Raw genomic sequence first — 140000 nt, 5'->3', positions numbered from 1 at the left:
TAAATATCGTTCGGTTTTGTTCCGTTAAGAGATTTTAATATCGTTCGGTTTTGTTCCGTTAAGAGATTTTAATATCGTTCGGTCTTGTTCTGTTAAGAGATTTAAATATCGTTCGGTTTTGTTCCGTTAAGAGATTTTAATATCGTTCGGTTTTGTTCCGTTAAGAGATTTAAATATCGTTCGGTTTTGTTCCGTTAAGAGATTTAAATATCGTTCGGTTTTGTTCCGTTAAGAGATTTTAATATCGTTCGGTTTTGTTCCGTTAAGAGATTTTAATATCGTTCGGTCTTGTTCTGTTAAGAGATTTTAATATCGTTCGGTCTTGTTCTGTTAAGAGATTTAAATATCGTTCGGTTTTGTTCCGTTAAGGATTTTAATATCGTTCGGTCTTGTTCCGTTAAGAGATTTTAATATCGTTCGGTTTTGTTCCGTTAAGAGATTTTAATATCGTTCGGTCTTGTTCTGTTAAGAGATTTAAATATCGTTCGGTTTTGTTCCGTTAAGAGATTTTAATATCGTTCGGTTTTGTTCCGTTAAGAGATTTTAATATCGTTCGGTCTTGTTCTGTTAAGAGATTTTAATATCGTTCGGTTTTGTTCCGTTAAGAGATTTTAATATCGTTCGGTCTTGTTCTGTTAAGAGATTTAAATATCGTTCGGTTTTGTTCCGTTAAGAGATTTAAATATCGTTCGGTTTTGTTCCGTTAAGAGATTTTAATATCGTTCGGTTTTGTTCCGTTAAGAGATTTTAATATCGTTCGGTCTTGTTCTGTTAAGAGATTTAAATATCGTTCGGTTTTGTTCCGTTAAGGATTTTAATATCGTTCGGTCTTGTTCCGTTAAGAGATTTTAATATCGTTCGGTTTTGTTCCGTTAAGAGATTTTAATATCGTTCGGTCTTGTTCTGTTAAGAGATTTAAATATCGTTCGGTTTTGTTCCGTTAAGAGATTTTAATATCGTTCGGTCTTGTTCTGTTAAGAGATTTAAATATCGTTCGGTTTTGTTCCGTTAAGAGATTTTAATATCGTTCGGTCTTGTTCTGTTAAGAGATTTAAATATCGTTCGGTTTTGTTCCGTTAAGAGATTTTAATATCGTTCGGTTTTGTTCTGTTAAGAGATTTAAATATCGTTCGGTTTTGTTCTGTTAAGAGATTTTAATATCGTTCGGTCTTGTTCTGTTAAGAGATTTAAATATCGTTCGGTTTTGTTCCGTTAAGAGATTTTAATATCGTTCGGTCTTGTTCTGTTAAGAGATTTAAATATCGTTCGGTTTTGTTCCGTTAAGAGATTTTAATATCGTTCGGTCTTGTTCTGTTAAGAGATTTAAATATCGTTCGGTTTTGTTCCGTTAAGAGATTTAAATATCGTTCGGTTTTGTTCCGTTAAGAGATTTAAATATCGTTCGGTTTTGTTTTGTTAAGAGATTTAAATATCGTTCGGTTTTGTTCCGTTAAGAGATTTAAATATCGTTCGGTTTTGTTCTGTTAAGAGATTTTAATATCGTTCGGTCTTGTTCTGTTAAGAGATTTAAATATCGTTCGGTTTTGTTCCGTTAAGAGATTTTAATATCGTTCGGTTTTGTTCCGTTAAGAGATTTTAATATCGTTCGGTCTTGTTCTGTTAAGAGATTTAAATATTTCGGTTTTGTTCTGTTAAGAGATTTTAATATCGTTCGGTCTTGTTCTGTTAAGAGATTTAAATATCGTTCGGTTTTGTTCCGTTAAGAGATTTTAATATCGTTCGGTCTTGTTCTGTTAAGAGATTTAAATATCGTTCGGTTTTGTTCCGTTAAGAGATTTTAATATCGTTCGGTCTTGTTCCGTTAAGAGATTTAAATATCGTTCGGTTTTGTTCCGTTAAGAGATTTAAATATCGTTCGGTTTTGTTCCGTTAAGAGATTTTAATATTGTTCGGTTTTGTTCCGTTAAGAGATTTAAATATCGTTCGGTTTTGTTCCGTTAAGAGATTTTAATATCGTTCGGTTTTGTTCCGTTAAGAGATTTTAATATCGTTCGGTTTTGTTCCGTTAAGAGATTTTAATATCGTTCGGTCTTGTTCCGTTAAGAGATTTAAATATCGTTCGGTTTTGTTCCGTTAAGAGATTTTAATATCGTTCGGTCTTGTTCCGTTAAGAGATTTAAATATCGTTCGGTTTTGTTCCGTTAAGAGATTTAAATATCGTTCGGTTTTGTTCCGTTAAGAGATTTTAATATCGTTCGGTTTTGTTCCGTTAAGGATTTTAATATCTTTCGGTCTTGTTCCGTTAAGAGATTTAAATATCGTTCGGTTTTGTTCCGTTAAGAGATTTAAATATCGTTCGGTTTTGTTCCGTTAAGAGATTTTAATATCGTTCGGTTTTGTTCCGTTAAGAGATTTTAATATCGTTCGGTCTTGTTCTGTTAAGAGATTTAAATATCGTTCGGTTTTGTTCCGTTAAGAGATTTTAATATCGTTCGGTCTTGTTCTGTTAAGAGATTTAAATATCGTTCGGTTTTGTTCCGTTAAGAGATTTTAATATCGTTCGGTCTTGTTCCGTTAAGAGATTTAAATATCGTTCGGTTTTGTTCCGTTAAGAGATTTAAATATCGTTCGGTTTTGTTCCGTTAAGAGATTTTAATATCGTTCGGTTTTGTTCCGTTAAGAGATTTTAATATCGTTCGGTTTTGTTCCGTTAAGAGATTTAAATATCGTTCGGTTTTGTTCCGTTAAGAGATTTTAATATCGTTCGTTCTTGTTCCGTTAAGAGATTTAAATATCGTTCGGTTTTGTTCCGTTAAGAGATTAAGTGAGAGTAAACATATCTCATGTAAATATGATCGTTTGTTATAAGTTTTAAAAAAAGTTGGTTGTCAAAGAGTCTGAGTTTATCAAATTGAATTAATAGTCATTTAAGCTAAATAAATAATTTGTCCTTACTGTGATTGACAGTGACATATAATGGTAAAGATGTAAGTCATGTAATGATTTGATTGATACTTAGTGAATAGATTAATTTCTTCAGAGTTGATTGTGTTTGTAGGTTGAATTATAAAGATTATTCGATGGAGTCTCGACTTCATTTCCGCATCCACGCGGCTCTCAGCAGTCTGAAGAGTTCTCCCACAAACTCTCCGTGATGAAGGACAACATTCAACACCAGCGTGACATGAAGAGACAAGCACATCCCGAGCAGCTGTAGCCACATGTAGAGAAGCGCTTTCACAGAACATCTCACACCAAAGCCACTGTTCTGTCATCTATCAAACTATTATACGTGTTCCTCAAACCTGAGCATATAGTCTGTCTCGTTCTTTAAACAGTCGCACGTTTGATCAGCCAATCGAACGGTTGAACAATCAGACAACAGCTGCTGTAATGAATGTAACGTTTTACTTTAAAGACCAAATATGTTTGTGTCCGCTTGTGTGTGTTACAGTGTGTGTGTGTGTGTTTCACCATGTGTCTTTAGCAGTGTGTTTCTGCATGGCCTGTCGTTCGTTCACAGAGCGCTGCAATACGACTCTTAGTGAGTTGATTACAAGTTTAGATTTGATGCTCCAAGCAATTTAAAAAAATCATTTGAAAGCAATAATAAACAGCCAACAATCATGCTGAGAAATATAATATATTGTGCAATAAATATTGTAATTTTTTTTAAAGGGTTGTTTTGTGGTTCACTTTTAATTGATGTAATTCTAATGTTTTTGGTGTTGGTCATATGTAGCGGGCCGGGACGGTTTTGTTGTGTGTGTGCATGTTCTTGTTTTGATGTTTAATAAGTTGTATAAAAATCAAATACAGTTTATCCCATTTTACAAGTATAATTGTTTTTTGTTTCCTTTATAATTGATAGGTCTGTGCGATTAATGGGAATCGTAGAAAGATTTCTCTGCATAATTTACTGTTATTACTATAAGTACATGTAACGTGTAACAAGGACACTGTAAAATAAACTCTTAGCAATTTTATTTTAATTATTCTTTTTCAAAAACAAGCAGTTACGACACCAAAATTGTAGATCCAGTAAAAATGCACAATTCTCCATTCCAATTTTGATACCACAGCTGAAAATACTAGCCTAACTAATATACATTTTAATCATTTACAGTAGTTTTCAGGTAGAGAGACTGAATAAAGTAATCAAATGTAAAATAACACTGCATGTAATCTATAATGTATAAATTAGACATATCACAACAGTAGTGAGTGATTATTTCAGAGATTGCACATTAAAGACACAGATGGCACAGGAATATTAGCCTGATGTCACTTTAAGATTGAAAGCGCAGATCCAATATACTGATACATGTGTGTTTTATTTCTCTACTGTTTATGTTCTTAAGACATAACGACTGTTTACAATGATACTTGTCAAGACTTTTTTGTTTTTTTACATGATTTTGAGTGCATTTGTCTGTTCAAGCGCCAGATGATGTAAAAGAGCTCAGGACAGCGCGCAGAAGACGTAACACTTTTGCTCTTTTAGATGATGTGATGTTAAACAGCCGTTGTTTAGTCGTATTGCTGTCTGGTTTTTGTGACTATCACTCAACTGTATGGTGTCCTTGAGTGTTTTGAAAGGCACCTTTAAATAAAATGTATTATTATTATAATTATTCATTATTCTTGTGCTTGAATAATTAAATTGGCCAGGCTTAAACTTTTGTGAGGAGCGTCCCAAGCGTCATTTACGTTCAAGATCTCACAACATTGGATTGTAAGAATTCATAAAAATGTTCAATGGCGATTTCATCGAGGCCTAGGCTACTGGCCAACACGAATTTTACTTGCATTTGGTGTGTGTTCATTTTAGGCCCTTATTCGCAAAGAACCCTTTTTTGTGGTTAAAATCATGAGACGTATGCCAAAGGAACCGGAAAAAAACACAAGGTGAGACTCATTTTGTAACAGTAGAACTTTTTGACTTTTTTAGAATGCATGAGATGCGAGAGCAAGGTTCAAACACATCTGTCTAGCGCGTTTACATAGAGAAACAATGGCACTAATAGCCATAATACAGGTAGGCCTAGAGTTATGTGAATAAGTTAGGACACCCATGCTAAAGTTGCCTAAAAAGAGGAATAAAAAATCATTTTAGAAAATTGAGGAAAAATCCAACCTTTAAGGACACCAATTTTACATTATTCATTCACAAAGAAAATTGGTGTCCTTAAAGGTTGGATTTTTTCTAATTAAGGCTTTAAGATCAATTTCCAAAAGATGATTTTTTATTCCTCTTTTTAGGCAACTTTAGCATGGATGTCCTAACTTATTCACATCACTGTACAGTATATGCGAAATGCACACCATTCAGCCAACGCCATTGTGCCCGCAAGTATCGTCAATAAAGCCGGCTTCAAAAATTATACAGACAACAGGTGTGTTTGTGTAAGAAAATTAAATATAGTTTCAAAATCGTGATTGAAATTAAATTGAAATTAAAACCGCAATACTGATTTAAAAATCCGTGGTAGTATATTTTTCCATGTCACACAAATTAAATAGGCTATATTCATATAATATATAATAATAATTAAAACAGCTGTTCCCTTTCGAGAGGTCTCTCCTATTGCGTAAGTAGCTTACGCTATGGGAAAACTCCTTTTCTCGAGAATATTGAAGTCTTTATGTAAAACGCATTGCAGCTGCACAGCTGACAGCAATGAACGAAGGAAGCTCGGTCATTGGCTGTGCTGCGGCAACTTGCTCGAACCAATGACGGGGCGACTCTGAATGCGCGACCAATGAGCGCGCTTCGCGCCCGCGCGCGTCAGAGCCGGCCAAGATGGGCGTGGCCAAGAGCTATTTATTGGGCGCCCCGTCATGAGAGTTCTTTAGATTTAATCTCCTTCAGCGAACACCTTCTTCGCTGGATCCTCCGGGTTATTGAAGCCTTCGCCGCCGTCGAAAAGCATACCAGCGGGATTGCTACGAGGACGTCGGCACCTTCAGCCGCCTTCGAACGCCATCCTACTGAGCCATCCGGCGTGCCACACACGCAAGTATCTTTACATCTGTTCGCCCCGCGACACTTGTAAAAGAGCAATTTTCTGAGGCGTTGTTTCAAATGCCTTCCTGCACGTCGTGCAGAGACCTTCTCCCGGACGGGGATCGTCACATCATCTGCGCTCGCTGCCTGGGCCGGGACCACGCAGAAGCTGCTTTGACCAAGGGCGGATGCCCGGAATGTGATGACCTGGGTCTCTCCGCACTGCGGGCTCGCCTCGCCGTTTTCGCCGTGAGCGAGCCCATCGCCCCCACTCCTCTGTTTGAGCCGCGCACTAAGAAAAAGCTCAGTGACGTCACGCCGAGCCAGTCTCCGCGTGCTTCACCGCCGCTCTTACCTTCCCAACCGCCGGTTCAGTTCACCCAGCCGGACCCACACCCCTCTAGCAGAGCGGTGGGCCTTGTGACTTTCGGCGCGTCCGAGGACGATGGGGGAATGGATGACAGCTTGTCCATCAACGCTGCATCGGACGACTGGCCGGGCTCCACTCTCGACCCCGCCCCGTCGACGCTAGCTAGCACGAGCGGGGGCTCCACCATGGATACGGAGATTATCCGCGTCCTCTCGAAGGCCGAGAGTGGTCCGGCAAAAGCCGGACCACTCTCTCTGCAAAAGCTCAAACATTACCCAGTCCCCTTACAGGCGGCTGGAAATGTCCATACAGCAGTCAATGGGCCAGTCACAGAGCTCGCTCACCTGCAAACAAACGCCGTTTTTACGGCGACGCACAGAAAACACAAAAAGAGTCTTTTTCTGCCTGTGTTACTAAGGGTTAACATGTCCACAAAGTGTGCATTCCCATATACTGTCAAAACAGTGCCAAATTCATTCCCAGCTCAGGCTGCGCGCCCCATGAATGTAGATCACTACATTCACTACATTGTGCACCACTACACACAAGCACTGTTCACACAGTTATGAATTCATCCCCAGTAAAAGCGGGAAACATTATAAAAGTGACGCGTGTGCCTACCACTGTTTATGCACCCCCACTTATAAACACTGTCCTTACAGTGTCAAACACAACCCCAGCTCAGGCTGCGAGTTTTACAGACATAGCGCGCGCTGTTGTAAGCACACACGCGCCCATTCACTCAGCTGCTCAGCGCGCGCCCGCGCCTCTGAGAGCTACGAGCTCAGGCGATTCGCTGGCCGGGTCCCTACGTCACAGCGGCCCGCCCCTAGCCTGTATTCAGCCCATATCTGTACACGCAGCGGCATGGGAAAACATTCCAGATATGCCGAAATGGGTATTGAATATAGTAAAGCACGGATACTCGCTCCAGTTCGCTCGCAGACCACCACGTTTTACGATTGTGGTCGAGACGAAAGTGAGAAAGGAGTGTTCACAGGTTCAAGGAGAACGCGCACTGCTCTCTTTTCTTCACGAAGAGCTCGCCCAGAACTGGCCGAGCCGCCCCTTATATGCCTTTCCCCCGATCGCGATGCTGCCACAGGTCATCAGTCGGGTCAGGGAGGAGAAAAACGCAGTGCTTCTGATAGCCCCACTCTGGAAGAACCAAACATGGTTTCCAGATCTGATGCAAATGCAATCTGCACCACGGCCGATTCCACTGAGGCCAGACCTCCTCAGTCAGGCCAGCGGGATGATATTTCATCCCCGCCCCGAATTGCAAAGTAGATATCTAAGGTGCTTTGTCGCCTTCTCAAATGTGGGACCATCGCTGAGGCGCGGGCGCCCTCCACGAGACGCTTATATGCCCAGAAATGGAAAGTGTTCAGTGACTGGTGTAATGCCAAGGGCCTGAACCCTGAGACATGCAAGATTACGAACGTACTCGCTTTTCTACAAGGGCTTCTGGAGGCGGGCCGCACCCCCTCCACGCTCAAAGTATATGTGGGGGCCATCACAGCGTCACACAACCCTGTAATGGAACGTCCATTGGGAAGAAACAACCTAATTATTCGTTTCCTAAGGGGCGCTAGGAGGATGAACCCTTCACGCCCCCCCTCAGTGCCGATCTGGGACCTAGCTACTGTCCTAGACGCTCTTAAAGGGCCCCCGTTCGAACCACTCCGAACCGTGCACCTTAAACAGCTCTCGCTCAAGACTGCGCTCTTGCTTGCACTCGCCTCGGTCAAGAGAGTGGGCGACCTGCGCGCGCTTTCGACAAGCGCTGCCTGCCTAGAATTCGGACCTAACGACTGCAGGGTCGTCCTTAGACCGAAACATGGGTACATTCCTAAAGTGCTCACCACTCCCTTCAGAGCACAGGTTATCTCCCTAACTGCGCTATCGTCTCCAGCAGACGTACACGACGCTAATATACTCTGCCCCGCTAGGGCTCTCAGAGTGTATTTGGAGCGTTCTGCCCTATTCAGACAGACAGAACAACTGTTTGTATGCTTTGGCGGCCGTATGAAAGGTTCCGCCGTTTCAAAGCAGAGAATCTCTCACTGGATAGTTGAGGCTATAGCGCTGGGTTATGAAGCTAAGGGACTTCAATGCCCCTGGGGAGTCAAAGCACACTCCACCAGGAGTGTGGCCTCTTCCTGGGCATGGTCGAGCGGGATACCGATCGAGGATATTTGTGCGGCGGCAGGCTGGGCCTCACCGTCCACATTTATCAGGTTCTACAACCTACAGGTCCCGACATTGCATTCCAATGTACTATCAGCATGATACAAGTTGAACTACGAGTTCGTATCTAGATTATGTATGTGCTTGTGTCACACTGAGCGCCTTCTAGCCGCTCTGTATTTTTCCCACATATAAAGCTCGCCTCTGCCAGCTAGTTGGATGATAACTTTGCTTTTCAGCTCAGGCACCTGCCTCTGGCTATCATAAGGCGAAGTTCAGCACGCACGGCGTTTTGCATGGTGTTCCCATAGCGTAAGCTACTTACGCAATAGGAGAGACCTCTCGAAAGGGAACGACTCGGTTACTAACGTAACCTCGGTTCCCTGAGAGGAGGGAACGAGTATTGCGTAAGCTGCCGTGCTTGTGCTTGGTTAGTTCGCTTCAGTCGTTTTAACCTAAAGAACTCTCATGACGGGGCGCCCAATAAATAGCTCTTGGCCACGCCCATCTTGGCGGGCTCTGACGCCCGCGGGCGCGAAGCGCGCTCATTGGTCGCGCATTCAGAGTCGCCCCGTCATTGGTTCGAGCAAGTTGCCGCAGCACAGCCAATGACCGAGCTTCCTTCGTTCATTGCTGTCAGCTGTGCAGCTGCAATGCGTTTTACATAAAGACTTCATTATTCTCGAGAAAAGGAGTTTTCCCATAGCGTAAGCTACTTACGCAATACTCGTTCCCTCCTCTCAGGGAACCGAGGTTACGTAAGTAACCGAGTCGTTTTCTATGTGAATATACACTGTAAAAACTAAAGGTGCCTCAAATATCCGGTCGGATACCCAATTAACTTGAGTACAAATGTAATTTAAGAGCCTCAAAGCTCTATAGTAGAGTTATGACCATCTTTGCGGTTCTTGCTGGAACTTATGGGATCCTTTAATGCAATTGTCACGGCATTGACCCCTATAACTTATAATCTCTGACTGAGATTTGCACATCATTGAAGTGTAAATACGCCTTTCCGAGCAGAGAGTCCGTCCTCCTCACGGTCACTGATTCTGACGGGACAAAGAGCAGAACAGAGCAAGAGCTGCAGGAGTCATGAAGGTCCTCGCTGCTTCAGTCTTCATGTGTCTTCTCTTCCAGACCCCCGTGAGTTTCTGTTTCTTTCATCTCATCATATAGCCTACAATACAATAATGACCGTTCAATCACGTCTGCTTCGCTAATGTCTTGGAAACGTGCGAAAACAGTCATTATTTTTCCAAAAATGTATTTGGTGTTGCTGACAAAGAAATTACACTCATATTATAATAATGATCAAATATTTTTATATAATATAAATATTATATTAATAACAAAAGATTTAGGATTTAAATAATTTAATGTTGTTTTTTATATGCTTTAAACCGTATGCAAATTCATAAGTCGACAGCATTGCTGAGTATTTTCTACTTAAAACTGCAGTGAACCAAATACAGTCTCAAAAACACGCTGAAATCGCTGGTGTCCTGGCTGCGTTTACACTTGGCATTACCATTAATGCGACCTGTATCGGATGTTGTCCACATACACATTGATGAGACAAGAGTAAACGCGCTTCTGATGGGAATGTTCTCCGATAAGCGTGTCCAGGTCCGGAGGGAGTCAAGGACGCATTGTGATCGGATCTCAGTGTAATGTAAACGCAATCAGCCGTCGTGTGTGTGTGTGTGTGTGTGTGTGTGTGTGTGTGTGTGTGTGTGTGTGTGTGTGTGTGTGTGTGTGTGTGTGTATGTGTGTGTGTGTGTGTGTGTGCATTCACAGGTGGACGTCACACAACGTGGTCTCCCCGCGTGGCTGTCAGAAAATAATGGCCAGACGCAGTTTAGACAAGAAATTAAACTTATTTGAACCTTACAAATCATGTAGGCTAAGTCTAAATAAACTGTTTTAAAGATTTACGTTTATTGTAAGTTAAAATAAACGTCAATCTTTAAAACTGTTTATTTAGACTTACATGATAGTGTGTCATTTTTCATTTTAATTGTGCAACATTAGGCCTATCTGAACGAGGCGATCGCCTGAACAATCGCGCGTTTCCATTACAGATTTTTGCAAAACTTTTGCCCTTTTTTTCTAAATGTCAACAAAAAACTATTGCGAAATGTCGGCGTTTCCATTAACCAATGTTATGCGAATAGGCCTACCTAATTTTTTCCTCTCGCGATAAGTCATTCCAAAAATGTGTGTGTGTGTGTTAACTTATCCAGCATTAATGACAAGGAGAGACTCTTATACTGAGAGCGGCACATATGAGGAGTTTCTAGGTGTTTCTCCCTCATTTCTGCTAGTTCGAGGTCTTGATTGTGGCATTTCTTTGAGGTTTAGAATCAAGTATTCCTGTAATTCGTTTGTCTTTTATGAATTTAATAAAGAACTCTGTCTCATCTTCCGTCCAAACACTGCATCATCTATGTCAGGTGACTGTAAATGCGCAAAAACTGTTTCTATTGCAGTTTTGCGAAATATTTATTTTTTGAATTGCCTGAAAAAAACACCTCATGCGAGCGTAAAAACTTTTTTTTTGCGATAAATGGGAGTTCCCTTTCGAACGGTCACTTCGTATTGCGTAGCTATACGCAGTGGGGAAACTCCTTTTCCTCGATTTACTGAAGCCTTTATGAAAAGCGCATTTGCAGCTGCACAGCTAGAACATGAGCGTCTGGCTCGCTCATAGGCTGCGCTGCGGCAACTTCACATCCAATGGCGCGGCGCCTCTGACGTGCGACCAATGAGATCACTCTGCGTCATACACATCCGAGCCCGCCCAGGGGGCGTGACCTCAGTCTATAATAGTCCCCGAATTCGCCATTATAGCAGATTTTACTCCTTCAGCGACAAACTTCACGTCTCTGACCATTTATTGAGCCTTCGCCGTCGAACAAGCCTTCAGCCTGAGCGAGCTACAGTTCAGCAGACTACACATCTCAACCGTGTTTCTCCTGACGCCGTCTCTCCTGTGGCTATCCGGCGATATCCTTTTCAATATCTGTTTATTATGTGTTTATATCTGTATCAGCGTTGTTCCATATGCCTTGTGTTAAGCGAGGCCTACGAACACGCGAGCTGCATTTCATGCCTGGGACTCTACCACGCAGAAAATGCACTCTCTGTCGGCGGATATGCGGCCTGCGCGTGCATGCCTATCTCCGTGCTGCGAACTCGGCTAACGTTAGCTCTCTCTCACCCGCGCTTCCTTCTCCGGCCCTACTTCAGCCGAGGAAGAAGAAGTGCCGCAGCCAACGTCATCCAGAGAGCACGGACGTTTGTGAATGCAGGCCGGCCACGTCCCCGCGTGCTTCACTCACTCCAGCTCAGTCATCTCCGGTCCCGTTCGAGGGAGATCAGCGCCCCTCAACGTGGCGGGCCTCGTCTCCTTTGGCGGACCCAGCGAGGCAGAACTAACTCCGACGCTGAAATGCTTCGGATCCTAACACAGGCCGTCGTGGACCTCGAGCTCGAGTGGAACTAACCGTGCTAGCTGTCGCCGACCAGCAAGGCCGGCGAAACAGGCCTCTCAGCCCCGCCCTGCGGCTGATGCCGAACGCTTCCCGCCAAAGCCGTCCTAGCACGCAAAGGAAAGAGAGGGCGTGTGTCCCGCACTTGCCGGACCACCCTCAAAGAAGCCAGCAAAACTTCCCACAGCCCCCTGTTCAGTTCAGGCGGCTGGAGATTTTATTATTGTAAACAGGCCCGCAGCAGTCAGCGCGTCTTTGCAAACAAACGCCGTTTTCACGGCGACCCAAATAAAGCACACGAGCACAACACATGGGTTCACGGTCCCCCTTCACTAGGCGGCCCCTCCCCTGTTGTAACACTGACTTCCCCACACGCAAATGCTTGTACAGTCAGTCCAACACTCAATGTGTGCAAAAATCACAATATAAGGTAAGTAAGTAAAATTTATTTATACAGCGCCTTTCACAGACTAAGTCACAAAGCGCTTTACAATAGACAAAAATGGATATAAAAATAAAAATAAAACAGATAAAATTATCAATATATAAAGTACAGAGATTACCCAAAAGCTAACCTGAACAAATGAGTCTTCACTTGTCCCCTAAAACTGTCCACATTCTCAGCAAACCTAATACTGGTTGACAAAGCATTCCATAATCTGGGTGCCATAGCGGCAGAGGCTCTATCCCCACATGTCTTTAAACGAGTGCGTGGCGTAGATAGCAGATTTTGATTATTAGACCTCAGAGACCGGAGAGGGGTATGAAAATGAATTATGTCAGCAAGATAAGCAGGGGCCTGACCATGTAAAGCCCTATAGGTTATGGTTAGTATTTTGAATTGGATCCTGTAAATTACTGGAAGCCAGTGAAGGGAGCAGAGTATCGGGGTGATATGGGTGCGCCTACTTGTTCGAGTAAGTAACCTAGCAGCTGAATTTTGAATGGATTGCAATCTATGAAGAACAGATATGTTAAGTGAAGAGAAAAGTGAGTTACAACAATCAATACGGGAGGAAATGAAGGCATGAATGAGAATCTCCAGTTCTGAGTGAGAGACCACAGACCTCAATTTACTTAAATTACGTAAGTGGAAAAAACAGGATTTGGTCAGCGATTTGATGTGGGTTTCAAAGGATAGGGATTTATCAAATGTTACCCCAAGGTTCCTTAAACTAGTCCGGACCGCAGATGACAAAGGTCCAATGTTCTGCATTATCAGAGGAATAGCGCTGTCTGGCGCTACAATTAAAACCTCCGTCTTTTTACGGACATCAGGTCCCCCTATGTTAGGCGGCCCATCCCAATCAGTGTGGCAAGCCCTAGCCACACGGGTTATAGCCTGGCAAGCTATCCCCGATGTTTCGAGTTGGGTTATGAACACTATAAAGCGAGGCTACTCGCTCCAATTCGCTCGCAGACCCCCAAAGTTTCAGGCGGTTCTCGAGACTTCGGTGAGAAGCAACGTGGGTCACGTGCTTCGCACCGATGTACAGAATTCATTAGCAAAAGGGGCAATAGAATTAGTCCCCCCTGTGCTAAAACATACGGGTTTTTACAGCCGCTATTTTCTAATTCCGAAAAAAGACGGCGGCCTCAGACCCACTCTATCAAAGACATTTGAACAAAGCTCTCATGAGACGGCCATTCAAAATGTTATCTATCAGTTTAATGCCAAGTGTAAACACAGCTGCTGTGAGTGAGTGGAGACGGGGCTCATTTGCATATTCATAGAACGCCGTATACTAATGAGGCAAAGGGGGTCGAGTTACATTCAAACTATTTTAAGGTATGAAGAATTTTTTGTCAAGGAAAAAACTTTAAATATGTAATTTTGGTGATCAAAGAAGAGTTTTAAGGGATAAAATTAGGGCTGGGTACCGAGTTCGGGTACTTTTTAGGTACCGACCGAATTGCCTCGATACTACCGAGTATCGAAACATGTCTTGTTTTTCGGTACCTAAGTGGTTAATCTCGTCAACGTCAGTGAAACAATAAACATGCAGCGTGATTGGCTGTGGCGGAAAAACACTAGTTTACGCGGCTGCCCAGAGACGTGCCTCTGCCTCGTCGCACGTGAGGCTGTAGTGTGTATGTGTGTGTGTGTGTAACCGTCCAACCCAGATAGATAGAAAATATGTAGAAATGATCAAAAGTGTACCTATGTACCCGACTCGATGCCATAAGCACACAATGCAATATTTTCGACAAGATATTTGCTGCCAAGACCGGCAACACGGTAAATCTGATAAGGAACTTAAAAGCGCACAGAATACACTCGAGAGTAGAAAGTTTATCCGCCTTCGACTACAAGAACTGGAGCGCGTCACATATAAACCAAGACTCAGCGTATAGGATACTTGCCTCACAGACATGAGAAATAGTTCTATATATGTTCAAAATATGTCTACTTTTAAACGAAACAATTAGAAATAAATAGTTTGATAACCTAATCCATATAGGCGCGCGCACGTTCACTACTGCAGGGATGACGAGTCAGCATCGCAAATTCGCAATAATCATCTTTGCAGCCAACACGTTTAGTAAACACTTGTTCATTAATAAACAGTTAAAATATCTCCTTGCTATCGTTTCCCGACACATCCATAATCATTAGGCTACTTTCGCCAGTGCTTTGCGCAAGCTTCATGTGTGCCGAGCGCGAGGCATATATCCTGCACCCCAGTAGCCTATATTTAATTCAATTCACATGTATTTGTATAGCATTTTTCACAATACATATCGTTTCAAAGGAGCTTTACAGAAAATGCATGTGTCTAAATTACAATTTAGAGTGATCTGTTATCAGGGGTGACTGTGTATAATGCATTTCAATTAATTTTCATTCAGTTTCATTGTTAAACAATGCATTAAGGCAGAAACAATGAGCTCATTGAAGTAAAAAATACATGTTGTTAAATGATTAGGAAACATAGAAAACTTTAGCACTGGTGCTTTTTTACAGACTCAAAATATGAGTGTAAAAAATAAAAGTTTTTTTTTTAGGTAATGTTATATGGATAAAATTGGTATCGAAAAAAGTATCGTTCAGGAACCGGTATCGGTATCGAAAATTTTGTTACGATACCCAGCACTAGATAAAATTATTGACTACAGGGGGACTTTAAGTGAACGTAATCAGATCCACGTGCCGGCGGGCTTTAGCATATCATTATCGGGGACCTAGCAGGGGAGTCTCGAGAGAAGACATTTTATCCCGGTATATTTTTCTGTAGATATGAAAAATCTGGTAGATTTAGCAATATATGTATAGGTGTATGAATGATGCAGACTGTGGTGTCGTCAAATATATATATATATATATATATATATATATATATATATATATATAGCCTACTATGAATTAATGAAAAAACAATCTAAAAAAAAAGATATTAAACTCGACGGAGGAAATGTGGGAATTAGGTTAAACTGAAACAAGGAATGTGGTGTATTGGTGAATTGTGTAAAATGTATGATGAAACTTGCTTAGCAATTTCGCCAAGCAAATACCAAGAAATAGTTTGCAGCAGTTTGTCTTTTGACTACACTTGCAAAATCCGCAATGACAGAGCTCGAATAGCTTCAGCGTCAGCGACTTTTTATAGTACAAAATCGCTGTCAATCAAAAGGAGATGCGTACTTTGAACAGACCCTCCAATCATCACGCAGAAACCCGAATGACAGCCCCGCCCACTCCTCCATTCACAACAGACTGTCCAATCATCACGCGGAAGCCCGGAGGACAGCCCCGCCCACGCCTCCATGCACAACAGACTGTCCAATCATCACGCGGAAGCCCGAAGTTTAGCCCCGCCCACTCCTCCATTCACTCCAGAGAAGCTGAGTGTCCGTGGGCGGAACATAATCGCAGATTTATCCAATGACCGTCTAGTTTTGAAGAACTGAAAAAAACTGTTTAAAGCTTTAAAGGGATAGTTCACCCAAAAATGAAAAAACTGTCAGTATTTACTCTCCCTCATGTTGTTCAACCCCGTAAGACCTTCGTTCATCTTCGGAACACAAATTAAGATATTTGTGATTAAATCTGAGAGCTGGATCACTCCTCCATAGGCTTCTAAGGGATTGAACTTGCCGGCCTCGAAAAGTTATTAAAGACATCGTTAAAATAGTCCAAGTGACTACAGTGGCTCAATCTTAAGTTTATCAAGCGACGAGAATAGTTTTTGTGCACAAAAACAAACAAAAATAACGACTTTATTTCAACTATTGATTTCCTTCTCTGTGGGCGTCGAGTGAGTTCACTATTGTAACAGCGTAGTGTTACGTCACACGCATCACACACGACCAGCGTCGGCCAATAGTGAGCCTACGTGTGACATAACACTACGCTGTTACACTAGTGAACTAGTTGATTGAAGATTGAGCCACTGTAGTCACTTGGACTATTTTAACGATGTCTTTAGTAACTTTTCGGGGAACAAGTTTCAGTCCCTTAGAAGTCTATGGAGGAGTGATCCAGCTCTCAGATTTAATCACAAATATCTTAATTCGTGTTCCGAAGATGAACGAAGGTCTTACGGGGTTGAACAACATGAGGGAGAGTAATTACTGACAGAATTTACATTTTGGGGTGAACTATCCCTTTAATGCAGCGCCACTGAAGTCAGCGGATGCTCCTCGGCTTCAACAGGGAAATGCACTGTGACTCCGGGAATTAATGAGAAGGAAATCGAGTCTGCTATATGAAGCTGATTCTGAACGAACTCGTTTTAAAGATAAACGTGTTCTAACGCATTTATAGTCAATAAAATGTTAACACAATAGTACATATTTGACCATTAATTTTTTGACATTATAGAGGAAGCCGAGCTTCCCTTGCAGTCTTAAAGAAATCCCCACTAGAATGATGTATAACGATGTTATGAAGAATGCCTTTCTCCACTGACGTTCTGAGTTGTTCAAAGCGTTTCTGATGATTGTTAGAAGGCAGACTGAGATGGCGATCGTGAACATGTTTTGTGTTCATGCAACACATTATTAGCTGTTTGATAAAGTCAAGCAAAAGGATAATAATATTAATTACCTTTATGTGTCCGACGTTTTAAAGAGCAATACTATTGTGCAGCGTTTACTACAGTAAGTTGGCCGAGTGGATCTCCGAGCTGCTGTGAGTGAGTGGAGGCGGGGCTCATTTGCATATTCATATAACCGCGTATACTAAATGAGGCAATAGTGTCGACATTTCAAGACTTTTTAAGGCATGAATATTTTTTTCCACCATTTGAAAAACCATTTGGTGATCCAAGATGAGTTTTAAGGGATACAATTATTGACTACAGTATGTGATGGTGCAATTCACATTTGTGATAAAACATTCAGCATCATAATATTGTGATCAGAGAGGACACTTTCCATGTTCATATTTCATCTGCTTTTTACTCCTGCTTTTTAATTCACATGTGATTTACCAGTTTATTTAAACTAATAGCAGACAAATTAATCTCACGCTGTTTTTACTCACATAATGTTCATTTTCCTACAGTTTGAATAGTTTTAACATCATTCACATTGATGGCACATTACTATTGTTATTTATTCAACTACATTAACATGTTAATTATGGAAGCTTGTAATTGCCACTTTTTATCTCACAATTCTGACGTTATAACTGCGATTTTTGGTATTATGAGCTCATAAATTACATTTGCCAGGTAAAAAGTTACAATTACCTTTTTATATTCGGTGGTGGATGCAAGCTTCCAAAGTTAATGGATTGATGTACATTTGACATTTAATTAAGTTTGTTTTATCTTATTAGACTCTGGAGGAACAACCAGATTCACAATTAAACGACAAACAGGATCCAAAGTTGGAGGAAAAAACAGATTCACAATTAAAAGACAAACCGGATCCAAAGTCGGAGGAAAAAACAGATTCACAGTTAAACGACAAACCGGATCCAAAGTTGGATTTCTTGGGCCCGGCTCAGTGTCCAGAAATGCGTTTGGCCAGGAGCATCTTGAACGGCAGCCTGTGAAGGGAGCGGTTCAGATGCGTAGGTCCAGGATTGTAACCCACCAGACTTCTCCGGGACAATGAGGTAGGGGCTGTAAACCCGGACCTCATTTCGGCTGGAGGAACAGTCTCAATCGCACACTTCGCCAGTAGGGTAGCAACCTCCGCTCTCATGATAGGGGCATGGCCATCGACCAAAGTGGAGCGGACTCCCCTGAAGCGGGGAGGAGACCGTGCGAACTGAATCGCATAGCCGAGCCGATGGTTCGTGCGACCCAGCGGAACAGATAGGGAAGCTCTAGGCAGGCTCCCAACTGTGCCAGCGGCGTCAAGAACCACAGACGTCCCCCCGGTGGTGCAGCGAAGCGGAATGACCGGCCCAGACGTGGACGGCATAGCGGCCTGGTGTGGGGACAAGGTCATAACTGCACCCTGATAGAGGAGGCCAGGAAGGACCAGGGTTCCACAGGGGCCTGCTCTGTCAGGGGTTTGGCGACAGAGGGGGACAGGGGCGAAGCGGTCTGTGGACGGCACGCCGTGTCAACCGCCTCTGGGACAGAGGGGGACGAGGAGAGCACGGCTTGTGGGCGGCGCTCTGTGTCGTCCGAGAACTCTGTATGCTCAGAGACGAGAGAGTCAGCTCTTTCTGAATAAGGATTCTTCCCCAGCCCTCCACCGGGGATAGGAGTGGCCCTGCTACCAACTCCTGGAAAGAACTGAGTCTCATCTCTGAGCAGCCCATCTCAAAAGTGCCGCTTAACCCAGCGTTTAGCGGGGGGCGGGGCTGGAGAGGGCTGTGGCATCCCCCCTACAGTCTTCCAGAGCCAGGCCCCGGTGAACGGCCGGGGTTGGAACCGTGGGAGGGCGCCTTCGGCGGTGGGCAGACTGAGGGATCTGAGCGGACGGCGGGGCCGTCGGGCAGAATAACCTCAATCTGCTCACGGGCGGTTGAAAACTGTTGGGCAGAAGTACTCAACCCTACCGCCGAAGTTGCCGACCTGAGAGATGGGGGTGTCGAGCAGACGGGTCCGCCCGACATCGTGCACATCAGTCCGATCAGCCCCAGAATGGTGAACATCACCTGACTCCGAGAGCGTACGGCCACTTTCGTCGCTCGGAGAGCAAGGTCAGTGGCGGCGCGCAGCTCACTGAAGAGCCTCGGGTCAGTCCCGCCCTCCCGCCCTTTATTTCGCCACAGATTAGTGTAGACGAAAAGAAGTACAGGCTTTGGACGGGTGCTTAGGATTGCGCTGGGAAGCACTCTGAGGGCACAGTAGCATGGCAACAGAGCGTTCAACCAGGGGAACCCCAGTGTACCCATGGGCAGCGGCCCCCGAGGGGAGGAAAGGCGGATGAGACCAACGAGCGGACCCGTGATCTCATCATGCACGTCCGGGAGGAAAGATATTGTTTGTCATTAGTTATAGTTTGTTGTTGTCAATCTGGTCAATCTTTCAGAAAGAACCCCTTGTGCGTTTTAGTTAACACAGCCTTAGGAAAAAGGTTGATTGTTACAAGCTAGCGTAGATGTCACACACATTTGAAAAAGCGAGGCGCTGGAGAGCACAATTCGTTTGAATGCAAAATACAATTTCACCGCTAGATGGGAGAAAGTCCTACACAATGTCCCCGTGATGATGGGAGCTAAGATTCGTCATCACTGCCGTAGCCATTACAAATTGTTTGTGGACTTATGTTTCTTTACATTTGTTATTTAGGGTTTTGTGTTTCTGTTGACTATGGTGCAGTCCCTTAGGTTCATTATTCTATAATACTCATTTATAATAAGTTTAAGATATGCTGTTGGAGTTGATTGCAGATAGGTGCACATATCTGTGGTCTTCACAACATGTTATGTCTACTATAGTTTCTTTTGATTTTCTCATTAACCACACAGGCAAGATTTTAGTTATGCATTTATGTTATTTATTATTTCAAATTTGTATTTATTCCCACATTACAACCAGTTACCCCACATGCTGTCTACTCACCATTTCCTGTGACTCCTCAAAGGAGGGGGCGAGTCCACAGCTTTCCTTTTTCTTGGGTCGGGTTAAACCATTTCTACTAATAGGGAACTTAACCCTTGGTAATGTAGGCATGGAGAAATGTCTTATGGTGTTTGTATTTAGTTTACGTTGCTGAATGAGTTTATTTTATTTATTTTTGATTTTTGAAAGTTAATTGGATAATGGTCATATATTTAAGCTACAAAGGTTTTGTATTGATACCCCTGTAGTTGGTATGGTCTTGAGTGTAATGAGCCTGTTCTAGGCTTCTATAAGACAGTCTAAACTGAACCTTGGAAGGAAAGGAGGGGGTTTTATTGCTGAACGTATCATGAAGGTTTTTGCTGCCTGTAAGCAATTTGTTTTTCTTTGGTTATTGTCATATCAAAGTTTGCACTGAGTCCAGTGTATGTTTATTTTTGTAAATATTGTTTTTTTTGGTTTAATTTTGGAATTGTTTCTGTGACACTTCACTGAGAGTTTGTACACCCCTACTACTCCACTGGCCTTTAATAAAAATCCTCTTTGGGATGATCTCTGAGTCCTGAGCCTATCTACCACCTCCCCTTGATCTCTACGGGACACGTTATGACAGTCCCTTTAAAGGAAAAAAATTTTTAAATAATAAACCAACTCATAGCTGGTTCCAAGTGATCAAGGGCTAGGACGTTCCAGTACAGCCCATTGCAGTTTCCGCCAGTAGTGGGCACTCGTGCATTAGCAATGAGGCACATACGAGTGAACGAGACGGAGGGAAGTTAGCGAGTGAAGGGCATGTCAATTTGGGACTGGAATGCAGCCTTAATTCTGAAGTAAATTCTCATCAAATGTGACCCGTCTGCATCGTGAAAATTCCCCATGGTTTCAATAGCCTAGTAAAAGTGTAGTTATGTTTTTTGGCGGATTGATTAGGCTCAGGGCCGGCGCCACGGGGGGGCGTGAGGGGGCGACGCCCCCTCAACGGGACTCTCCCGCCCCCTCAGATCACCATGAATGTAAACGGGATTGTACTGATAAAATATGCTATTTAAAAATCACATTTGCCAATTACATTTTCACATTTTCTTGTTTTTGTGAATATTAAGCTGAATTAATAATATTTTAATTAAGGACAGTCTGTTAGACAAAGTCGAATTTTGATTGGTCGTTTGATTTTGCGTGCTCGCTCACCCTAGCATTACGTTAAATTGATCATACGGGAAAGATCACACGACGGCTACGGACTGTAGAACGGATATTCCATAATTTCAAGGTTGAATAATGCATATCGGGGGCAATCGGGAGAGTCGGCATAGGCGGAGGGTGAACCAACTCCAGCGTAAGGCTAAAATGTGCGCTTCCCCTGCATTTAAATAGATTTCCTAACCATGTAGTTTTAACCAACGTCGCCTACCAACAACTTAAGGTCCCAGTATAAACGCTCCCGTTAACTCACTTGTTATTAGCGCAACTATACGTTTACAAACTGTTAATTTGAGCAAAAAAAACAAGCACTGTATGCCTGGCAGCCAATATAAATAAACATTGCCTTACCTAATGCAGCAAAATCCTGCGTTTAGACATGGCATCATGCGTTAATGATGGCCTCGTTGTTTAGTTTTGTGGTTATGTCACTCTCAATTAGAGCTTAGCTGCTAGATTCTCTGCCCGAGCCCGAACTTGACCCGAACCGACGATATTTCCCGTCACTATCCTCGGGCCGGGCCGGGCCTTTGATCTAGAGACGTGCACTCCCAACGCAATAGAGTGCGGCGCGGGACTAGATTTGATGGCCGAGCGCGGGCGCGGGCGGTAATGCACATCACTCTGTGTGTGCGGGTTGCGGGAGAATAAAACGATTCGCGAATCACGGGACTCCCTCAAACTAGAAATATTTATGAAATAAAACATATAAAAAGTAATACATTTTTATTCTTCTGTTGCAGAAAAGCAACAAGAACAACTATATGTGTGCTTTAACAAGCTTTAAAGTTAATGCTTTAGTAACAAATTTATCAGGAGCATTTATGCTGATGTCTGATGTGTATGATGACGACACAAAGTATTTGTATTTTGGAGGTACAGAAAAAAAGTCTATTTGTGGGCAGGAGCGGGATAAAACATTAATGTTGCGGGCGGGGGGAAGTAACTTAGAAAGTAGTTGAGAACGTCAGTAAATTTAGAGGAAATGTTCCTGATTTTTAAACAAAATAGCTGACGTCTTTGTCTTGCCAAGGCTAATTTCATAGCTAGCAATTTTTATCCCTAAACAGGCTCGGGCTCATAATTACAGTTAATTTGTCGGGCCGGGCCGGGCTCGGACACAACGTGCAAATCAATGAGTATTTAAAGTGATAACAATTTAATAAAAACATTGCAATTTATAAATTATATTTCTTTCATTTATTTAAAAATTGTTTATCGAAAAAAATGCATAAATCCTGCAATTTATAAATTATATTGCTTTCATTTATTTAAAAATTGTTTATCGAAAAAAAATGCATAAATCCTGCATAAAATGAATTATCACGCGCATGAATTATCTCTGCGCGTGCGCACGCATGCAGTTTACGTCGTTTTCCACAGACCACAGCTGAGCCAGCCCAGTCGCGCTTATCATTTGGTTATGGAGTGGAGGAAACTGATCCTAGACCAGCAACGTGGCGCCGGCCCTGGGCATTTCTTTATAAAAGCAACTAGTAGAAGCAGTCAGGCTGCTTTTGAGGGAGAAAATTTCACTCGAATTGTATATTGCTAGTCTCAAGTCCGTGGCCAGGGGAAGGCTAAGCCTTTTTAGCAAAAAGTTTTTTTCTCTCTCTCATTAAAACGTCTTATCAATCGTCTATAACAGTCTATATCAAGCAGGGACACGTTTGTGTGCATTTTCTTTTGTGATTTCATTGTAACGAATAGAGTCTCCCGCAACAGCGATAGATTGAAACGCGCGTCAGTGTGAAAACTGCGCGAGCCACAAGACAACACTGTATCCGCTTCACTGATCGCAGCGGCAACGAGCACTTTGATCACTTGATTTAAAAAGCAACACATTTCAGCGCTAGAACAACTCTAATTTGACAAACGAACAAAATGCATCCTCTGCTAGTTAACTGGAGATGTTTTATTAATTTGTATTGGTACATCCGTGCCGCGAAGATGTTTTAAAAAGTGGTGGGGAGAAGATCGACCCTGGCAAAAAGTGGTGACGTGCGTTAATGTGAACGCCCCCTCTCGGTATTTCAGACGCCCCCTCATCAGTGCTCGGCTGGCGCCGGCTCTGATTAGGCTACTATTTGTATAACCACAGTTTTAACACAAATACCAAGGTTAAACTATGGTGTAGCAGAGGCATGTTTAATTTGTGGTTACTATTAATAGCAATGTTTTTTATTTGTAGTAAATCGTTAATTTTCGTAATCCGACATTATGAATCTTAAAAGTCGTGCCGATTTTTGATTAGTAGCTACGAAGTAAAACACTTTCCTTATTGTGTAAAATCATTGTGCTTGTGAATGCTCACTAAACAAGCACTTGCCAAGTAAAAAACGGCTTTACTGCAAAAAAGTCTTGTTTTTATAGATATCTAAAAAATCTATTAAACGTCAATATTTAAAGGTATTGTAGGTAGAAATCCCCCAAAATACTTTTTTCCAATTTTTTTCAAACTGTCTTTATATATCAATGCATATTTAAAATGTAAGTACTCTGGAAAATAAATTATAAAAATCGAGTGTCTGTAGTTCTCTCAAACACAGCTCATTATTCCATTCGGGACGAAAGAAATGATTGGCTGGGGCGACTGTCACTCTCCCTCGCTACCATGGATACCACCTCTGCTGATACAGGAGCAGCCCAAATGCGCGCACCCGTTTGAAAAGGAACGGAAGCTAGTAATAACAAACAATTATGGCAGAGAAAGAACAGTCACAATTCTCAGTAACGTTACCTGCATATAGAGGCAGCGAAGTCAAACGAGTTAAAAAAAGGAAGACAGTATTTGAAAAGGCTATGAACAAAAAGTCTTTGGATAAATAAAGAAATCATAAGAGAGTCGGCGTGGCTTTCCAGCGTCGGCTACTACTGAGTGATCTCAAGGGGCTGAAAAGTGACTCCATGATGGCTTTATTTCTGCTGGACAGGTAATCTTGCTGTTTTCATTTTGATGGCATTTATTTTTTCATGAAGCATGTATCACTAGCACACCTAACTACCTAATATTAGCTACCTAACGTTACGTAGCATAACTAACGGTACTGGCTTAGCTATGACAGTGTAACTTTGGTGTCGACTAGTATAACGTTACTGTTAGTGAGCCAGGGTTGAGACGATAAATAAGCAATAGGCCTATCTGCAGTCGAAAGCTGTTTTATTTAATTTCGCCGAATCTAACTTTAGGTTAAAAAGTTTAGGGGATCTATTTTTATACCTAGCTTTACCCTCGGCCTAAACTGTGTTCCTATTTTCACCGTGAACTGTACCTACTCCGTTTTTTCACGTTTGGTTTGTTGTTATATGCCCTACATATGTTTACCTATGTCTTTATGTTGTATCTGTATGTGCTATACAATATATGTTGTGTGTGTGTGTGTTATATTATCTTGGGTCTGCAATGCAGTTGTGAGAAGGTGTTTGAGTGTATGTTACTCAGTTTATCTCTAAACAATCTTATGTTATGAATCTTACAAATTCACCTTCATCACAGTGTAACTGATAGTAACGGCAAACGTGTATCAATGAAGCTATTTATAGCTTTGCCTTATATTGAGTTTGATTCCGTTACGAGCTAGTAAAATATTTTAAACTTTACAAGTATCGTTATGCGAGCTGGATAGTGAGTACTAACAGCCATGTTAATTGTTTATATTCATACTGATAAAGTTAGTTATTTTATTACTTGTGATTCTGACATGATGTCACTACATCTGGTAAAGCTGGTAAATGCGTCCGACTCTTCCAGCTGAGCGAACGGCCGGGATCGCGCGTTCATGTGTTTTGGGGGCGTGGCTTTGGAAGGAGCCGAGTAGGGAGGGGGTGGGAGTTAATGGAATAATGAGCTGTGTTTATTGTAGTCCTAAGAGGACTACAGACACTCGATTTTTATAATTTCTTTTCCAGAGTACTTACATTTTAATTATGCATTGATATATAAAGACAGTTTAAACAAATTTTGACAAAAAGTATTTTTGTGGATTTCTACCTACAATACCTTTAAACAGTTACTTGAGTAGCAATGTGAATATCTTAAATAAACACTTTAATAGCGGCGCCTATTCATAGATGCCACCTACGTCACTAGAAATAGAACGCCGCCATATTGACGACCGGTCTCGCCCGGTATGGTCGCCCAAACTGCCCATTTGAATGAGAGAGAAAGACAGAGATACATGGATACAATTTTAATTTTAGGCTCCGATCCTTATTTGTTACCCCCATTGTCCTTTATTATCTGCCCCAGACTTCCCCCAATATGCCTTCCATGATATATATATATATATATATATATATATTTATCTTGTGCATAACCCCTCCCCATACAGTGGGGATCGCTTGAAGGCTTTCAAGAGTACAGACGCGTATCAATACTGTTGCTGGATGGGTAAAATACGTAGAAGTGCGGCACCTGGCCACCAAGGATTTATATTTAATCATGGGAAATGTTGGTATTATAAAAAAAATTCAAATGTATGATTTTGGTGGTAGTTTGCTCTGACTAAGTAGCGAGTTGTTAGATGGCTAAGTGGCTCAGCTGGTAGCTTGCCAGCTGTTAGCCACGGCTCACGGCTAGCTGTCATTAATCTGGATTAGGCTTGTCGCGATAGTCTTTAAATCAATCGCTCGATAATTTCCATTTGCATGCTTGTTTGTTTTCCTCGTCTCTCTCTCTCTCTCTCTCTCTCTCTCTCTCTCTCTCTCTCTCTCTTTCTCCCTCTCTCTCTCTCTCTCTCTCTCTCTCTCTCTCTCTATCTCTCTCTCTCTCTTTCTCCCTCTCTCTCTCTCTCTCTCTCTCTCTCTCTCCCTCTCTCTCTCTCTCTCTCTTTCTCTCTCTTTCTCCCTCTCTCTCTCTCTCTCTCTCTACCAAAGAGACTGGATGACAACCCTGTTTAAGACATAACCGACATATTTCACATGAATACTCTCCAAAATGGACATTTTAAAACATAATGTTGTGTGAATTTGTCCATTCAGACACGAAACAGAGCTCAGTTCATTACTCGCGCGCTGTATAGGGTCTATGGCTGCACGCTTCGGGTCGAGTGTGTGCGCACAGAAAGATGAGACATGATACAATATGAGACATTTCTTCTATCCTTTTCTTTTGGTATATAATAAAATACCAGTCCGGGGTTCCTCTTTCGGCTGTTGTTGCAGCTCCTGCACAACATATTGCTGGCATTACTGAGACCGTCGGTCGTCAAGATGGCGGCGCAAAGCTACAGTGGCGTCATGTGAACCCAACGAATACATGTAGCCTATGTAATATTATTAAATACATCTATTACTACAAATATAGCCAATAAAGTTAATTGCAAAGTTCCATCTTAATTTTGGACTCCACACTTGTTTAAATCTTTAGATGCTTGATTTAATTTATTCAGTCCATCTAATCCTAACAGGGAACGTTATCTCAAAGTTATGAATGAACCTTCTTCTAAGAAATGGTAATAGAACACGTGTTCAACGTTCAAGGAACATTCAGAAATGTTTTCATATCTTAAAGGGAACGTTAGCAAACAGTTTTTGTGTTGTTAGCTGGGAACATGCATGTTTATTACCATAGCGCTTACATAACTATCATTCTAAATAATCAAACGGTATAGATTTATCAATATTCAGCTCACATGACTGGCGATTACGGTTGTGTTTGGACAGATGGGATCATTCTGGAAGGATTGGAATGCCTTTATTTGTTTTTCTTAGAGTTTTATTTCTGATCTGTGTTTTTGAGGATTCCTCTTCAGTGTTATCATCTGTTCATAAGTCTTTTTATTCCTGCCGTTTAGTTTTTAATATTTAAGTTCAAAAGAAACGTGTTTTTTTCTGCAACTGTTCAGCTTTCTTTTTTTATGATCATTTACACCAATAAAAAACAAGAATTTGACATTGTCATTGCTTACAAATGACAGATGTTTGTCATTTTTACATGTGGAATAAACCTTTAGTTAATAGCTTTATGAAGCAGATCCTCACAATATAAGTTAAAAAAAGAAATGTTATTAGCTACATTTAATTGTTATAAAAATGCACTACATAATATTTAGTGGTTCTGGGAAAGTCTATTTTTTTTTGTGGAAAATCTGTAAAATAATCAACATTGGTGGTTGGTTTTATATTAAGCTTTCCAGTTGTTGTGGTTGGAAACTTAATGTATTATAATTGTATAAAGTAATTTAGCATTTGTAAGATGCATTAAAAGTGTATTCTGAAGATCTGATGTATCTAACTCTGTTAAAGAAATTCTCTGGATTGAGGTTGAGAGTCATTTTAGGAAACACAATCAGAAATTCATGTAATTAACAAACATCTGAATATGAATAAGTTATTTCTGACTCTTTGAATACACAATTGAGCTATTTTAGGGTTTAAATTCTTTCAGCACTTTGAGATATGCGCAGTTCAGAGGTAGCCTATAAGTTTTGTTTGAGACTGATTGAAATGCAAGTTAATAATTAAACAAACTCAATGAATGTTTATTTACTGTCCTACTGAGCCTCGGGTTTCCGATAAATTCAGCGCTTATTGTTTTTATGAAACTGTAAAATACATGCATGCCTCTGTTACTTCCGGTGGTTTATATTGAGAAATACTGTTCATGTGCAAATAACATCATTGTGTAATCGATGGATGTTCCTCATTCGACACAAGATATTCACAGTGACTAGATACTGTAAATACCAAAATGTTACCAAAACCAGAAAATGTTTCTTGAGCATCAAATCATCATATTATAGTGATTTCTGAAGGATCATGTGACACTGAAGACTGGAGTAATGATGCTGAAAATTCAGCTTTGATCACAGGCATAAATTACAGTTTACTATATATTCACATAGAAAACAGCTGATTCAATTATTATCATATAATATTAATATATTTAATTTATTTAAAAAGGTAGCCAGATAATGCAATTGTACACAAAACAACAACAAACAAAACCCCGGCACCTTCACAGCATTGACCCCTATAACTTATAATCTCTGAGATTTGCACATCATTGAAGTGTAAATACGCCTTTCCGAGCAGAGAGTCCGTCCTCCTCACGGTCACTGATTCTGACGGGACAAAGAGCAGAACAGAGCAAGAGCTGCATGAGTCATGAAGGTCCTCGCTGCTTCAGTCTTCATGTGTCTTCTCTTCCAGACCGCCGTGAGTTTCTTTTTCTTTCATCTCATCATATAGCCTAGAATACAATAATGACCGTTCAATCACGTCTGCTTCGCTAATGCCTTGGAAACATGTGCGAAAACAGTCATTATTTTTCCAAAAATGTATTTGGTGTTGCTGACAGAGAAATTACACTCATATTATAATAATGATAAAAATGTTTTCATATAATATAAATATTATATTAATAACAAAAGATTTAGGATTTAAATAATTTATTGTTGTTTTTTAAGTCCCAGTTTTTAATGTTGTTTATGTGTCTATGTGGTGTTTTTAATATGCTTTAAGACAAACCATGTGTAAATTCATAAGTCGACAGCATTGCTGAGTATTTTCTACTCAGACATTCTCTTTTTATTCTCTTTTAAGACAGTCTCAAAAACACGGTTTGAAATCGCTGGTGTTTCTGGCTGCGTTTACACTTGGTGTTAAAGGGATAGTTCACCCAAAAATGTAAATTCTGTCAGTAATTACTCTCCCTCATGTTGTTCAACCCCGTAAGACCTTCGTTCATCTTCAGAACACGAATTAAGATATTTTTGATTAAATCTGAGAGCTGGATCACTCCTCCATAGGCTTCTAAGGGATTGACACTTGTTCCCCGAAAAGTTATTAAAGACATCGTTAAAATAGTCCAAGTGACTACAGTGGCTCAATCTTGAGTTTATCAAGCGACGAGAATACTTTTTGTGCGCAAAAACAAACAAAAATTAAAGCTGCAAGCAGCATTTAGCGGTGTTCAAGCAGTTAAGGCATTGAAGATTTTTAACCACACAAGCATCAAAAGACATTAAGTTTTATGTAGCAAGCATTTAACCACTGACATCATAGATAGAATAGCCCATGTTTTAGCATGATTTACCATGTTCCAGTATGATTTACTATGAATCTAGCATAATTTACCATAGTTTACCATGGTATACCAAGTTCCAGTATGATTCACCATGCTTTACCCTGTTCTAGCATGGTTTACCACAATTGAACACATTCCAGTATGATTTAATATGATTGTAGCATGATTTGCCAGTTTACCACGATTTACCATGTTATAGGATGATTTATCATGATTCATCACATTGCTAGCATTATTTGCCATGATACACCATGTAATAGTATTATTTACTATGATTTACCATGTTTCTATCGTGATTTACCATGAATTACCACATTGCTAGCATTGATGTGAAGTGTCAGTAGCAATGAAGTGATACACTTTGATAAAAAAAAATGATTGTCTTATAATAGTTAACTTGGAAAAACAGGTTTGCTTTAGTGCAGAATACTGGTGAAAATCAGGTCTGTCAAAATGAAAGTGAGCCAATAAGTGGTCTTCTACTGCCCTCTGCTGGCCATTATACTTATTAATAAAAAGTTTTCACAGGTGCTTTTGCACTCATATGTACAGTAGACATATGCTTACACACACACACACACAAACAAATGTTGTTGTTTTTTCAATGCTATTGGGATGTGTCATTATGAAAATATACTTTAATGGTCTATAAGCATTTCACATATTTCTTTGTGAAGCTAGACGAGGACGGGACCTTTCAAACAAGCTATCCCACAAGAATCTAGGTGGTCTAGTTAGGGAGTTGCAGCTGTTCCAAGCCGGAGGTCTCACGGATTATATATATATATATATATATATATATATATATATATATATATATATATATATATGCAATATAGTTTTAATTAATATATATATATATATATAATATATATATTAATTTAAATGAATGAAATGATACCACAGAGACATTCTTCAATACTCAAACGATTGAATAAATGAATTGATTGTTAATGTTACTTATTTTCATATGCATCGTTTTTAAAAAAACATTGTATTATTCTGGCAATAAAATACAGTCTTGTTTTGTATGACTTGGTTTGATTCCATGTATTTTTTAATGGCACGTTTTTCATATTAACTCTAATAAAAATGCTTAAACACATTTTGTTATAGCTATTGATATTTGAAATAAATGGTAGGTAAAAAAAAAGCTTATTACAGGTTTCCCATTTAAAACGCAATGTTTAGTTTTCATTTGAACCTTATAATTTTATTGAAAACAATTTCTCAAATTTTTATGTTTACTCAATAACGCATGCTTACACACACACACACACACACACACACACACACACACACACACACACACACACACACACACACACACACACACACACACACACACACACACACACACACACACACTTTTGGGATGTTATTTTGAAAATCTAATTTAGTTTAATATAGTTGATAAAATCTAATTTAGTTTAGTTGAATATTTAGGTAATATAGTTTAATAATATTAAAGGATATTACCAGTTCATCATAATAATAATAAAAATAGCTTTAAGAAGTAAAATGGCCAGCAGAGGGCAGTAGAAGACCACTAATTGGCTCACTTTCATTTTAAACAACTTGGTTTCACCAGTATTCTGCACTAAAGCAAACCAGTTTTGTCATGTTAACTCCATAATGCATGCTTACACACACACACACACACACACACACACACACACACACACACACACACACACACACACACACACACACACACACACACACACGTGTGCGATATGTTATTTTTGAAATCTCTTTTAATGGTCTATAAGCATTTCACATATTTCTTTGTGATGTAATAATATAAAACTAATTTTAAAACTAGCTTTAAGCATTTGTTTGTTAGCCAATACTGAAAGCTGATAAAAGATTAAACATGTATAATCATGCTGCTCCCTCTAGTGGACAGCAGTGGTATTACAGCATATATAGAGTTGAAATGAATGAATGGAAATTTGGTTTTTCACTTATATGTTAGGGACGAGAAAGTGAAAAAATCTGAAACTCAGAACTTAGATAGTGTCCGAGGAGCCCTGTTGAACGAGACCATCCCGGTGTTGGTGGCCGATCGGGGCCGGGAGTTATGCCCGTTCAAAGGCATATCTTTTTGGGCTTATATCTTGGGAATGCCCAGGCCAAATCGCACCAAACTCGAATCGAAGCTAGGTGAAGACGAGCCCTTTCCAACGAGCTATCCCACAAGAATTTTGTGCGCGATATTCGCCGACGTTTAACGCCTCGTGATTAAACAAAATGGCACCAATGTGAGTGTCCACACCGACGCAAATAACGTCACGCTTAAAAGCGTAATTTTTTTAAAAACGCCTCGGGTTCGTTTTTGTTATTTGACGCGCCGCGTCAAAAACTATCCGACCAATGAGATTGGCGCTTTTGCTCACATGTCTAGAGCTTCTGAAGTTACAGTAAAACACAACTTGGGGGCGCTCAAACACAAAACGGTCTTGCCGAGCACACATACTACCAGAAAGTCTACACACTGCCAGGAAGAAGACGAGGAAGATGCAAGCCAAGATAAATGTAGAGCTGCTGGTCTCGTTGTGTCGGAACATAAGGAACTGTATGACAAACACAATGGCGACTACAAAAATATTGATAAAAGAGAACTGTTATGGAGTGGTATTGCAGAGCAAATTGGCCTTGATGGTGAGTTTCATTTCACTTAAATGTCTTTCATGTATATAGACTTGTGTACAGGGGTATTTCTGTTTTACATTAAGCACCATCTAAAGTCAGGGAATGAATGTCCATGTTCACTCGGCTCATCGTCAGTGAAAATCGCTTGGGTGTGAACACTAAAAACGCGTTGAAAAACGCTGGCGAATAACGCGCACCGATATTCGTCCCGGTGTGTATGCTTCTTTAGAAGCCTATGGAGGAGTGATTCAGCTCTCAGATTTAATAAAAAATATCTTAATTCGTGTTCCGAAGATGAACGAAGGTCTTACGGGTTGAACAACATGAGGGAGAGTAATTACTGACATTTTTGGGTGAACTAACCCTTTAAATTATACAGCATTGGTCATTTTTAACCAGTGGGCTTTAGCATATCATTAACGGGGACCTAGCAGAGGAGTCTCGAGAGAAGCCATGTTATCCCGGTATATTTTTCTGTAGATATGAAAAATCTGGTAGATTTTGCAATATTTGTATAGGTGTGTGATGTATAACGATGTTATGAAGAATGCCTTTCTCCACTGACGTTCTGAGTTGTTCAAAGCGTTTCTGATGATTGTTAGAAGGCAGACTGAGATGGCGATCGTGAACATGTTTATTGTAACCTTAGCAACACATTATTAGCTGTTTGATAAAGTCAAGCAAAAGGATAATAATATTAATTACCTTTATATGTCCGACGTTTTAAAGAGCAATACTATTGTGCAGCGTTTACTACAGTAAATTGGCCGAGTGGATCTCCGAGCTGCTGTGAGTGGAGGCGGGGCTCATTTGCATATTCATAGAACCGCGTATACTAAATGAGGCAAGAGTGTCGACATTTCAAAACTTTTTAAGGCATGGATATTTTTTTACACAGGTAAAAACGTTTAAATGTATCATTTGGTGATCCAAGATGAGTTTTAAAGGGATACTCCACCCAAAAATGAAAATTCTGTCATCATTTACTCACCCTCAATTTGTTGCAAACCTGTATGAGTTTCTTTCTTCTGCTGAACACAAAGGAAGATATTTTTGTTGTTTGATAGTTCTTTGGCACCATTGACTTCCATAGTATTTTTTTTTACTATGGAAGTTAATGGTGCCAAACAACTGTTTGGTTCCATGCGTTCTTCAAATATCTTCCTTTGAGTCCAGCAGAAGAAAGAAACTCATACAGGTTTGCAACAACTTGAGGGTGAGTAAATGATGACAGAATTTTCATTTTTTGGTGGAGTATCCCTTTAAGGGATAAAATTATTGGGTTAATGAGCTGATGAGTTAAATCAGAATCAGAATCAGAATCAGAATCAATTTTATTGCCAAGTAGTGTTGTGCACATACAAGGAATTTGCTTTGGTAATAAGGTGTTACCGAGGCTGCTATATCAGCGCCAACTTGAGAAAAAAAAAAACAGCATGACATGAGGAGAGGTGAGGAGAAAAAAAGGCGACCCCCAGACTATGCTCCTGTAAGGAGAACAGTCTGGGAACAGGAAAAAACACCTCAGCAACATTAGCACATAAACAGTACACTCTACAAACAAGACATTGCAACATGGTGGGGAGTGGGGGATGGAGGTAGTCCAGCCCAGGCAAGCAGCATCCGGTCCTGCAGCCATTATGGCGCTGGTCACAGACCCGCCTGTCAGACTGGGGGTACGAAGCGGCGAAGGCGTGGGATGGGGTGTGGGTTAGGTGCATATCTGTGTATGTGTAAGTTCATGTGTGTGTAGGCCTGGAGAGAGTCGCTAAGCCAGCACCATAATCTAGGAGCCTCAGTCCGCAGGATTGTCATAGCGATACACAGCAAGTTGCCATGGAGACAACCTTGATCATGTCCCAGGCAGAGTCAACAATCAGCAGGTGTCTGAGGAGTCGGGGAAGGAATGCAAGAGCGGCTCACTGCAGTGCTCTTCCGGGAGAGTTGTTGTTCCAGCAGCGGCCTTGGCCAAGGCCAGTGCTGGTAGGGGGGTGCCGAAACAGATAAGATTGGGATTGTTTGGTCTTCGGGCGAGTAGCCGCATTCAATTTATGCAGGCTATTCTCCTGTTCCGTTTTGGTCTCTGAAACGATCCATTTGCCTTTGCAAAGCTGCGAGCTTCTCCATGATGTTATCCATATTGTGGTTCATAGACCCAGTCTGAGTGCAGACAGCTCTGCCCACCGCTTCAATCATCACGGGCAGCCTTGCGGGGCTTTTGACAGCTGTCACCGTCTCCTTAGTTCCTCGGTAAACCAGGGCAATGCCTAATCCAATCAGCAGAAGACCTGTTATCATGGTGCCGAATAGGTAGATATCTTCAACGTCCTCCACGGAAAGAGCCGCCAGACACACGACCCGCCACCTCTCCCACGCGTCCATCGTGTAGCCAGCTGCGAACGTCCCGGCAGGGCAGTCAGGTTCCCCCGAACCCAAGCTTCTCGTCGAGAAGATGGTGTCAATTGCGTTGAGAGACCAGTTGATCAAATCCATAATTTCTTGGTTTTGGAGAGCAGTGTAGCGAGAGTCTCTCAAAGTACAAATCAGGTGTTTTTGATTAGGGAGACAAAGAAAACGTGCAGTGTTGGGGTCCTCCAGGACAGGTTTGAGAACCACTGATGTACACAACAGTGAAACAAGACTTCGCAATGGGTAATAATGTCAGTGGGGTTTTAATGTGTGTGGAGCTGCGTGTGGAACTAGATGCAGGTGTGAAGGTGATCGATGGAAACAGGTGTGTGCGTAATCAGTCCAGGGTGTGTGCATGAACAGTCCAGAGTGTGTGCGTGAACAGTTCAGGGTGTGTGTGTGAACAGTCCAGGGTGTGTGCGTGAACAGTCCAGGGTGTGCGTGAACAGTCCAGGGTGTGTGCGTGAACAGTCCAGGGTCTGTGCGTGAACAGTCCAGGGTGTGTCCGTGTGTGCGTGAACAGTCCAGGGTGTGTGCGTGAACAGTCCAGGGTGTGTCCGTGAACAGTCCAGGGTGTGTCCGTGAACAGTCCAGGGTGTGTGCGTGAACAGTTCAGGGTGTGTGCCTGAACAGTTCAGGGTGTGTGCGTGAACAGTCCAGGGTGTGTGCGTGCACAGTTCAGGGTGTGTGCGTGAACAGTTCAGGGTGTGTGCGTGAACAGTTCAGGGTGTGTGCGCGAACAGTCCAGGGTGTGTGCGCGAACAGTTTAGGGTGTGTGCGTGAAAAGTTCAGGGTGTGTGCGTGAACAGTCCAGGGTGTGTGCGTGAACAGTTCAGGGTGTGTGCGTGAACAGTTCAGGGTGTGTGCGTGAACAGTTCAGGGTGTGTGCGTGAACAGTCCAGGGTGTGTGCGTGAACAGTCCAGGGTGTGTGCGTGAACAGTTCAGGGTGTGTGCGTGAACAGTCCAGGGTGTGTGCGTGAACAGTTCAGGGTGTGTGCGTGAACAGTTCAGGGTGTGTGCGTGAACACTCCAGGGTGTGTGCGTGAACAGTCCAGGGTGTGTGCGTGAACAGTTCAGGGTGTGTGCGTGAACAGTTCAGGGTGTGTGCGTGAACAGTCCAGGGTGTGTGCGTGAACAGTCCAGGGTGTGTGCGTGAACAGTTCAGGGTGTGTGCGTGAACAGTCCAGGGTGTGTGCGTGAACAGTTCAGGGTGTGTGCGTGAACAGTTCAGGGTGTGTGCGTGAACAGTTCAGGGTGTGTGCGTGAACAGTCCAGGGTGTGTGCGTGAACAGTTCAGGGTGTGTGCGTGAACAGTCCAGGGTGTGTGCGTGAACAGTCCAGGGTGTGTGCGTGAACAGTTCAGGGTGTGTGCGTGAACAGTCCAGGGTGTGTGCGTGCACAGTTCAGGGTGTGTGCGTGAACAGTTCAGGGTGTGTGCGTGAACAGTCCAGGGTGTGTGCGTGAACAGTTCAGGGTGTGTGCGTGAACAGTTCAGGGTGTGTGCGTGAACAGTTCAGGGTGTGTGCGTGAACAGTCCAGGGTGTGTGCGTGAACAGTCCAGGGTGTGTGCGTGAACAGTTCAGGGAAAGGCAGAGCAGTAGTGGAGCGCCCTCTCGTGGCACTCGAGGGCAATCCAGCCGATAATCATAACAAAACTACATTAACATGTTAATTATGGAAGCTTGTAATTGCCACTTTTTAAATCACAATTCTGACGTTAAAACTGCCATTTTTGGTATTATGAGTTCATAAATTACATTTGCCAGGTAAAAAGTTACCTTTTTATATTCGGTGGTGGAAGCAAGCTTCCAAAAGTTAATGGATTGATGTACATTTGACATTTAATTAAGTTTGTTTTATCTTATTAGACTCTGGAGGAACAACCAACACCCGATGGAACCCAACACCAAATCCAACAACAGTCATTTAAAAAACCAGAGCAAAATCAGAGAGCAGATTCAGTGCAAAATCCAGATTCAGTTCAGGGTGGAAAACCAGAGTCAGACTCGGAGGACAAACCGGATTCAAAGTTGGAGGAAAAAACAGATTCACAATTAAAAGAAAAACTAGATCCAAAGTTGGAGGAAAAAACAGATTCACAGTTAAACGACAAACAGGATCCAAAGTTGGAGGAAAAAACAGATTCACAATTAAAAGACAAACTAGATCCAAAGCTGGAGGAAAAAACAGATTCACAGTTAAACGACAAACAAGATCCAAAGTTGGAGGAAAAAACAGATTCACAATTAAAAGACAAACTAGATCCAAAGCTGGAGGAAAAAACTGATTCACAATTAAAAGACAAACAGGATCCAAAGTTGGGGGAAAAAACAGATTCACAGTTAGACGACAAACAGGATCCAAAGTTGGTGGAAAAAACAGATTCACAATTGAAAGACAAACCGGATCCAAAGTTGGAGGAAAAAAAAGATTCACAATTAAAAGACAAACTAGATCCAAAGTTGGAGGAAAAAACAGATTCACAATTAAAAGACAAACCGGATCCAAAGTTGGAGGAAAAAAAAGATTCACAATTAAAAGACAAACTAGATCCAAAGTTGGAGGAAAAAACAGATTCACAATTAAAAGACAAACCGGATCCAAAGTTGGAGGAAAAAACAGATTCACAATTGAAAGACAAACCGGATCCAAAGTTGGAGGAAAAAACAGATTCACAATTAAAAGACAAACCGGATCCAAAGTTGGATGCTCAGTGTCTGCTTCAGAATTACACACGGTTGTCTTGCTCAAAAGTGTTCTGTCCTCCATGGAGGCGATGTATCGGGGGACAGTGTGTCTGTAAGATGCCGTACAAGTGTCCACGTCAGGATAAACAAGCGTGTGCACTAGACGGATCGCATTATTACTCCATGTGTCAGGCCAAAGCCATCTCCTGCAGATCCAACAAGCCTGTGTTCTCTCACTTCAGCTCATCCTGCAGTGGTGAGGACACAACCCTTCATTAACTAAGAGTACGTTTACACGACAACGATACGCTTAAAACAGAGAAGTGTTTCCTTTGAGTTTTACAAGTACAAACGACACCATTATTAAAACAATCCACATTCACACAGATCCGCAAAAACAAGTGAAAACGCTGTATTCTGCTGCCAGGCCAGTAGATGGCGATGAAACGCTATGGACTGAACACGTAATACACATGTGCATGACATCATCGTCTGCAGAGAATCGCGTTTTTTTTTATTACACAAAGTTTTTTTCAAAAACTTGAACTTTGAAACCCGTTGTCGTGTAAACGATCGACCAAAACGCATAAAAAGTTTTATGTTTTTAGTTGAAAATGGTGTCGTGAACTAAAACTAATGTTATTAAAATGTTATTTCTGAATGTTCTTTGAGTCCTCACAACGTTGTTTTTTAAATGATCTAAAAATGTTGTTTCTTGGTTACATATTAAAAAAGTTAACGCAAAGACAAATGATTTTTAAAACTATTTAACATCTATTTTGTTGACAACTAAATGTGAATATTTTAAAATTTAAAATGTTGATTTCTTTCTTTTTTGTGCTCTCCTGACGCTCAACCATAGAGCGTGGTGCTCGCAACACCAAGATCAAGGGTTTGATCCCCAGCAGAATTCCAGGCATTAACTGATGTTATGTATGAATTAATGTATGCTTTTCTTTCTTCAAATAAAATTATCTGCCAAATGCATAAATGTAAACATAAATGCCCTCAGAGGGCAGTTTAGAAACTGACATGACAAAATACATAATTTTGGGGGTTTTATTTTGGGTCTGTGCAGCTGCCTTTAAATATGAAATTTACTAACATGTCAAGTCAAGTCACCTTTATTTGTATAGTGCTTTTTACAATACAGATTGTATCTAAGCAGCTTTACAGAGATAACAGGAAAATAATGCAAAAAAGTTTGTTTCTAGAAGAAAATAGCATCACAGTCCAGCTTTAGTAAGTTCAGTGATGGTTCATTTCTGTTACATATAATCATACGATTTCAAGACAAACACAGCACAGTATTTCTGACAACCCAAAGAATGTGTCAAACTGACGGGAACTCGAGGCAAGTGTCAGATGATTTGGTGTGTGATTATACAGTCCTCACCTGTTTGTTTGCATGTGTTTGTGTCCAGCGGAGGAGAAGGTGGAGGCATTTCTGGAGAAATATGACTCTCATGATGTGGTCATGATAAAAACGAGGAAGGGAACAATGCCTGTATGTGGCAACTGGAATATGGCGTCAGCTAATGTGGTTTGCCGAAACCCTGTGAAAGAGGCCAGGTAAACACACACTCATCACTACACTCATCACTACACACACACACAAGAATCCTCTCGACTCAACATGTTTCGGATGTGTGTTTTTTTAAATATGTTTTTCACGTTTCATGTTTTTTGCTTTTATTTCTTTTGTCTGTGTCTCAGAGGAGCGGAGGCGGCGACTAAAATCAAACGTTCGTCTCTTGGCAAAGCATTTGATTGGCCAGAGTGCATGAGGGTTCGCTGCACGGGATCCGAGCTCTCATTGGCTGAGTGCACCATCTATGACCCACAGCCAATCACAGAAAGCTCTGAGGTGGCCGTCGCAAAGTGTTACCAACACAAAGGTGCTTTTTAAAGAAAATTAAACATCCTACTTTGAAGGGATAGTTCTCCCAAAAAATTAAATTATCCAATAATTTACTCACCCTCAAAGTTTCCTGAGCTTCGACTTCCTTCTTTCAGCCGAACACAATCAGAGTTATATTAGAACATATCCTGCCTCTTCCAAGCTTTATAATGGCTGTGAATGGAGCCTGAGTTTTTGAAGCCCAAAAAAGCTGATCCATCCTAACAGTAATCCATACGCCTGCAGGGGTTCATAAAGGCCTTCTGAAGCCAAGAAAAATATCCATATTTATAACTTTATAAACTATAATCACAGGCTTCCAGTAACGGCTGTACACAAGTCTAGTTCCGGTGGAAGAGTGACCTCTGACCCGACGCATGATGAGTGACCTCTCGCCCGACGCATGACGAGTGACCTCTGACCCGACGCATGATGAGTGACCTCTCGCCCGACGCATGACGAGTGACCTCTGACCCGACTCATGAAGAGTGACCTCTGACCCGACGCATGACGAGTGACCTCTGACCCGACTCATGACAAGTGACCTCTGACCCGACTCATGAAGAGTGACCTCTGACCCGACTCATGAAGAGTGACCTCTGACCCGACGCATGACGAGTGACCTCTGACCCGACTCATAAAGAGTGACCTCTGACCCGACTCATGAAGAGTGACCTCTGGCCGACTCATGACAAGTGACCTCTGACCCGACTCATGAAGAGTGACCTCTGACCCGACTCATGAAGAGTGACCTCTGACCCGATGCATGACGAGTGACCTCTGACCCGACTCATGAAGAGTGACCTCTGACCCGACTCATGAAGAGTGACCTCTGACCCGACGCATGACGAGTGACCTCTGACCCGACTCATGAAGAGTGACCTCTGACCGACTCATGACAAGTGACCTCTGACCCGACTCATGAAGAGTGACCTTCATGACCTCTGACCCGACTCATGAAGAGTGACCTCAGACCCGACGCATGACGAGTGACCTCTGACCCGACTCATGAAGAGTGACCTCTGACCGACTCATGACAAGGGACCTCTGACCCCGACATGACCTCTGACCCGACTCATGAAGAGTGACACCTGACCCCGACACATGACCTCTGACTTGACCAATGAAGAGTGACCTCTGACCTGACGCATGACCTCTGACCTGACCCATGAAGAGTGACCTCTGACTTGACCCATGAAGAGTGACCTCTGACTTGACCCATGAAGCGTGACCTCTGACCTGACGCATGACCTCTGACTTGACCCATGAAAAGTGACCTCTGACACGACACATGACGAGTGACCTCTGACCCGACGCATGACCTCTGACTTGACCCATGAAGAGTGACCTCTGACCTGACGCACGACCTCTGACCTGACCCATGAAGTGACCTCTGACCCGACGCATGACTTCTGATTTGACTCATGAAGAGTGACCTCTGACCGGATGCATGACGAGTGACATCTGACCCGACGCATGACTTCTGATTTGACCCATGAAGAGTGACCTCTGACCCAATACATGACCTCTGACCTGACCCATGAAGTGACCTCTGACCCAACGCATGACTTCTGATTTGACTCATGAAGAGTGACCTCTGACCCGATGCATGACGGGTGACATCTGACCCGTGTTGTGGTTTTCAGTCTTTGTAGAAATAACTTCAGAGATCTTGGATTTCAGAAATAACAGACTTTATTTTCCAACAAATAAAGCCTAACGTTCTCTGCAGAAGACACGCTCACGAGGTCTTTCTCATTCTACCTTATATACCAAGCCTTTCGACCAAGATGGTCACAAACCTATAGATTATTTGTGGTGAAGGTCTTTTCCCACGTGACTTCTTAGAATAGAATTTTCTGCAGCAAACAACATTCCAGGCCTCTCAAAAATCACTCACAGAGGTAATTCAAAGTCACACAGAGAGAGTCACACAGAGAGTAAAAGAAATTCAAAGTCACACAGAGAGGAAATAATTGTGTATAAATATATAGCTAAATTACTTATTTTCTAACTAATAAAATCTTCAACACCCGACGCATGACTTCTGATTTGACCCATGAAGAGTGACCTCTGACCCGACGCATGACCACTGACTCGACCCATGAAGAGTGACCTCTGACCCAATACATGACCTCTGACCTGACCCATGAAGTGACCTCTGACCCAACGCATGACTTCTGATTTGACTCATGAAGAGTGACCTCTGACCCGATGCATGACGGGTGACATCTGACCCGACGCATGACTTCTGATTTGACCCATGAAGAGTGACCTCTGACCCGATGCATGACGAGTGACCTCTGACCCGACAGATGATCTCTGACCCGACGCATGACGAGTGCGTATGGATTACTGTTATGATGGATGAGCTTTTTTGGGCTTCAAAAACTCAGGCTCCATTCACAGCCAGGATATGTTCTAAGATAACTCTGATTGTGTTCGGCTGAGTCATTTACACCTAAGATGGCTTGAGGTTTATGAGTAAATTATGGGATAATTGTCATTTTTGGGTGAACTATCCCCTTAATGAGTGAGTGCATTTGGCACTTCACACAAATATTTCAAACAAAGTATTCTTTGTTTTCTTCATGCAAACTATAATACCTTCTATTTATTTAATTTTCTTGAAATCCCATGAAATAATATTTTCTGCTGTTTCCACTTTGGTCTCCCATAATTTTTAGAAGAATTAGAGGCACATGTTTTTAGTTCTGAGAACAATAAGTGATGTCAGTTCCCTTTCGATCATTGCGTCAGTTTTTGCTGCCTTTATAAAGGGAACTGTGGGCCGACTGCCTATATATGAATATATATCCTATGTAAGAATTGCAAGATAAAATTTAAAAAATCGCAATTACCTGTTTTCATTCTGTGGAGGAAACAAGCTTCTATAGTTATCTATTATCTGACATAAAAGTGACTTAATATGCGTCAAAGTTTTTTTATTTGGAAAGGTGAGCATTATTTTCTGTGCAACTATGTTACTGCATGATCGACCTCCCCAGTGTAACAAAAAGTAACGTTTAATGTAAATTCATGTTGGGGTATTAATCTGCTGACCCTTCACACACACCCACACACACACACACTGATGTTTAATCCCTGTGTAGGCGAGTGCAAGAAGTTCCTCTGTACGAACGGGAAGTGTTTAAACAAAGGAAAACCCTGCAATGGCATCGATGACTGTGGAGACAACAGTGACGAGATGTGCTGTCAGGGTGAGTCTCTACTTCCTGTCTCTGTCCGTGACATCAGCATTCCTCTTCCTGTTTCCCACAATCCCGTCTGTTGTTTGCCGTTTCTGAATAAAAAACTATTTAGTTTTTAGTGAAATGCATTACGTTTGTAATTGTGTTATTAATAATAAAAATGTAAGAACAACTTACAGTATTAAAAACGCAAGACTATCCTAATATTCCGGTTTGTGTTGTGAAGGATGTGATGAAAGCAAAGCGTTCCACTGTAAGTCGGACGTCTGTATTCCCCGTCAGGCTGTTGGAGACGGAGTCAGGGACTGTCTGGGAGGAGAAGATGAACTGGATGGTCAGTGAACTCTTTTAATATTTTATTACTTCAGTTCCAGAACAAGCGTCTCTCTCTACAGTCCTCAGAGGACTAGATTGCCTGAGGACAGAGTTCACACTTCGTGAATTCAATGGCAACATTTCAGAACATTCAAACCACATCTGTGTTTTCTTCACGCAATTTGATATATAAGCAAATATGGTACAAATGACTTACCGTTTTTCATCCCTGCCATCCTGTGAGAAAAAATCAAAACCCATCTGAATGTGTCTGTGATTGAGATATATTTAACACATTCAACACATTTCTCTTTTCGCGTGTCCTTCATGTTGCCAACATTTGTTTCAACGTGGTTCTGTGCTGCAGGAAATAAAAACATAATTACCAATTGTATCTCACAATTTGAACTTACTTCTTGCAGTTGCAAGTTTATATCTCACCATTTTCATTGTTTATTCTGTGGCTGAAACAAGCTTCCATGAGAATCCCAATACAATGTTTTCTGTTTTCTGTTAGAACGGTGTGTGTTAGCGGTAAGTTAATAACTAATGATCTTTACAACGGAAGTGAATCAATCAATACTAACTTTATCTGGACAATAACTTTATTCTAGATCTGCTGTAAAGCCTAAACAATCTCTGTTACTGTAATCTCCTATTATCACTGTAAAGCTGCTGTGAAACTCTATATTGTTAAAAGCACTGTATAAATGAAGCTGACTTGACAATATAAAAATAATACAAAACAAATACATAAGGAATTGTTAGAAGGTTCAGTCAGTCATACTTGCTGACTTTTAGAAGTGTTTTTGTTCCAGAATAACTGCCTGTTCTCTTCTTTGTGTTTCAGAAAAACCCAAACCAAAGATTAATCCACAAGATTTGTTTTCCGATCCAATGTCGGGTAAGAACAAACTCTTATGACACTGAACATCCAATGTCTCACACTTCAGCAAACAAAACCCTCCCGAAGCCCAGACAGCAACATAAATAGCCTTCGCCCCGGAGGAACCGCTTCAGTTCCTAGAACTACTGGCGGGAGTTCCCGGATGTCGGCGTGTTCGCACCGCAGGAACTAGGAATGATTTTAGTTCTAGGAACTCCTTTAGAGGAACTAATTTACTCCTCCTCCAGAGTTCGGTCTATAGGGACTACAGCAGAGTTGCCAACTTTTGAGTTTTGCTTTGAGTGAGATTTTTTGGGGGGGGGGGGTTAGTGAGATTTGGTGACCTTGTTGTAGGCTCACGTGCCGTTTGAACTGACACGCTACAGCGATCTGTCACATTTAAAAGCGCCAAAACGTTGGAAATATTGACAGAATCTGACAGCTGAGAATTTGTTACATATCAAAAGTAACCTTTTCCGTCTAGTCTGTCGGTGTCAGTGTCCTCTTTGTCCACGATTTTTCTCTGCGTGAGAAAATGTAGTGGTCCAATCAGTAGTTGTAAAGAGCCTGAACTTGCTTATAGTAATTCAGAAATAAGTGCACATGAGTGAAAAAAAATACAGCACAGAAGAATGTCTAATTTAGCTTGAGATTTCTTTGTTGAGCATGAGAACGTGAGATTGAGGCTGAATGCGTGAGTGTCACGCCAGATGTGTGAGAGTTGGAAACCCCGCTACAGTGACGGTAGTGTTCGCTGATTGGCCGAGAAACACCAGCACCCGCCATTATCAAAAAAGCTAAACTCACAGATTATTGCCTATATATTTACTCCAGAAACTAACTCTACAAACATGTAAAACAGAGATAGATGAAGCTCTTAATCTTTACTCTGAGGAGAAACTTCAACATAACCTTGAGGAGACCGAGAGAAACATGATTATGTATTTCTGCTCAGCAACACTGAACATCAAACACGCCAAACGCTAATAACTTTTCATTCCTGTCTACTTTCTATGTATAACAGTTCTATCTCATATACCATTAGACAGGACTGTTAGCCAGATCGTAAACTAATGAACACAGAGAATGTGAGCTCTGGCGTTCTCAGTGCCGTCAAAATAAAAGTCACAACAACAAGTGTGTCTTACGTCACAGAGTTCCTACAGGCGGTGCGAACGCAACCAGGAAAACATTCCTGAGGGAACATTAGTTCATTGGGATCAGCCCGATGGCGAGTTTTATATAGTGTTTTATATACTATCCGATGCGAAAGCCCCTTTAGTGTCAACGTTCTGTCAAGGTTCTTTCAACATTATGAACAAACGTTCTTCCAGGTACGATAATAGAACGTTAGCACAAAGTCATCTGGTCTTTATTAATGTTCTCAAAACGTTACAGAACATTATTTATACATAATTCAAGGGATGTTTTTTCTGAAATATTTTAGTTGGATGTTTGTCTGACGTTTTTAAATGTTTCTACTTGTTTCAAAACCTTCAGAGAACATTCAAAAGTAACATTCCCACAATGTTTGAAGAATGATACAATGGAATGTTTCCTTAACGTTCATATCACCAAGAAAAACTTTTTGCAAAGATTTAAAAAATATATTTTGAACATTCAGGGAACATTCAGAAATAATGTTTTGTAACTTAATGGGAACGTTAGCAAAACATTGTTAGAATGTATTTTTGTTAGCTGGGCAAATGCAGCTGTATCTGGAGCTTCATTCAGCCGAATCCACACATCAGCTGTGTCATGTTGTTCCAGAGATCAAAGCGATCCGCTCGTTTACCGAGAGCCAGCTGCAGTGTGGCGTTCCCAACATGGAGTATGTCGACAAACAAGAGAACGTCGCGACTCTACATCAACGCAGAAAACGCTTAGTCGGAGGGGAAGAGGCCTTACCGGTCAGTCTGGGAAAACCTCAGAAACACTAGGGCTGGGCTGTTTGATATATATATATATTGTGGTTTCCACCTTCTGGCCAATCTCTTACTTTAAAAAGATGTGTAAAAATCCAGATTGCCAATGAACAAAACCTTTAATTCAGATGATAAAGCTTACAAGCTTTTGATCATACTTTTATATAGTGTTTTATATAATATGCAAACACATAACTATCCACAAATAAAGATACAAACAATCTGTTTTGGTGCAAAGTGACAGAAAAATTTCAATAGGTTTTAAAATCGTTTTACAACTGAACACATATTGATCCATATTGATTATAGTTATCATCCGCTGGTGTGAATGCTAATACAGTTATCGTTATAGTTATCGTCTGCTGGTATGAATGCTAATACAGTTATCGTTATAATTATCGTCTGCTGGTATGAATGCTAATACAGTTATCGTCATAGTTATCGTCCGCTGGTGTGGATACTAATATAGCTATCGTTATAGTTATTGTCCACTGGTATGGATGCTAATATAGTTATCATTATAGTTATCGTCCGCTGGTGTGGATTTTAAAGGGATATTTCACCCAAAAATGTAAATTCTGTCAGTATTTACTCTCCCTCATGTTGTTCAACCCCGTAAGACCTTCGTTCATCTTCGGGACACAAAATAAGATATTTGTGATTAAATCTGAGAGCTGGATCACTCCTCCATAGGCTTCTAAGGCATTGAAACGTGTTCCCCGAAATGTTATTAAAGACATCGTTAAAATAGTCCAAGTGTCTACAGTGGCTCAATCTTAAGTTTATCAAGTGACGAGAATATTTTTTGTGCGCAAAACAAACAAAAATAACAACTTTATTTCAACTATTGATTTCCTTCTCTGTGGGCCCCGACTCAGTTCACTAGTGTAACAGCGTAGTGTTACGTCACACGCATCACACACATGACCAGCGTCGGCCAATAGTGAGCCTACGTGTGATGTAACACTACGCTATTACACTACGCTATCACACTACGCTATCACACTACGCTAACTGACTCGACGCCCACAGAAGAGGAAATGAATAGTTGAAATAAAGTCGTTATTTTTGTTTGTTTTTGCGCACAAAAAGTATTCTCATCGCTTGATAAACTTAAGGTTGAGCCACTGTAGTCACTTGGACTATTTTAACGATGTCTTTAATAACTTTTCGGGGAACAAGTTTCAATCCCTTAGAAGCCTATGGAGGAGTGATCCAGCTCTCAGATTTAATCACAAATATCTTAATTCGTGTTCTGAAGATGAACGAAGGTCTTACGGGGTTGAACAACATGAGGGAGAGTAATTACTGACAGAATTATCATTTTTGGGTGAACTAACCCTTTAATACAGTTATCATTATAGTTATCCGCTGGTGGAGATGTTAATATAGTTATCGTTATAGTTATCGTTATAGTTATCATCCGCTGGTGTGGATGCTAATATAGTTATCGTTATAGTTATCATCCGCTGGTGGAGATGTTAATATAGTTATCGTTATAGTTATCGTTATAGTTATCATCCGCTGGTGTGGATGCTAATATAGTTATCGTTATAGTTATCATCCGCTGGTGTGGATGCTAATATAGTTATCGTTATAGTTATCATCCGCTAGTGTGGATACTAATATAGTTATCGTTATAGTTATCATCCGCTGGTGTGGATGCTAATATAGTTATCGTTATAGTTATCGTCCGCTGGTGTGGATGCTAATATAGTTATCGTTATAGTTATCGTCCGCTGGTGTGGATGCTAATATAGTTATCATTATAGTTATCGTCCGCTGGTGTGGATGCTAATATAGTTATCGTTATAGTTATCGTCCGCTGGTGTGGATGCTAATATAGTTATCGTTGTAGTTATCCGCTGTTGTGGATGCTAATATAGTTAGCTTGTTTGCTTGTATTATATCAACAACGTAGCTTGATCAGTAAACTGTCAAAATTTCACTCAGCATAAAAAACTGCCTCTTTGTTTTGGTTTGACCTCTGTGTGACCTTTGCCCCTGCAGACTCAGATACAGTGGCAGGTGGCCATTCAGGACGACGGCTCGATCCACTGTGGAGGGGCGTATCTTGGCGGCTGCTGGGTTTTGACCGCCGCCCACTGCGTCAGGTACAACCAATCGGTAGTGGTGGGCAGATCGAGGCTTCGAAACAATCCGACACTCGTCTCCATGGCGACCCCTAGTGGTCAAAACAGTGTAAATGCAACAACACCCGGGCCAAACATGCATAAAAACACCTTTTACAAATCTATTGCAAATATTTTATTGAAAGTAAAATCTTTCAAATGCAATTATCTAATCATCTAATACGATTATTGAGTTTCTATATGTTCTCTTATCAATTGTCAGGGTTTGTTTTATGAATGGCTCAACTAAACAGGCCAATAAGAGACTATTAACTACCATTATTCATTTTAATTATACTAATGTCTAATTAAAACGTCCACAAATGTATAAAACTGATCAGAGATCAGGTAAAACCCACAGACACTTGTTCATTGGTTCTCAGTGAAACAGAGATCATCGCCCCCAACGGTGAACCATTGAAATTGTGTTTTCAAAACATTTCGAAACAGTTATGACGTAATGAAGCCTTGTTTACTGAAATCATGTGACAGTTTGATACACTCTCCGAAGCATTCGTAACAAAAGATTCTTAAAAGCTTCGAAGCTTCATAAAGCAGAGTTTTAAAATTGCCATCACTACCAATCGGCACACGTTTAGATCAACCTGTACAGAACAGCTACTGAGAATAGTTGCGCATTTGCGTGTTGTGTGTTTAGGCCCAAACCAAAGTCCTACCGAATCAAATTCTCTCTCTGGAAGAAGCATCGTAAGCAGTTGACGACAGACAGCATCCCGGTGAAGAACATCATCATCCACCACGAATATAACGCACAAACCTACGCCAACGACATCGCCCTGGTGCAGCTGGAGCCGCTGAATCTTTCGGACAAGTGCATGGAGGATAACCCGGCGGTGCGAGCCGTGTGTGTGCCCTGGTCCACACAGCAGTTCCAGCCCGACGACACCTGCACCATCTCCGGCTGGGGCCGCGACAGAGGTTCTGCTACACGCCGCCATGGGGAACCCGCATTTTACGAATTTAGTTTTAATCCATTTATTCGGTTTTCATTTTAAAGGGATAGTTTACCCAAAAATGAAAATTAGCCCATGATTTACTCACCCTCAAACCATCCTAGGTGTATATGACTTTCTTCTTTCAGACGAATACAATCAGAGTTATATTAAAAAATGTCCTGGCTCTTCCAAGCTTTATAATGGCAGTATATTTTTGAAGTCCATCAAAGTTTATCCATCCATCATAGTGCATATCCATAGACGCAGTTTTATGATGGACAGATGCACTTTTATGGACTTCAAAAATATACTGCCATTATAAAGCTTGGAAGAGCCAGGACATTTTTTAATATAACTCTGATTGTATTCGTCTGAAAGAAGAAAGTCATATACACCTAGGATGGTTTGAGGGTGAGTAAATCATGGGCTAATTTTAATTTTTGGGTGAACTATCCCTTTAATATTATATTATTTAATATTATCGTTATTGGTTTGAACTGGGTTTTAGATTATTTAAATCTGAAAGTTGTTTTAATCCAGTTGGGGTTTTATTGTCTCTATGTCTGTTTGTTTAAAGCGGGAATGTCAGCAGCGATTCTGAAATGGGCAAATGTGACGATTATTGGTGATTGCAAGAATTATTACAAGGACCGTTTCCTCCCTGGAATGGAGTGTGCAGGTATATGTGTGTGTTTGTGTGTTTGTGTGTGTGTGTGTGTGTGTGTGTGTGTGTGTGTGTGTGTGTGTGTGTGTGTGTGTGTGTGTGTGTGTGTGTGTGTGTGTTTGCGAATTTGTGATCATTCGCAGAATATAATACTGCCTTCACATGCTTTCAGAATCATCGTTAATACATGTTTCCTCATCAGGAAATTAGACATGTACAGAAACATAATTTTCAGAGCCCATAAACTGCTTTCTCCTTCAAAATTTCACATTTAATTCAATGTGTTATTTGCCGTTTCTTTGCAAATTTACTAGCAATTTCTTAGTGAAAATGTTTAAAAACCAACTGTAAATCAGCAGATAAGTAGCAAAGCATTTCGTAATTATATTATATGAAACCTTTGTTTAATTAACGGAACAGTGCCATGTGCTCAGTGACTGGCTCACCTGTTCCTGGTCTCTCATTGGTTGTGCTCTGTGTCAGGTGACCTGGAGGGGAAGGTGGACTCGTGTCAGGGCGACTCTGGCGGGCCGCTGGTGTGTAAAGATGCTTCTGGCGTGTCGTACGTGTGGGGGATAGTGAGCTGGGGTGAAAAATGTGGAGAAGCCAATTATCCCGGGGTCTACACAAAAGTGGCACATTATTTCGACTGGATCCGCTTCCAAACAGGCTGGCCGGCTGTAACCAAATATAACCAGTAAAATTAACTAGTTAATATTTGCAGATTGATTTTACTGTATGTGCTTTTGAACTTTTTTTTGTTATTGGTATTAAAATGCTTATTATACATTTATCAGGCAATTTAAAAGCTCAGTCCTGTTTCTTCTTTTGGCTTCCATGCATTTCGTAGTTTGTGGTGTTTCTGAGAAATTAAATGTCTATGTTGCATTTCTGATGTGAATCATTCCACATATAAAATGAATATATTTGCAACTGGATTTTTTCTTTTTTTCTTGACAATACAAGCATTTATTTATGTTTCCTGTACTCACATAAAAACACCTGACTGCTTTGAAACTTTATATGAAGAAAAAAAAATTCAAGACAATTTTATCTTTATACACTGATAAATTCACTGTAGTTTTGCAGTCATTTATTGTTTCTATATATCAAAAACTATATTTCTATAAAAACAAATAAAATGTTAATGAAGAATCAGTTGCACTTCCGGGTACAGACATCACGCGCTGTGCGTAGGGCACCAAGTGCTGAGGGGGAACCAAAAATAGCTTAATGAAAAATCAATCATCATAACATAGTCCTAATAATTATAATGCCGATATTATTTCAGTATAGAAATATTATAAGGCACTTTTTAGGGATGTATATAACAAAACAGGCGGAACAAGAGTATTTAATTGCTCTAGAAAGTAACGATAGTGTCGCCACCGCCCCTCCTCCCAAAATCACTCAACTTCCCAAGCTCAGTGGTACGTTGGAATGTGCGGCGTCTGACGAAGTTTGACAGTAGGCTATTGTGTTATTGGTATTGACTTATATAATTGGAAATAATGGACGATGCTGAGGGGTCCGGTTCTGCCGACACCAACTTCAGCCAAGACTATGCTGAGGGGTCCGGTTCTGTCAAGGCCACCTTCAGCCAGGACTCTCCTGAGGGGTCTAGTTCTGTCAATGCCACCTTCAGCCAAGACTATGCTGAGGGGTCCGGTTCTGTCAATGCCACCTTCAGCCAAGATGATGCTGAGAGGTCCAGTTCTGTCAATGCCACCTTCAGCCAAGATGATGCTGAGAGGTCCGGTTCTGTCAACGCCACCTTCAGCCAGGATACCCATGAGGGGTCTGGACCTGCTAACGCCACCTTCAACCAGGAATCTCCTGAGGCGTCTGGTTCTGTCACTGCCACCTTCAGCCAGGACTCACCTGAGGGGTCTGGTTCCAACAACACTACCTTCAGCCCGGACTCTCCTGAAAGATCTGGTTCCAACAACACAACCTTCAGCCCGGACTCTCCTGAGGGGTCTGGTTCTGTTACTGCCACCTTCAGCCAGGACACTCCTGAGGGGTCTGGTTGTGTCAACGCTACCTTCAGCCAGGACTCTCCTGAGGGGTCTGGTTGTGTCAACACTACCTTCAGCCAGGACTCTCCTGAGGGGTCTGGTTGTGTCAACGCTACCTTCAGCCAGGAATCTCCTGAGGGGTCTGGTTCCAACAAAACTACCATCAGCCAGGACTCTCCTGAGGGGTCTGGTTCTATCAATGCCACCTTCAGCCAGGATGATGCTGAGGGGTCCGGTTCTGTCAATGCCACCTTCAGCCAAGATAATGCTGAGAGGTCCGGTTCTGTCAATGCCACCTTCAGCCAAGATGATGCTGAGAGGTCCGGTTCTGTCAACGCCACCTGTTGACAAACCAAAACATGATTGTGTCTGGTTGTGTCAACGGGGTCTAGTCCTGTCAATGCCACCTTCAGCCAGGACGATACTGAGGGGTCCGGTTCTGTCAACACCACTTTCAGCCAGGATGCCCCTGATGGGTCTGGATCTGCTAACGCCACCTTCAACCAGGAATCTCCTGAGGCGTCTGGTTCTGTCAATGTCACCTTCAGCTTAGACTCTCCTGAGGGATCTGATTCTGTCACTGCCACCTTCAGCCAGGACTCTCCTGAGGGGTCAGGTTCCAACAACACTACCTTCGGCCAGGATTCTCCTGAGGGGTCTGGTTCTGTTACTGCCACCTTCAGCCAAGACTCTCCTGAGGGGTCTGGTTGTGTCAACGCTACCTTCAGCCAGGACTCTCCTGAGGGGTCTGGTTGTGTCAACGCTACCTTCAGCCAGGACTCTCCTGAGGGGTCTGGTTGTGTCATCGCTACCTTCAGCCAGGACTCTCCTGAGGGATCTGGTTCTATCAACACTACCTTCAGCCAGGACTCTCCTGAGGGGTCTGGTTCTGTCAATGCCACCTTTAGCCAGGATGATGCTGAGGGGTATGGTTCTGTCAACGCCACCTTCAGCCAGGACTCTCCTGAGGGGTCTGCTTCTGTCAACGCCACCTTCAGCCAGGATGATGCTGAGGGGTATGGTTCTGTCAACGCCACCTTCAGCCAGGACGATGCTGAGGGGTCTAGTTCTGACAAAGCCACCTGCAGCCAGGACGATGGTGAGGGGTCTGGTTCTGTCAACGCTACCTTCAGCCAGGACTCTCCTGAGGGGTCTGGTCCCACAACACTACCTTCAGCCAGGACTCTCCTGAGTAGTCTGGTTGTGTCAACGCTACCTTCAGCCAGGACTCTCCTGAGGGGTCTGGTTGTGTCAATGCTACCTTCAGCCTGGACTTGCCTGAGGGGTCTGGTTTCAACAACCAACACTACCTTCAGCCAGGACTCTCCTGAGAGGTCTGGTTGTGTCAACGCTACCTTCAGCCAGGACTCTCCTGAGGGATCTGGTTCTATCAACACTACCTAAAGCCAGGAATCTCCTGAGGGGTCTGGTTCTGTCAACGCCACCTTCAGCCAGGACTCTCCTGAGGGGTCTGGTTCTGTTAACGCCACCTTCAGCCAGGATTCTCCTGATGGGTCTGGTTCTGTCAACGCCACCTTCAGCCAACACGATGCTGAGGGGTCTGGTTCTGACAAAGCCACCTGCAGCCAGGACGATGCTGAGGGGTCCGGTTCTATCAAGGCCACCTTCAGCCAAGACTCTCCTGAGGGGACTGGTTCTGTCAACGCTACCTTCAGCCAGGACTCTGCTGAGGGGACTGGTTCTGTCAACACTACCTTCAGCCAGGACTCTCCTGAGGGTTCCGGTTCTGTCAACACCACCTTCAGCTAGGATGATGTTTATAGGTCTGGTTCTGTTTTGCCCCTGTCTATTTAAATGGTCATGAATCAAGATTCTGTGTAGCAAAATAAATTTTTATGGGTTTCATGGTTTGATTTGTCAACTCCTTTCTTTTAGATTTGTTAAGGTTTTACAGCCACGTGGACTAGTTTGTTGGCTTCATTGTCATGTGGATAACTGGAGGCCTGTCTATTGAGGTCCAGTTTTGCCCCAGAATCGTTCAGCTGTGAAGTACATTGAACATTGATAGACTATAATAGGAGAAAGTGTCTACAAAATTTTGCAGATATTCATAGATCAGTGAAAGATTAAGGAGTCTTACTTGTGGAAGCAGTTTGAAGGACTAGTTTGCCCAACATGAATCTAGTTTACTCCCTATGATATTACTTTAAATCCTTGTCTTCTCATCCATGAAACAGGGCTAATTGGGGTTGTTTGTGACTGTAACTGTCAGTTACAAAAAAAGCACCAGTGTTGGGAGTAACACTTTATAAAAGTAATGCATTACAGTGACCTATTACTTTTTGCTGTAACGCAGTAGTGTAAGGCATTACTAATAAATTTTCAGTAATATTTTACTATATTAAATGTTCAGTTACGCTTGCGTTACAACACACAAAAAACAACAAAAAAAAACCAAGACTGCGAGACATTAAAATGTGCAAGTAGGCTAAGTTTGTGTCCAAGTTTGTAAATAAAGACTAAATGGCAGCGTCTGATATATTTTTTATAGCGATTAAATTTTTACAGGAGTGCCGTGAGGAATGATTTCGGCCTCTGTGTGTCATGATTTTGCCATCTATTTCTTGTTGTTGTTTAATTCTTGAGGCAGGATCATGACAGAACCATGTTTTGTGTGCAAGCACGTGGCCTTTGGTTTGGGCCATGTGCTTGTTGTCTCGTCCTCTAGCCCCGCCCCCTTGTTATCCCCGTTTTGTCATTATTGCTTTACCTGTGTCACCTGTTGTTATCATTTAGTCTCTCTATTTAATCCCCTTGTGTTTGCTGTCTTGTGCCAGTTCATTGTTTCTCGTTGTGTGATTCCCAGTGTGAGTATCCAGTGAAGAACTCTGTCTTGTACGATCCTGATCCTGATCCTGTTGCTGTTATTAGTTATTTCTCTAGTTACCTGTCAAGTCATAGTCTAGTGTTGTTAGTCTTTGTTTTTGCCCTTCAGTCTTGTTTTACCCCATCGTGGGTTTTGTTTTCCCTTTTTGTTAAACAAACCTTGTGTGTTTTTGCAAACTGTCTGCAATTGGGTTCCTCCTTACAAAACCCTCACAGAATGAACCGGCCCTTAAGGAACCCAGCAGACAGTTCGTCTTTCCCTGCCAAGCGACAACCTGATTCCCTTGAGCAGTGGTGGCTGACGACTGCCTGCGACATGAGGAGCGGCAAGGCACCGTTTTCTCCCCAGGGAGAGAGATCTCTGGGTGAGTACACCCAGGCCGTGGAAGAGAAGAGGAGGTTCCTGCCAGAAGTTCTCCTCAACTCGTACTACATCGCGGGTCTCAATGGCCCTCCTCTTTTGTCGAAACGGGAGGGGTTGATCCGTCGTCCGTTTCGGGAGGTGGTGGACCGTTTGTGCCGGGAGGAGCTGCAGGACTCCTCCAAGAGGTCTTCACCTTCTGCTCGGCTGCCGGTTATCCCTGAGGGTCGCTGGATAGGCGTTGCGACGTTTGGGAGCCCGGTTGACTCTTCCACGACTCCTACGACTCCATCCACCTCCTTCGGGAAAAACGAGGGAGGCGGACCTCATGAGAGTCCCCGTCAGAGGCGTCAGCTACGGAGTCAACCCAGCCTGATAGAACCGCTCCTCTTCCGCCTGTCACGGATCCTGCAGTGGTTCCCCAAGCAAGCACAAATCCACTCATGGCCGCTGCTTCCCGCCCCAGGAGAAAGAAGGGGCCTTCCCGTTCCCCATCTCTTCCTTCCCTTGACCCCGCGACGGTCCCTGAACCTGCTGCCGAGGGCGCTGCTTCAGCCAGCGCTGCCTCCAACCCAGTTTCTGCCAGCGCGGTTCCCGAGCCTGTTTCCGTCAGCTCGGTGCCAGAGTCTGCTGCGGACGTCACTGACTCAGACTCGGATATGGGGACGCCACTTCTGAGTCCGGTCTAGTGCGCACTGTTACTGGCTCAGTTACTGAGAACCCTGACCCCTTTCCTGCACCACTGCCAGCCACAGTGTTGCCCACCTCCGTTCCCCAGTCGCCTACTTCTCCCTCTGTTTTTTGTCCTGTACTGCCATCTGCCCTGTTCCAGTCCAGTTTCCCCAACGATTCTCCACGTGTCACCCCGTTCCAGTCTGGTTTCCCCACGTCTCCCTCTGCCCAAACATGCCCGGATTCCTCGCCCTCAGTCCGCTCCTCGTAAACCCAAGTCCCCTACCCCACCTGTCCACCCTGGATCACCTGCTATGGACTCTGTTGTCCCTCCACCACCCCTCCCTTGTTTGTTATTTTTATTGATGCACCCCAACCCTGTTATGTATTGTATGCCGTTGTTGTTATTTGTCATGTTTGGTTGGTTTGTGTCTGTGTCACAGTCTGTCATGTCCTGTGTTTGACGTTCCCTTGAGGAGCGTCTGGAAGCCGCTCCTTAAGGGAGGCGTTCTGTCATGATTCTGCCATCTATTTCTTGTTGTTGTTTAATTCTTGAGGCAGGATCATGACAGAACCATGTTTTGTGTGCAAGCACGTGGCCTTTGGTTTGGGCCATGTGCTTGTTGTCTCGTCCTCTGGCCCCACCCCCTTGTTATCCTCGTTTTGTTATTATTGCTTTACCTGTGTCACCTGTTGTTATCATTTAGTCTCTCTATTTAATCCCCGTGTGTTTGCTGTCTTGTGCCGGTTCATTGTTTCTCGTTGTGTGATTCCCAGTGTGAGTATCCAGTGAAGAACTCTGTCTTGTACCCTGATCCTGTTGCTGTTATTAGTTAATTGTCTAGTTGCCTGTCAAGTCATAGTCTAGTTTTGTTAGTCTTTGTTTTTGCCCATTAGTCTTGTTTTACCCCATCGTGGGTTTTGTTTTCCCTTTTTGTTAAATAAACCTTGTGTGTTTTCGCAAACTGTCTGCAATTGGGTTCCTCCTTACAAAACCCTCACACTGTGCACGCGCTGGCCAGTGGAAAAGCGGCTAAATGGGTGAAGATGGCATGAAGAAGACTGTACATTCGCGAGATGGATGTATGCGCATTAGGCTACTCCATTTGTTCTGTGTTTTCTTTCTAAACAGTTAGGCTATGTTTAGGTGGTATTTTTCTAGTTTTCATCACACAATCATTTTTGATGCGGTGGTGACGCGTTCACGTAACATGATGTAAGGAAAGCAACTAAAAGCTGTCACAAAGAACCGGCAAAAGCAATGATTATGAATATGTCAAATATAGCAAGGAGACATTTTAATTGTTTATTCATAAAGATGAAGTTGACATTGCTGACTCGCGATCTTCGCAGTAGTGAATGCTCCAGAGAGAAATGCACATTTCATACAGATAAGCAGAGAGCAGTCCGTTTTCTTTCGTTTTGAATTGTTCCGTTTACAAGTAGACATTTCAATATATATTTCAGGTCTGTGAAGTAGGCTAGGCTACCTTATAGCCTACGCTGAGTTTCGGTTAATTTATGAGACGCGCTCCAGTTCACGCGCAGGCACCTCCTTGTCGTGATTATCTATTGTCTGCTATATTTAATTCTTATTTATTAAATCCAGGCAATTGGTTGATGAAAAATTTATTAAAATTAAGATACAATTAGTTCAAATCGAAATTCACTTTAAAGAAATTTGTGTCTTCTGTTTGAGGTCTCTGTGAAAGTTTTAAAACAGTCTTTTAGTGCCACTTCAGAGCGGTCGCGTCCGTAACGTAGAACTGTCACGCACATTGTTTTTTCCTCATAAATGCGAACACGAAAAATAAAATGAAAATTTTATGTTCTGTGGAAAGCCAACCCTTCTTCATCAGGTGGGTGGTATTACTTTTGATTTCCGCAGTGTAATTCACAGAATTACAAAAAAATATTTTGCCTCCTAAAAGTTAAAAAAAAATTTGTCACGCATGAATGAATGCGTGTGTATTTCCCTCATATTAAATATAAAATGCATGTGTAGACTGATATTTTTCTAATGTCTGGACTCTTTTAAGGGGGTATCCTATGGATAAACAGACGTTTCAATATATTGGTATTAAATGCATTTTCGGAGAATTTATATTTCAAGTTTTGACTGCAAATATCAGGTCCATAACGCTGGAATTCCCCAATTTTAAATAATTTATCCTCAACTAGTTTTGTGGCGTAGGTCTATTTTATAATGTTAAAGGGTAACTAAACACTAAAACAACTTTTTTTAGTTAATGATCTGTAAGAATGGAGCTTCATAAATGCTGTTCATTGATTCCAGTAAATTTTTTGACATTTCGGTTTAAAGTGTTTTAATTCTACAATATATGGTTTAAAATCGTCTGAGTGCTGCCCTCTTCAGGTTGAACGGTGGCTACTGCAGTTGAATTTTCCTATTGGATGTTTGTGGTGGTTCGTGACGTAGCGGTTGCCGGTGACGTTTGCAGGTTCCATACAAAGAGATGCATCTCAGGTGCACGCCCCCCTCCGCTGGGCTCTGCCCACTTTCCAGCATTTTTCAAATATTGCCAGTGGGTAGAGTCAGGCTCTGACCAGGGGTTTAGGGTAAACGTACCTATTAAGCTCACCAAAATCTACATTGAGACATTTTTTAGTGCACAAGATATTGGTTTTAGTACAAGAAGTTATTTTAAAATAAAATATAACATTTCATTTTATTTTAAATGACAAAAGTATTTCAATTAAGATGTACATCATTAAATATAAAAAGTCTGGCTGTGCTTAATGGGTACATTTTGTACCCTTTAAGCACACCCCTGTTCCCAATAAGCTCACAACATGTTTTATGTTTATTTTAAGCAACCTTTTTAAAGAATTATTGAAAGAGTCAATCACAGAAGCAACAGAACTCTAAAATCAAGCACAGATTCTAAAAGATCAGATCTGGTACTCCACTTGCGTCTAATACGCAACTGGTAGTAATTTAATTAACTGGCGTAAGCTAGTTTCTTTACTTCATAAAGTTTGAAATATGAATATTTTTGTTACACAAACTCATGGCTTTGCTTCAGAAGACCTGTATTAACCCCCCGGAGCAGTGTGGAGCACTTTTATGATGGATAGATGCACTTTTATGATGGATGGATGCACTTTTATCATGATAAATGCACTTTTACGATGGATGGATGCACTTTTTTGAGCTTCAAACTGATGGTTGCAATTCACTGCAAATTTAAAGCTCGGAAGTGTCAGGGTGTTTATTAATATAACTCTGATTGTATTCTTCTGAAAGAAGAAAGTCATATACACCTATGGCTTGAGGGTGAGTAAATCATGGGGTAATTTTCATTTTAAAGTGAACTCCTTTAAACACCTCTGATTGGCCAATGCGTTCACACGCTCAATATAGCTATGTCTGTGATTGGCTACAATGATCAACACTTCAAAAACATGTCTTCACCGAGTGCTTTTCTTATCAGTGTTTGAAAGCAGGCGTCTATCAGAGGATCCCTAATATATCCACTGATTAACTGATCCGCTGATAGACGCCTACTTTCAAACGCTCCCGTGTGTATGTGTAAGAGCTCTGAAGTCGTTTTATTAGAATAAACTATAATTCTGTCTAGATTTTGTCATCTCAAGGCTGTGAAAAAAATAAGTTATTAATTATCTTATAAAGATTAATTTAAAGTGACAACCATCAAGTCTGTTTATAAGGTATTTACATAGACGTTCAATGTGGATGAGCTTAAAGGGAGCACACACTGAGCTTAATTGGAGCAGCAACAATTTTGAATTAATAAATATTACGTAAAATTTAAAGGACAATATTTTGCTAAATAAATAATCTAGGTCATGTATCACTTTAACATATCTAAATATGAACAACTCTTATTTACAATATCTGTGAAATTATACTTTTTCTAATTGATGTCACACTGAAGCTCTGTGATTTTCATTGTAGTGCACCCTTTAAGCTCACCTGATAATAATATGAAATATTATTAAAATTAAAGCAGTGTAAAATCACAGACCATCAATAAACTGTAAATTTATAACATTTTGGATTTAAAAGTACAAGCCATTAATGCCTGTGAAGTAATATATTAGTGTAGCACACAATCTTATACAGCTAGTAAGGTAACTATGTTCTGTAGCATCTGCGTTATGTTGCTAAAACTATCTTTTGGATCTATCGTAATTATTTCCCAGATCCATGTCACAGGTTATAATATGCAAAGGTCTAAACATTAATCTCTTAATTTTGCATCAAGTAGTTATACTAACCAAAAATAAAGGCTTAAACATTTAAAAAATGCACTTTTAAGGGACTCCCCTTTTGGTGAAAGTTTTCAGACAGCTTTCAAAATGGCCACCAAACAGTGTGAACACATAGATACCCATATCTCAGTGTGCAATGGCCTGATTTGCTTGAAATTACAGGAGGTATGTAGTAAGAAACACATCAATTGGTTAAGACATCAAGTAGGATAAAACATTATTTTTTTCTTATTATAATAAGATCTGAAATTTGGAAGTGTGCTTAATGGGTACTTGAGCTTAAAAGGTACGTTTACCCTAGTTACCCTTTAACTTCAAAATTCAAATAATACTAATAATAATTTAAAGATGTGGTAGCATTGGATCTAGACGGGAAGGATAACTCTTGGAGTTGGAAGGGGTGTGTTGTGATTCTGCAGGTTCGTGGATCTGAGTGTCGTGATTTCGGTTTCATATCGCATATTGTTACAGCCTTAGAATGTTAAGTTCTACTACTATATAGTTATTTTGGTGAAAGTAACTCAAAAGTAATACAGGAGTAATGTAACGCATTACAATTCTGAGACAGTAATATTGTAAGGTAATGAATTACTTTTAAATTACAGTAACAAGTAATGTATAATGTATTACAGTTTGGAAGTGACTTGCACAACACTGAAAAGCACATTAAATGATAACGATCCATGAGTAGTCTGAGATTCATGTTTTCATTAATTTTAAGTTGTTTTACATGAAAGCCTATTAAAATATGTCAGTGCTATTGTTTTGTCTCAAGATACACACCAGTAATGTTTTTTTGTCAGTCATGTTTATAAAAGCTTCTCAAATTTTCTAATTGAACTAAAGCCTAATCCTGGCTTAATCTAAGCCCTCTCTGTGATACCAGGCCTAAGTATTAGTGTTGTTGGGCCTTCTTTCAGTGGAGGTCAATGAATCACAAAAGATTAACATTTAAACTTTAGGGTACGTTTACACGACAACGATATGCTTCAAACAGACAAGTTTTTTCTTTGAGTTTTCTGTGTACAGACGACACCATTGTCAAAATGATCCCGTTCACACGGATCCGCAAAAACGCTGTATTCTGCTGTCAGGCCACTAGATGGCGATGAAACACTATTGACTGAACACGTAATGCACATGTGCATGACGTCATCGTCTTCACAAATTCTGTTTTTGTTGTTAACACGTAGACTGTTTTCAAAAACGTGAACTTTGAAACCCGTTTCAGGCACCCAAAACTCCGTTGTCGTGTAAATGAACGGCCAAAATGCATAAAATTTTTTCCGTTTTTAGTTGAAAACGGTGTTTTGTAAACAGCTCCTAAGTTCTATGGGATATAACATCAGCTAGTATTCTGGGTGATTAAATAATTATTGATCTCATTAATTAGCAGATTAGCCCCTATAATCAGTTAACGAGTCATCCAGGTGGTGCAAATGGTTTTCTGTTTGGCTTTTAAAAGACATGTTTGGTTGAAAAACTTTAGCTTATATTGAATGTAGTAAGATGTCTGAGAGGTAGAGAGTGGGGAGCAAATAGGACTTCATTGAAAGTAGTTTATATTGGATTAATTAGGGCAGTTATAGATTATGGATGTACAGTTTACCAGTCTGCTTCAAAAACTTTACTGAAAAAGTTGGATGTTATTCAAAGTCAGGCGTTGAGACTCTGTTGTGGTGCTTTTAAAACAACCCCAGTAGCGGCATTACAAGTAGAAATGAATGAGATGCCATTAGAGATTAGAAGAAATCAGATAGCATTAACGTACTGGGCAAATTTAAAAGGGCATAAGGAAAGTCACCCGACTCAGAAGGTGTTACAACCATGTCAAGAAAGGGAAAGACGACAGATTAAGAGCTTTGGTTGGATAATAAGGGATGCAGTCGATGAGATAGGGATAGGAGATATGACGGTAAGTCCAACTGTGCCATTATCTAATGTTCCACCTTGGCTATTAGGGTAGTTAGAGGTAGATTTGCACCTTTTAGAGTGGAAAAAAGAGAATAGTATTGATAGGAGTCAGGTTAGTAGATATATAGAGGAGAATTATTCTATGTTTATTAAGATATATACAGATGCATCAAAAACAGAAGATAATAGAGTAGGAGCTGCGTTCATTATACCAGAAGTGAATGTTATGTTAAATAAGAGAGTAAATGATAAAATATCAGTGTATACAGGAGAAATGCTGGCCATTCTCTTAGCCCTTGAGTGGGTTGAAAATAGTAGGTCAAGGGAAGTGTTAATAGGGTCAGATTCAAGTAGTGCGTTAACCAGTATTAAGAACATGCAATCCGAAGCAAGACATGATATTTTGTTGGAAATAGCCCAAGCTGTTTATAGAGTTAATAGAGTAGGAGTAGTAATAAAATTCATCTGGATTCCAGCTCATATAGGAGTAGAAGGAAATGAAATGGCAGACAAATATGCCAAAAATGCAACCAAAAGAACAGAGATAGATATGGTAATAAGCTATAGTAAGGCGGAAGTTAAAAGCATAATCAAAGAAGAAATGAGAAAGAAGTGGCAAGAGGAGTGGAATAAAGAAACAAAAGCAAGAATGTATTACAGTATCCAAAAGAGGGTAGGAGGTATGAGAGAAAATAATAGGAATAAAAGGGAAGAGGACATTATTTCAAGAATGAGATTTGGGCATACTGGATTGAATAGTACGCTTAAATTAATAGGGAAACATGAAAACGGGATGTGTGAGGTCTGTAATATTAATGAAACAGTAGAACATGTTATTATAAATTGTCAAAAGTATAAGGAGGAAAGGATGAGGCTGAAAAACTGGTTTAGAAAAGAAAAAATTAGATTTGAAATGAAGGAACTATTACAAATGAATTCAGGACATGTAGGGTATAGAGCGATATTTATGTTTTTGAGTAAAACAGGGCTTAGTAGAAGAATATGAGTTGAGTTGTCTTAGAAAGTTGTATTTAATAATAATGATAATGTATGAATATTAATAATGTTATTAAATATTTATGAAGTTATTTATTGGTTTTATTATGGACGTATGTATTTATTTATATATTTATTTAAGGGTAGTGAGGAAAGGCTATTGTGATCCACACTCCATATCAGAAGGTGGCGGTAATGCACACTTAAAAGTTGTTTGCCAACCGCCATTAAAAGAAAGAAGAAGAAGAAGAAAACTTTAGCTTTTGCAGTTGATTTGGCTATCTCAGTGGCTCAGTTTGTGTCATAGAATGGGTTTGATTAAAATTATTGTTTTGGTAGTTCTTTATCACCAGTTAGTATGGCATGGTGAGTTTAATTTTTGTTTGTGTTTAGTAAGTTTATTTGTCTGTTGTTGTTTTTTTAAATGTTAAATGTGTTTCTCAGAATTCAGCTGCGCAGTCAAAGATGGATCCTTAGATTTCTCCTTGAGTGATGTTGGAGAAAAAGGTTTTTAGACCTTTGTTTCATAATCTAACATACTCTTGTGTTAAAGTAATATGAGTTTATACTAACCCATTTACATGGTTGCTGTTTTTGCTATCAGCAAAAAAAAAAAACGTTTTTTCTTTCTCCCTCTCTCCAGAAAATTCTACGTCTGTCCAACTGCAGGGCACTTTTAGCCAGGTTGACGTTAAGGCATCCAGTTCTGTGAACGCCACTTTCAGCCAAGACTCTCCCGATGGGTCTGGTTCTGTCAACGCCACCTTGAGCCAAGACTCTCCTGAGGGGTCTGGTTCTGTCAACGCCACCTTCAGCCAGGACTTTCCTGAGGGGTCTGGTTCTGTCAACGCAACCTTCAGTCAAGACTATGCTGAGGGTTGTTGTGGTTTTCAATCTTTCTGAAAAATAACTTCGCAGAGATCTTTGATGCCAGAAATAATTAGACTTTATTTTCGAACGCCGTCCCGTTCAATAGAACGACGCTCTAACTTTCTGGCCTTCCAGTGCGCTCCCAAGTATTATTTGGTTCAGAGTTATATACATACATCTTCTTCCAAAGAAGGTAACACACCCTATAGATAGTTTGGGTAAATATCTCATACCATGTGACTTCTCAGAATAGAATTTTCTGCAGCAAAAAACATTCCATTCAAGGTCTTTCACATACACAGAGGAAATCCAAAGTCACAGACAGAAGAAATAATTGTGTCCAAATATATAGCAAAATTACTTGTTTTCTAAATAATAAAATCTTCTACATTCCCTCCTCTGAGGCTTATCTAAGCCTCACATTCACTAGCTTTTTCCAGAGTGTAGTTTCAAAATCCAGCTCCCTCAGTTATACTACCTAGTGACCCAACTGAGTCACTCATTCTCCTTTCCAATTACTGGATTAAGCCACCACACTCCGGAGGAGCACTCGAGCCAAACATCTTCTTCCATACATTTTTATTTCTTTTAGTTGTTCTTTCTTTTTTGTTAAATGGAAAAAGTAAAAGAATCGAGTTCTCCCTAATCAGACAAACTTAAACATTGTTATAAGTGTGTGTATACCTTTGTTCTTGCATTGCATGTTATTGTCACAGTTATGTAGAGTATATCAAACATAAAAGTCTCTTATACTATTGAAAGTTTTCTTGCGGTGTAGATATCCTCTAGGGTCTGGCTCATCAATCATCTTCTTCGTCCTCAATTCCTCATTTACTGGAATCAACATCCAGGGTTTGTCGATATCAATTTGGTTGCCCTCTCAAATTAGTTTTCATTATCTTTTTTCCGCATTTTCATTCGTTTAACCGTGGTTTTCCAACTAGTGATCTTAATATACAAAGTACACAACAGAATAATAACCCACTTTCAATATCCCTAATTGAGCAAACCTTAATTTTCAAAACTTTTATTAAGTTTTCCTCCCTTCGCAATATTATTTATTATTGTTTGTGTTTGGAGCTCCGTCGAATTGATTCATTAATCGCTGATTTTCTTCTTTACCACTCATTTATAAACAAGCACTTTCTATTTTTATATCATGTGAACTTATCCTCGACACTATTCCTTATAAAAAACAATCGGATTGCTTTGATATCGCTACTTAGATCCAACTTTCCGAATCTCGGCTACTAGCCTTTAGCCCGCTAGCATTTCACGCGTGGCCTCGCGCCTATCAACCCTCTCATTTTACACCCGTTTGACTGAAAGGATACGTGTTATATCCATCATTTCAGTCCTAAATTAGTAGTGATATTGGTAGTATCACTACTAATTTACTGTTCATCTGTTATAATGGCGAACATATCGGATGTGTGTCTAACGTTACCTCTGAGTGCAGGTGAGGACACATTCGAGCTGGTTTCGGTACGATTGGAGCTGGAGTCGGTGGAGAAACGGATCCGCGTTCTGCTGGTGAAGCAAGCCGAGCTGCGAGATCGGCGATCAACGCTTGAAACATCACGCGCCGATGCTCACAAGTCAGTGGTTAGTAACTTTTTGACTCCGACTTCGTCTACTCCGTGCGTTTCTCTGCCCAGGAGGACGCGATCATCTCTGCCTTCATTCACTCCGGCACCGAGGCAACACCACGGACCCTGGGTGATCCCACAGCGGAAGACACGAGCCAGGACCAGACCAAGGACTTCCCCCCCCCTCCCGGTCTTCGAGATCTCCACCCGGAACCGCTTCTCCCCTCTTCGCGAGCCGGAACGTGACGCCGCCGTGATCATCGGCACTTCCATGGTCCGTCATGTCCGTGCTACCTCAGGTAAGCGTAAGGTGCGCACTCACTGTTTTCCTGGTGCTCGTGTTCTTGATGTCGCTGCACAGATTCCCGAGATCCTGAACGGTGACGAGCGCGTCGGAGCTGTGGTCCTACACGCCGGGACGAACGACATCAGGCTGCGGCAGACGGAGGTTCTGAAGAAGGACTACAGAAGCCTGATCGAGACGGTTCGCAGCACATCGCCTGAAGCAACGATCATCGTGTCTGGACCGCTTCCCACGTACCGACTAGGACAAGAAAGGTTCAGTAGATTATTTGCTCTAAATGAATGGTTAATGTCATGGTGTAATGAACAGAAACTGCTCTTTGTAAATAATTGGAATCTGTTCTGGGAGCGACCTAGGCTCTACCGTGCTGATGGCCTGCACCCCAGCAGAATCGGAGCGGCTGTTCTGTCGGACAACATCTCCAAGACGTTACACACCATATGACTAGTAAGTCAAAGTCCAAATCACAGTCTTTGCTGTCCCAACTTAATTGATATAAGTAGTGTAGAACATTATATAGAAACTGTGTCTATTCCTCGCTTAGTGAGGCCAAACAATAAATCTAGTGTAGGATCTAGCAAAAATCTTATTGTAATTAAACCAGAAAATCTAAATATCAGTGAACAAAAACAATTTCTAAAGCTAGGTCTTCTAAACATTAGATCGCTCACACCTAAGGCGGTTATTGTAAATGAAATGGTCACAGATAATAGTTTCGATGTACTTTGCCTTACTGAAACCTGGCTTAAACCAAATGATTATTTCGGTCTAAATGAGTCTACTCCACCAGGATACTGTTATAAGCATGAGCCCCGTCTGATCGGTCGTGGCGGCGGTGTTGCAATAATCTATAGAGATATTCTTAATGTTACTCAGAAAACAGGTCACAGGTTTAATTCGTTTGAAGTACTTGTGCTAAATGTTACGCTCTTAGATGCAAGAAACAAATCCATATTATCTCTAGCCTTGGCTACCCTATATAGACCTCCAGGGCCCTATGCTGACTTCCTAAAAGAGTTTGCATACTTTCTCTCATATCTATTGGTCAATGTCGATAAAGCAATAATTGTTGGAGACTTTAACATACACGTAGATAATACAAATGATGTGTTAGGGGCTGCGTTTACAGATCTATTAAACTCCTTTGGGGTCACGCAAAACGTCAGTGCTCCCACTCATCGTCTAAATCATACACTAGATTTAATTATATCATATGGAACCAATCCAACTGATATAAATATTATACCGCAAAGTGATGATCTCACTGATCATTACATGGTAACTTGTATAATACGTACTGCTGAAATTTGTCACGTTGCGCAACGTTATCGACCAGGCAGAACAATCCTTCCAACCACTATAGATAGATTCTCAAATAGCTTACCTGATCTATCTCAGCTGCGCAGTGCACCCAAACAAACAGATGAACTAGAGGAAATGACTAGCAGTTTGAGCACCATGTTCTCTAGTACACTAGATATTGTTGCACCAATTAGATTAAAAAAGATAAGAGAGAAAACTAAAGCACCATGGTACAACAGTGCTACGCATGCAATCAAGAGAGAAACTCGTAACTTAGAGCGTAAATGGAAACAAACTAATTTAGAGGTCTTTAGAATCGCGTGGAAAGACAGTATGTCACGTTATAAAAAGGCTCTAAAAGCAGCAAGAGCTGAGCATCTCCGCAAACTAATAGAAAATAACCAAAATAATCCAAGGTTTTTATTCAACACCGTGGCTAGACTAACAAATAAACAAACATCACCAGAGCAAAATATTCCATTACAATATAGTAGTAATGATTTTATGAATTACTTCAATGAGAAAATAGAAAGCATCCGAAACACAATTGTAAATATACAATCCTCTATGATGTCTTATGATTCAGCCTCAATTATGGCCCCTCAAGAACAACTACACCGCTTTACAACTATAGGACAGGAAGAGCTAAATAAACTTATCATTGCATCTAAACCAACAACATGTTTATTAGATCCAATACCCACTAAACTACTGAGAGAAGTGTTACCTGTAGTCGAAGAGCCTCTTCTTAATATTATTAACTCGTCTTTATTTTTAGGTCATGTTCCAAAAATATTCAAGCTGGCAGTAATAAAACCTCTCATTAAGAAACCGCAATTAGATCCAAATAACTTAGCAAATTACAGACCCATCTCAAATCTTCCATTTATGTCTAAAATACTAGAAAAAATTGTGTCCGCTCAATTGTGCTCTTTCTTACAAGAAAATGATATCTATGAAAAATTCCAGTCGGGATTCAGACCGCATCATAGCACAGAAACTGCGCTAGTTAAAATTACAAATGATTTACTTTTAGCTTCTGACCAAGGCTGTATCTCAATACTAGTTCTACTCGATCTAAGCGCTGCGTTCGACACTATCGATCATAAAATACTCCTGGATCGACTACAAAACTACACTGGTGTTCAGGGACAGGCATTAAGCTGGTTTAGATCTTACTTATCAGACCGTTACCATTTTGTCTGTCTAAATGGGGAAAAATCAAAGATAACGTCAGTAGACTATGGAGTACCGCAAGGATCGGTGTTAGGCCCTCTGCTATTCTCAATATATATGCTGCCACTTGGTAATATTATAAGAAAACATGGAATTAATTTCCACTGTTATGCTGATGACACTCAATTATATATCTCATCACGACCAGATGAAAACACTAACTTATCTAAATTGACAGAGTGTCTAAATGATATAAAATGCTGGATGACGTGTAATTTCCTGCTATTAAATTCAGATAAAACGGAGGTATTACTTATTGGTCCAAAAAACTACCCACAAAATCCCTTACAATACAACTTTAATTTAGAAGGATGTCCTGTTACTTTATCCACTACAGTAAAAGACCTGGGTGTTATACTGGACCGCAACTTGACTTTCGAAAATCATATTTCATATATTACAAGAACAGCCTTTTTCCACCTTAGAAACATTGCTAAGCTACGCAACATGCTATCTGTTTCTGATGCAGAAAAGTTAGTTCATGCATTCATGACCTCGAGACTAGATTACTGTAATGCTTTATTAGCTGGCTGTCCTGCATCCTCAATAAACAAGCTACAGTTAGTGCAAAATGCAGCTGCTAGAGTTCTTACTAGATCAAGAAAATATGATCATATAACACCTATTTTATCATCTCTACACTGGTTACCTATTAAGTTACGTATCAATTACAAAGTATTCCTACTGACCTATAAAGCCCTAAATGGTTTAGCTCCTGTGTATTTAACAGACCTTCTATCGCCATACAATCCATCGCGCTCTTTAAGATCACTAAATTCGAGGCTTCTGGTCATTCCTAGGATATCTAAGTCCACTAAAGGAGGGAGGGCGTTCTCGCATTTAGCTCCTAAACTCTGGAATAGCCTTCCTGATATTGTACGAGACTCAGACTCGCTGTCCCAGTTTAAAACTAGATTAAAGACGCATCTCTTTAACCAAGCATTCACTTAATGCTTAACCTTTGATACTGCTGAATCAGTTCGAATGCATTAACATTATGAACATCAGCTATGCTAATTATTTCCCATCTGCCTTTCTGCTGTTATCTCGGGACGCTAGTCCCGAGGTAAATAGCGTTCGTCAGCTCCAGTTTGTATCCAGCCTCTCACGGAGACTTCAGATGCCCCAACGCCTGTGAAGAGACGACTCGACGCCTGTGAAGAGACGACTCAAAGCCGGCGATATGTTATGCCATAAATTAATACTTGATTAACTAACTGTATTTTTCTATGTACATTTCCGAAATGCAATTTCTGTAAAGCTGCTTTGAGACAATGTGTATTGTGAAAAGCGCTATACAAATAAATTTGAATTGAATTGAATTGAATTTAGTAAAAGTGCAACACTGATCACCAAACATAAGTCATTCTGCTTTTTTCACATAATTGTTTTTCTCCTAATGCAGACAAAGCATTATAATAAATATATGCTTATTATAGTAGTCTAATTGATTCATTATGCATTTTTGTTCTACTTGATCCATATGACTATTAATTCAGAATATGGCTGGGTAAACATAACTCTCTCATTTTTATCACTTCTTATGAGAGAATATCAATTCTTAAATTCGAAGAATCCATCTTTTAGTCAGTCAATTTTAGTGAACAGAACACTTTACACCTATCCAATAAAATTGCAATACATTTCAATTACTGTCTATTTTATTACCAAATTTAAACAATAAATTCCATTTTGACCTTTTTAATCTCGTGTATTGCTTCTCATTCTCATTGTAGCTCCTCAGTTCAAGACTAAACTGAATACATTTCTCCGTTTCTACTAATTTCTAAATAATCTATCATGAATAAACTAATGTCTCATGTAATCACTCTAAGAAAGCTTCAGAGCAATGTTACATTTATCTCATAAAAGTCATTCAATAAACTCATTAGACAATTAGAAAAATAACTCTAAAGAACAACTTTTTGCACTCTTACATATTCCTTATATGTACATTTCCTTTTCTTTATATCTAACAATCTAAAAGTTTTTCTATCAACCTTTTAAACCATTAGCATTATATCTTAATTATTATTAAAACTTCTTTCTGTTCGTATGCAACTTATTTTTAATCTTCAATACTTCTGTTTAGTTGACATATAATATGACTTTATTTCTGATAGACTTCCAATCTAAGGATTACTTCTCTGTCAGAGATTTAATTTCTGTTCCTGCCCTCCTCTGTTGATTTCATTGCTTTTACCCATCTATATCATGTCCACATGGTCCATCACCAAGTGTTTTAATAGTTCTTCTGATATACTGACATATGGCCTATTTTTGTCGCTGTTCTTTTCTTAACTTCGTTTTTGCACAAATTTCACAAAACTTTTCAAAAATGCCTTTTAATTTAAAATGCCTATAATTTTATATTCATTTTAATTTTTAATTTCCTTATCTTACTCCCCCCTTTGCGCACTGGTTTAAAACCATTGCGCATCTGGATTGAGAATATTCAAAAATCTTCATTGGTTCAATAATCTGTCCTTCATGTGAATGCCAAATATCTATTCTCGACCCCCCTCTGGTGCCGTTTAGATTGTTCACAAGGGCCTGTTAGTTATTGGATTTCAATAACTTCCTCTAAGTCTATAAACTTTCTATCGAGCACTACTTGATATCATTTTAACTAATCAATTGCATTTTGAAAATTGTATTCTTATCAATTAAAATTAAAATTTAATATTTGTTAATACTTGCTTTAATTTCAACTGTAGCCTTAAATTAATTTTTTATACCTTTGTATTGCCCAATTGCATCTGAGTACCCATTAAGATTTATTTAAAAGTTATTTTTAGTTCTAATTTTTTCCTTCATGAATTGTCTTAATTCCCATTATGCTATATTAATTGTTAACATTATTTTAGTTTCTTTTCTTAATTAGTCATTATCATTGTTTTCTATGTTGTGTAATATATTTTTCGATTCAATCATTTTTGTTATGGTGGGGTTATTATTAAGTTGCTACTGAATCTATTCAAGGGCTGAGCATCCAATCATAGGAAAGTTGGTTGAAGTTGACTATTGTTTGAGCTTGTACTCATCTCTGTTGATTCTCTTTTCTTTGCACAGTTCCTCTCATTCCTGTGTTTCTGGTCAAGTTTGTCTTCTTTTTCCATTCATGATTTGATCACTCTGTTAGCCATCTAGTCATCTTTACATCTTTCACCAGGGTGACTCTTGAGTCGTTCGTTGCAATGGACTCTTTCTCTCATTGTCAGCATGTCCTTGATCCCTCACTTCAGTTGTGGGGGGTTGCTGAAGTCAGTTGGTGTATTTTAAGTTGAGAGACATGGACTCAAATGTCAGTCTGTTGATCACTTCTTCTGAAATTACAAAGCACAGTTACTGGTTGTTAGACTTGTTCCAGAATCTTTCCTGGAATTGAGCTGCTGCTATCTGTAAATTAAAGCTTCATTATTTTTGTTAGTGAAAACAACATGTGATTTCAATCATCTGCTCATCTGTCCCATTGTACTTCTCGCTGTTACCTGTAGAAAGGTCATGTGGGCTGAGTGGTGTCCTTTCTGCCTTCATTAACAGCAGTGCTTTAATCCATATATTCTCATTTGTTTTTCATAAATTTGACTTTTGATCATTATTTGCAACTTTTTGCATTTTTCTCACAACAAATTTCCAATGTACTCTTATAATTAGTCAATTCAACTCAGTTATCTCTTTGTCTTGAGTTCCACTATTAGCACATTATTTATTAGGCATCTTGGACAATACTCAACCCACTTTGACAAAAGTTACAAGACAATATTTCATACTTTTGACAAAGATCAGCTCCATCATGATATGCTGCAAAGAAAGGCAGATATGTTATGCGCTGCGCAAATGTGGGACTGTTTTTTCTCTTTTTATTTTCTCTTTTCATTCTTTGTTTTTTCATATTGTTACTTCAGTTCCTGACCAGGAAATTTAACCAAATCCATCCATGGTCATTATTATGTTGGGCAGTATTTGCTCTGTGGGCCCACATGTTACATTTTAAATACAGCTGTATTGGCAAAATAATTGATTTGCCTTAGTGTCTCTTCAGACACCATCTCTCACTCATTCAGACTCAGTGTCTCTCACACACACACACACTGGCCAGCATACACTCTTACAGGTTGTGCTCTAAATGTGGCATCCTATAATTTTAGCCACAAGGTCTGATCAGGTCAACACAGCTATGTCAAACACTACTGAGAAGTGTCAATGACCATAAGGTTTAGTTTAACACCATCCGTTATAATCCTTTTATTTTTTTATTTTTACAAATTCTAATAGACTAAGTATTTTAGAATAATAAGCCTGCCATTGTAATTTTTCAAATACATTTTGTCATTTGTTTTTCTGATTTTTCCCATTCTTTTTTGTTTTTTGCTCATGAGCTGCTTTAAGAAATCGGAGATCTCTGCATAATCTTGGATCCATGGCCAACAACATTTCCATCTCATTATCCCAGTTCTGACAGCATTTTTTGCGATTTCATAATTTTGGACTTTTGGAGTAATTTTTTCTCCAATCTATATCTCTAAAAACTTGTCAAAACAAAATGGAGTGACCAGTATCATTGTTTTGTAAACGATAATAATAATTCTTTGACAATTTTTCCCTATCTTTTTCTTTGCTACAGAATAATTTTTCATGCTTTTAGCCCTATAATTGTTTAATATAATAGCCCTCACTATACCAAATCCAGCCTCAGTTTGAACTATTTGGTGAGTTGAGCACCCACTTCTCTCTTTCAGTGTATTCTCTTTCTTTTTTATATGGCTGGACTTGAACCTACTGGAAAAGCAAAGAGGGTTAGTTTAGCAGAGAATATAAAGAATTGCTTATGAGACCAGTGAATAATCAGAATGAATAAAGTTAATATAATAACTAAATTTGAAGCAGTCTCTAGAGTGATAATCGGAGTTGCCACACCTGTGTTGCCCGTAAGGGAAGGATGTCGGTCAGTTCTTCTGTTTTTAGATTATCAGTCTGTTGAAGCTTCTTAGCTGTCGCTCTGCATGTGTCGTCAGCCTGTCACTCAAAGGCTTGTAGACTGGAATATAGGCTCTGTTGTTTCTCTGCCTCTTCTCAGTTTGGGCTTTTGATAGATTTTGACACAGTTTTGCATCTCAGGATTCTCCTCTTGTCCTCGGGAAAAAGTCTCCAGTGAAATAGTGAAAGTTTCACCTTTTCCAGCATTAAACAGTCTTTCTCCATGCTGAGTTGTCCAGAGAGTGGTCATCTTCAGAAGGGGAGCTGAACGCCCCTCACCCACTCTTCTTCTTCTCTCTGCAGTCGTCTTTGACCTTTCACCTCTTCCATTCGACACTGAAGCCATCTGAAACTTGGACACTCAGAGAGCTGCATAGATCAAATTAGTCTTTATAAATATTTGTTCCTGAGCTATTAGCTTTTTTTTTCTTTCTAAATTCCACTTTTTAACCATCTTTTTCCTTGTTCTTTTATACTATATAATAATCACTGGTTGACAACAGCAGTTCTCCCATTCTGTTTTTATAAAGCAAGTTCTTCGTTGCAGGAAAAAGCAAGCTATTTCTTCATTGCAATATCAGCAATAATCTAACTTTGATTTTCTGAGTATAATACAATTAAATAATGTTCCCTATCATAAAATCAGACTTCAATCGTTCTCCTATATTTGCATGCTGTGCTCAAAATAATCTAACATGGTGAATAAACTTTTCCTCACCCATTTCCAACAATTCACATTTACTACAATTCTAAGATTGCTGTAAATTATTTATGACTGTTGAAACTTGGTCACCCAATCTTGTTCACTTTTAGCACACTGCACAAGTTATTTTTTCCTTAGCACAAACTTAATTATCTACAATAGAATCATTTTTCTCACTTTGTCTTCAGGGATAATGAGATACAAATTTTAGACGTCTTCAGATATAAGATATAATACATTAAGCACATGCATTTTTATTTATTTATCCATTAATATATATCAGTCCATTTATTAATTAAATATATATTTTATAACTTTAACTTATTTCATACTACAATAATCTGCAAGACTAATATCTTGAAACAATTGTTTTCTTTTACTATTTCCTTTACTTTTAATACTCATTTATACATTACTTGTCTCTCAAGCACATTCACACATTCCTTGTCACCTATTTTTAACCACAGTCACAGTCAAGCAGACACACAGGATCCCACATTCACTCTACTCACACAACACATTGACAATACAATAACTTTAAACTAGAAGACCTCTGCCATTCACTTCCTCCGACACAACAGAGTCATATACTACATAGCTTTTCCGTACAGTCCCTTGTTAACCTATAACAAGGCGGTAATCAAAAGCTAAACTTATCTGTGCAATATTCACCATCCTTCCAGGCCCTCTTGGCGAAATCCACATAAACCTTACCCAGTCCCTTGTTAACCTATAACAAGGCGGTAACAATAAACCAAACCTAATCTGTGCACATGCAATTAACTTATTATCCTCAAGGCCCTCTTAATAATCAGAATCAGAATCAGAATCAGAAAGAGCTTTAATAAGTAACACAGAGTTCTGGTAACCTTTACCAGTATACTTAATGATACCCAATATCATCAAAATCTACAATAAGTTGGTAACCTTTACCAGTATACTTAATGATACCCAATATCATCACAATCTACAATAAATTGGTAACCTTTACCAATAAACTCAAACTCTTGCTAATCATCCATCCAGGCCCTCTTGATTTAGCAAACACAGATTCTTACATACGTACGACAAAACCTTTAGCGGCACATCAGCAGTACCAATATTCATACAATCTGCATCAGATTATATAAACACTGGCAAACACTAACGGGAGCTCCGCCGCGCTATAACACAGTACTTGACATCATCAACAACAATAGACACTTATTTCTAGAATCAAAGATCCTCTTTTCAATTTTTAGTTCTTTAAACTTGGAGAAGCATTTTAAAAGGTCTTACCACTCTGGCTCACTGGTGACAACACATACCTTTTCTAAAGCAAAAATTTGCTCACCTCAAAGTACAGTGGCCACTGTTGTCTGTGTCGGTCACCAGAGTCGCCTTTCGTGGTTCCTTCTGCTTCAAAACCCAAGCCCCACGTTGGGCGCCAAATGTTGTGGTTTTCAATCTTTCTGAAAAATAACTTCGCAGAGATCTTTGATGCCAGAAATAATTAGACTTTATTTTCGAATGCCGTTCCGTTCCATAGAACGACACTCTAACTTTCTGGCCCTGCGGCCCACTGGCCCTCTGGCCTTCCAGTGCGCTCCCAAGTATATTTTGGTTCAGAGTTATATACATACATCTTCTTCCAAAGAAGGTAACACACCCTATAGATAGTTTTGGGTAAAGGTATTTTACCATGTGACTTCTCAGAATAGAATTTTCTGCAGCAAACGACATTCCATTCAAGGTCTTTCACATACACAGAGGAAATCCAAAGTCACAGACAGAAGAAATAATTGTGTCCAAATATATAGCAAAATTACTTGTTTTCTAAATAATAAAATCTTCTACAGGGTTCTGGTTCTGTAAATGCCACCTTCAGCCAAGACTATGCTGAGGGTTTTGGTTCTGTAAATGCCACCTTCAGCCAGGACTATGCTGAGGGGTCCGGTTCTGTCAACGCCACCTTCAGCCAGGATGATGCTGAGGGGTCTGGTTCTGTCAACGCCACCTTCAGCCAGGATGATGCTGAGGGGTCTGGTTCTGTCAACGCCACCTTCAGCCAGGATGATGCTGAGGGGTCTGGTTCTGTCAATGCCACCTTCAGCCAGGATTATGCTGAGGGGTCTGGTTCTGTCAACGCCACCTTCAGCCAGGATGAAGCTGAGGGGTCTGGTTCTGTCAATGCCACCTTCAGCCAGGATTATGCTGAGGGGTCTGGTTCTGTCAATGCCACCTTCAGCCAGGACTATGCTGAGGGGTCTGGTTCTGTCAACGCTACCTTCAGCCAGGATGATGCTGAGGGGTCTGGTTCTGTCAACGCCACCTTCAGCCAGGATGATGCTGAGGGGTCTGGTTCTGTCAACGCCACCTTCAGCCAGGATGATGCTGAGGCTTCTGGTTCTGCCAACGCTACCTTCAGCCAGGATGATGCTGAGGGGTCTGGTTCTGTCAATGCCACCTTCAGCCAGGACTATGCTGAGGGATCTGGTTCTGTCAACGCAACCTTCAGCCAGGATGATGCTGAGGGGTCTGGTTCTGTCAATGCCACCTTCAGCCAGGATGAAGCTGAGGGGTCTGGTTCTGTCAACGCCACCTTCAGCCAGGATGATGCTGAGGGTTCTGGTTCTGTCAACGCAACCTTCAGCCAGGATGATGCTGAGTCGTTTGGTTCTGTCAATGCCACCTTCAGCCAGGATGATGCTGAGGGGTCTGGTTCTGTCAACGCCACCTTCAGCCAAGACTATGCTGAGGGGTCTAGTTTTGTAAATGCTACCTTCAGCCAAGACTATGCTGAGGGGTCCGGTTCTTTAAATACAACCTTCAGCCAAGACTATGCTGAGGGGTCCGGTTCTGTCAACACCACCTTCAGCTAGTATAATGCTAATAGGTCTGGTTCGGTTTTAGTCCCTGTCTATTTAACTTGTCATGAATCAAGATTCTGTGTAACACAATAAATGATGGCTTTCATGGTTTGGTTTGTCAACTCCTTTCTTTTAGGTTTGCTAAGGTTTTACAGCCACGTAGATTAGTTTGTTGGCTTTAGTGTCATGTGGATAACAGGAGGCTTGTCTTTTAAGGTCTGGTTTTGCTCAAGAATTATTCTTCTGTGAAGTACATTGCACATTGATAGACAGATAGGAAAAAGTTTTCTACAAAATTTTGCAGATATGTATAGATGAGTGAATGGTTAAGGAGTCTTACTTGTGGAAGCAGTTTGAAGGACTAGTTTGCCCAACATGAATCTAGTTTACTCCCATGATATTGCTTTAAACCCTTCTCATCCATGAAACAAGGCTGATGGGTTTGTTTGTGAATGTAACTGTCAGTCAACTTAATTTAAAGTTGTTTCACTCTGTAACAGAGACAATCCAAGTTTCTGAGTCCACCTTCACTGATATAGAATTATCTGTAGTTATAGTAGGAAGTTGGCTGTTTGTCTGGCAGATGTGTCTTAAGTCTAGGTTAGACTGTTTATGGAGAAAAAAAAAGAAAATATATAATTTTAGAAGCATATTTGGTACTAAACATTTTTTTTTCAATGAGACAACTTTACTTATTCTGCCCTCTTTATTTGGTGATTTTTTTTTTTCACCAGTTGTCGTGGAATAATATAGTATTGTCTGGTTGCACAGACAGATCTCAAGCCAAGCCCTGGAGTAAATGCATGTTTGAGTTGTTTTACCTGAAAGCATATTGAAATATGTCAGTGCTATTGTTTTGTCTCAAGATGCACACCAGTAATGTTTTTTTGTCAGTCATGTTTATAAAAGCTTCTCAAATTTTCTAATTGAACTAAAGCCTATTCCTGGCTTAATCTAAGCCCTCTCTGTGATACCAGGCCTAAGTATTAGTGTTGTTGGGCCTTCTTTCAGTGGAGGTCAATGAATCACAAAAGATTAACATTTAAACTTTAGGGTACGTTTACACGACAACGATATGCTTAAAACGGACAAGTTGTTCCTTTGAGTTTTCTGTGTACAGACGACACCATTGTCAAAATGATCCCCGTTCACACGGATCCGTAAAAACGCTGTATTCTGCTGTCAGGCCACTAGATGGCGATGAAACACTATTGACTGAACACGTAATGCACATGTGCATGACGTCATCGTCTTCACAAATTCTGTTTTTGTTGTTAACACGTAGACTGTTTTCAAAAACGTGAACTTTGAAACCCGTTTCAGGCACCCAAAACTCCGTTGTCGTGTAAATGAACGGCCAAAATGCATAAAAAGTTTTACGTTTTTAGTTGAAAACGGTGTTTTGTAAACAGCTCCTAAGTTCTATGGGATATAACATCAGCTAGTATGCTGGGTGATTAAATAATTATTGATCTCATTAATTAGCAGATTAGCCCCTATAATCAGTTAACGAGTCATCCAGGTGGTGCAAATGGTTTTCTGTTTGGCTTTTAAAAGACATGTTTGGTTGAAAAACTTTAGCTTTTGCAGTTGATTTGGCTATCTCAGTGGCTCAGTTTGTGTCGTAGAATGGGTTTGATTAAAATTACTGTTTTGGTAGTTCTTTATCACCAGTTAGTATGGCATGGTGAGTTTAATTTTTGTTTGTGTTTAGTAAGTTTATTTGTCTGTTGTTGTTTTTTAAATGTTAAATTTGTTTCTCAGAATTCAGCTGTGCAGTCGAAGATGGATCCTTAGATTTCTCCTTGAGTGATGTTGGAGAAAAAGGTTTGTAGACCTTTGTTTCATAATCTAACATACTCTTGTGTTAAAGTAATATGAGTTTATACTAACCCATTTACATGGTTGTTGTTTTTGCTATCAACAAAAAAAAAAATTTTTTTTTTTTTCTTTCTCCCTCTCTCCAGAAAATTCTACATCTGTCCAACTGCAGGGCACTTTTAGCCAGGTTGACGTTAAGGCATCCAGTTCTGTGAACGCCACCTTCAGCCAAGACTCTCCCGATGGGTCTGGTTCTGTGAACGCCACCTTCAGCCAAGACTCTCCTGAGGGGTCTAGTTCTGTCAACGCCACCTTGAGCCAGGACTTTCCTGAGGGGTCTGGTTCCGTCAACGCAACCTTCAGTCAAGACTATGCTGAGGGGTTTGGTTCTGTCAACGCAACCTTCAGTCAAGACTATGCTGAGGGGTCTGGTTCTGTCAACGCCACCTTCAGCCAGGATGATGGTGAGGGGTCTGGTTCTGTCAACGCCACCTTGAGCCAGGATGAAGCTGAGGGGTCTGGTTCTGTCAACGCCACCTTCAGCCAGGATGATGCTGAGGGGTCTGGTTCTGTCAACGCTACCTTCAGCCAGGATGAAGCTGAGGGGTCTGGTTCTTCCAACGCCACCTTCAGCCAGGAAGATGCTGAGGGGTCTGGTTCTGTCAACGCCACCTTCAGCCAGGATGATGCTGAGGGGTCTGGTTCTGTCAACGCCACCTTCAGCCAGGATGATGCTGAGGGGTCTTGTTCTGTCAACGCCACCTTCAGCCAGGATGATGCTGAGGGGTCTGGTTCTGTCAACGTCACCTTCAGCCAGGATGATGCTGAGGGGTCTGGTTCTGTCAACGCCACCTTCAGCCAAGACTATGCTGAGGGGTCTGGTTCTGTCAATGCCACCTTCAGCCAGGACTATGCTGAGGGGTCTGGTTCTGTCAACGCCACCTTCAGCCAAGACTATGCTGAGGGGTCTGGTTCTGTAAATGCCACCTTCAGCCAAGACTATGCTGAGGGGTCCGGTTCTTTAAATGCTACCTTCAGCCAAGACTATGCTGAAGGGTCCAGTTCTTTAAATACAACCTTCAGCCAAGACTATGCTGAGGGGTCCGGTTCTGTCAACACCACCTTCAGCTAGGATAATGCTAATAGGTCTGGTTCGGTTTTAGTCCCTGTCTATTTAACTTGTCATGAATCAAGATTCTATGTAACAAAATAAATTATGGCTTTCATGGATTGGTTTGTCAACTCCTTTCTTTTAGATTTGCTATGGTTTTACAGCCACGTAGATTCGTTTGATATAGAATCATCTGTAGTAGGAAATTGGCTGTTTGTCTGGCAGATGTCTTAAGTCTAGGTTAGGCTGTTTATGGAGAAAAAATAAGAAAATATATAATTTTAGAAGCATATTTGGTACTAAAAATTTTTTTTCAATGAGACCACTTTACTTGTTCTGCCCTCTTTATTTGGTGATTTTTTTTTTTTCACCAGTTGTCGTGGAATAATATAGTATTGTCTGGTTGCACAGACAGATCTCAAGTCAAGCCCTGGAGTAAATGCATGTTTGAGTTGTTTTACCTGAAAGCATATTGAAATATGTCAGTGCTATTGTTTTGTCTCAAGATGTACACCAGTAATGTTTTTTTTGTCAGTCATGTTTATAAAAGCTTCTCAAATTTTCTAATTGAACTAAAGCCTAATCCTGGCTTAATCTAAGCCCTCTCTGTGATACCAGGCCATAAGTATTAGTGTTGTTGGGCCTTCTTTCAGTGGAGGTCAATGAATCACAAAAGATTAACATTTAAACTTTAGGGTACGTTTACACAACAACGATATGCTTAAAACAGACAAGTTTTTTCTTTGAGTTTTCCGTGTACAGACGACACCATTGTCAAAATGATCCCTGTTCACACGGATCCGCAAAAACGCTGTATTCTGCTGTCAGGCCACTAGATGGTGATGAAACACTATTAACTGAACACGTAATGCACATGTGCATGACGTCATCGTCTTCACAAATTCTGTTTTTGTTGTTTACACGTAGACTGTTTTCAAAAACGTGAACTTTGAAACTCGTTTCAGGCACCAAAAATCCGTTGTCGGGTAAATGAACGGCCAAAATGCATAAAAAGTTTTACGTTTTTAGTTGAAAACGGTGTTTTGTAAACAGCTCCTAAGTTCTATGGGATATAACATCAGATAGTATTCTGGGTGATTAAATAATTATTGATCTCATTAATTAGCAGATTAGCCCCTATAATCAGTTAACGAGTCATCCAGGTGGTGCAAATGGTTTTCTGTTTGGCTTTTAAAAGACATGTTTGGTTGAAAAACTTTAGCTTTTGCAGTTGATTTGGCTATCTCAGTGGCTCAGTTTGTGTCATAGAATGGGTTTGATTAAAATTATTGTTTTGGTAGTTCTTTATCACCAGTTAGTATGGCATGGTGAGTTTAATTTTTGTTTGTGTTTAGTAAGTTTATTTGTCTGTTGTTGTTTTTTTAAATGTTAAATTTGTTTCTCAGAATTCAGCTGCGCAGTCAAAGATGGATCCTTAGATTTCTCCTTGAGTGATGTTGGAGAAAAAGGTTTGTAGACCTTTGTTTCATAATCTAACATACTCTTGTGTTAAAGTAATATGAGTTTATACTAACCCATTTACATGGTTGTTGTTTTTGCTATCAGCAAAAAAAAAAAAGTTTTTTCTTTTCTTCCTCTCTCCAGAAAATTCTACCTCTGTCCAACTGCAGGGCACTTTTAGCCAGGTTGACGTTAAGGCATCCAGTTCTGCCAATGCCACCTTCAGCCAAGACTATGCTGAGGGGTCTGGTTCTGTCAACGCAACCTTCAGCCAAGACTATGCTGAGGGGTCCGGTTCTGCCAACACCTCCTTCAACCAAGACTATGCTGAGGGTTCTGGCTCTGTAAATGCCACCTTCAGCCAAGACTATGCTGAGGGTTCTGGTTCTGTAAATGCCACCTTCAGCCAGGACTATGCTGAGGGGTCTGGTTCTGTCAATGCCACCTTCAGCCAAGACTATGCTGAGGGGTCTGGTTCTGTCAACGCATCCTTCAGCCAGGACAATGCAGAGTGGTCTGGTTCTGCCAACGCCACCTTCAGCCAGGATGATGCTGAGGGGTCTGGTTCTGTCAACGCCACCTTCAGCCAGGATGATGCTGAGGGTTCTGGTTCTGCCAACGCTACCTTCAGCCAGGATGATGCTGAGGGGTCTGGTTCTATCAACGCCACCTTCAGCCAGGATGAAGCTGAGGGGTCTGGTTCTGTCAATGCCACCTTCAGCCAGGACTATGCTGAGGGGTCTGGTTCTATCAACGCCACCTTCAGCCAGGATGAAGCTGAGGGGTCTGGTTCTGTCAATGCCACCTTCAGCCAGGATGAAGCTGAGGGGTCTGGTTCTGTCAACGCCACCTTCAGCCAGGATTATGCTGAGGGGTCTGGTTCTGTCAACGCCACCTTCAGCCAGGATGATGCTGAGGGTTCTGGTTCTGTCAACGCAACCTTCAGCCAAGACTATGCTGAGGGGTCTGGTTCTGACAACGCCACCTTCAGCCAAGACTATGCTGAGGGGTCTAGTTTTGTAAATGCCACCTTCAGCCAAGACTATGCTGAGGGGCCCAGTTTTGTAAATGCCACCTTCAGCCAAGACTATACTGAGGGGTCCGGTTCTTTAAATACAACCTTCAGCCAAGACTATGCTGAGGGGTCCGGTTCTGTCAACACCACCTTCAGCTAGGATAATGCTAATAGGTCTGGTTTGGTTTTAGTCCCTGTCTATTTAACTTGTCATGAATCAAGATTCTGTGTAACACAATAAATGATGGCTTTCATGGTTTGGTTTGTCAACTCCTTTCTTTTAGGTTTGCTAAGGTTTTACAGCCACGTAGATTAGTTTGTTGGCTTTAGTGTCATGTGGATAACAGGAGGCTTGTCTTTTAAGGTCTGGTTTTGCTCAAGAATTATTCTTCTGTGAAGTACATTGCACATTGATAGACAGATAGGAAAAAGTTTTCTACAAAATTTTGCAGATATTTATAGATGAGTGAATGGTTAAGGAGTCTTACTTGTGGAAGCAGTTTGAAGGACTAGTTTGCCCAACATGAATCTAGTTTACTCCCATGATATTGCTTTAAACCCTTCTCATCCATGAAACAAGGCTGATGGGTTTGTTTGTGAATGTAACTGTCAGTCAACTTAATTTTAAGTTGTTTCACTCTCTGACAGAGACAATCCAAGTTTCTGAGTCCACCTTCACTGATATAGAATTATCTGTAGTTATAGTAGGAAGTTGGCTGTTTGTCTGGCAGATGTGTCTTAAGTCTAGGTTAGACTGTTTATGGAGAAAAAATAAGAAAATATATAATTTTAGAAGCATATTTGGTACTAAACATTTTTTTTCAATGAGACAACTTTACTTATTCTGCCCTCTTTATTTGGTGATTTTTTTTTTCACCAGTTGTCGTGGAATAATATAGTATTGTCTGGTTGCACAGACAGATCTCAAGCCAAGCCCTGGAGTAAATGCATGTTTGAGTTGTTTTACCTGAAAGCATATTGAAATATGTCAGTGCTATTGTTTTGTCTCAAGATGCACACCAGTAATGTTTTTTTTGTCAGTCATGTTTATAAAAGCTTCTCAAATTTTCTAATTGAACTAAAGCCTAATCCTGGCTTAATCTAAGCCCTCTCTGTGATACCAGGGGTGCTTCTCATTTCTTATTTGTGCATCCTCGTTTCCTTTCCTCGCTTCCTTTCCTAGCGTCTCAGCTCCACCCCTGTAGGTTGTGAGGGAAGGATGCAAGGAAAGAAAATGAGGACGGAGTAATCGAATGAAAGCTTTTTTTATACATTGGAATACTTGATCAATCGAGCGTCACTTCACTGCGTCATCAGCAGCGCTCAAAGGATCTGCCCTCATGTTGTTGAAGTTTGTTTATTTAAGAAATTCATAATGAATAATAATAATGCAAGATACCCTGTTGTAAATATGTGAGATGTGTGGTTTATATAAACAGCAAGGGTAAAGTACAAATTCAAATTATTGTGACCGATGTGAAGGGGGAGGAGAATGTATACGTGCGTCACGTTTAGTCAATAGAACACTTCCGCATAGGATACACCTGTGTATCCTTGCTCATAACTCCTCTGAAAGCCTCCTCACTCCTCGATCCTCGACTCCTCGCGGTGCAATTAGAGAATTGAGATGTCCTTCAAGATGGCTGTGCTTGATTGGTTTCCGGGTCATAGGATGGAGGACAGAGGAGCGAGGAGACGAGGAGGGATATTGAGAAGCACCCCAGGCCTAAGTATTAGTGTTGTTGGGCCTTCTTTCAGTGGAGGTCAATGAATCACAAAAGATTAACATTTAAACTTTAGGGTACGTTTACACGACAACGATATGCTTAAAACGGACAAGTTTTTCCTTTGAGTTTTCTGTGTACAGACGACACCATTGTCAAAATGATCCCCGTTCACACGGATCCGCAAAAACGCTGTATTCTGCTGTCAGGCCACTAGATGGCGATGAAACACTATTGACTGAACACGTAATGCACATGTGCATGACGTCATCGTCTTCACAAATTCTGTTTTTGTTGTTTACACGTAGACTGTTTTCAAAAACGTGAACTTTGAAACACGTTTCAGGCACCCAAAACTCCGTTGTCGTGTAAATGAACGGCCAAAATGCATAAAAAGTTTTACGTTTTTAGTTGAAAACGGTGTTTTGTAAACAGCTCCTAAGTTCTATGGGATATAACATCAGCAAGTATGCTGGGTGATTAACTAATTATTGATCTCATTAATTAGCAGATTAGCCCCTATAATCAGTTAACGAGTCATCCAGGTGGTGCAAATGGTTTTCTGTTTGGCTTTTAAAAGACATGTTTGGTTGAAAAACTTTAGCTTTTGCAGTTGATTTGGCTATCTCAGTGGCTCAGTTTGTGTCATAGAATGGGTTTGATTAAAATTACTGTTTTGGTAGTTCTTTATCACCAGTTAGTATGGCATGGTGAGTTTAATTTTTGTTTGTGTTTAGTAAGTTTATTTGTCTGTTGTTGTTTTTTAAATGTTAAATTTGTTTCTCAGAATTCAGCTGTGCAGTCGAAGATGGATCCTTAGATTTCTCCTTGAGTGATGTTGGAGAAAAAGGTTTGTAGACCTTTGTTTCATAATCTAACATACTCTTGTGTTAAAGTAATATGAGTTTATACTAACCCATTTACATGGTTGTTGTTTTTGCTATCAGCAAAAAAAAAAAAAAATTTTTTTTTTCTTTCTCCCTCTCTCCAGAAAATTCTACATCTGTCCAACTGCAGGGCACTTTTAGCCAGGTTGACGTTAAGGCATCCAGTTCTGTGAACGCCACCTTCAGCCAAGACTCTCCCGATGGGTCTGGTTCTGTCAACGCCACCTTGAGCCAGGACTTTCCTGAGGGGTCTGGTTCCGTCAACGCAACCTTCAGTCAAGACTATGCTGAGGGGTTTGGTTCTGTCAACGCAACCTTCAGTCAAGACTATGCTGAGGGGTCTGGTTCTGTCAACGCCACCTTCAGCCAGGATGATGGTGAGGGGTCTGGTTCTGTCAACGCCACCTTGAGCCAGGATGAAGCTGAGGGGTCTGGTTCTGTCAACGCCACCTTCAGCCAGGATGATGCTGAGGGGTCTGGTTCTGTCAACGCTACCTTCAGCCAGGATGAAGCTGAGGGGTCTGGTTCTTCCAACGCCACCTTCAGCCAGGAAGATGCTGAGGGGTCTGGTTCTGTCAACGCCACCTTCAGCCAGGATGATGCTGAGGGGTCTGGTTCTGTCAACGCCACCTTCAGCCAGGATGATGCTGAGGGGTCTTGTTCTGTCAACGCCACCTTCAGCCAGGATGATGCTGAGGGGTCTGGTTCTGTCAACGTCACCTTCAGCCAGGATGATGCTGAGGGGTCTGGTTCTGTCAACGCCACCTTCAGCCAAGACTATGCTGAGGGGTCTGGTTCTGTCAATGCCACCTTCAGCCAGGACTATGCTGAGGGGTCTGGTTCTGTCAACGCCACCTTCAGCCAAGACTATGCTGAGGGGTCTGGTTCTGTAAATGCCACCTTCAGCCAAGACTATGCTGAGGGGTCCGGTTCTTTAAATGCTACCTTCAGCCAAGACTATGCTGAGGGGTCCAGTTCTTTAAATACAACCTTCAGCCAAGACTATGCTGAGGGGTCCGGTTCTGTCAACACCACCTTCAGCTAGGATAATGCTAATAGGTCTGGTTCGGTTTTAGTCCCGGTCTATTTAACTTGTCATGAATCAAGATTCTATGTAACAAAATAAATTATGGCTTTCATGGATTGGTTCGTCAACTCCTTTCTTTTAGATTTGCTATGGTTTTACAGCCACGTAGATTCGTTTGATATAGAATCATCTGTAGTAGGAAGTTGGCTGTTTGTCTGGCAGATGTCTTAAGTCTAGGTTAGGCTGTTTATGGAGAAAAAATAAGAAAATATATAATTTTAGAAGCATATTTGGTACTAAAAATTTTTTTTCAATGAGACCACTTTACTTGTTCTGCCCTCTTTATTTGGTGATTTTTTTTTTTTTTCACCAGTTGTCGTGGAATAATATAGTATTGTCTGGTTGCACAGACAGATCTCAAGTCAAGCCCTGGAGTAAATGCATGTTTGAGTTGTTTTACCTGAAAGCATATTGAAATATGTCAGTGCTATTGTTTTGTCTCAAGATGTACACCAGTAATGTTTTTTTTGTCAGTCATGTTTATAAAAGCTTCTCAAATTTTCTAATTGAACTAAAGCCTAATCCTGGCTTAATCTAAGCCCTCTCTGTGATACCAGGCCATAAGTATTAGTGTTGTTGGGCCTTCTTTCAGTGGAGGTCAATGAATCACAAAAGATTAACATTTAAACTTTAGGGTACGTTTACACAACAACGATATGCTTAAAACAGACAAGTTTTTTCTTTGAGTTTTCCGTGTACAGACGACACCATTGTCAAAATGATCCCTGTTCACACGGATCCGCAAAAACGCTGTATTCTGCTGTCAGGCCACTAGATGGTGATGAAACACTATTAACTGAACACGTAATGCACATGTGCATGACGTCATCGTCTTCACAAATTCTGTTTTTGTTGTTTACACGTAGACTGTTTTCAAAAACGTGAACTTTGAAACCCGTTTCAGGCACCAAAAATCCGTTGTCGGGTAAATGAACGGCCAAAATGCATAAAAAGTTTTACGTTTTTAGTTGAAAACGGTGTTTTGTAAACAGCTCCTAAGTTCTATGGGATATAACATCAGCTAGTATTCTGGGTGATTAAATAATTATTGATCTCATTAATTAGCAGATTAGCCCCTATAATCAGTTAACGAGTCATCCAGGTGGTGCAAATGGTTTTCTGTTTGGCTTTTAAAAGACATGTTTGGTTGAAAAACTTTAGCTTTTGCAGTTGATTTGGCTATCTCAGTGGCTCAGTTTGTGTCATAGAATGGGTTTGATTAAAATTATTGTTTTGGTAGTTCTTTATCACCAGTTAGTATGGCATGGTGAGTTTAATTTTTGTTTGTGTTTAGTAAGTTTATTTGTCTGTTGTTGTTTTTTTAAATGTTAAATTTGTTTCTCAGAATTCAGCTGCGCAGTCAAAGATGGATCCTTAGATTTCTCCTTGAGTGATGTTGGAGAAAAAGGTTTGTAGACCTTTGTTTCATAATCTAACATACTCTTGTGTTAAAGTAATATGAGTTTATACTAACCCATTTACATGGTTGTTGTTTTTGCTATCAGCAAAAAAAAAAAAGTTTTTTCTTTTCTTTCTCCCTCTCTCCAGAAAATTCTACCTCTGTCCAACTGCAGGGCACTTTTAGCCAGGTTGACGTTAAGGCATCCAGTTCTGCCAATGCCACCTTCAGCCAAGACTATGCTGAGGGGTCTGGTTCTGTCAACGCAACCTTCAGCCAAGACTATGCTGAGGGGTCCGGTTCTGCCAACACCTCCTTCAACCAAGACTATGCTGAGGGTTCTGGCTCTGTAAATGCCACCTTCAGCCAAGACTATGCTGAGGGTTCTGGTTCTGTAAATGCCACCTTCAGCCAGGACTATGCTGAGGGGTCTGGTTCTGTCAATGCCACCTTCAGCCAAGACTATGCTGAGGGGTCTGGTTCTGTCAACGCATCCTTCAGCCAGGACAATGCAGAGTGGTCTGGTTCTGCCAATGCCACCTTCAGCCAGGATGATGCTGAGGGGTCTGGTTCTGTCAACGCCACCTTCAGCCAGGATGATGCTGAGGGTTCTGGTTCTGCCAACGCTACCTTCAGCCAGGATGATGCTGAGGGGTCTGGTTCTATCAACGCCACCTTCAGCCAGGATAAAGCTGAGGGGTCTGGTTCTGTCAATGCCACCTTCAGCCAGGACTATGCTGAGGGGTCTGGTTCTATCAACGCCACCTTCAGCCAGGATGAAGCTGAGGGGTCTGGTTCTGTCAATGCCACCTTCAGCCAGGATGAAGCTGAGGGGTCTGGTTCTGTCAACGCCACCTTCAGCCAGGATTATGCTGAGGGGTCTGGTTCTGTCAACGCCACCTTCAGCCAGGATGATGCTGAGGGTTCTGGTTCTGTCAACGCAACCTTCAGCCAAGACTATGCTGAGGGGTCTGGTTCTGACAACGCCACCTTCAGCCAAGACTATGCTGAGGGGTCTAGTTTTGTAAATGCCACCTTCAGCCAAGACTATGCTGAGGGGCCCAGTTTTGTAAATGCCACCTTCAGCCAAGACTATACTGAGGGGTCCGGTTCTTTAAATACAACCTTCAGCCAAGACTATGCTGAGGGGTCCGGTTCTGTCAACACCACCTTCAGCTAGGATAATGCTAATAGGTCTGGTTCGGTTTTAGTCCCTGTCTATTTAACTTGTCATGAATCAAGATTCTGTGTAACAAAATAAATGATGGCTTTCATGGTTTGGTTTGTCAACTCCTTTCTTTTAGATTTGTTAAGGTTTTACAGCCACGTGGATTAGTTTGTTGGCTTTAGTGTCATGTGGATAACAGGAGGCTTGTCTTTTAAGGTCTGGTTTTGCTCAAGAATTATTCTTCTGTGAAGTACATTACACATTGATAGACCGATAGGAAAAAGTTTTCTACAAAATTTTGCAGATATTTATAGATGAGTGAATGGTTAAGGAGTCTTACTTGTGGAAGCAGTTTGAAGGACTAGTTTGCCCAACATGAATCTAGATTACTCCCATGATATTGCTTTAAACCCTTCTCATCAATGAAACAAGGCTGATGGGTTTGTTTGTGAATGTAACTGTCAGTCAACTTAATTTTAAGTTGTTCCACTCTGTGACAGAGACAATCCAAGTTTCTGAGTCCACCTTCACTGATATAGAATTATCTGTAGTTATAGTAGGAAGTTGGCTGTTTGTCTGGCAGATGTGTCTTAAGTCTAGGTTAGACTGTTTATGGAGAAAAAATAAGAAAAAATATAATTTTAGAAGCATATTTGGTACTAAACATTTTTTTCAATGAGACAACTTTACTTATTCTGCCCTCTTTATTTGGTGATTTTTTTTTTCACCAGTTGTCGTGGAGGAATATAGTATTGTCTGGTTGCACAGACCGATCTCAAGCCAAGCCCTGGAGTAAATGCATGTTTGAGTTGTTTTACCTGAAAGCATATTGAAATATGTCAGTGCTATTGTTTTGTCTCAAGATGCACACCAGTAATGTTTTTTTGTCAGTCATTTTTATAAAAGCTTCTCAAATTTTCTAATTGAACTAAAGCCTAATCCTGGCTTAATCTAAGCCCTCTCTGTGATACCAGGCCTAAGTATTAGTGTTGTTGGGCCTTCTTTCAGTGGAGGTCAATGAATCACAAAAGATTAACATTTAAACTTTAGGGTACGTTTACACGACAACGATATGCTTAAAACGGACAAGTTTTTCCTTTGAGTTTTCTGTGTACAGACGACACCATTGTCAAAATGATCCCCGTTCACACGGATCCGCAAAAACGCTGTATTCTGCTGTCAGGCCACTAGATGGCGATGAAACACTATTGACTGAACACGTAATGCCCATGTGCATGACGTCATCGTCGTCACAAATTCTGTTTTTGTTGTTTACACGTAGACTGTTTTCAAAAACGTGAACTTTGAAACACGTTTCAGGCACCCAAAACTCCATTGTCGGGTAAATGAACGGCCAAAATGCATAAAAAGTTTTACGTTTTTAGATGAAAACGGTGTTTTGTAAACAGCTCCTAAGTTCTATGGGATATAACTTCAGCTAGTATGCTGGGTGATTAAATAATTATTGATCTCATTAATTAGCAGATTAGCCTCTATAATCAGTTAACAAGTCATCCAGGTGGTGCAAATGGTTTTCCGTTTGGCTTTTAAAAGACATGTTTGGTTGAAAAACTTTAGCTTTTGCAGTTGATTTTGCTATCTCAGTGGCTCAGTTTGTGTCGTAGAATGGGTTTGATTAAAATTACTGTTTTGGTAGTTCTTTATCACCAGTAAGTATGGCATGGTGAGTTTAATTTTTGTTTGTGTTTAGTAAGTTTATCTGTCTGTTGTTTTTTTTTTAAATGTCACATTTGTTTCTCAGAATTCAGCTGCGCAGTCAAAGATGGATCCTTAGATTTCTCTTTTAGTGATGTTGGAGAAAAAGGTTTGTAGACCTTTGTTTCATAGTCTAACATACTCTTGTGTTAAAGTAATATGAGTTTATACTAACCCATTTACATGGTTGTTGTTTTTGCTATCAGCAAAAAAAAAAAAAAACTTTATTTTTCTTTCTCCCTCTCTCCAGAAAATTCTACCTTTGTCCAACTTCAGGGCACTTTTAGCCAGGTTGACATTAAGGCATCCAGTTCTGTGAACGCCACCTTCAGCCAAGACTCTCCCGAGGGGTCTGGTTCTGTGAACGCCACCTTCAGCCAAGACTTTCCTGATGGGTCTAGTTCTGTCAACGCCACCTTGAGCCAGGACTCTCCTGAGGGGTCTGGTTCTGCCAACGCCACCTTCAGCCAAGACTATGCTGAGGGGTCTGGTTCTGTCAACGCTACCTTCAGCCAGGATGATGCTGAGGGGTCTGGTTCTGTCAACGCCACCTTCAGCCAAGACTCTCCCGAGGGGTCTAGTACTGTCAACGCCACCTTCAGCCAGGACTCTCCTGAGGGTTCTGGTTCTGTCAATGCCACCTTCAGCCAGGACTCTCCTGAGGGGTCTGGTTCTGCCAACGCCACCTTGACCCAGGACTCTCCTGAGGGGTCTGGTTCTGTCAACGCAACCTTCAGCCAGGACTCTCCTGAGGGGTCTGGTTCTGTCAATGCCACCTTCAGCCAGGACTCTCCTGAGGGGTCTGGTTCTGCCAACGCCACCTTGAGCCAGGACTCTCCTGAGGGGTCTGGTTCTGCCAACGCCACCTTCAGCCAAGACTATGCTGAGGGGTCTGGTTCTGTCAACGCTACCTTCAGCCAAGACTATGCTGAGGGGTCTGGTTCTGTCAACGCCACCTTCAGCCAAGACTATGCTGAGGGGTCTGGTTTTGTCAACGCAACCTTCAGCCAGGATGATGCTAATAGGTCTGGTTCTGTTTAAGCCCCTGTCTATTTAACTTGTCACGAATCAAAATTCTGTGTAACAAAATAAATTCGTATGGGTTTCATGGTTTGGTTTGTCAACCGCTTTCACTTAGATTTGTTAAGGTTTTACAGCCACTTGGATTAGTTTTTTGGCTTCATTGTCATGTGGAAAACAGGAGGCCTGTCTATTGAGGTCTGGTTTTGCTCGAGAATTGTTCTTCTGTGAAGTACATTAAACATTGAATTATAGGAAAAAGTTTTCTACAAAACTTTGCAGATATTTTAAAAGATATTTATAGATGAGTGAAAGATTAAGGAGTCTTACTTGTGGAAGCAGTTTGAAGAACTAGTTTGCCCAACATGAATCTAGTTTACTCCCATGATATTACTTTAAATGCATTTCTTTTCATCAATGAAACAAGGCTGAAGGGTGTTTTTGTGACTGTCAGTCACAAAAAAATCACATTTAAATGATAATGATCCATGCGAAGTCTGAGATTCATGTGTTAATTAAGTTGTTTCACTGTGTGACAGATCATCAAACATTTCTGAGCCCCCCTTCACTGATAAACAATTACCTGTAGCTATAGTAGGAAGTTGGCTGTTTGTCTGGCAGATGTGTCTTCAATTAAGACTGTTTCTGTAGGAAATATATAATTTTAGATGCATATTTTGTACTAAACTTTTTTTTTTCAATGACCACTTTACTTGATCTGTCCTCTTTATTTGGTGATTTTGCATCAGTCGATGTGGAATAATATAGTATTGCCTTGTTTTACAAACAAATCTTAAACCTAGCCCCAGACTAAAATGCATTTGTGAGTTGTTTAACTGAAAACATATTAAAATGTCAGTGCTGTTTTTTCTCAAGATGCACACCAGTAATGTTTTTTTGTAAAGCATGTTTATAAAAGCTATGTCACCTTTTCATTTATGAAAAATGTGATCATGTGGTCAAGACCTAGGGCATAGGAAAGACAGAAACTGACCTTAAACAGACTTTCCTGCATTAATTTATAGATGAACTGATCTATAAATGAGCATGAGTCCCAGGACACTGTGTGAATGATTTACCGTCTTGTGTAGTGTCTTTTACTACTATTATATCTTTGATACTATGTATTTTATTATAGAACCAACCGGTCAATGTAACCTCAACTATACCATGTTTGGTCTCTATAAACTGCAATTTTCGTCCCGCATTTGTTCTTTTACATTACATTTTGCTAACTTTGTGACGCACAGTGTTGGGAAGGATACTTTCAAAACGTATTTCGTTACAGAATACAGAATACATGCCCAAAAATGTCATTTGTAACGTATTCCGTTACGTTACTCAATTTGAGTAACGTATTCTGAATACTTGGATTACTTCAACATTGAATTGCATTTTATAAGTGTAGGAATGCGGCCATCAAATCCTGCTTACTAAACAGGCCTATTCTGGTGTGTTTTTCTGTTCCAACTGGCTGAATGTGTTAGGCCCATGTCTCCCTGAAAGTGCAATATATTATAATTTGCTATAGAAGAACAAAGACTATAGTGTATGTTGCGGTCACCGGTGCGGTGATGCGGTGGTGACGCGTTCATGTAACATGTAAGGGTGACGCTGCCATTAAAGCACCTAAAAGCTGTCTCAAAGAACCAGCAGAAGTAATGATTGAATATGTTAGTGTCGGCTGCAAAGATGAAGTTGACGATGCTGACTCGTGATCCTCGCAGCAGCCTAGTGAACGCGCCGGAGAGAAAGGCACATTTCATACGGATTAGCCTACATAAACAGAGATCAGTCTGTTTTCTTTCGTTATGAATTGTTCTGTTTAAAAGTACCGTAGACATGTCTGGGAGGCAAGTAGGCTAGCCTACCTTATACACTAAGTTTCTGTTCATTTATGAGACGAGCCCCAGTTCAGGTGCCGGCGCCTCCGTGCCTTGATATCTATTGTCTGCTATATTTACTTCATATTTATTAAATCCAGGCAATTGGTTGATGAAACATTGATTAAAATTAAGATAAATACAAATCGAAATTCACTTTAAAGAAAGGCTTTGTGCATCTGTTTGATGTCTTTGTGAATGTTTTAAAGCAGTCTCTTAGTGCCGCTTTCAGAGTGGTCACTTCCGTAACATTGTTTTTTCCTCGGCAAATGTGGCAAATATTTTTTGTGTCACGCATGTTTATTTCCCTCATATTAAATAGAAAACGCATGTGTAGACAGATATTTTCCTAATGTCTGGACTCCTTTATTAAGGGAGTATGAATATATAAACAGACGTTTCAATATATTGGTATTAAATGCATTTTCTGAGAATTTATATTTCAAGTTTTGACTGCAAATGTCACGTCCATAACGCTGGAATTGCTCAATTTTAAATAATTATTCCTCACCTAGTTTTATGGTGTAGGTCTACGTATTTTATAATGTTAACTTCAAATAATACTAATAGTAATTTAAAGATGTGGTAGCATTGGATCTGGACGGGAAGGATAACTCTGGGAGTTGGAAGGGGTGTGTGGCGATTCTGCCTTCTCACACACGACACAGGTTCGTGGATCTGAGTGTCGCGATTTCGGTTTCATATCGCATATCGTTACAGCCCTAGTAGCCTACCCGATACAACTATAAAATAGCAAGGTGACCAGTAAAACTACAGCAGACGACTACCCCTGGCTAACTAAAAAAAAAAAAAAAAAAACTTTAAGATGCTTCTTCAGGTTGGAGGTGGAGTCTTTGGACGCTGAAAGGAGGATGGTTGCTTGCAAGCAGAGGTTGCACTGCACAGTTATATTTGTTCTCCCTTCTCTAGCTTTCTTTAATGTGAAATGCTGTGTGAATTTCCAAGATAGAAACGCATTCTTGCCCTGGCTCTGTTGTTCCCGCTCCATCTCTAACTCTAGCTCCCGCTGCTCCTCTTCCGACTCCATTGTGACCGATCACGCAAACCGCACATTTTTTCGTTTTCATATTGGGGCTTCTATGAAATGCATGGAGTTGCCTTCATTTATTTAGAGAGTGAATAAACTCGTGAAACAGAGAAGTAACGTCATGTAATCCATTGATTTCAACAATGTAACTGTATTCTAAATACCGACTATTTAAATTGTAACTGTAACGTAATACAGTTACTCATAATTTGTATTCTGAATACGTAACGCCGGTACATGTATTCCATTACTCCCCAACACTGGTGACGCATTAGTATTATAAGAATCTTGAAGATTCTTTCATTAAACACCCAATCAAATGCCTGTTCAAAGGCCTGCTTGAACAAGGGTCGTAAATAAATTCCCTCCAAACGGAACAACTTCTTATTGGCTCACAACCATCCAGAGGGTGACATCTTCACGCTTTAAAAATCACTGATCACAAGATCACGTCTCTTACTTTCTTACTCTTTTAGTCCCTTTCTGAAATCCTGATGTGAAGATGATGCTGAACGAGAAGTTGTCTAAGGACCGCAAGCTTGTGCCCGGCTGCGGCCTTGTCTTTCCATTCAGCAAAGATCAACAGGAGCCTCAACAAATTGCATCAGGACAGTTTAATCCAAATGGGCGAGACATGCAAGTATCAAACTTAGTCTCATTATTTGAAACATTAAGTATCCTTACCCCTTTTAAAGAAGGGCATGTTAGAATTAAACTGATGGTTTGCTCAAGGCTGTTGATCTGCTGAATTTGAAACAATGATATAACTTCTTGCTTTCCTGTATTTTTCTTCAGCTCTCTTTCCCTCGGTAAACTATATGCATGTATGTATGTGTATGTTAGAGTAGTTTAAATGTTTAGTCTAGTAAATAAAGTCTTGTTTATGTCACACGTAAAGTTGTCTGTGTCTCAAGCTCATACACTGGAGTCGCTAATCATAGATTTTTACTACTTGCTCTTAGTAGTACTTAGTAAGAAAGACATTTCCCATGCCCCGGAAATGTACATTTCTTAGAATTAATAAACAATTAACACTGAGTGTTCACGGCACAAATAGGGTAATTGATTGTAATATTAATTTGACTACATTAAGTTTATTCTATGGTTAGAATACAAATGGTTTTCTGTTTGGCTTTAAAAGACCTGGTTGGTTTGAAACTTTAGTTTGTGTAGTTGGATTGGCTGTCTTCGTGGTTCAGTTTGTGTTATAGAATGGGTTTGATTAAAATTAGTGTTTTGGTAGTTCTTTATCACCAGTTAGTATGGCATGGTGAGTTTAATTTTTGTTTGCTTTTATTAAATTGTCTTTTTTTGACTTCTGCCTGCGAAGATGGATCCCTATATTTCTCCTTGAGTGATGTTGGGAGAGTAGTTGGAGAAAAAAGGTTTGTATACCTGTTTCATAATCTAACATACACTTGTACCAAAGTAATCTGAGTTTATACTCCCCCATTTACATAGTTGTTGTTTTTGCTATTAGCAAAAAATAAATAAAATTTTATTTCTCTTTCTCCCTCTCTCCAGAAAATTCTACCTCTGTCCAACTGCAGGGGTCCGGTTCTAAGGGGTTAGATTTCGGTCACAATTCTGGGCTGTTATGTGTGAGTGTTCTAATCTGAATGCTGCTTCTTCTTCTTCTTCTTTGATTTGATTGCCGGTTGGCAACCAGCATTTAGGAGCATTACCGCCACCTACCGGACTGGAGTGTGGAACAGATTTTGTGCAAACTACCATACTAATCTGTATGTCATTGCAGTTTCCCTGGTATATCACCTGCAATCAACCGGTTAATTGGTGTCACCTGACGGGAGCTACTTTAAATCTAGGACGCATGCTCTCTCTCTCTCTCTCTCTCTCTCTCTCTCTCTCTCTCTCTCTCTCTCTCTCTCTCTCTCTCTCTCTCTGCGCGTGTGCGCATGTGCGGGCGTCTGAGGAGTGTGTGAGCGTCTGAACGAGTGCAGCGTGTTTGAGTGAGTTGTTACTTTTTTCCTTTTCTCTTTATTTAGTTTAGATATTTTGGTCAAGTGTTCATTTAATTGTCGCAGGGTTTTTCACCTAAGGGTGGAAAATGGGGACAAATTCAGGCCCTGTTTACACGAGAACGATTCTGGGTGAAAACGTAAAAATATTTTATCGGATGTGCCTTTCGTTTACACAGTGACGGCGTTTTGGAGGCTTAAAAACGCAAAAAAGTGAAACCACCCTCCAGAGTGGAAATCTTAAAAACAATCCGCTGTCGCGTTCCCATCTAAACAGTAAAAACGCAAATCTGCTCACTGTGGCTCTCGTCGCGTACGTGTTTAGGTCACAGGCATGCGCCATTACAGGAAAATAACCCTAATATGTTGGATTATTTCCATACGTCGGACCTTCAAGTTGCCATAGCAGCTCTGATAAACATACAAGAGTCTTTTCAGCAGTTGTACAAAATATTCTCAGATATTGGTGTTGTTGTGTCGCAGTGCTTCACATTGCCACCTAGCCACCTGGAGTGCATACTACATCGAATTTCACACACTTTTGCGTCATCATATGCACGCGGATTTCCCCCCGATAACGCTCGTCTAAACGCAGAATAAAAAGTGATAACGCAACGCCACTTTTGCGTTTTATCTTCAGATCGTTTCCGTGTAAACATAGCCTCAGATGGTTGTGTTTCTTTAACCGCTCAACACGGGTGCAAATGTCTACCTGATGAGTCCATTACAGTTGAGAATTGTCTAGTTGCGATCAGCAGCGAAATTGGTGCTTGTAATATTGTGTCTGCATCAAGGATGAACAAGGCTGTTGTTGTCTTTTTGAAAGAAGTCTCTTTGGTTCAGCATTTAGTTGAATTTGGTTTATCCGTTAGAGATACTTTTTCATCAGTTTTGCCGTTGTCGAGTCCTTCCAAGAAAGTTATCCTTTCGAATGTCCCCCCATTCATTTCGAAAGATGCACTCGAGCGTTTGTTAGGACGCTATGGTAAACTGGTGGGGCCGATTAAAATGATTCCTTTAGGAATAAAAAATCCAGAACTCAAACATGTGATGTCATTTAGACGTCAGACTTTCATGATCCTGAATTCGGAATTTAAATCCTTGAATACATCAGCGAAAACCACTGTGCTGGGTAAAGATTATACCATTTATATCAGAACTGAATCAATGAGGTGTTTTACTTGTGGGAAGTACGGTCATACAAAACTGGTATGTTCAATGAATGATGGGGCTAACCCTAATGTGAATGAGCGTAATCATTCTACGGAACAATTGCCTTCTGCTCCAGTAAATAATGAAGGTGCCAGTGACAGACTCGATCAGGTAATTGAAGCGCCTTCTCTCTCTGAAGATGGAGAAGGTGCTAACGAGCCTATAACGAACGAGCACGTTGAAGATTTGACACATTCTTCCGTGAATACCGTTGAAAGTGTAAATGACAGCACAGTGCGGGCTTAAGTAGAGCGCGCTGACGCAGATCCCGCCGGCGCGAGCGGTGAACCGGAGCGACCAGTAGAGCGGGCTGAGCTCGTGATGCCTGGCGGAGAGTTGGTCGATTCGCAGGCATCGGGATTTAGACCATCGACTCTACCTGTGCGACTCCACCGAGCAACGACACCAGCTACGCACTTAAGTATCTTCTTCTCCCTTTCCTTTCCTACTTGTACTCTATTTCCCTTAATCAACATGTGCTTTCAATACATTCCTGATGTCTCTCGACAACGCACTCTCATCACGCACAGAAGGCTGCGCAATACTGCTAATCTGCGTCCCGTTCTCTCATCCACACACACACCTCTCTCTCTCTTTCTATGGGTCTATGGAATTGTCAGTCAGCATTCAATAAAGCTGACTTCATTCCTGCCTTTGCATCTCTTTCAACTCTTAATATCTTGGGCTTGACTGAGACCTGGATCCGTCCAGAAGACTCAGCAACCCCTGCTGCTCTCTCTAACAACTTCTCTTTCTCTCACACCCCTCGCCAGTCTGGTAGGGGTGGGGGGACTGGTATTCTCATTTCTAACAATTGGAAATACTCAACTCTCTCCTCTCTATGCAATAACAACTCATTTGAATATCACGCTATTACACTTACAACTCCCTTTAAGATCGAGATTGTAGTCATTTATCGCCCCCCAGGTCAACTGGGAAGCTTTGTTGAGGAGCTGGATGTGCTGCTGTCCTCTTTCCCTGAGGACGGCACTCCACTTGTAGTCTTTGGCGATTTCAACATTCATCTAGACATTCATCATTCTCTCCTAGCCTCATTCGATCTCAATCGGCTCATCATCACAGGTACTCACAAGTCAGGCAACCAACTGGACCTGGTCTACACACGCAACTGCATCACAGACAATATTTTGGTGAAACCTCTCCGTGTTTCAGATCATTTCCTCATTACTTTCAATCTACAACTCACTATCCACACTCCACCAACTCCCCTACCAGTTACCTTCAGACGAAACCTGCGCTCACTTTCTCCCTCCCGTCTTTCCTCTGCTGTGTCATCTTCTCTTCCCTCACCCTCACAATTCTCATCTCTAGATGTGAATACCGCAACGGATACTTTATGCTCCACATTAACTTCTTTAGACACTATCTGCCCTCTCTCCTCCAGGCCAGCACACGCTACCCCCTCTAAACCCTGGTTATCTGAGGTTCTTCGGGAACACCGGACTAAACTCAGGGCAATGGAGAGGAAATGGCGCAAATCAAAAGATACATCTGACCTGAGTATGTACCAATCTCTGCTCTCTTCCTTTTCTGCTGATGTTCATGCCGCAAAATCTTCATATTTCCACAACAAGATCAACTCCGCCTCTAACACACGAACACTTTTCAAGACATTCAACTCTCTCCTCTGTCCACCTCCACCACCACCCACCTCCTCGCTAACTGCTGATGATTTTGCTAACTTCTTCACTAACAAAACAACAACCATTAGCAGTCAGTTCTCTCCTCCACACACACAGGAACCTAGTCCAACCTCTCCCACAGCCAATAACCTTCTCTCCTCCTTCTCTCCTCTAACCGAGGAAGAAGTATCTAAACTTCTCCTCTCCAGTCATCCTACCACCTGCCCTCTAGACCCCATCCCCTCACACCTTCTTCAAGCCATCTCTCCCACACTTCTACCAGCACTCACACACTTCATCAACTCATCCCTCCATACTGGCATTTTTCCTACAGCATTTAAGCAGGCTCGGGTAACCCCACTGCTTAAAAAACCAACTTTAAACACATCACTTCTAGAGAATTACAGACCTGTCTCTCTCCTACCTTTCATTGCAAAAACACTTGAACGAGTTGCTTTCAACCAAGTATCATCTTTCCTGTCTCTGAATAACCAGCTGGATGTTAACCAATTTGGCTTCAAGAAAGGGCATTCGACCGAGACCGCATTACTTTCAGTCACAGAAGCCCTGCGGATCGCCAAAGCTGCTTCCAAATCATCAGTTCTCATTCTCCTAGACCTGTCTGCTGCCTTCGACACTGTGAATCATCAGATCCTTCTGTCCACTCTCTCATCACTGGGCATCACATGATCTTCCCTCCACTGGTTTGAGTCCTATCTCACAGGTAGGTCATTCAGGGTCGCATGGAGAGGCGAGGTATCCAAAGTACATCGACTGACCACAGGGGTTCCCCAGGGGTCAGTCCTTGGACCGCTCCTCTTCTCCATTTACACCACATCACTGGGACCCATCATACAGGCACATGGTTTCTCTTACCATTGCTATGCTGATGACACCCAGCTCTACCTCTCATTTCAACCAGACGATCCCACAGTAGCTGCACGTATCTCTAGCTGTCTGGCGGACATCTCGGCATGGATGAAGGAACATCACCTGTAGCTCAATCTGGCAAAGACTGAGCTTCTCGTTCTCCCTGCCAATCCGTCTCTACAGCACGACTTCACTATCCAGTTAGACTCATCCTCAATCACCCCATCAAGGTCAGTCAGAAATCTTGGAGTAATCTTTGATGACCAGCTAACCTTCACAGACCACATTTCAAAGACAGCTCGATCATGCAGGTTTGCAATGCACAACATCAGGAAGATCAGGCCTTTCCTAACTGAGCATGCAACACAACTTCTTGTCCAGGCCCTGGTTATTTCTAGGCTTGATTACTGCAATGCTCTTCTAGCTGGTCTTCCATCATGTGCAACTAAACCCTTACAATTGATCCAGAATGCTGCTGCTCGTCTTGTATTCAACGAGCCCAAAAGGGCCCACGTCACTCCGCTGTTCATCTCCCTGCATTGGCTACCACTCGCTGCTCGAATCAAGTTCAAGGTGCTGACACTTGCTTACAGATTGTCCACCGGCTCAGCTCCCTCCTACTTTCACTCGCTCCTACGGGTCTACATCCCTACCAGAAGCCTACGATCGGCCAAGGAGCGACGGATCGTGGTGCCTTCACAGCGAGGCACAAAATCACTGTCCAGAACATTCTCATTCACGGTTCCATGCTGGTGGAATGACCTACCCACCCTCGTCCGTAATGCAGAATCCCTGACAGCTTTCAAAAGACAACTGAAAACTCATCTCTTCCGTGAGCACTTAACATAGAAAAAAAAAAAAAACCTTTCTCTTGAAATCTTCGCTTGTCTGGTTTATGCTACTCTGAGCAATGTTTGAACTTTGTATTTTGAGCACTTCTTGCGTTGTTTTTGCCTCTCCACGATGACTCGCTTGGTTTAATCCTCAAATGTAAGTCGCTTTGGATAAAAGCGTCTGTTAAATGACTAAATGTAAATGTAATGTAAATGTAGCCTGTCTCAGGGCGATGCTGGTGTGTTGATAGAAGGAAGTGAGATGGATTCTGATAGCGACACTTCTGATATAGCAGAAAATCCTACTTTTGTAAATTCTCAGGGAGGGCCTGCAGAGAATGTTCACAATTTTAAATTAAAGCATCCTTATTATACTGTCAGTCAAATTAATAATTTTTTGGACAATACCTTTAACCAGCGAAAACCAAAACTTGAGAAATACTTCCCAGATTTACAACTCTTTGTTGAATCATGTACGATGGCAATAAGAAAGACAACACTGGAGGAGCTTGATCAGCCTAAACGCTACAGGCGAATGATGTACCGTTTTTACACACTTATTTCATTAAAAGGGGAAAAGTCTGTCCATCTTCATTTCTGAAAATGTGTAACATTTGAGACCCCAGCTCGGTCACATTCATATTTCACTAATGTTAATTACATAACTTGCAGTTCAGAAAGAAGTTAGAACTACCACTTGAGGTGCAGCAAACACTGGGACATGCCATTATGTACAGTAATAGTACGATTTGATTTTGATTAAAAATAAGCTAAAAAATAAACTGTGGTCGTCGAGTGGTAGACATTTGAACTTAAATTGAAGTGTTCAAGCCATTAAACAAATTAAACATAAACAAACATCTTCCACCATGTATTTTTCCTCTTCCACAGTCGGTGATGCAGGGAGTCTTGTGATTGGTTGTCAAGCAAGCCAGAATTTAGTAGCCTCATCTCTGATTGGCTGGAATTATAGCATATTGTAAAGCTGGGTTGTGTTGAAGCGACCGTCTGCGCTTAGAGAGTGCTTATGGCTGGTATGAAAGGAGCAAGAAAGTGAAACTTTGCACATGCGAAAGAGAACGTCTGCGCACATCCAAATACTTATTTTAAATGCAAAATTGATTTTCGTTCGCTCTAAATATTTTTTTATCTGCGAGACGAACATTTCTCCGCAAACTCAATTCACGCGTGACATAACTGCCAAATTCAAACTGTGCCCTCGCGCTATGGCTGGTGGCGCTGAGCCAAAAACGGACGCGCTCAGCGCTTGTCATATATCACAACTATTCAGTGTTTTTAACCACAATGATGTCTGCAGCAATCACTCAGCCCAACCCTAGTCTGGTTCAACCCTTCCACCAGGCTCAGCAGACCTCGTTCTGGGACGTCCGTGGCTTGATCAGCATTCACCAGTCATCTGTTGGGCCACCGGTGAGGTATGTCAATGGAGCAAACATTGTAAAGTAAACTGCCTTCTAGCCATTAACAAGAATCAATCTAAGCCCCCCACTCCAGTCTTCCTGGGATCCACCTCTGTTGAGAGTCCAGTCACTGATTCTGTACCGAATATTCCCTCTGAATACCAGGCATTTCAGGACGTGTTCAGTAAACAAAGATCTACCACCCTTCCACCTCACCGACCTTGGGATTGCGCCATTGAGTTGCTGCCTGGGGCCACTCTACCTAAAGGGAAGGTTTATCCCCTGTCCATTCCTGAGCATAAGGCCATGGAGGAATATGTGGAGGAGGCGTTACGACAGGGATATATTCAATCCTCTACGTCCCCAGCCGCATCTAGCTTCTTCTTCGTCGGAAAGAAGGATAGTGGGCTTCGTCCGTGTATTGACTACCGGGTCCTGAATGCATCTACAATCAAATACCGATATCCTCTACCGTTGGTACCTGCTGCTCTCGAACAACTACGATCTGCGGTAATCTTCACGAAGCGAGACTTACGGAGCGCCTATAACCTGGTACGCGTACGCAAGGGAGATGAGTGAAAGACGGCTTTCATTACCCCTGCAGGCCCCTATGAATACCGGGTCATGCCCTTCGGTCTGTCCAACTCACCGTCAGTTTTCCAGGGGTTTATGAATGAGATATTCCTCAACCGTTTCGTCATAATCTACATAGACGACATCCTCATCTACTCCACCAGTCTTGAGGAGCACGTAAACCATGTACATCAAGTATTGACCCGTCTTCGTGAGCACCAGTTATATTTAAAACTCGAGAAGTGCGAATTCCACCAAACCACCATTCACTTCCTGGGTTATGTCATTCGACCACAGAGTATCTCCATGGATCAAAACGAGGTGAAAGCTGTCCTCAACTGGCCCAAACCTCAGACTCTGAAAGAACTACAGAGATTCCTTGGCTTTGCGAACTTTTATCGTTGTTTTATCAAGGACTACAGCAAGACCTGTGCTCCTGTCATATCCATGGTAAGGAAGGAGGTCAAACGTCTCACCTGGTCTCCAGAAGCCACTGCAGCCTTTGAGAACCTAAAGAAAGCCTTCTGTTCAGCCCCCATGCTCTGCCATCCGAACCCAGATAAGCCATTCGTCAAGGAAGTCGACGCCTCTTCCAACGGTGTTGGAGCGGTACTGTCTCAACGGCAGGGGACTCCTCTTCAACTCCGACCATGCACTTTCTTCTCACGCAAGTTAACACCGGCGGAACAAAACTATGATGTAGGCAATCGGGAGTTATCGGCCATCAAACTGGCGTTGGAAGAGTGGAGACATTGGCTAGAAGGAGCAAACCATCCATTCCAAGTAATCACAGACCATCGTAACCTAGAATACCTTCGAGACGCCAAAAGGTTGAATCCACGCCAGGCCCGGTGGTCATTGTTCTTCACTCGTTTCAACTTCTCGGTAACCTATCGCCCTGGAACCAAAAACCTCAAAGCCGACGCACTGTCTCGTATGTTCCAACCGGAAACCTCTCAGAAAAGCGCCGAAACAGTCCTCCCTTCAACCCTGATAATGAGTCCCATTCTCTGGAATCTCAACGACCCCATCGCTGAGGCCACCTTGTCGGAACCTGCTCCACCGGGGGTCCCGAGGGGAAGATCTTCGTTCCATCTCGACTCCGGATACCCCTCATGGAGTCCGTGCATACTTCTCCGGGATCCGGACACCCAGGTAGCCATCAGACCTTGACTCTCCTCCAAGAACGTTACTGGTGTCTCAGGATGTCTGCAGCAATCACTCAGCCCAACACTAGTCTGGTTCTGCCAACGCCACCTTCAGCCAAGATGGTACTGAAGTCACGTGCTTGAAGTCAGTAAGAGTTTTGTGTAAAACAGTATTCTTTTTTCTTCTCTCCACTTCCTGCTGTAACATTTGTTCAGTTAGTAAGGTTCAAGCAGGGTATGCGATAAAGACATCTTCAAAAGTTTAAAACATTGCAGTTTTGTTTGCACATGTTGTGAGAACAGAATAAAGTTTTTGCATATTCCATAGCAGTGGCGGCACAGACCTCCTCAGGGGCGGAGGGACCAGAAAGGGCACTAAATAAAAAAATGATTACTTCTTGATTTTTTTTGTTTCTATTCTTTCTTTCCTTGGCATTCTAATAAAATATGTTGATACAATTATTAGAATGAATAACACATCAAATGAAAATAGGGAAATTATGATAATATTACTAAATATTATTTACATACCAAACAAAACAGTGAGAATCAAGAAGGTAATTACGGAAAATTAATTTTTAGTTTTGTTGATGTTGTAAATTTAATTTATATATTATATTTATGTGTCACGGATTCAATCATCAATGACACCACTCCATCGATCGCAACTCAGCGCACCTGGTCTCGCTCATCATCCCCGGAATTCTAATCGCTTCCACCTGCTCATCATCATTACTCACCTTGTTGCACACCATTCATAAGCTTCAGTCTCCTCTCACTCAGCGTCCGGTCTTGACTATCCGTTACCTGTGACTCACTGGTTCCTTGTGTTCGTTGCCTGGTTCCAGTTATTGCCTGACTTCAAGTGGTTTTCACTCCATGCTAACGTCCTATTTATATCTCCTCTGCAGCGGCCGTGAATTGGGTTTCCTGATACTCACGATCACCTTCCTGTGTTTCACCTGCACTGATCTACGACTGTTCAAGTGTCCTTCAGTAAGATCCAGCTGATCAAACAGAGCTCTTTCTGTATCACTCCTGTTCACGGAATCCTCTGGGACTTGGGAATTCCCCGGGACATCACGAGCCTTCAAGTATTCTGAAGTTGCTTATGCTTGTGTAAATAAACATTGTCACTCTATCTTTGTGTCTTGGTCCATCAGTACAAGCGTGACAGAAGACCGGACCACACTATCCAAGCTTCATCGGCTCACAATGTCCTACATTCCGGTGCTGAGACCACTCAGGGCGCCACCGCATCGACTGCCACAGTACATTCGCCTCTTTCCGCAGCAGACGCTGCATCATCCAGTCCACCTACTACACTTCAAGAAACCCTCGCTGAACTTAGTCGCACTCTACAGAGTCTCCGACCTGCATCGCCGATGAAGCATCCAGTAGCCCCATGGCCCGACCCGCTTCATATTCGGGAGACGAGGCATGCAGTGGATTCCTTTTGCAGTGTCGACTTTACATGGAGATCCACGCCCACCAATTCATCTCTGAAAGAGCCAAGATATCCTTTGTTATCTCACTACTCACAGGTCACGCTTTGAGTTGGGCACAAGCGCTATGGGATTCTAATGCACCTGCTCTACAATCGTTGAGTTGCTTTCTGGAACACTTTCAAGTTGTCTTCGCACAAACCTCGAATTGCGGTGTCCATCCACGATCAGATGCTACGTTTACGTCAGGGCCGTTCTACGGTGGCAGACTATGCCCTGCAGTTCCGCACTATCGCCGCTAACAGTGGATGGAATGAAGTTGCTTTAATGACTGCTTATCGACGTGGTTTGAATCCCGAAATCTGTCTGCAGCTCGCCATTTATGAAGACTCGGGGAATTTCATTTCCGCATCGCTGCTCAACCGCCTGTAGCACTGTTTACAAGACAGATTGTTTCAAAGCATTTTTACAGTGATAACAGGAAGTTAATGCAATAAAGTTTGTTTCGGCTGAAACAAGAAAATCTAGAAGAAAATAGTGTCATAGTCCAGCTTAAGTAAGTTCAGTGTTGATTCATTTCTCTTGTAAAAAGGTTATTAATTTATCTTTATAGCCGGTCTGGAGAAAACAGTGATGTCATTGTCCACCTCAGATCAGTTCTCATTTAATGCTGTCAATGCAGGAAAATTGATTGATTGATAGATTGTGCTGGAATCTCAGGAATATCTGATCCGACCCCGGACGCTGGATCCTGTTTTCTTTCATCCTGAGTTTGACTGAGAAAGCCAGGAGACAACGCAACGATGATAAAAAAGAGAGCAGAGTTTACTGAATCACCTTAGTTGCGTGTGTTTCAATGCTTAGACTTCATCTGAACAGAACAATTCCAACAAGTGTTATTATAACAAAGCAAGAACAATGGAAAATGACTGCTTCACAACATAATCCCGTGAAGTTAAAACCTTTTAAATGGAGATATTCTCTAATCTCTAACTCATAAACTCATTACTCATGAAGACAAATATCCCTGGACCACACAATCATAGGATTAAACCACAATGGCAAGCATGGCAAGAGATGAGAAGTCATATAAAAACATAAAATGATAAATACTGTAAATCATTAAATGATAAATTGTATAAATAAAATAAAAATATGAATAATGAAATGAAAACTACATAAATGACTAATCACACACACACACAATCTAAAACAGGGTATATGCAGGATTCTTGAAGTTAATTTTAATACCTTTTCAAGACTTTTTCAAGACCTTCTCAATATTTTTTAATACCTCACCGCCACTTCAAGCTGTAACCATTTACATCAGTGATACTTTTAACTTAACAGTTTTAGTTTGTGATAAAGACTATAGACCACTCTGATAAAAAAAAAAATTCAAATAGGCTGGGATAGTAAATCAAAGCAAAGTTTATTAAAAAACAAAACAAAACAAAACTTTGCTCCACCCTCAACAACAATCATGCTGACATGTGCCTCAGTTCTTCGTTTTTTAATAAAAATTACTAAATTCACACACTTTTACGATGTTTTTGGGACTCAAACTGTTGGACAGCTAATTCAGAAAAAGTACTTTCAAGATGTAAGACTTTATAAAGCCATGATAAGACTTTTTAATACTTTTTAAGGGTCTTAATTTTCCTAAAATTGATTTATCACCTTTTAATACTTTTCAAGACCCCGCGGATACCCTGTAAAAACAGTATTTTATTTATCTGACTCTATCATTTCAACAAGTACACAGTATCTGTACATTATTATTTTAGGAGTTAAAAACCCAGAATTAAAGAGGGAACAAAATCATACTGATTATTCTTTATTTTTCTTCATATTCATCTGTGCCAGTTTCAGACTGACACAAATACATCTGTTTTCATCACAAACTTACACAATTCTTGGAAAGGTGGCAAAAATTAATCATTTATTTGGTCAGTTTTGTGAGAAAGAATCTTTTTACACCTGATATTTAACAAAAGGAACTGCAATCAGAGCTCTAATTGGGGAAGCAGACGTTAAATATAAACAGAAGATGATGGTATGTTCTTGTGTTCCCGCTCAAGCCGCACGGACGCTGAAGAACGGTAGTGCTCGGATGAAAGAGTCCAGCTTGGTGTTGAACAGGTCGCTCTGAAGAGACTCGCCCAGCACACACAGCGGGTTCTTCACGATGTACTCCACGTAAAGCTGCAGTCAGACACAACCACATTTACCACAGTAAAATAATAGAGCATTAGTAGAGTACTGCGAGTATAGCGAGTGTGTTACCGTGCTGTAGAGCGAGTGTGTTACCGTGCTATAGAGTAGAGCGAGTGTGTTACCTTGCTGAAGAGTAGAGCGAGTGTGTTACCGTGCTGTAGAGTAGAGCGAGTGTGTTACCGTGCTGTAGAGTAGAGCGAGTGTGTTACCTTGCTGAAGAGTAGAGCGAGTGTGTTACTGTGCTGTAGAGTAGAGCGAGTGTGTTACTGTGCTGTAGAGTAGAGCGAGTGTGTTACCGTGCTGTAGAGTACAGCGAGAGTGTTACTGTGCTGTAGAGTAGAGCGAGTGTGTTACCGTGCTGTAGAGTAGAGCGAGTGTGTTACCGTGCTGTAGAGTAGAGCGAGTGTGTTACTGTGCTGTAGAGTAGAGCGAGTGTGTTACCGTGCTGTAGAGTAGAGCGAGTGTGTTACTGTGCTGTAGAGTAGAGCGAGTGTGTTACCGTGCTGTAGAGTAGAGCGAGTGTGTTACCGTGCTGTAGAGTAGAGCGAGTGTGTTACCGTGCTGTAGAGTAGAGCGAGTGTGTTACTGTGCTGTAGAGTAGAGCGAGTGTGTTACCGTGCTGTAGAGTAGAGCGAGTGTGTTACCAGCGAGTGTGTAACCGTGCTGTAGAGTAGAGCGAGTGTGTTTCTGTGCTGTAGAGTAGAGCGAGTGTGTTACCGTGCTGTAGAGTAGAGCGAGTGTGTTACTGTGCTGTAGAGTAGAGCGAGTGTGTTACTGTGCTGTAGAGTAGAGCGAGTGTGTTACTGTGCTGTAGAGTAGAGCGAGTGTGTTACCGTGCTGTAGAGTAGAGCGAGTGTGTTACGGTGCTGTAGAGTAGAGCGAGTGTGTAACCGTGCTGTAGAGTAGAGCGAGTGTGTTTCTGTGCTGTAGAGTAGAGCGAGTGTGTTACCGTGCTGTAGAGTAGAGCGAGTGTGTTACTGTGCTGTAGAGTAGAGCGAGTGTGTTACTGTGCTGTAGAGTAGAGCGAGTGTGTTACTGTGCTGTAGAGTAGAGCGAGTGTGTTACCGTGCTGTAGAGTAGAGCGAGTGTGTTACGGTGCTGTAGAGTAGAGCGAGTGTGTTACCGTGCTGTAGAGTAGAGCGAGTGTGTTACCGTGCTGTAGAGTAGAGCGAGTGTGTTACCGTGCTGTAGAGTAGAGCGAGTGTGTTACCGTGCTGTAGAGTAGAGCGAGTGTGTTACTGTGCTGTAGAGTAGAGCGAGTGTGTTACCGTGCTGTAGAGTAGAGCGAGTGTGTTACCGTGCTGTAGAGTAGAGCGAGTGTGTTACTGTGCTGTAGAGTAGAGCGAGTGTGTTACTGTGCTGTAGAGTAGAGCGAGTGTGTTACCGTGCTGTAGAGTAGAGCGAGTGTGTTACTGTGCTGTAGAGTAGAGCGAGTGTGTTACTGTGCTGTAGAGTAGAGCGAGTGTGTTACCGTGCTGTAGAGTAGAGCGAGTGTGTTACTGTGCTGTAGAGTAGAGCGAGTGTGTTACTGTGCTGTAGAGTAGAGCGAGTGTGTTACTGTGCTGTAGAGTAGAGCGAGTGTGTTACTGTGCTGTAGAGTAGAGCGAGTGTGTTACCGTGCTGTAGAGTAGAGCGAGTGTGTTACTGTGCTGTAGAGTAGAGCGAGTGTGTTACTGTGCTGTAGAGTAGAGCGAGTGTGTTACTGTGCTGTAGAGTAGAGCGAGTGTGTTACTGTGCTGTAGAGTAGAGCGAGTGTGTTACCGTGCTGTAGAGTAGAGCGAGTGTGTTACCGTGCTGTAGAGTAGAGCGAGTGTGTTACCTTGCTGTAGAGTACAGCGAGTGTGATACTGTGCTGTAGAGTAGAGCGAGTGTGTTACCGTGCTGTAGAGTAGAGCGTGTTACCTTGCTGTAGAGTAGAGCGAGTGTGTTACCGTGCTGTAGAGTAGAGCGTGTTACCTTGCTGTAGAGTAGAGCGAGTGTGTTACCGTGCTGTAGAGTACAGCGAGTGTGTTACCGTGCTGTAGAGTAGAGCGAGTGTGTTACCGTGCTGTAGAGTAGAGCGAGTGTGTTACTGTGATGTAGAGTAGAGCGAGTGTGTTACCGTGCTGTAGAGTAGAGCGAGTGTGTTACCGTGCTGTAGATCTGCTGCAGTGTGTCTCTGCAGTTAGGCACGCCCAGGTCTGTGTTCATCACCAGTTTGATGCCTGTTGGAGTTTCATAATAATGCAGCTTATACCGGCTGGTCTGGAACGCCAGAAACCCATCTTTCCTGAAGAGTTTAGTTAAGGAAAACACACTCACTCTCACACACACACACACACACACACACACACACACACACACACACACACACACACACACACACACACACACACATATATGCACACTCTCTCTCTCTCTCTCTCACACACACACACACACACACAAACACACAGGATACATGTCCAGTGGACTCATCTTGCTGATGAAGGATCTGATGGAGAACAGCATCCCGTACATCAGCTTAAACTCCTGACAACAGAGGGAACACAATAATGACGTCATTCTCATGAGCGAATCTGAAACATGACAATAGATATTTACAACGGGAAGAATATTATCATACATGCAACTCTCTACAGGGAATAAAATGAACACAGGAAAGAACATAAGAAATTAAATAAATAAAGAGGATAAACAATATGGAGGAAATACAAGAAAAAGAGTGTGCTTGAACCTCTTCTTTGGAGATTCCGGCCTGTTTCTTGCGGTTCCACTCGCTGTAATGAAGACAGCTGCCATTGCGGTCAAATATGTAGAAGTTATGAACGGTCATCTGAGAGAAATGAGGAGGATCACACGATTACTGCGGAGATGAGCCAATAATATCAGTCACACATAGTCAGTATAACGCAGAATACAGTTAAACACAAGATAAATGCTGTTAGATTATCTGTATTGTGTTTAACTCATATTCGTTACAGCAAATGCTGATGGATTATATTGTTTACCTTCCGCGCGGCGTCAGCCCTCAGACTGACCCGACACCTGCCTGAACAAGAATCAAAAACTACCCTTTAAACAATTTTGGTTTTAATATGCTTCAAACAAACATTAATTAAAAATATATATGATTGTTTACGACATGTAATGCATTCCCGCAGCTGTGTTTTCTGATTTATCAGACAGGCGCGATCGTTTAAGACAGGCACGTGTGCGGACTCCTGCCAATGGGTCCTTCAAGTAACAATTGTTGAGAGAAAATGGCCGCAACGCTGCAGTTTCCAGCTAATGTTTCATCTTTTAATAATTATAATGATGCCGTTCCTGACTGGACGCAGAGGGAAGTCAGCACAGGGGTGAGAAGCACTCAATTTAAAAATAATAATCTTAATTAGTTGAGTTATGGTGTCGAGAAACGCGTTTCTTAGGACATAGACGGATGAAACTCGGTGAATGATGCAGCAGAACTGAACGAGTCTCATTATACAATAAAGTTTATTACCTGGAATATGAAATTTACTCATATTTGACGAAGTTCGCGTCATTGATCATGTGTGATTTTCCTGTTTATTACAGTGAAGCTGCTTTGATGTATAAATAAATGTGACTTGATTTGGAATAAAGTTTCATTAATCTGTATAATATTTTTTTCATAATTAATGCGTAAACGCTTCGATATTAAATATAACATTTATTGTTATACCCAATTGATAGATTAATCAAAACTAAACATTGAGTGGAATATTCATCATTTAGTCATTCATTATGCAGAATTATTTTCAGTAATATCTTAATTTTATATTACGCTGCTGTGTTGTGCATGTTTAGTCTGGGCTAGTTTAAGCCAGGTTTGTGTGACGCTGCTGTGTTGTGCATGTTTAGTCTGGGCTAGTTTAAGCCAGGTTTGTGTGACGCTGCTGTGTTGTGCATGTTTAGTCTGGGCTAGTTTAAGCCAGGTTTGTGTGACGCTGCTGTGTTGTGCATGTTTAGTCTGGGCTAGTTTAAGCCAGGTTTGTGTGACGCTGCTGTGTTGTTCATGTTTAGTCTGGGCTAGTTTAAGCCTGGTTTGTGTGACGCTGCTGTGTTGTGCATGTTTAGTCTGGGCTAGTTTAAGCCAGGTTTGTGTGACGCTGCTGTTTAGTGCATGTTTAGTCTGGGCTAGTTTAAGCCAGGTTTGTGTGACGCTGCTGTGTTGTGCATGTTTAGTCTGGGCTAGTTTAAGCCAGGTTTGTGTGACGCTGCTGTGTTGTGCATGTTTAGTCTGGGCTAGTTTAAGCCAGGTTTGTGTGACGCTGCTGTTTAGTGCATGTTTAGTCTGGGCTAGTTTAAGCCAGGTTTGTGTGACGCTGCTGTTTTGTGCATGTTTAGTCTGGGCTAGTTTAAGCCAGGTTTGTGTGACGCTGCTGTGTTGTGCATGTTTAGTCTGGGCTAGTTTAAGCCAGGTTTGTGTGACGCTGCTGTGTTGTGCATGTTTAGTCTGGGCTAGTTTAAGCCAGGTTTGTGTGACGCTGCTGTTTAGTGCATGTTTAGTCTGGGCTAGTTTAAGCCAGGTTTGTGTGACGCTGCTGTTTTGTGCATGTTTAGTCTGGGCTAGTTTAAGCCAGGTTTGTGTGACGCTGCTGTGTTGTGCATGTTTAGTCTGGGCTAGTTTAAGCCAGGTTTGTGTGACGCTGCTGTGTTGTGCATGTTTAGTCTGGGCTATTTTAAGCCTGGTTTGTGTGACGCTGCTTTGTTGTTTATGTTTAGTCTGGGCTAGTTTAAGCCTGGTTTGTGTGACGCTGCTTTGTTGTGCATGTTTAGTCTGGGCTAGTTTAAGCCAGGTTTGTGTGACGCTGCTGTGTTGTGTGTTGTGTTCAGACCACCATCATGGCGGTGGAGTTTGACGGAGGAGTTGTGATGGGCGCTGACTCCCGCACCACCACTGGGTAAGAGCCGCCGCTCGTGAGTCCAGCTCATGGTTTGATGATTGTGTGTTTGACGGATGTTACGTATGATCTGTGCAGCGCTTACATCGCCAACCGCGTGACGGATAAACTCACGCCGATCCACGAGCGGATCTTCTGCTGCCGCTCCGGCTCCGCGGCCGACACTCAGGCCATCGCTGACGCCGTCACATACCAGCTGGGCTTCCACAGGTACACACCAGCATTCAGTTTACACACCTGAGCTGGCCATAGAAAACTTGAGGTCAGGAATCGGATACTTGTTATAAAATTAATATTTCAATATGACTTTAAACCATTCAAGCTCGAGACTGTTTTCTGTGTGTGTGTATCAGTATACTGGATCAGTGCAGCTCTTAAAGTGACAGCACTAATATTCCTGCCGTCTCTATAATAACACTAACCACACAACAGAAGACTGAGAACATTCACTCGTTCTTCACTGAATAACTTTTGTGTCTATATTTGTAATTGTATAATTTTTTTATAAAGTGCAGTTATTTTAGTTTCTGAACCTGAAAATCTTAAAACACTGTTTATTTCAATCATATCTTTGTTTAGTTGTCTATTTGTTGCGATTGCTAATTTTGTTATTAGTTATTTTTTAATTACTGAGTGTTTATTGTCTTTAATAATGCTTGAAGTTTATATTAGTTCGGCTAGTTGTTCTTCTATGGTGTTTTTAAACCTCAGGCAAACGTTCCCTGTGTAAGTGTCTTTATCTGCTGATTTCTGTTCATGATATTCAGATACAATTACATGTTTTAGATAAGAGTAAATGTGAATATCTGCTTTTTTTGTTGCCTTATTGGAATTGAAATTTGGAATCGATAAGCAGAATCGGAATTGTTCAAATAAAAAAAAAAATCCAACCCTAGATACCAGTGAAGTTTTCATATTCGTCAAAGATCCTATGTTTGATGAATCTGTCTGGCACTTTCTGACTGTGACCCCTGACCCTCTCTCTCTGTGACCCCCTGACCCTCTCTCTGTGACCCCTGACCCTCTCTCTGTGACCCCTGACCCTCTCTCTGTGACCTCTGACCCTCTCTTTCTCTCTCTGTAACCCCTGACCCTCTCTCTCTGTAACCCCTGACCCTCTCTCTCTGTGACCCCCTGACCTCTCTCTGTGACCCCCTGACCTCTCTCTGTGACCCCCTGACCTCTCTCTGTGACCCCCTGACCTCTCTCTGTGACCCCCTGACCTCTCTCTGTGACCTCTGACCCTCTCTCTCTGTGACCCCCTGACCTCTCTCTGTGACCCCCTGACCTTCTCTCTCTGTGACCTCTGACCTCTCTCTGTGTCCTCTGACCTCTCTCTGTGACCCCTGACCCTCTCTCTCTGTGTCCTCTGACCTCTCTCTGTGACCTCTGACCTCTCTCTGTGACCCCCTGACCTTCTCTCTCTGTGTCCTCTGACCTCTCTCTGTGACCCCCTGACCTTCTCTCTCTGTGACATCTGACCCCCTCTCTCTCTGTGACCCCCTGACCCTCTCTCTGTGACCTCTGACCCTATCTTTCTCTCTCTGTGACCCCTGACCCTATATTTCTCTCTGTGACCCCTGACCCTCTCTCTGTGACCTCTTACCCTATCTTTCTCTCTCCGTGACCCCTGACCCTATCTTTCTCTCTCTGTGACCTCTGACTCTCTCTTTCTCTCTCTGTGACCTCTGACTCTCTCTTTCTCTCTCTGTGACCTCTGACCCTCTCTTTCTCTCTGTGACCTCTGACCCTCTCTTTCTCTCTCTGTGACCCCCTGACCCTCTCTCTCTGTGACCCCCTGACCTCTCTCTGTGACCCCCTGACCTCTCTCTGTGACCCCCTGACCTCTCTCTGTGACCCCCTGACCTTCTCTCTCTGTGACCCCCTGACCTTCTCTCTCTGTGACCCCTGACCTTCTCTCTCTGTGACCTCTGACCCTCTCTTTCTCTCTCTGTGGCCTCTGACCCTCTCTTTCTCTCTCTGTGGCCTCTGACCCTCTCTCTCTCTGTGACCTCTGACCCTCTCTTTCTCTCTCTGTGACCTCTGACAACCTCTTTGTGACCTCTGACCCTGTCTTTCTCTCTCTGTGGGCTCTGACTCTCTCTGTGACCTCTGACCCTCTCTTTCTCTCTCTTTGACCTCTGACCCTCTCTTTCTCTCTCTGTGACCTCTGACAACCTCTTTGTGACCTCTGACCCTGTCTTTCTCTCTCTGTGGGCTCTGACTCTCTCTGTGACCTCTGACCCTCTCTTTCTCTCTCTTTGACCTCTGACCCTCTCTTTCTCTCTTTTTGACCTCTGACCCTCTCTTTCTCTCTCTGTGACCCCTGATCCTCTCTCTGTGACCCCTGACCCTCTCTCTGTGACCTCTGACCTCTCTCTGGTTTCCAGCATCGAGCTGGACGAGGCTCCTCTGGTCCAGACGGCAGCGAGTCTCTTCAAGGACATGTGCTACAGATACAGAGAGGAGCTGATGGCCGGCATCATCGTGGCCGGATGGGACAAGCGCAGGGGCGGACAGGTGTGTGTGTGTGCGCGCGCTCTCATCTGAGGGGGGGTGTGTGTGCTCATCTGAGGGGGGGTGTGCTCATCTGAGGGTGTGTGTGTGCTCATCTGAGGGTGTGTGTGTGCTCATCTGAGGGTGTGTGTGTGCTCATCTGAGGGTGTGTGTGTGCTCATGTGCTCATCTGAGGGTGTGTGTGTGTGCTCATCTGAGGGTGTGTGTGTGTGTGTGCTCATCTGAGGGTGTGTGTGTGTGTGTGCTCATCTGAGGGTGTGTGTGTGTGCGCTCATCTGAGGGTGTGTGTGTGTGTGTGTGCTCATCTGAGGGGGTGTGTGTGTGTGTGTGTGTGCTCATCTGAGGGTGTGTGTGTGTGCGCTCATCTGAGGGTGTGTGTGTGCGCTCATCTGAGGGTTTGTGTGTGTGCGCTCATCTGAGGGTGTGTGTGTGTGTGTGTGCTCATCTGAGGGTGTGTGTGTGTGTGTGTGTGTGTGTGCTCATCTGAGGGTGTGTGTGTGTGCGCTCATCTGAGGGTGTGTGTGTGTGCGCTCATCTGAGGGTGTGTGTGTGCGCTCATCTGAGGGTGTGTGTGTGCGCTCATCTGAGGGTGTGTGTGTGCGCTCATCTGAGGGTGTGTGTGTGCGCTCATCTGAGGGTGTGTGTGTGCGCTCATCTGAGGGTGTGTGTGTGTGCGCTCATCTGAGGGTGTGTGTGTGCGCTCATCTGAGGGTGTGTGTGTGTGCGCTCATCTGAGGGTGTGTGTGTGTGCGCTCATCTGAGGGTGTGTGTGTGCGCTCATCTGAGGGTGTGTGTGTGTGCGCTCATCTGAGGGTGTGTGTGTGTGCGCTCATCTGAGGGTGTGTGTGTGTGCGCTCATCTGAGGGTGTGTGTGTGTGCGCTCATCTGAGGGTGTGTGTGTGTGCGCTCATCTGAGGGGGTGTGTGTGTGCGCTCATCTGAGGGTGTGTGTGTGCGCTCATCTGAGGGTGTGTGTGTGCGCGCGCTCATCTGAGGGTGTGTGTGTGCCCGCGCTCATCTGAGGGTGTGTGTGTGCCCGCGCTCATCTGAGGGTGTGTGTGTGCCCGCGCTCATCTGAGGGTGTGTGTGTGCCCGCGCTCATCTGAGGGTGTGTGTGTGCGCTCATCTGAGGGTGTGTGTGCGTGCGCTCATCTGAGGGTGTGTGTGCGTGCGCTCATCTGAGGGTGTGTGTGCGTGCGCTCATCTGAGGGTGTGTGTGCGTGCGCTCATCTGAGGGTGTGTGTGCGTGCGCTCATCTGAGGGTGTGTGTGTGTGCGCTCATCTGAGGGTGTGTGTGTGTGTGTGTGTGTGCGCTCATCTGAGGGTGTGTGTGTGTGCGCTCATCTGAGGGTGTGTGTGTGTGCGCTCATCTGAGGGTGTGTGTGTGCGCTCATCTGAGGGTGTGTGTGTGCGTGCGCTCATCTGAGGGTGTGTGTGTGCGTGCGCTCATCTGAGGGTGTGTGTGTGCCCGCGCTCATCTGAGGGTGTGTGTGTGCCCGCGCTCATCTGAGGGTGTGTGTGTGCGTGCGCTCATCTGAGGGTGTGTGTGCGTGCGCTCATCTGAGGGTGTGTGTGTGCCCGCGCTCATCTGAGGGTGTGTGTGTGCCCGCGCTCATCTGAGGGTGTGTGTGTGTGCGTGCGCTCATCTGAGGGGGTGTGTGTGCGTGCGCTCATCTGAGGGTGTGTGTGTGTGCAGGTGTACACGGTGCCCGTGGGAGGGATGATGACCCGGCAGCCAGTGTCGGTCGGTGGATCCGGCAGTAGTTACATCTACGGTTATGTGGATTCAAACTACAAAACTGGGATGAGCAAAGAGGAGTGTCTCAAATTCACTGCAGGAGGTCAGGGACACACACACACACACACACACACACACACACACACACACACACACGCGCGCGCGAGTATATAGTAATTTATTCCTGTGATCAAAGCTGAAGACTGGAGTTATGATGCTGAAAATTCAGTGTCACATGATCCTTCAGAAATCAATATAATATGATGATTTGATGCTCAAGAAACATTTATGATTATCAGTGTTGAACACAGTTAATATTTTTGTGGAAAGCGTGAGATGCCACCACTCAAAAGTTTGTTGTCCTTGATTAATTAAAGTATTTTTTTCTTTTTTTTAATTTTACTGACACCAAACTTATGAACTGTTTTCAACATTATTATTTCTAGAGCATCAAATCATCATATTATAGTGATTTCTGAAGGATCATGTGACACTGAAGACTGGAGTAATGATGCTGAAAATTCAGCTTTGATCACAGGAATAAATATTCACACAGAAAACAGCTGATGCACACTGGAGTAATATTTCACTGTTTTTACTGTATTTGATCAAATAACCGCAGCTTTGATGAGCAGAAGAGACTTTCAAAAACATTAAAAAAATGTTTTTATCAGTCAAACCATGTCTTGACGTGTGTGTGTGTGTGTGTGTGTGTGTGTGTGTGTGTGCAGCGCTGACTCTGGCCATGGAGAGAGACGGCTCGAGTGGAGGAGTGGTGAGGCTGGCGGTGATCTCGGAGCTGGGAGTGGAGAGACAGGTGATCCTCGGGAACCAGTTACAGCAGTTCTCCACCGTCTGAGCCTCACACTCATTAAACATTACTCTGTTCCTCAGTAAAGTTCCAATAAACACGACTTCTTACAACTGTCTGTGTGTTACGGTTTTAATTAAAGATCCCAGTCTCAGTGGACATGCTTTGCGTTTGGGGGCGGGACTGTGTTTCATTGACCAATGACAGACAGGATCGGTTTCAAATAGTATATTATCTTTACAGCTGAACTGAGTGTCTCATATTTGATGTTTGCATTATTAATTCTGATCATTATTATTGAGAGCTGAATTTTGAGCAGACTTTTAAAGATAATTAAGAGCTATATACAGTCAGATGATTCAGACACCAGATATAATGTGATATTTTAGTAGTTAATAGTTCATTAATGTGAGGAGAGCAAAATAAAGTAAACTGAGATATTATACCCAAATATTCTTCATACAGCGACTACCAGTAAAATATTACAACATTAGGGACCAAATATTCTTCAGACACTTTGAGCTGATCATGTTTTGCTGAAGTGTTTTTCTTTAATAACTAATGCAGCTTTTTACACCACAGACTGAACAACATGAAGCATTGCTTGGTAACTGGTTGAGCTAAACTGGTATTATCTAATTGTGTAGTTAAATTTAACAGCTGACAGATATTCAACATAATTCATGTGTGAGAGTCTAACAGAAGGACGGACAAAACCTGTCAAATATCAACTGATCTAATAACTCTGAGTCCTGCTCATTTTATTACCATTTTCTAAACTATAGTGAATATACTGTAATAATGTGAGAAATGTTGAAGGGGTCTGAATATATTCTGGTTTGACTGTCTGTATAACAGCAAGAAAATTATTCCAGACCTTTAGATGAAACTGGGAATTGGTCTAAAGATGTCCTAAAAACTTTATGATTATAGAACGCTGAAAAAGGCATTATATTTTACTTTCAGTAAATAAATGGAGATTTAAAGGTGATTCATATTACCAGCTCAAGTGAGATTACTAATAACAGGCTAGTTTTTCTGTTTAGTTAACAGCCTTCATTTTTTAACTAGCATTAATAATCTTAACTGTTTTGGAATTTAACATCAAATTCATCAATTGTGTGAAGCTACTGGACATGAACTGGAGGAATTCATTTGGAAAAATGCCTCTGATTATGCTGCAAAAAAAAGATATTTGTACTGGGGCGAAAAAGACAAAAATACAAAGCATTCTTAAATCAAGATACATTTACTGGAGAAGCAAAATGAAGTCTTGCATTCTGTAAAAATTATCAAAATTAAGTGAGTTTACACTTTTTACTGATCCCTCTGCTATACATTTGTACTTGTTTTTAGTTTATTTTTCTGTTGCTGCATTGAAACTATGAATTGTGAAACATGTTACACAAAAAAAACATGACAATTTATTGGCTTGGAATCAACAATCAATATTTGAGAGTTAACTAACGAAACCAAATTTGTATCCAATGACGGTTCACTCCTGAGCGACAGTGGAGGGCTGGCCAATCAGAGAGCAGGACCTCTGATAGGCCACGCCCTCATCCCCCAGCTCCCATTCCCCGACCACCCACTGCATCTGTCGCTGTGTTCCTCTCTCCTCCCTCAGGATCAGACTATAGCGAGCGGTCGATCCCTCTCCCTCTCTCCTTCCATCTGCTTCCTGTTCCTCTCTCCATCCCCCTCTCCTTCCATCTGCTTCCTGTTCCTCTCTCCATCCCCCTCTCCTTCCATCTGCTTCCTGTTCTCGGCTAATCACCCTGTGCAGGGTCTTCCTGAACACTTCCCCGCTCTTCGTCGGCTCTCGCTCCTTATCTCTCGCTCCGCCTGCTACAGAAACCAGCTCTACTTTGGAAGAGGCATCTCTCCCTTCAGTGTCGTGTTTCTGCTCTTCCGGCCGGTTGATGAAGAGGACGCTTCGGAACACGGCTTGAACGTCTCTGAGCTGTTTCAGGGGTATAAAGCTCACGCGCTCACCTTCTTCCTCCCTTCGCTGTGTGTGTTCAGTGTAACTGTACGCCTGTAGGATGACCCCGTCGCTGTCCGAGTGAGGTAAGCAACCGTGATGCTTGAGCCACCGGCTGAATGTGAGGTGGTTCCTCAGGAGCCAAACACACAGAAAACATGACGTGAGAGACGATAGCATACACAACAACACAAAACCGGCAAATAACCACCAGCACCACGGCAGGATCCTTCCACCTGCATCACGAGCATCTAGCCAGTGCGGACCGACACTAGTGGGCGCTTCTGTTCGGGGAATGATCCGATTCCTCCATTGTTCAATGGTTGGCGGTTCGGTCTGGACCGTGATCGTTGTTCTAGAGGATCCGGTGGTACTTTGACCTTGGGATCCAGCAATAATGGGTCCAGTGGTTGGTGGTTCAGTCTGGTCCGTGATCGTTGCGCTAGAGGAGTGAGGATCCAGTCGGGAAGTACTTTGACCTTGGGATCTGGCTGAATAGGGTCCAGTGGTTGGTGGTTCGGTCTGGACCGTGATCGTTGTGTTAGAGGAGTGAGGATCCAGTCGGGAAGTACTTTGACCTTGGGATCTGGCTGTATAGGGTCCAGTGGTTGGTGGTTCAGTCTGGACCGTGAGCGTTGCGCTAGAGGAGTGAGGATCCAGTCGGGAGGTACTTTGACCCTGGAATCTGGCTGTATTGGGTCCAGTGGTTGGCGGTTCGGTCTGGATCGTGATCGTTCTGGAAGTGTGCGGTTCAGATCCGGAGGTACTTTGACCTTGGGATCCAACAGTAATGGGTCCAGTGGTTGGCGGTTCAGAAGTTGTGGGTTGGTACGGGTCAGTAATCCTAGTGTTTGATTGTGTTGTGTAAGCAAGTGATTCGGTGGTGTCTGGAGTGGCATTCTCTGGACCAGTCATTGGATTCAAGTTAAAAAGCTCAAATGTGGTCCAGAATTCAGACCTTGTTGTACTCCAGGACTCAGCTCTGAGCCAGGACCAAGTGGGGGTCCAGGATTTGGTGGAAGTGGGCACGAGGGTGATGTCGGTGGTGTCGTGTGGAGCAGGAGGGGTTTGAGGGCTGGAATTTGGTTTAACTAAGGTTATACTATTAGATTTGAAATCCCAGTCTCCGATGGGGTAGACAGGTGGATCTGGAGGGCAGAAGTCATTATCTTCCAGTTCAATGATGGGGCGTTGGAATAGGTGAGGCGGTCCAGAACACACAACGCTGTCGGCGGCGGGAACGAGGCCGTTCGGTGCTTCATGCTTGTAAACGTTGTGCTCCTGGTCGTTCAGGTAGCTGTGGAGATAACCTACAGCACAGCTGCAGATCCAGGGATTATAGGATAGGAAAACGTACGGTAACTCGGGTTTAGACGAGAAGAACCTATCGGGCATCAGCGAAACACTGTTATTCTCCAAATCAAACGTCTTCAAGCTGCTGGAAGACACTCGCTCCAGAAGGCGAGCCGGCAGGGCGGGAAGCTTATTCTGAGAGAGATTGATGACCTCCAGACGTGGGAGTTCGCTGAAGGTGGCGTCGTGAAGGGAACGAATCTGGTTAGTGTCCAAGAAGATCTCCATCAGGTTGGGAGCGCAGCGGAACACCAGTCCTCCCAAACCAGTTAACCTGTTACCAGACAAACGCAACACGCTCAGGTTCTCCAGCACTGGACCTGAAAGAGACACACAGTTTAAGTTGAGATCTCCTCTGAGACTCTTGCAGTTCTTGAGACTCTCTTTGAGACCTTGAGACTCTCTTTGAGACTCTTGAGACTCTCTGTGAATCTTGAGACTCTCTGTGACTCTCTGTGACTCGAGACTCTCTCTGTGACTCTCGAGACTCTCTCTGAAACTCTCTCTGAGACTCTTGTGACTCTCTCTGAGACTCTTGAGACTCTCTCTGAGACTCTCGTGACTCTGTGACTCTCGAGACTCTCTCTTGACTCTCGAGACTCTCTCTGAGACTCTCAAGACTTTCTCTGAGATTCTCTGAAACTCTCTGAGACTCTCGAGACTTTCTCTGAGACTATTGAGACTCTCTTTGAGACTCTTGAGACTCTTTTAGACTCTGTCTGTGACTCTTGAGACTTTCTGTGAGATTATTGAGACTCTCTCTGAGACTCCCTTTGAGACTCTCTTTTAGACTCTCTCTGTGACTCTTGAGACTTTCTGTGAGATTATTGAGACTCTCTGAGACTCTCTCCTTGACTCTCGAGACTCTGACTCTATGTGACTCAAGACTCTCTCGGTGACTCTCGAGACTCTCTCTGAGACTCTCTGAAACTCTCTCCGAGACTCTCGTGACTCTCTCTGAGACTCTCATGACTCTCTCTGAGATTCTTGAGACTCTCTCTGAGACTCTTGTGACTCTCTGTGACTCTAGACTCTGTGACTCTCGAGACTCTCTCTGAGACTCTCTGAAACTCTGACACTCTCTGAAACTCTCTCTGACACTCTCTCTGAGATTCTTGAGACTCTCTGAGACTCTCTTTGAGACTCTTGAGACAAATCTCTGAGACTCTCGAGACTTTCTCTGAAACTCTCTCTGAGACTCTCTGAAACTCTCTCTGAGACTCTTGAGACTCTCTCTGAGACTCTTGAGACTCTCTCTGAGACTCTCTGAAACTCTCTTTGAGACTCTTGTGACTCTCTCTGAGACTCTCTGAAACTCTCTCTGAGACTCTTGAGACTCTCTCTGAGACTCTTGAGACTCTCTTTGAGACACTTGAGACTCTCTCTGAGACTCTTGTGACTCTCTCTGAGACTCTCTGAAACTCTCTCTGAGACTCTTGAGACTCTCTTTGAGACACTTGAGACTCTCTCTGAGACTCTTGTGACTCTCTCTGAGACTCTCTGAAACTCTCTCTGAGACTCTCTGAAACTCTCTCTGAGACTCTTGAGACTTTTTGAGACACTTGAGACTCTCTCTGAAACTCTTGTGAGTCTCTCTGAGACTCTCTGAAACTCTCTCTGAGACTCTTGAGACTCTCTATGAGACACTTGAGACTCTCTCTGAGACTCTTGTGACTCTCTCTGAGACTCTCTGAAACTCTCTCTGAGACTCTTGTGACTCTCTCTGAGACTCTCTGAAACTCTCTCTGAGACTCTTGAGACTCTCTTTGAGACACTTGAGACTCTCTCTGAAACTCTTGTGAGTCTCTCTGAGACTCTTGTGACTCACTCTGAGACTCAACTGCAATGCTTTGGTTTACCTGGCGGCTCCAGCGTGGTGATGAGATTGTGGCTCAGGTCCAGCTCGTGCAGCTGCGTGAATCCAGAATACGAGGACCAGGACAGAGAACTGAAGTGGTTTCCTGTGAGAACCAGAACCTGCGTGTCGGGCTTGATCCCGTCGGGAACCGTCGTCAGGCTCTGGCCCACACAGCTCACGCGGGGCCGGTGGTCCTGGTTCATGTCCGTCGGACAGCTGACGCTCATGACGACGCAGAATTGCATCATGAGGAAGACGAAGCGTCGCATGATGACAACTGGAAGAAAACAAGGCAGTTTTAAGCATAGCTGTGCCAATATATAATACAAAATAAAATAAAGACGCTATTTGTTCAGTGACATTTTTTTTCTCCCCAAACTCTCATTTATGTAACATAACTCCAAAAAATAGTATTTTGACATCTTTATTTTATTTTAATGTGAAGTACACTACTGTTCAAAGGTTTGGGGTCAGTAAGAAATAAAAATTTTGGGTAACACTTTATTTCAATATATTATATAGTATTAGTAGACTGTCTGCTTAATATACTAACCCTAACCTAACAGTCTACTAATACTCTAATGACAGTTAGTTGACATGTAGTTGCAAAGTTACTTATAGTTAGGCAAGGCAAGGCACGTTTATTTATATAGCACATTTCGTACACAATCGTAATTTAAAGTGCTTTACATATAAAAATTAAATAAATAAAAAATCTGAATAATTAAAACAGTTTAGAATAAAAGATAAAATACAGAAATAATCAAAACAAATCAGAATAATTAAAAAATAAAATAAAATACAGTGCAAACAGTCGGACGAACAGTGGCACAGTGCTCATTCATTAAATGCTTAGAGTGAACCCTTGGTATTTCTAGCTGATGTGATCCTAATGATCTGAGTGATCTGTTGGGTTTATATTCAGTGAGCATATCTGAAATGTATTGAGGTCCTAGGCCATTGAATGATTTATATACCAGTAATAATACTTTAAAATCAATCCTAAATGTAACTGGCAGCCAGTGTAAAGACCTGAGGACTGGTGTGATGTGTTCATATCTTCTGGACTGGTTCTGCTCAGCGGTCTGTATGAGCTGCAACTGTCTTATGGTGTTTTTGGGAAGGCCAGTGAGAAGTCCATTACAATAATCCACCCTACTGGTGATGAAAGCATGCACAAGTTTCTCTAAGTCTTGACTGGAAACAAAGCATCTAATTCTTGCAATATTTTTCAGATGATAGTATGCTGATTTAGTTATTGCTTTGACATGACTACTGAAACTAAGGTCTGACTCTAGTGTCACACCCAGATTCCTGACTTGATTTTTAGTTGTTTGACCCCTAGACTGAAGGTATGCGTTCACCTTGAGAACTTCATCTTTGTTTCCAAACGCAATGACTTCAGTTTTGTCTTTGTTTAACTGAAGAAAGTTTTGCACATCCAATTGTTTACTTCATCAATGCATTGGAACAGAGAGTTAATGGGGCTGTAATCGTTAGGCGATAGGGATAAGTAGAGCTGTGTGTGTGTGTGTGTGTGTTTGTGTGTGTGTGTGTGTGTGTGTGTGTGTGTGTGTGTGTGTGTGTGTAAGTAGAGCTGTGTGTCGTCTGCATAGCTGTGGTAAGCGATTTGGTTCTTTCTCATTATTTGGCTCATTGGGAGCATGTACAGGTTGAATAGGAGTGGCGCAAGAATTGAGCCTTGAGGGACTCCGCATGTCATGGATGTCCACTCAGACTTATGGTCTCCTATACTCACATAATAACCTCTGCCTCCTAAGTATGACCTGAACCATTTTAGGACTATCCCAGAAAGCCCGACCCAGTTTTCCAGCCTGTCAAGAAGTATGTTGTGATCGACCGTGTCAAATGCAGCACTGAGGTCGAGTAGTACCAGCACTGATAATTTGCCTGTATCAGTATTTAAGCGAATATAGTTTATTATCTTTATGCGGTCGGAAACCAGATTGAAAATGGTCAAAGTGTCCATTTGAGCTTAAGAATTTGTTCAGCTGATTGAAGACAACTTTTTCAATGATCTTGCCTATGAAAGGAAGATTTGAGATCGGTCTATAGTTGTTTAATATGGTCTTATCCAGATTGCTCTTTTTCAGGAGGGGCTTGACAACAGCAGTTTTCAGGGAGGTCGGAAAACTCACAGAGAGAAGTGAGGCATTTACCACTTCTAGGAGATCTGCTTCTAAGCTGTGTAACACATTTTTGAAAAAAGATGTGGGAAGTGCATCAAGGGCGCAGGTTGATGTTTTTAGGTGCTGTACGGTTTCTTCCAAAATTTTACCATTAATTTCTTCGAAATCAGACATAGTGGCTACTTTCTCGTGCTGTTGTCTGATCTGCCTGACACCAGCGCAACTCAAGGATGAGCTGATCACCTTTCTGATATTATTGATTTTCTCAGAGAAGAAAGAAGCAAACTCACTGCACTTTCTCACTGAGAGCATTTCACTGGGAATCTGGCTTGGGGGGTCTGTCAGTCTCTCTACAGTAGCAAAAAGAGTGCGCGTGTTGTTTATATTGCTGTTTATAATATTCGAGAAGAAAGTCTGTCTAGCTTTGCCTAGTTCCTTATTGAATGCATGGATGCTGTCTTTGTAGATGTTATAATGGACTACAAGTTTTGTCTTCCGCCACATGCGCTCTGCTTTTCTGCATTGTCTTTTCATATTTTGCACTGCTGTTGAGTTTCTCCAAGGTGCTTTTTGTCTGCCACTCTTCTTCCTGACTTTCACAGGAGCAATATCATCAATTACACTCTTAACTTTTGAGTTAAAAGAATCAAGGAGAAAATCAACAGAGTCAGCAGATATGCTTGGTGTTAAAGATATAGCCTTCATAAATAGTACACTAGTGTTCTCATTTAAGCATCTCTTCTTGACAGACACAGATCTAGCTTCAATGGCAGGAGAGATCAATATATCAAAGAAAATACAGAAATGATCAGACAGTGCTACATCCTTAATAACAATTGATGAAATGTTTAGACACTTGCTGATAAGTAAATCTAGAGTGTGTCCACGATTATGTTTGGGTCCATGTACATGCTGAGTCAGATCAAAAGTTTTTAAAACAGTTTTGATTTCTTTTGCCATATAGTTTTCTGCATTATCTATGTGGATGTTAAAATCTCCAGCAATGATAAAACAGTCAAAACTCTGAGGAAATTGTTGATAACAGTTCTGTTAAGTTCTCAGCAAAAGCTGGAGAGTATTTTGGAGGCCTGTAAACAATGATAAGTAAAATGCGTGGAGCACCTTTTAACACAATACCCAGATATTCGAAAGACGGGTAATTCCCAAATGATATTTGCTTACATTGATAGACATCTTTATAAAGAGCAGCTAAACCTCCGCCTCTTCTGACAGCTCTGCAGACACTCATAAAAGTAAAGTTAGGAGGGGCTGTTTCATTGAGGACTGTTGCACTGCAGCTGTCTTCTAGCCAAGTTTCATTTAGCAACATAAAATCCAGGTTGCTAAAATGTCAAAAAAGTTAGTAAAATGTCTAAAGTGGACTATCGAAATAAACTGGAACCAAACATTTCTATTAATCAAGGATGCATTATGAATTAAAAGGGACAGTAAAGATGCTTATTAAAGATTCTATCTAAAATAAATACGGCTCTTTTGAACTTTCTATTCATCAAATAATCCTGAAATATGTATGATGGTTCCCACAAAAATAGGAAGTTTTCAACTGATAATCATAAATGTTTCTTGATCATCAAATCATCATGGGCCAGTTGTTCAAAACATTTAATCTGGATCAAAATGATCCGGATTTGGAAATCCAATTTTTTCCTATTCAGGATCAGGTAATCCGTCTAACTTTTATGCCGGTTTTTCAAAGCAACATTGGACTGGATCACCCTGATCCAGATACACAGTTTTCAAGATTACCAAATCCGGATTACCAGTGCTCTTAATGGGACAACATATCCTTTAGCTATGTAAAGAACAGATAGAAGAGCCAACATGGAGTCACTGTAAATGCTTCTTATTTTGAGACAAAACACACAAATAACAAAAACATCCACATCCATTCATAAATTTATTTTATGACCCCTCATCTGAGCCACAACAAATAAAAAACAAATATACATTGTGGATATTTTGAAAAAGTCTTAAAACATTTTTCTGAATGAGGGACTGACTGGACGTATAGTATGCAATTGTTAGAAATTATTTTTGACAGGCTCATCTCTGATGATTGTTTCTTTGAAATTAATATACGGTGATGAATGACAGAAAAATGGAATTATATTATTTTTGTTTGTTATTGAAATTATTTCATGGGGACAAGATCATTTTTATATTTACTTTACATTACTGAATAGCTTTATTGGTAGCCTATGTCTACTTTATCTACTTTATCACTGTTACAACGGTTACACAAGTCAAGTGCAAAATATAAATAAAAGTATATATACACTAAATGATACAAAAGTATTTTTTGACCAATTTAAAAGTTTTACTGCATTTTCTTCTTAGAATCCACCTTGAAATCCTACCCCCTGTTGGGATCAGGATAATCCTGTTTTTTGGATCAAAGTTATCCAAATCATACTGACAAGTTTTGAACAACACAAACTGAAGGTTTGATCCAGATTCAAATTAGGATTGGATTCCATGATCTAATCTGATTTCAGACTCATTCTTTCCCTTTTGAACAACCCATTTTCAAGATTTGATCCAATCCGATAACCAAAATCCGATCAGTTTACCTTTGAACAACTGACCCCATATTATAGTGATTTCTGAAGGATCATGTGACACTGAAGACTGGAGTAATGATGCTGAAAATTCAGCTTTGATCACAGGAATAAATTACACTTTACTATATATTCACATAGAAAACAGCTGATTTACATTACAATAATATTTCAGTGTTTTACAGTATTTTTGATCAGATTTTGAATCATAATGTACATTAGAGAAGTACAATTTTAAATACATATCCTAACAGGAAGATTTTCTTTCCTACAGAATGAGAATTAGTACTTGAATGTTCTTGAGAATAATGTCACAACACAAAACAATCGAAATAGGCTAAAAATAGGCTTCATGTATTCAAAAATACATGTACTTCACTGCACCACACAAATGTGAGGTTTCACCTTCAGAATAAATAATAATAAATGAATAAATGATGAATGTGTCAGTACCTCTGAGCGCTGGCGTGTGTGAAGCCGTTTCCTCTCGTCTCTGTACTGAGAGCATTATATCTTCTGCTGGATTCAGCTCTATCTCTTTTCCTCAGTGTCAAACACAAACCACAAGCGCCTCTCTATATATGAGCATGTTTGCAACGAGTTTTTCACATCAAGTCTTTTAGTTTTCCTTGAGTACAAAAACCGTAACATCTGAAACGGTTTTACTGGCATGCTGTTATTTCAGTTCGGCTAATAGCTGGTGTGATTAGCATCGAGAGATGATCTTATGGAAAGTTCCCCATGCCGATCTCTAGATATGGTGAAGGGTGTGTGATGATGTGGGATATTTTAACTCCAAATCAAATTAGGACTGGTTTTATATTTCTGTTTGCATATTAGATGCAGGTTAGGGTAGGATCAAATTTTCTCTCTGTGGAAAAGAATGTGTGTAATACTCAAAAAAGTTTGTGTGTTTTAACGTGTGTGTGTCTGGGTAGCGTGTGTATAAATGTATCGATACATACACAGGTCCAAGAGCTCGATGTTTGCAAGCACACATGCTCATATGTGTACATGAAAATAATGAACATGCTCCTGAAAACTAAATTGTTCTGTTATTTTCAGTCTCTCCCATTCACTTTCAATGGTCGGCCATTGTGACCATTTTTGACCATGCCTACTCTCAAATAAATGAGGCCCACGATTAATCAGATGCAAACAGAAATATAAAACCAGTCCTAATTGAAAGAGAACAAGTTGACAAAAAGATTGAATCCAAGATTGGGTGAAAATATGGTATAATGAGTGATTTATAAGCTATTTTTTATAGGCCGGTCATTTTTGACCGGGAACACCCCAAGTGTGACTATGTGCCATATTTTTTACAAAACAAAAGTTTCAAAAAAAAAATCCTGGTGAAAATTTTAAGTTGACTAGTGTGATCAACAATACCAATTTTTTTCAGATTTTATTTAATATTTCCAAAATTATTCAATTTTTTTTTAAAAATGACTCAAAAAATGAAATGCCTACTCTCAAATAAATGAAGCCTATGATTATTCAGATGCAAATCAAAATATAAAACCAGTCCTAATTGAAAGAGAACATGTTGACAAAAAGATTAAATCCAAGATTGGGTGAAAATATGGTATAATGAGTGATTTATAAGCTATTTTTTATAGGCCGGTCATTTTTGACCGGGAACACCACAAGTGTAACAAGGTAACAAAACCCCCACAAAAAAATAAGAAAATTTTCAAAAAAAAAATAGATTTAGTTATACCGTTTGGGAACAAAGTCACTAAGTTTCAGTCCAAAGCGATAACATTAAATAGTATTTTCGGGAAAAAGAAAATCTTCTCCGGGTCAAATTGACCCGAACACCACGATACCACGCAACACAAGTCATCTCAGTCGATCAGAGGTTTTCTCATATGAAAGTAGCACAAAGAGTCTTCAGATTATCAAATATGAGCATTAGATCATCGCCTGGCAGACTATAGGGCCGCGTCATCAGAAAGTGCGCGAACCAACTAGCTGGTGTTTTTACGGACATTTTCAATTGGTCCCTCTCCTTGTCTGTAGTCCCCACATGCTTCAAAACGTCCATCATCGTACCTGTACCGAAGCAAACCAACATCACCTGCTTAAATGACTGGCGCCCTGTTGCTCTGACCCCCATCATCAGTAAATGCTTTGAGAGACTAGTCAGAGATTACATCTGCTCTGTTCTACCTTCCTCACTGGACCCACTGCAGTTTGCATACCGCAATAACCGCTCCACTGATGATGCTATTGCATCTACAATACACACTGCTCTCTCCCACCTGGAAAAGAGGAACACATATGTGAGAATGCTATTTGTAGACTACAGCTCAGCATTCAATACCATAGTGCCCTCCTTGCTTGATGTGAAACTCCGGGCTCTGGGCTTAAACAGCTTGCTGTGCAGCTGGATCCTGGACTTCCTGTCAAACAGACGCCAGGTGGTTAGAATAGGCAGCAACATCTCCTCATCACTGACCCTCAACACTGGAGCCCCACAGGGCTGTGTTCTCAGCCCACTCTTGTACTCCTTGTACACATATGACTGCGTGGCAACTCACAGCTCTAATTCCATCATCAAGTTTGCTGATGATACTACGGTCGTAGGTCTGATCACCGACAACGATGAAACGGCCTACAGAGAGGAGGTGCTCACTCTGACGCACTGGTGTGAGAGGAACAACCTCTCCCTCAACATCAGCAAAACCAAGGAGCTAGTGGTCGACTTCAGGAAGAACGACAGAGAACACAGCCCCATCACCATCAATGGAGCACCGGTGGAGAGAGTCAGCAGCTTCAAGTTCCTTGGTGTCCACATCACAGAGGAACTCACATGGTCCGTCCACACTGAGGCCGTCGTGAAGAAGGCTCATCAGCGCCTCTTCTTCCTGAGACGGCTGAGGAAGTTTGGAATGAACCGCCACATCCTCACACAGTTCTACACCAGCACCGTCGAGAGCATCCTGACTGGCTGCATCACTGCCTGGTATGGCAATACTACCAGCCGTAACCGCAAAGCCTTGCGAAGGGTGGTGCGCACTGCCAGCCGTATCATCGGAGGTGAGCTTCCCTCCCTCCAGGATATTTATGCCAGGCGGTGTGTGAAGAAAGCTCGGAGGATCATCAGAGACTCTAGCCACCCGAGCCATGGGCTGCTCTCACTGCTACCCTCAGGCCGGCGGTACCGCAGCATCAGGACACACACCAGCCGACTCCATGACAGCTTCTTCCCACAAGCAATTAGATTTCTAAACTCTTGATCCCTCATGATCAATAACCATAAACATTCTAACTGTCAACACAGCACAACATAACCTACTGCATTTACATAATATATATATATATATATATATATATATATATATATATATATATATTTGCACCTTACGAGTATCTATTCTATGTATAATTACCTCTTTTTGTATTTTTGTATACTGTTGTATATTGTAAATTGTTGTATATTGTATATTGTTGTATATTGTAAACTGTTGTATATTGTACATTGTATATTATTTATTGTTCTGTTAGTGTATATGGTACTGTGAGTAATTGTGCGCACATTAGATGTGTAATCTATGTAATCTGATGTTTGCTGTAATTGTTTTCGTCACATCGTGTCATACTGCTATGTTGCTCGGAACTGCACCTAAGAATTTCACCCACTGTTGCACTTGTGTATATGGTTGTGTGACAATAAAAGGATTTGATTTGATTGATTGATATAGTATGACTGAGCACAAGATTATCACATGCTTCTCTCTATGGTCACACACACACAGTTAGCTAGATCTAATGGCAGAGTGAGAAGCATAGTTGAATAAAATGGCTATATTATACTTAAATCATTTATATTATGATTAATACAATTCTCCCACATTAACTCAACAGTTCACGGGACAGATAAGCGAATGCATGGACGATGACTTCACCGTTTCTTATCGTGTTTGTTCTCGATCTGTTCTACCCGGTGCCTTTCATTGCGTACGCAAGAGATACCGACTACAAAAACACCAGAAGCAATGTTGTTTTTATACATTTTCCTTTAATGATATTTTGCAGTTTTTAAACAGACATTTTTAAAACTCAACTTCCAGAAAAAAAAGAGCAGAAACAGAAGCTGGTGTCCAGTGAGACACGTGAGGTTCATCATGTCGGAAGCAGAACGTCAACCTCAAAACACAAAACACACAAGTGAAGAGTGCATGTGTGTTTGTGCAAATGAACCCAGCGGATTTCCTCATTTGCATACACACACATTAACTGATTAAATCATAATCAAACCAAAGAAGGCATGATGAAACTAAACAAGCATCATATTATGGCAGTAAACAGTCTGCGAGTGTAAATAAGAGACATCATCAAAACACACACGACACAATCAGAAGATTGTCCAGAAGTGTTAAATGCTAAAATGCTCCAGTGAGGGATTTCATGTCTAAAGGTAATCTTGCATAACCCCGCCCACCTGTGACATCACTGAACACAAGAACAGTCCCCGCATTGCTGGTTTGCTCTGATGGAATACAGTGGGAATCTCCAGTGAGTGGAAATCTCAAGTAGGAATCCCTAGTGAGAATTCTCAGTGGGAATCTAAAGTGGGAATCTACAGTGGATATATCCAGTGAGAATCTCCAGTGAGACTTTCCAGTGGGAATCTCCAGTGAGACTTTCCAGTGGGAATATACAGTGAGACTCTACGGTGGGAATCTCTATTGAGAATCTCCACTGGGAATCTCCAGTGGGAATCTCTATTGGGAATCTCCATTGGGAAACTCCAGTGGGAATCTCTATTGGGAATCTCTATTGGGAATCTCCAGTAACACTCTCCAGTGGGAATCTTCAATGACAATGCCACAGTGGGAATCTCTATTGGGAATCTCTGGTAACACTCTCCAGTGGGAATCTCTATTGGGAATCTCCAGTGGGAATATATATTGGGAATCTACAGTGGGAATCTTCAATGACAATTCCACAGAGGGAATCTCCAGTAACACCCTCCAGTGGGAATCTCTATTGGGAATCTCCAGTAACACCCTCCAGTGGAAATCTTCAATGACAATCCCACAGTGGGAATCTCTATTGGGAATTTTTGGTAACACTCTCCAGTGAGAATCTCTATTGGGAATCTACAGTGGGAATCTCTATTGGGAATCTACAGTGGGAATATCTATTGGGAATCTACAGTGGGAATATCTATTGGGAATCTCCAGTTGGAATCTCCACTGCAGCGTCACACAAGTGGGACCGTTTCAAATCTGCCACTTAAAATAACATCAAACCGGATCAAACTGTCTGTGGCCCAAAGGCACAGGAATCATATTCCAAACATTTAAAATATATATATTTCTGATTGAGTTCATTTATTTATTTAACCAGGAAGGTCCCGTTGAGATACAATATCTCTTCTACCAGGCAGTTTAAAGCATCCATCATCAGCATGTTCACTCGCAACTTGAAAAATGCTGAAAAACTCAAACTCACACAAATTGAATTTCACTCCACATGTCCATTTCATTGACCTTTGAACTCTAAACATCCCTTTCATCATCATTATCACTTTCATCGTCATCATCAGGGATTGACAGCTGTCAGTCATGAATGTAAACTCATTCCAGCCCTACACACTCTTTGTTCCTCACTGCTGCTCATCTCATTTCTTCCCTCTAGTCTGAACCGTTTCAGTGAATCAGTTTGTTAGGCTGGTTCGTTTCAATGAAAAGAAGTGTGTTTTCAGTTCAATATTTTCTGGTTTAATGTTCATTATTTGAGCTGTAAGCGTCTTAATGAGATGATCTAATGCTGCAGATGGACGAGTGTGATGTGATGAAGTCTTGTGCTGTTTAACAATTATCATCAGGCTAAGTTTAGTCCACTAAAGATAGTAAGTTTGGCTTAAAAAACTAATTTAATTGAAAAACTGTCAAAAAAAAAGAAAAACTATAGTGTGAGTTAAAATGATTCAAGCTGGTGTTGAACAGCAAATATATGAACACATACTGAAGGTGTTTGAGTGGTTCTGGTGTGAATCAGTCAGACGAGTCATGAATCAGTCAGATGAGTCATGAATCAGTCAGATGAGTCATGAATCAGTCAGACGAGTCATGAATCAGTCAGACGAGTCATGAATCAGTCAGACGAGTCATGAATCAGTCAGACGAGTCATGAATCAGTCAGACGAGTCATGAATCAGTCAGATGAGTCATGAATCAGTCAGACGAGTCATGAATCAGTCAGACGAGTCATGAATCAGTCAGATGAGTCATGAATCAGTCAGACGAGTCATGAATCAGTCAGATGAGTCATGAATCAGGCATCAGACGTTCCTCCTGCTGCATCTCAGATCTCTGTAAATCATCACTCTCTCACACACACACACACACACACACACACACACACACACACACACACACACACACACACACACACACACACACACACACACACACACACACACACACACACACACACACACACACACACACACACACACACACACACACACACACACTCTCATGGCGTTTCTGTCAGTGATCTCTGAGGTTATTAAGGCACATTGAGGCTGAATATACAAACGCCCAAAACTAGTGCAAATCTGATGCACAACCGATCCTGGGCAGAGTCATTTCTGAGAGGTACGTGACACTGAACACTAAACACAAACACACGCCCACACACAGACTGAGTGGTGACGTGTGCATTAACAGAGTTTGTGTTAGCTAGGCTCGGACCGCCCACACATGCATATTGCACTTAAAACCATGAGAGCCTTCCAAAAATCACAAGGTCTAATCTGATTGGATGAGCAACAGTCAGTGTGCACAAAACTCAAGATGACACAATGAAAGATAACCGTAAGGATATAGCAGCTACACCAGCTGACGAATACTGTATCCTTATAGTTATCACTCCGGCTGCGCTCCGTAACACACACTGGCTGCGTTTACATGCACAACTTCTGTTTCAGTCGGACTGAATTCATTCCTCTTGATGAATCTGAATGCAGTGTTTACATGAACACTGAACATGTGATCGGGTTGATGTGTGTGTTTATATGTCACACGCTTCACATCGGGATATATTTTTGACATGCGCACACTGCACGAATATACAGAGTTTCCTGATGTTTGCGCATAATAACTATTCTCCTACATTAGTTCCTTATTTGTAATAAACAGCAGACTTAATATTTATCCATAATTTGGAGATGATGAGCAATAATGATTGGAGATAATGATAGAATGATGAGACACTCGATAAACAGCTCGTTCCCGCGTCACACGTCATTACGCTATTTCTACATCATTACGCTATTTCTACATCATTACGCTATTTCTACATCATTACTCTATTTCTACATCATTACACTATTTCTACACCATTACGCTCTTTCTACGTCATTACGCTATTTCTACATCATTATGCTATTTCTACATCATTACGCTATTTCTACACCATTACGCTATTTCTACACCATTACACTATTTCTACACCATTACGCTCTTTCTACGTCATTACGCTATTTCTACACCATTACGCTCTTTCTACGCCATTACGCTATTTCTACATCATTACGCTATTTCTACACCATTACGCTATTTCTACACCATTACACTATTTCTACAACATTACGCTCTTTCTACGTCATTACGCTATTTCTACACCATTACGCTCTTTCTACGCCATTACGCTATTTCTACATCATTACGCTATTTCTACACCATTACGCTATTTCTACATCATTACACTATTTCTGCATCATTACGCTATTTCTACATCATTACGCTATTTCTGCATCATTACGCTATTTCTACACCATTACGCTCTTTCTACGCCATTACGCTATTTCTACACCATTACGCTATTTCTACATCATTACGCTATTTCTACATCATTACACTATTTCTACATCATTACGCTATTTCTACACCATTACGCTATTTCTACATCATTACCCTATTTCTACATCATTACGCTATTTCTACATCATTACGCTATTTCTACATCATTTCGCTATTTCTACGTCATTACGCTATTTCTACATCATTACGCTATTTCTACGTCATTACGTTATTTCTACGTCATTACACTATTTCTACATCATTACACTATTTCTACATCATTGCACATGCGCAGTCTTTCAGTTTCGGTTTTCAATCCGATCAAGTGTTCACATGTTCTCTGGATCGGATTAGAAAAGGAATAAACTGCTCCTTTCAATCGGATCGATTAAGGCGTTTACATGAAGCTTTCAGTCCGATTGAGCCGTCAATCCCATTACTAACGGATTATTTGGTTGCATGTAAACGCAGCCAGTGACGCTCTCTTCCTGTCCCTCAGTGGGCGGTTCTAGCCCAGAATAAACTCTTCCAACTGATAGTCTGACTACATGAGACTGTGTTAACTAACTTACTAACCCAGCAAAACAACACGCTAGTATTTCATGACATCGTCAGACTGGCGTTTCTTTACTCTTCAGGTCCGGGGCGCTGTACTGGCGTCTCATGCGCGGCGGGGTGACGTAGCCCTGCGGTTTTTGGTGTTTGCCGTGCGGTTGATCGGTGAGCGCGTGCGGTTGAGTCTGGGGGCGTTGGTGATTGATGTACCCCCCCTCCCTGCGTACGCAAGGGCCCGGCGACTGTTGCCGATAGCGACCGCGGTTGTTGTTGCTGTGGTGCCCGTTGGTATAATAACCCTGGTTGCCAGGTACGGTGGAGCCATCTAGCGAATTGCGCCTGTACCGCCATTGTTGTTGCTGAGGAACGTGATTGCCGTTGCCGTAGTTACCGTTGCTGTAGTGACGAGGTTGCCAGGGGCGACTGGGGGAAGGCGCGCGCATAATGACCGGCATTTGGAACGGAAGAGGAAGTAACGGCACGCCGGGGGCGGGGCCTCGTTCCTCGTCTGGCGCGACGGACACGTTCGGCCCCCAGGAGAGCCGGTGATGAGGGTTGCTCTTAAAGGGGAATTTCAGCTTGCAGTCCTGAGGGGGAATGAAGCGTCCCGTTCCGGGGAGGTGGACCACGCCCTCGCCACCCATAGTCCCGCCCCCGGCCCCGCCCCCGCGGCGCAGGCGCTTGGTGATTTGCTGCTGCTGCAGGTTGAGGAGGCGTGTCTGCTCCTGTTTGAGCCAGCGCATTCGGCCCCTCCTGAAGGCGGGGTCTTCCTCCATCAGCCGTGACACGCGCTGCTCTTTGGGAAGGAGCTCTAGAAGGCCACGCCCATCTTCCTCATCACCGTCTGCACTCAGATCCTCTGATTCATCATCGTCCTACACAAACACATACACAACTACTGAACACTGTGTGTGAATGCATGTGTGTGTCAGTAGCTGTTTCCATCACTCATTTTAAAGTATCGCATTTATAATGGCAGTGAATGGCCGTTTCTGTTTTGAAGTCCATAAAAGTGCATCTATCCATCATAAAGTGCATCTGTCCATCATAAAGTGCATCTATCCATCATAAAAGTGCATCTATCCATCATAAAGTGCATCTGTCCATCATAAAGTGCTTCTGTCTATCATAAAGTGCTTCTGTCTATCATAAAGTGCTCCACACGGGGTTAATAAAGGTCTTCTAAAGTGAAGCAATGCGTTTGTGTAAGAAAAATATCCATATTTAAAACTTTATCGACTAAAATAACTAGCTTCCGGCAAACGTTTCACGTTTGGATGAAAACCCAGCTAGTGTGTGTGTGTGTGTGTGTGTGTGTGTGTACCTGCACTGCTGGTATGATGCTCTCCATCTTCATCATTCGGTCTCTGAGGGCTTTGATCTCCTCGTCCTTCGTGTTGTTCTGCTCTTTGACCTCTTGTAAAATATCCGTCAGTTTGTCGATGTGAGCTTTCAGGTCGTACACGCCTCTCTCTCCGTCAGCTTGTGTGTAGGTGTCCTGGCGCCCGTCCCCGATGCCCACCGTGTCCCACACGTCCTGAGCCACGTCCCTCCACGCCTCCCGCTCCTCCTCCTCGTCCCGTCGCCCGCACGCGTGTAATACTCCTGTAACGGGGGATATTAATATTAATACACGGCCAAGCGATGCTTTTTCACCGTTGTTTTACCGCGAGAGCTTCCTCTACAAATGTACACACGCACGTTAGGGTGCATCAAAAAACACAATTCTTGAATTTTAATATGGCTGGGTGCTAAAAGTGTTCCAATATATGTAGAAACAACACATGCAAAATATTTTTCCAGTACATGATGATTTAGGGGTGCCACCACACATCTTTTTTTGTTGGATAAAGTAGTTAACAGTGCTCAATGGTTGCCATTAAGATCTGAGGTAAACAATACTACAGCTCAGGAAAACTGAGGTGATCTTTCTGTTTGAGGTGATCTTTCTGTGTTGGGTAAGTATTATTAAATATTACTATCATATCTGTAGTTGTGACCTAGCTTTCTTGGCCAGCATGAAGACTGACAGAGTGGCCACATTTGGTGTATTAGACAAAAAGGTGCAACTCAAGGTGAAGCCGCGAGAGGAGCGTCAAGATGCCGCAGCAGTCAGGGAGTCCCGCTATGAAAAGAAGCTGGAGGAGATGACGGCAATGTCCAGCTTGGAGTCGGAGAGTGATGAGGAGTGAGAGGAGGATACTAACACAGGCTATCAACCATCTGAGGGCGAACCATCCCACAAGCATAAGAAGACTGGAACAAACGTCTTCATTCCATATGTCATCCTTAGCCAACAAAGTGTCGTGTCACTGGCTACAAGGTTGAAGATGTCACCAATGCAACAGGCTGCCTTCACGAGTGGTCTTGTTGCAGAGTCAGGTAGTGAATTTACACATCTCTCTGCATCTTACGCAACAGCTGACAGAGCAAGACGCCAAGTGCTGGAGACAATCAGTGAGGAACAGCACAAGCATTGGGCACCACCTCCATTGTGTAGCCTACACTGGGACAGCAAGTTAACACCGATGCTCAGCAATGTGTGCCATTTCGAGGAGCGTCTTACAGTGGTGGTTGGAGATGCAGAGCGGCTGAAACTGCTTGGTGTCCCGGCGTATAAGAAGCAGACCAATGAGGCATGTGGAGTGATCATTGCCTGGTTGACATGTAAGTTGCTGCAGGACTGATTCTGCGCTGACCAGGTTGTCAACATGGCATTTGACACCACTGCGTCAAACACCGGCTATCTCACTGCAGCCTGCATTGCCTTACAGCTCTCACTGGGCCAACCACTGCTTTGGTCTGGGTGCCGGCACCACATTGGTGAGGTCCTCCTGAACCAGGTTTTCACAGACCTGAAGGTGGAGTCATCACGCTCGCCAGAGGTGACCTTGTTCACACGTCTGAGAGAGAAATGGAACCTGTTACAACCAAGAATCCAGCAGCCAATGGTCCCGCTACATTCCTGGCAACACCGAGCAACCACTACTGGGCAATTTATGTGCTGAACGTGTCAGGTGCTTAAAAGAAGTCACTGACCACAAGCGAGGTGACTACCATGAGTAGGTGCAGCTGTTTCTTGTGTTTCTGGATGCAGATGGTGAAGAGCAGACTGAAGTGACCTTCCAACGACCGGGAGCGCTCCACAAGGCACGATGGACGGCCAAGCTGCTCTATACTCTCAGACTGGCTTCTATGAAGCAGCACATCGCGTTGCTTCCCCAGGGCAAGATCACCACAAGGCAGCAGGTGCCGAAGATTCTGGCATTTGCCATTTTCATTACACACATTTATGCAAAGTAGTGGTTGAGCTGCGAGAAAGCTGTAGATGCTGCCTGGAATGACCTGACACTGTACCACCACCTGCAGGCATACAAGGCTGTAGATGAGGGCATTGCAGCATCAGCAATCAAGGCGCTGGAGAGATATCGCTGGTACCTGACAGGTGAGATGCTACCCCTGGCTCTCTTCAGCAGCAAGGTGCCCAATAATGACAAGCGTGCACTTGCCAGAGCGATCTTAGAGCACAAGCCCGCTGATCTCCCCATGCACGTCCCTGAGCAGCGCTTTGGCACTGAAAAAACCCAGCAGCCATATCACCCTGTAGCCCAAGACTGGTTGCCCACTGAAGCTAAGCAGGGCTGAGGCTGGTCAGTGTCTGGATGGGAGACCTCCTGAGAAAACCAGGTTGCTGCTGGAAGAGGTGTTAGTGAAGCCAGCAGGGGCGCTCACCCTGTGGTCTGTGTGGGTCCCAACGCCCCAGTAAAGTGACTAGGATACTATACTGTCAAAGAGCACCGTCCTTCGGATGAGACGCTAAGCCGAGGTCCTGACTCTCTGTGGTCATTAAAAATCCCAGGATGTCTTTCGAAAGAATAGGGGTGTAACCCCGGCATCCTGGCCGAATTTCCCCAGTGGCCTGTGTCCATCATGGCCTCCTAATCATTCCCATATATATATACTGATTGGCTTTATTACTCTGTCTCCTCTCCACCAGTAAGCTGGTGTGTGGTGGGCGTTCTGGTGCAATATGGCTGCCGTCGCATCATCCAGGTGGATGGTTGAGGAGATTTTCCTTTCCATGTAAAGTGCTATATAAATGTAATGAATTATTATCTATATGTGTGTCCGACCTCCGTCACTGCTGCACAAAATTCAGGGTAAGGCCACATGAACATGTTCCATTGACCTCCATTCATTTTGTCTATAGGACAAATGAATGGAGAATCTTGAAAGTTGAATTCTGAGAAATGCTTAAGTTGCCCAAAGGGCAAACAAACAACTTTTACTTTGATAACCCAATAGAATATGTTACTGTATAAAAGTTTACTGTACTCAACATTTCCAGGTCAACCTTTTGGCAATTAGACTAAAAATTGCACATTTTACGAAATTTCGCCAAAGTTCATGTGTTAGGTGGCACCCCTAAATCTCAATGGAATTCCTCAAAACTTTGCAAAAGTCATTTTTATGTTAATTGGAACAAAATGCAATGCCAGCCAAATTGATATTTTGAAATTAAAATTTCTCATTCAAATTTGATGCACCCTAACGCACGTATAACCAATCACACACACTGCAAAAAATGTTTTTCTTAGTATTTTTGTCGTTTAGTCCAAATATCCAACATTTCTTAAATCAAGATGCATTTACTAGATGAGTAAAATGACATAATGTTTTCTAGGGAATTAATCAAAATTAAGTGAGTTATCTGCAAATAGGGAAAGAAAAATAATGTTTTTATTTGAATTAATATTATTTTTCTGACCCCTTTGGTAGGTAATGCTTTTTTTGCGTCAAAAAAAGCGTCAATTTTTGCTTTGGACGCGCGAATGGATTCAAAACGTTCAAGCGTCCAACTAGACGTGAATTTGGCACTCTATTCGCGATTGGTGTGAACGCAGCATAACAAACCACTCATTAATGAAAAGATTATTTATTCAGCTTCCAGATGATGTATAATCTCAATTTAAAAAAAAAAACTATATATATCAAGCATAAATAAATCGGAAGCCGCTGTAGTGCGCGTGCGTTCAACGTACCGTACATGCGGCTCAGCTCCTTCATCTTCCCCACGGCGAGCGCCTCCATCTCACGCCGCGAGTGCCTGAAGTCTGCGAGCGCCACCTCGTAGCAGATCTCCTTCACCGCCTGCAGCTTCAGCTCGCTCAGCGTCACGCGCGC

General features: G+C 41.9%; 10 protein-coding genes and 5 long non-coding RNA genes across 48 annotated transcripts in view; 10 read left to right on the top strand and 5 right to left on the bottom strand.

Moving 5' to 3' along the window:
- The window catches only part of ttc39b (tetratricopeptide repeat domain 39B), a 46648-nt gene extending 42056 nt beyond the window's left edge, over positions 1 to 4592 (top strand). The window contains exon 19 of the mRNA XM_077230786.1: positions 3020 to 4592. Within this exon, the coding sequence (XP_077086901.1) occupies positions 3020 to 3116 (97 nt within the window). The 3' untranslated portion in view covers positions 3117 to 4592. The remainder of the gene's footprint in view (positions 1 to 3019) is intronic.
- Positions 4593 to 28192: 23600 nt separating this feature from the next.
- Positions 28193 to 49896, top strand: cfi (complement factor I). The gene is made up of 12 exons (XM_077230779.1): positions 28193 to 28350; positions 36155 to 37229; positions 38398 to 38545; positions 38690 to 38871; positions 41987 to 42094; positions 42312 to 42419; positions 43251 to 43304; positions 45057 to 45196; positions 47222 to 47325; positions 48002 to 48282; positions 48877 to 48978; positions 49447 to 49896. Exons 1-12 carry the CDS (start codon positions 28300 to 28302, stop codon positions 49662 to 49664), a joined length of 2571 nt encoding a protein of 856 aa, XP_077086894.1. The 5' UTR covers positions 28193 to 28299; the 3' UTR covers positions 49665 to 49896.
- Positions 41329 to 49505, bottom strand: LOC143738747 (uncharacterized). Its single transcript, XR_013203991.1, has 4 exons — positions 49410 to 49505; positions 42618 to 42761; positions 42263 to 42500; positions 41329 to 42177 (listed from the first exon to the last, which is right to left on the bottom strand). It is a non-coding gene; the product is annotated as an uncharacterized LOC143738747 (long non-coding RNA).
- Positions 49897 to 50474: 578 nt separating the features above from the next.
- Positions 50475 to 75873, top strand: LOC143738758 (uncharacterized). Its single transcript, XM_077230804.1, has 2 exons — positions 50475 to 51322; positions 74919 to 75873. The coding sequence occupies exons 1-2, from the start codon at positions 50475 to 50477 to the stop codon at positions 75871 to 75873; spliced, it is 1803 nt and encodes a 600-aa protein (XP_077086919.1).
- LOC143738743 (uncharacterized) lies at positions 62262 to 68770 on the top strand. Of its 2 annotated transcripts, XM_077230778.1 has the most exons (4): positions 62268 to 62394; positions 62473 to 62535; positions 62672 to 65238; positions 68389 to 68770. In XM_077230778.1, exon 3 carries the CDS (start codon positions 64312 to 64314, stop codon positions 65233 to 65235), a length of 924 nt encoding a protein of 307 aa, XP_077086893.1. In that variant the 5' UTR covers positions 62268 to 62394; positions 62473 to 62535; positions 62672 to 64311; the 3' UTR covers positions 65236 to 65238; positions 68389 to 68770. The 2 variants fall into 2 exon arrangements, with proteins under 2 accessions (XP_077086892.1, XP_077086893.1); XM_077230777.1 differs by having other exon boundaries at positions 62262 to 62394; positions 62672 to 68770.
- Positions 75874 to 77431: 1558 nt separating the features above from the next.
- On the top strand, positions 77432 to 78912 carry LOC143738745 (uncharacterized). 3 transcript variants are annotated; one of them, XM_077230782.1, is made up of 4 exons: positions 77432 to 77548; positions 77626 to 77688; positions 77829 to 78579; positions 78760 to 78912. In XM_077230782.1, the coding sequence occupies exons 1-4, from the start codon at positions 77491 to 77493 to the stop codon at positions 78812 to 78814; spliced, it is 927 nt and encodes a 308-aa protein (XP_077086897.1). In that variant the 5' UTR covers positions 77432 to 77490; the 3' UTR covers positions 78815 to 78912. The 3 variants fall into 3 exon arrangements, with proteins under 3 accessions (XP_077086897.1, XP_077086896.1, XP_077086895.1); XM_077230781.1 differs by having other exon boundaries at positions 77829 to 78710; positions 78773 to 78912; XM_077230780.1 differs by having other exon boundaries at positions 77829 to 78714.
- A 1092-nt stretch (positions 78913 to 80004) lies between these two features.
- On the top strand, positions 80005 to 80559 carry LOC143738746 (uncharacterized). The gene is made up of 3 exons (XR_013203990.1): positions 80005 to 80121; positions 80200 to 80262; positions 80399 to 80559. It is a non-coding gene; the product is annotated as an uncharacterized LOC143738746 (long non-coding RNA).
- Positions 80560 to 83561: 3002 nt separating this feature from the next.
- LOC143738740 (uncharacterized) lies at positions 83562 to 85023 on the top strand. Of its 2 annotated transcripts, none has more exons than XM_077230774.1 (4): positions 83562 to 83703; positions 83781 to 83843; positions 83985 to 84821; positions 84884 to 85023. In XM_077230774.1, the coding sequence occupies exons 1-4, from the start codon at positions 83646 to 83648 to the stop codon at positions 84889 to 84891; spliced, it is 966 nt and encodes a 321-aa protein (XP_077086889.1). In that variant the 5' UTR covers positions 83562 to 83645; the 3' UTR covers positions 84892 to 85023. The 2 variants fall into 2 exon arrangements, with proteins under 2 accessions (XP_077086889.1, XP_077086890.1); XM_077230775.1 differs by having other exon boundaries at positions 83563 to 83703; positions 83985 to 84690; positions 84871 to 85023.
- A 1094-nt stretch (positions 85024 to 86117) lies between these two features.
- On the top strand, positions 86118 to 86676 carry LOC143738741 (uncharacterized). The gene is made up of 3 exons (XR_013203988.1): positions 86118 to 86234; positions 86313 to 86375; positions 86516 to 86676. It is a non-coding gene; the product is annotated as an uncharacterized LOC143738741 (long non-coding RNA).
- Positions 86677 to 89129: 2453 nt separating this feature from the next.
- On the top strand, positions 89130 to 89933 carry LOC143738742 (uncharacterized). Its single transcript, XR_013203989.1, has 3 exons — positions 89130 to 89218; positions 89297 to 89359; positions 89501 to 89933. It is a non-coding gene; the product is annotated as an uncharacterized LOC143738742 (long non-coding RNA).
- A 15805-nt stretch (positions 89934 to 105738) lies between these two features.
- On the bottom strand, positions 105739 to 109631 carry trappc1 (trafficking protein particle complex subunit 1). 2 transcript variants are annotated; one of them, XM_077230790.1, is made up of 5 exons: positions 109533 to 109631; positions 109259 to 109357; positions 108983 to 109053; positions 108673 to 108811; positions 105739 to 106530 (listed from the first exon to the last, which is right to left on the bottom strand). In XM_077230790.1, exons 2-5 carry the CDS (start codon positions 109355 to 109357, stop codon positions 106402 to 106404), a joined length of 438 nt encoding a protein of 145 aa, XP_077086905.1. In that variant the 5' UTR covers positions 109533 to 109631; the 3' UTR covers positions 105739 to 106401. The 2 variants fall into 2 exon arrangements, with proteins under 2 accessions (XP_077086905.1, XP_077086904.1); XM_077230789.1 differs by having other exon boundaries at positions 109259 to 109387; positions 109533 to 109585.
- A 104-nt stretch (positions 109632 to 109735) lies between these two features.
- On the top strand, positions 109736 to 116627 carry psmb6 (proteasome 20S subunit beta 6). The gene is made up of 6 exons (XM_077230787.1): positions 109736 to 109880; positions 111382 to 111449; positions 111528 to 111659; positions 113840 to 113969; positions 115662 to 115806; positions 116435 to 116627. Exons 1-6 carry the CDS (start codon positions 109785 to 109787, stop codon positions 116560 to 116562), a joined length of 699 nt encoding a protein of 232 aa, XP_077086902.1. The 5' UTR covers positions 109736 to 109784; the 3' UTR covers positions 116563 to 116627.
- Positions 112414 to 113807, bottom strand: LOC143738753 (uncharacterized). Of its 25 annotated transcripts, none has more exons than XR_013203998.1 (6): positions 113687 to 113704; positions 113560 to 113617; positions 113363 to 113490; positions 113028 to 113223; positions 112673 to 112687; positions 112414 to 112523 (listed from the first exon to the last, which is right to left on the bottom strand). It is a non-coding gene; the product is annotated as an uncharacterized LOC143738753 (long non-coding RNA). The 25 variants fall into 25 exon arrangements; XR_013204016.1 differs by having other exon boundaries at positions 113589 to 113617; positions 113687 to 113701; XR_013204020.1 differs by lacking the exons at positions 113560 to 113617; positions 113687 to 113704 and adding an exon at positions 113795 to 113807 and having other exon boundaries at positions 112415 to 112523.
- A 1120-nt stretch (positions 116628 to 117747) lies between the features above and the next one.
- On the bottom strand, positions 117748 to 127132 carry gp1ba (glycoprotein Ib platelet subunit alpha). Its single transcript, XM_077230785.1, has 4 exons — positions 126892 to 127132; positions 121711 to 121986; positions 119060 to 120171; positions 117748 to 118948 (listed from the first exon to the last, which is right to left on the bottom strand). The coding sequence occupies exons 1-4, from the start codon at positions 126944 to 126946 to the stop codon at positions 118010 to 118012; spliced, it is 2382 nt and encodes a 793-aa protein (XP_077086900.1). The 5' UTR covers positions 126947 to 127132; the 3' UTR covers positions 117748 to 118009.
- A 3313-nt stretch (positions 127133 to 130445) lies between these two features.
- Positions 130446 to 140000, bottom strand: part of LOC143738748 (kinesin-like protein KIF1C) — a 65737-nt gene continuing 56182 nt past the window's right edge. Inside the window, exons 22-25 of one of the 5 annotated variants that reach the window (XR_013203995.1) lie at positions 139859 to 140000; positions 136141 to 136421; positions 131311 to 135691; positions 130446 to 131089 (exon numbers count right to left, since the gene is read on the bottom strand). The exon at positions 139859 to 140000 is cut by the window's right edge and continues 105 nt beyond it. Coding sequence is in view for 1 of the 5 variants with exons in the window: in XM_077230784.1 (XP_077086899.1) it covers positions 134873 to 135691; positions 136141 to 136421; positions 139859 to 140000 (1242 nt within the window). In the remaining 4 variants the exon portion in view is untranslated. Of the gene's footprint in view, positions 135692 to 136140; positions 136422 to 139858 lie in introns of all 5 variants that reach the window. The other 4 variants (XR_013203992.1, XR_013203993.1, XR_013203994.1 and 1 more) reach the window with 4 other exon arrangements.

This window comes from Siphateles boraxobius, unplaced genomic scaffold, assembly GCF_051911475.1.
Source record: "Siphateles boraxobius isolate OS27281-9 unplaced genomic scaffold, OSU_SipBor_1 150, whole genome shotgun sequence".
NCBI classification, from domain to species: domain Eukaryota; kingdom Metazoa; phylum Chordata; class Actinopteri; order Cypriniformes; family Leuciscidae; genus Siphateles; species Siphateles boraxobius.
Note: the sequence above shows the minus strand (reverse complement) of the source record. Positions and strands in the feature narration are given on the sequence as shown.

Bases quoted from the DNA above. Each gene is read 5' to 3' on its own strand.
- cfi (XM_077230779.1), top strand. From the start codon at position 28,300: ATGAAGGTCCTCGCTGCTTCAGTCTTCATGTGTCTTCTCTTCCAGACC. The intron at 28,351-36,154 runs GTGAGTTTCTTT...TTATCTTATTAG, and splicing joins GTCTTCTCTTCCAGACCGCC to ACTCTGGAGGAACAACCAAC. The intron at 48,979-49,446 runs GTATATGTGTGT...GCTCTGTGTCAG, and splicing joins CCCTGGAATGGAGTGTGCAG to GTGACCTGGAGGGGAAGGTG.
- LOC143738758 (XM_077230804.1), top strand. From the start codon at position 50,475: ATGGACGATGCTGAGGGGTCCGGTTCTGCCGACACCAACTTCAGCCAA. The intron at 51,323-74,918 runs CTGTTGACAAAC...TGTAAATGCCAC, and splicing joins TCCGGTTCTGTCAACGCCAC to CTTCAGCCAGGACTATGCTG.
- LOC143738743 (XM_077230777.1), top strand. From the start codon at position 64,312: ATGGCGAACATATCGGATGTGTGTCTAACGTTACCTCTGAGTGCAGGT.
- LOC143738745 (XM_077230780.1), top strand. From the start codon at position 77,491: ATGGGTTTGATTAAAATTACTGTTTTGGTAGTTCTTTATCACCAGTTA. The intron at 77,549-77,625 runs GTGAGTTTAATT...TTTGTTTCTCAG, and splicing joins TCACCAGTTAGTATGGCATG to AATTCAGCTGTGCAGTCGAA. The intron at 78,715-78,759 runs CTTCAGCCAAGA...TTTAAATACAAC, and splicing joins TCCGGTTCTTTAAATGCTAC to CTTCAGCCAAGACTATGCTG.
- LOC143738740 (XM_077230774.1), top strand. From the start codon at position 83,646: ATGGGTTTGATTAAAATTACTGTTTTGGTAGTTCTTTATCACCAGTTA. The intron at 83,704-83,780 runs GTGAGTTTAATT...TTTGTTTCTCAG, and splicing joins TCACCAGTTAGTATGGCATG to AATTCAGCTGTGCAGTCGAA. The intron at 83,844-83,984 runs GTTTGTAGACCT...CCCTCTCTCCAG, and splicing joins GAGTGATGTTGGAGAAAAAG to AAAATTCTACATCTGTCCAA.
- trappc1 (XM_077230790.1), bottom strand. From the start codon at position 109,357: ATGACCGTTCATAACTTCTACATATTTGACCGCAATGGCAGCTGTCTT. The intron at 108,812-108,982 runs GTATCCTGTGTG...TAAACTCTTCAG, and splicing joins AAGATGAGTCCACTGGACAT to GAAAGATGGGTTTCTGGCGT. The intron at 106,531-108,672 runs GTAACACACTCG...GTCTGACTGCAG, and splicing joins TGCAGCAGATCTACAGCACG to CTTTACGTGGAGTACATCGT.
- psmb6 (XM_077230787.1), top strand. From the start codon at position 109,785: ATGGCCGCAACGCTGCAGTTTCCAGCTAATGTTTCATCTTTTAATAAT. The intron at 113,970-115,661 runs GTGTGTGTGTGT...GTGTGTGTGCAG, and splicing joins ACAAGCGCAGGGGCGGACAG to GTGTACACGGTGCCCGTGGG. The intron at 115,807-116,434 runs GTCAGGGACACA...GTGTGTGTGCAG, and splicing joins TCTCAAATTCACTGCAGGAG to CGCTGACTCTGGCCATGGAG.
- gp1ba (XM_077230785.1), bottom strand. From the start codon at position 126,946: ATGCTCTCAGTACAGAGACGAGAGGAAACGGCTTCACACACGCCAGCG. The intron at 120,172-121,710 runs GTAAACCAAAGC...TGTCTCTTTCAG, and splicing joins CACCACGCTGGAGCCGCCAG to GTCCAGTGCTGGAGAACCTG. The intron at 118,949-119,059 runs CTGGATCCTCAC...CTGGATCCTCAC, and splicing joins AAGGTCAAAGTACTTCCCGA to TCCTCTAGCGCAACGATCAC.